The sequence below is a fragment of the Martes martes genome (assembly GCF_963455335.1).
Source record: "Martes martes genome assembly, chromosome: 12".
NCBI classification, from domain to species: Eukaryota; Metazoa; Chordata; class Mammalia; order Carnivora; family Mustelidae; genus Martes; species Martes martes.
This window is the reverse complement of record NC_137900.1, coordinates 22958295-23102473: the sequence shown is the minus strand read 5'-3', so window position 1 is coordinate 23102473 and position 144179 is coordinate 22958295. Positions and strand designations below refer to the sequence as shown.

General features: G+C 41.0%; 1 protein-coding gene across 1 annotated transcript; it reads left to right on the top strand.

Annotated features, from left to right (window-relative positions):
• Positions 1 to 43490: 43490 nt before the first annotated feature.
• Positions 43491 to 118916, top strand: LOC308353139 (ras and EF-hand domain-containing protein). Its single transcript, XM_080819864.1, has 17 exons — positions 43491 to 43942; positions 72784 to 72930; positions 76670 to 76760; positions 81784 to 81879; positions 85004 to 85081; positions 87356 to 87471; positions 89710 to 89778; positions 91402 to 91486; positions 92431 to 92519; positions 101653 to 101887; positions 102205 to 102342; positions 102459 to 102606; positions 103867 to 103948; positions 105190 to 105304; positions 108778 to 108897; positions 111727 to 111803; positions 118089 to 118916. Exons 1-17 carry the CDS (start codon positions 43521 to 43523, stop codon positions 118192 to 118194), a joined length of 2214 nt encoding a protein of 737 aa, XP_080675990.1. The 5' UTR covers positions 43491 to 43520; the 3' UTR covers positions 118195 to 118916.
• The last annotated feature ends 25263 nt before the right edge of the window (positions 118917 to 144179 follow it).

Sequence of the window (144179 nt, the reverse complement as noted above, 5' to 3'; positions counted from 1 at the left end):
CATAGCGTGTTCTGGAACAACTCAAGGAAAGGTGTGGAAATATTTTCCCTCACTCGTTCAGAACCTCAAGGCCAATCACAAATAACTAGAGACTTTTCCCATCATGATTTGATGAAATCAGATGGAAAGAGTGAATACCATGCATTTATCCCACCATTCTGGAAAGATCAAATGACTATCTTTTCAGTAGCTGTCATTCTCCCACCCTTTGGGGGAGGAACTTCCCACCCACCATGGTAGGATGACGGGTAGCCAATGGCACTGTGGGAAGGCGCTCAGACTCACAGGATTCCATAGGGACAGAGGGGGTTTGACTTCAGTAATGTGAAGGCTCAAATTGGGGGAGGGAGGCGGCTTCAGATATGGTGACTGTTCTCTCAGGGCAGCAGCTTCTGCTTCCACACCCTACGGGAAACATTTAGAAAGAAGCTTCATGGAGAGCAGTGTGGGCCTATTTCTGAGGTGAGATGATTTGGAGGGTGACACATTTTTGCTCCTCGAGTTTGAGTCTGATTCTGATTTGTGGACATGCCAAGGGAGTCTGGTGAATCTTGCCCAGTGTGGGACCAACGGACACTGAAGTCCAGGCATGAACAACTCCTGGATAAACAGGATTTTTATTGCGACCACTCCCTGTGGAGAGAACCTGCTGCCTGTTCTTCAACTTTTTATTTGGTTTTTAAACAATGTTTCCCAGACACATTTAATATTAAAGTATGTTGTTCTCTGAAGTTTAATAAAGGATTGTAGCTAGAAAATAAAATGGGAGGAAAAATCAAAATAAGAACAATTTATTGAGATACATGCACATTTTATTAAACTTGTATTTCAGTGTCCATAAAAAAATAAAGTTTCCCAATGTTATCAGTCTGGGAAAATCTAATTGAATAGTACTTAGATGTGATAATGTGTTAAAAACATGGCAGATGAGGAGTGCAATGTGAATTAGGAGTTTGTTATTTTGTCAAGGATCTGTTTGAAACATCATCACTTCAATACTCTCTTCCTTATAATTTCATAAACCACAAGGCATAGGAATCAGTTTAATATTGTGTTTTTGGAAAGAGTGATTGAGAAACTAGATATTTGCTTAATTAAAACTGTGGTTGTTTTTGATACCTTAGCCTTTCTACTTTATAAAGAGAAAAATATTCTACTAAATTGACCCTAGTCATTGATCAACTTAATGTGAGGACGGAGTATTGAATGGATTATAATTTATTTACAGAATATCTATCCTTTTACATATTGACATGTTATTCCTTCCCCCCTCCCCAAAACTTTCTCGGTGAAGTGTTCTTTAAGTAGCAGGAGAAAAACTGGAATCATAGAAGCCTGCTCATTAGTTATGTGGATTTAGGAAAGTTATATATATTTTCTGAGCCCCAGTTACCTTACTTATAAAATATGGGTCATAAGGATTATCAGGGAGAGCTGTTACGAAAATTAAGAGAAAGTTTATTTAAAAAAAAACACAACTCTCAGTGACTGGTATTTAGTATGTGCTCAATAAATATCACTTTGTTTCAGCCTGCACCCATTATACCCTCCCCTGAATACCTGTAGCATACACTGTTTATTTCCCAGTATTTCTACAATGATAACCTTGTCTCCATAAGCAACTTTTAAAGCAAGACTACCTTTTGCACTTGCAGGATTTGGCACAATACACAGAATAATTTGGGGGAATACCCTGTATCCTCCCAAGGTCAACAGGCTGTGAATTGTGTAATAGCTTGTTTGGTAGAAAAACACACCAAGGAGCATGGCCCTTTGTGATTAAAAAAACCAACAAACAAAGCAAAACAAACAAACAAAAACGGTTGCAGCTGGCCCATAAAAACCTCATCAAATTGAATTCTGATTGGCAAAGTGTATGAGTAAATTAAGAAGGCCAACATTTCTTGAGTAAGTTGGCAGCAGGCTGTGGTTTCTCTGAATTATCTCATTTTTTGAGGCCTTGTCCTTGGATAATTTTGACATATGTCAACATTAAATGGAAAGATAAAACTAGAAATGAAGTCTTGGCAGGGATTTCCAAAACGTTGCTGGTTTCGAATTTCACCTTCACTCCCTCTATAATATTAATCCTTTGGTTTAGAAAAATTCCTGTGTATTTCCTCGTTTCTTTGTTTTAGTTATTACTATTTGCATATATTTGCTTCTAACTGTTTTTAATACACAGGTTTATTTTTAATAGTTTTAACTTTCTTGCCTTTAACATTTTAGAAAACACTTTCCTACATTATTGAAAACTCGTGATTAAAATCAGTTTAGTGTTTCCAAAATTTATTATTCATCTCTCAAATGTTGAATAGTTAACAGTTTCTAATATTTCAAAGTAAATACAGCCCCAGTGATGTTTCTGCATGGAGATTCCTACCTCCCCTTTTACGACTATGTATTTAGGCTAGAATATCCAAAGGGAGATTTCTGGGTCTAACCAACCACAGGATAATACTGTGAAATCTTGATTCACATCTCCAGATGATTTCAAGGATTCCATCAACTTATACTCCATCAACAGTAGAAGAGAATGCCAGCTCATGATACTCTGGCCAGTCAGTCTGTTGTTTGGGATGGGGTGGAGAGTTGAGGGCTGAGGACAAATTGAGCATCACTGATTTGATAGGGAGGAAAAGATATTGCATGATTCCTTTAATACTCCTGTTTTTCATTACTTGGTTTTATCTTGATTCATATGTTAGCTCTTTGCATTTCTTCATGTGTACATTTTCCATTCAAGTTCTACTGAAGGCATAGTGTTTTTTGTAACAAAGATTTTATTCTTTTAAGATAACATAGTTCTTTTCTCTGTAGATATTAGATTATTATATTTATATTTTATTTTATTTCTTCTATATTTGTTGAAAACTGACTCTTAAACCCAGAGGGATTTTTAAATACAACATTTATTTTTATTTTATTTATTCTTTTATATTTTAAAAGGTTTTGTTTATTTATCTGAGAGACAGAGAAAGCAAGAGCAGCAAGGGGAGGGAGAGGGACAAGAAGACTCCACATTGAACATGGAGTCCAATGCAGGGTTCAATCTCAGGACCTTGAGTTCACGACCTGAGCCGAAACCAAAAGTCAGACACTTAACTGACTGTGCCAATCAAGTGCCCCACAATGCTTATTTTTAAAATATAAAACAATGTATATTTTAAAAAATTAAAACATATAGAATTAGATTAAAAAAAAATAAAAATGACCCTTAATTCTACTGCCCTGTGAGGAGCACTGTTCACATGTGATCTATTTCTTTCAGTCTTTTTTCTATATATTAAAAAAATAATTTAAATGGAACCATGATCACAAGGATAGTTTTGTAGTTTTTATTTTCATTGACTGCATTGAAAGAATATTCTCAATTCATAAAATATCCCTTGAAAGAATAACTTTTAATGGTTGCATAAAATTTATGTACAAACTCACTAACAGATATTTGGATGGTTTCTGAATGTTTGTTATTATATGTAATATGATGAAAAATCTTAGAACAGAGACTTAGAGGTGGAATTACCGGATCAAGGGCATGAACATAAATATTGTAAAATAGCTTTCTAGAAAGTGGTAACAGTATGTATTTCAGCAGAATGTAAAAATGTCAATCAAACCTCATTTTACTGGCATTGAGCATTATTATAATTTTAAATAAAATTTTTTGCTTCTTAGATAGAATTAGGTTATATTTTACCATTTTAATTTGCTGCTCTTTGATAGCAGAGTTAAAAATTTAATAGAATTTTTTTTTTTAAGATTTTATTTATTTATTCGAGAGAGTGAGAGAGAGAGAAGCAGGCTTCCTGCTGAGCAGGGAGCCTAAAGCAGGGCTCGATCCCAGGACCCCAGGATCATGATTTTAGCTGAAGGCTAAGCCTTCAGACTGACCCACACAGGGGCCCCAATAGAACATTTATTTATCCCAAGTTTATTATTTGCTTCTATTCTGTGAAATATATGTTCATATTTCAGAAGTTTTATTTCTCTTTAAGAGCTCTCGACTTAGGGGTACTAACTTTCCATTATAGCTATTGTAAGCATTTTTCCAGGTTGCCATTTACATTTAAAAACTCCCATGTTCAGATTTATAAAATCTATTTAGTTATATTAATCTCCTTTATGTTTTCTTCCATTGTTTTTAGTTTAAAAAAAGCATCAAAAGCCCTGAACTTAATATTCGTCCACTTTTTCTATTTTAAAATGTGTTTTCTCAATTAACTCTTTATTTATATTTATATTGATTATATATATATATTTACATATATATTTATATTGATTTATATTGATTTATACTGATTTTATTCTTTGGAAACTAAAAATGTACTAAGAAAATACAATTTCCTGTATTCTTAACACCTCAAACTATCTGCTGTTAGTATTTAGTTTTTTGCCTTCCTTTTTCTTATCTTTTCAAAGAAAAAGTTGTCTTATTTGCAAACTCATTGTGCAGAAATCATTTTGCTCCTCAAATTTTCAGGAATTGCTGAGAATTTCAGCATTTTGTTGCCAGCACCAATCCTGGGGCTGCTGGTGGGACTGGGAACCAAGTCATACTGACCCTTCTTGGCTCCAGAATTTATTTATTTTCTTTCAAAGGTATTTTAAGTGTATTCCATTCAATGACCTTTGCTTTTTGGGGGTTTGTTGTTGAAGAGCTGTGGATGTTTTCACTTTTCTCAGGTTTTGGTGTTTCACTTCACTGGCTACTAGGAAAAGAGATTCAATGTTAAAGATGCAAGAAGGAAAATCCATTCTCACTTACTAATGACTTCTGTGAGCTCGGCCAGTCTTCTAATACTATTTGCTAGATAGTATTAGATATATTTCTAAATATTATCTTGTTGGTTTAGAACCTTTATTAGATAGTAAGCTTTCCTCCTCATCAGAATACGTAGAATGTCTACCCATTCTATTACATTAATGTGTCTGTCAATTCTTGTGTTAACATCACATTTCTCTATTATATTTCTATTAAATAAAAGGAGAAGTGCTTCCTTTTATTTTTAAACATTTTATTCTCCATTCTTTCCTGTTCCATTTTTCTGGGCTATATTTAGAATGTTTTCTCAATTTCCTCCAAAAATTCTCTCTGAAATTTACTTATTAAATTTTTTTTAAGTGTTATGTTACCTGGGAAGATCAATGTCTTGTCAAATTTGTAAACATTTGTATTCTGCATATACCCGTCAGCTCAATATCTAGCTCATTAACTTTCCCACTGCCTGCCATATAATCCATCAATTGAATTCTGCATTTTTAAAAAAGATTTTATGTATTTATTTGTCAGAGGGAAAGGGAGAGAGAGCACAAGCAGGGGGAGCAGCAAGCAGAGGGAGAAGCAGGCCCCCCATTGAGCAAGGAGCTAGCTGTGGGGCTGGATGCCAGGACCCTGCGATCATGACCTGAGCTGAAGGCACACACTTAACCTACTGAGCCACCCAGGCATTCTACATTTTAATAATTACATTTTCCTGCTTGGATTTCTTTCCTTCCTTCCTTCCTTTTTCTTTTTTCCTTCTCTTTCTCCTTCTCTCTTTTCTTCTTTTCTTTCTTTTCTTTTCTCTCTTCAAATCTGCCTATCCAAGTTTGATAGTTTTTCATTATTTGCACATACTTCTAATATTTTCTGGAATTTCTTTAGAAATATCATATATTCTTATTTTATATTCTGTAACTAAAAATTGCAGTATCTTCAGCTTCTGTGCATCTGACTTTGCCACTTGTTATTTCTGGCAATTCTTGCTCATGATGCCTTGTTTCTCATGTGGCTTCTGAGTTTTTAATGTCAGCTCATGTTTCAAGCTCCTTTCAGAACACCAGGAGGACGGGGTAAATGTACATTTCTCCAGTAAGAATTGGCCTTTTTTTCTTCCTGGTTCTAAATCAGAATCACCTTTAAAAAATCTGGACTTGGGGGTTTTTCAGATCAGACAAGTGGTACAAGTTTAGGGCACAAAGCAGTGTGAGGGCCAAATTGTGATTATAAACTGAAGGGCAAATGGACACTTTCTGTGGTGTCTCCTTTTTTGGGGGGTGAGCCCAGTTTATTCTTTTATTCTTTCTCTGAAGGTAGAGACATTTAAGATCCTGGTTCTATGTGCTCATTTCTGTTCTGATTCCCTTCTTCCTACGCCCCCTAGGTTGTTAGATCCTGTCCTCTGTGTTGCCATTAAAATACAAGGTTTGAGAAAATACCCCCATTTTCATTCTAAATTAAGATGCCAGACCACCCATAGAGGACCTGCTAAGAGAGTGTAAGGTTAATTTTGCAGGACTGGCAGTTACTCTCAGCCTGTAGGAGAAGTAAAGGTTGTAGAGCTGGAGAAGGGATTTTGAGGAGTAAGTTAGCAGTATACTCTAATGAAAGAGGGAAGTGCTTCAAGCCATGGGGGAAAGGGTGGTGAGAGCCACTTAGAGAGTTTGGCCCATGTCCCCTGTGGCTTAGGAGCCATAGGGACTAGTGTCAGCCTTAAAGAAGCCATTTTGGCTTCTAAATATGGTTGTTCTGATAGTCATCATTTGTCCACACTGAGATGGCCACTTTGCATAGGCTGATCTATGCCAATTGCTCTGAGGCCTTAACAATGCTAACGACCACAAATGAATTGGCACATTTAATTTTCTTTAAAAATATAATTGCGTGGGTAATAAAATGCCTTTTTGATAAACTTAGGAGGTCCATGTCAGCACAGATCTCTGGATTGTTATTGACCTGATACCAAAAATAGCGAATGTATTCAGAAATATATTCTTTCCACTTTGGTGTTTGATTCATTGGAATTAGAGAGATTTAGCCTCCTGATGAACCCATAAAACCTTTTTACTGTTAGGAAAAAAGCATTCAATCTCATTGAAGGGAGAATATATAACATGGCATTTGAGAAGAAAATAAGATAGGCTAAAGCCTTGCACAATGATAAAAATGACAATTTTTTGATTAGCAAATTGTCAGCATGGGGCACATTCCTTCAATTTTCAGCAATTTGAGATCCTAGCATTAATCAGCTTTTGTAGAATGCCACCCACTGTTCGTACAGCAGCTAGGAAGGCAGTAATGAAAAAGTGTAGAACTAGCATTAGATCAGAGATCATGTTGACTGGAGTATTTTTATTTTGTGTGAAGATCCTTTCTTATTATTCTTCTTATTATAATCATTATTATTATTATTTAGGAATTGCTCAAAACATGCCATGTCCTCCTCAAATGACTCTGTGAGTGCTTTCTTTTAGGACAATAAGTGGTGCTAATAAGTTGGCAGACTTCCCACCAACTAGACCTTTGATATATATTGCGTGAGCACATTTATAAGAAATAAGCATTACAGAAACACAAGAAGTGTTCCTCGCTCATAATTGTCTTTTTATGTAATGCAAAATGAATTAAACTATCATGTTGCTCCCAGGAAGCCTGAAACACTTATAAAATAATGACTTTTGTTTTTATAAATTAGTTTAATTTATCCATTTATTTATTGCCTATGAGTTTCCTACAACATTCAAGGTGCTGCAGGGGCTGACTAGATGTGTGGGTATGGCCCTGCTGTGCAAGAGCTCAGGGTATCCACATACACGCCATTGTTTGGTCCCCATGTTTTTACTTCCTTTCTATTCTTGGTCTATTGAATAAACATGACAATATCTTCACATGTGAATGTGACATTGCTCACCCCTTGTCTGTAAGCTATCGCTTTGTGCTTTTTTTCTAGTATTGAGGCTAAGGACCATCAGTTCATCACTTCTGGTGTTCTTGGTCTACCTTGGTACCAAACTAGACATTTTTAAGAAAAATTCTAAGGCTAATTAGTATATAGACTGTCACCTAGAAGGAGAAAAAAATTCGCTGACTGATGCAGGACTAGGTATTGCAATTTATTTTATTATTGGCTATACTCTGATTGTTCCATGGAGAGAATGAGAATGTGAAGAGGAAATTCAATCATTTGTGGTTCATAGAGCCAACCTGTGGACTCTTCTCAGTGGAGTGGTTTAGTAGATGGTGATGGAAACCTCAAACAGGAGGTCTCAAGTTGGGGATGATGACTGTGCTTCAGAGGGTAGAACTTCCTGAGATTATAAGTAACATTTTATATTTAAGAACCTGTATATTTTCTTGAGGAAATGATCTATAGCTTTCACTGGATTCTCTGAGATAAACGCGAATACCCCAGAAGTTACAAACTATTGGCCCAGGTCAGTACCTGGCAATATTTTTTTAAAGATTATTTATTTATTTGACAGAGCGATCACAAGTAGTCAGAGAGGCAGGCAGAGAGAGAGGGGGACATAGGCTCCCTGCCGAGCAGAGAGCCCGACGTGGCACTTGATTCCAGGACCAGGCTCGATCCCAGGACCCTGAGATCATGACATGAGCCAAAGGCAAAGGCTTAACCCACTGAGCCATCCAGGCGCCCCACTGGCAAATTTTTTTATGGAAAGCACCAGATAGTAAATATTTTAGGCTTGGAAGAACATATAGTCTCTATAAACAAATGGGTGTGTCTGTGTTCCAATTCAACTTTTTGTTGTTGTTTTTGAAGTAAATATGGTGACTGTAGGCTCTGGTTCTCTGACCTCTGGCTTAAGCCATGACTTGGTAGCATGAACTTTCAAAATACTGTGCTGAAGTAAGTTTATCCAAGTTTTCCCTTTTATGAAACTTAGATTTAATGCAATGATTTTTATTTATTTATTTTTGTCTTACTGAAGTATAATTTACATGGAGTAAAATGAACAAAGCTTTAAGTGTACTACTCAAAGCATGTGTCTACATCCACATAAGCATCACCCACATTAAGATATATTCCATCACTCCAGAAAGCTCCCTAATGTTTCTCTTTAGCTACCATCTCTCTCCCTGGAAGTAATCATTCTTTATTCTTCTATCACCATAGCTTAGTTTTACCTTTTCTTGAACTTCATTTAAATGCAATATACAGCAGTGTGTATTTTTTGTGTGTGTTTGGCTTCTTTCCCTCAACATAATGTTTTGAGGTTCACCTGTGTTTTTGAACACACAGATTTTTAATATAGATATTCTGGTTCTTTACAGTATTGTTGCTCAAGATCCCACTTGCTTCACTAGCAAGACTCTATTGGTTCTTTTGGTTTTTATAGTGCTAGATTAGGGGTCACAAGGAGATCTAGGAGAATTCCTGTCTCTACCCTCCCACCACCTGGAGTCAAATCACAAACACAGAAACTGCAATTCAAGAACTCTTAGTTACAAGTAACATCACAAATTGAAGCACGAACTGAGTACCCTTTCTCATTGAAGAATTTAAAGATTTAAATGTATTCTTAACAAGTGAGGGCTCTTGGGGTGCCTGGGTGGCTCAGTGGGTTAAACCTGCCTTCAGCTCAGGTCATGATCTCAGGGTCCTGGGATCGAGCCCTGCATCTGGCTCTCTGCTCAATGGGGAGCCTGCTTCTCCCTCTCTCTGCCTGCCTCTCTGTCTACCTGTGATCTCTGTCAAATAAATAAATAAAATCTTAGAAAAACAAAACAAAACAAACAAACAAAAAAACCAAGTGAGGGCTCTTGTTTCTCTTTACCTTTAGATCATTACAAGCCAATTTGGTTTTACACTACTACTGGCCCATAAAATTGAGAGGAAGTTTCCAATGTCCTTTGGTCCAGTGCTTCTTGGACTTGTATGTGCATATGAATTACCTGGAAGTCTTATTAAGATGCAGATTATAATTCAGGGGGTCTGGGTTATGGCCTGAGAATTTGCATATCTGGCAAGTTCCCACATAGTGCTGATGCCGCTGACATGGGAAACATGTTTGAACAGCAGGGCTCTCATCTAGTAATTATTACTGATGTGGTCTGGACCAGAGACGATGGTATCCAAGGGCAGTGGCAGTGAAAAGTCAGAGACAAGTAGGACATTTATGAGTTAAAATAGAGAGACCTTGCTGAGAAACTGGAATAGTACATGAGGAACAGAAGACACTAAGGGGATTCCCAGGGGTCTGCTTTAGGATATTAGCTAAATGGCAGTAGTCCTGGATATCTTCCAGATTGCTGTCTACCTCTTGACTGCTTCTGGCCCTGGGTCTCTTGCAGCCACGGGAACTTACAGATTTGGGTTCCTACTAGAGCAATACATATCCCATTATTTCTATGTCTAAACTTTAAAGGTCTGAATATGCTTTGTCTTCCTCTACTGGCTTTATGGTGGCTTTTTTTAAAATCTTGATTAAAAAAATTGCATTCTCTATATCATAATACATATTGATATAACTATTGATATAGATATATCAATCTGCATTCTCTATATCATAATATTTGCCTAATTTGTTCTTTTTTTTTAAAGATTTTATTTATTTACTTGTCAGAGAGAGAGCAAGCGAGCATAGGCTGACAAAGTGGCAGGCAGAAAACAGGTAGACAAAGTGGCAGGCAGAGGCAGAGGGAGAAGCAGGCTCCCTGCTGAGCAAGGAGCCTGATGTGGGACTCCATCCCAGGACACTGGGATCATGACCTGAGCCGAAGGCAGCTGCTTAACCAACTGCGCCACCCAGGCATCCCCCCTAATTTGTTCTTATTATGCTACCTAACCACCTCTGCTTTTACAAGTTCAATTTTGGTGTAACATATGTTTTTATATTGTTAACACATGTAGGGCTTATAATCTTCACATGGACTCATGTTCATCACATCTCCCAATGGTGTCTTTGTTAAGTAAGACTTACTTTATTACAGGTACATTTTCAGACCCTCCTGCAACAGGCAGATCTTTTTACAAAGACCCCTGATTTTGTTGATTTTAGTCTTGCTTCAGCTTGCTCACAGTCATCTCCAGGAACTCCTGTTCATACCAGCTCATGTTCATGCATGTGTTACCTCTCCACTGAACCCCCAAACACACACATGGTATTTGTTTAGGGACTTCATTTATAGAGTGCTTCTGATGATTAGTTCCATATTTTATAACAAGCACAGTCTAAATTAGTACTAGCAGGTTGTGCTGCACTTTTACCTGTGACACCCTTCCTAACCATCTCCATAATCCCAGAGCTCTATTTTTAGATGCTCACATAAACATTTGCATTACAAAGTCTTTTCTATCTTTTAAAGAAATTGTGTGTATTTGAAAAATCCCTTGCGCCTAGACAGTTATTTGAAGGCCTTGATGAGATGGAAGAATGGCCACAGTGAGAGTAGCTAGAAAAGTAGTTGTAAGCTGGAAGGAAAAGAAGTCACGATCTAAATAAGGGAAGTCCTAGTCAGTAATTTCAGGGTATGACAAAGTTCAAGGCCATACTAACAGAGTAAGTGGCTGATGGGGGTGCAGAGAAGATCATAAGAGATCAGGAGGTCGAGAACCCAAGGTCAAGATGTTAGATGGGCCATCCACCTGGCTACTAAAGTCACCCAGGCTACTGGCAGGACGTGGGTGGGGAGGAAGGCTGGGCCTGTGCTAAAGTCTTTCATAAATGATGGCGATGGAGGGATGAGGGAAGTTGATGTGTTGAAGGGTGATAAATGACATCTAAGGGAAGTTGGAGAGGCTGCCGTGTATCATGTGAGAGGAGGCGATCACTGTTGGCAAGTGATGATGGTGCACACAGAGGACAAAAATTCTCCGTCCAGATTTTGAGCTCCATGGCAATGAGAGAATGAACAATTTCCACTTGTGAGGGATGTGGGAAAGTAACTGGGTGGGGGTGGGGCTTCTCCCTTCAGGCAAGGTTGAGGGATTTTTCAAACAGATAACTTCATAGAAGACTTTAGTATGGAGCAGTATTTCCATAGAATGGAACTCAAGGGTTTAGATGAGTTTAGGGGGATGGGCTGGGTCAAGGGCCCAGAAATCCCAACGGATGGATGAGGGTGGAGGAGAGAATGGAAGGACAGAGACTCATACTTTGGATATTCCTGGTGAAAATACATAATGGGTTTTCAGTTAATCTCTCTAAGGAGAGTCGGCAATGGGCCTGTGTGCAGATGACTTCTCTTAGCTGATGTTGGTCCCAACAGCTGCGATTTCAGCAATCACTTGGCCTCGGGTTGTATTCTTCTAGGCTGCAACCCTGCAGCTAAGGCATGAGATGGTGTAAAACCTTATTGTTATGCAGCCTTATCATCAAAATTCTTGCCTATGATTAGGTTCAGCTTTTATACCCTAGCATCACACTTACTTTCCATAAATTGGCTGGGATCTATGATAATGAAATCATATACTTTCATAGTGTTTACAGGCCTTGGAACAGTTTTCAAGGTACTTTCAAGTACATAATGCCATAAAATGCCTTGAATTTTCTTTTTAAATACACAAAGCTTTTCTCTTACGGTTTATTCACAATTATGGTAAATTTGGGGTGAGAAAAGAGAATTTCATTTTGGGTTAATATTTTCAGTTAGATTAATTGTTTTATCAAGTGGAAATGAAAAAACACATTGAGGGGGATTAAAATTTAAAAAATAAGCTTTAGAAGAGAGGGGCGAGGTATACACCTTGTCAGTTTTCAGTGACCCTGGATGGGTCAAGGTGAAGATAATTTCAGTTGGTGCATCTTTATGTTGTTCTCCAGGCTTGATGGTGTCTTCCACTTTTTATTTTTTCACTTTTAACATAATGGTCCTCAGGGCTTGAGACTAATCTCTTTTTTGTGACTCTTCAAGATTGGAGGGAAGTGGCCGATACTTTGAATATCTGGCTGGTAATGTAAAGCTCAGCGTGGCCTTGGAAGTAGCAAAAAGAAACAGAGTATGAAGCGTGGAAACTTACCCTCTTACAGATGCTTTTAATGTTCAAGCTTGAGTCAGCTACAAAACAGCTCCTGAACCCCATATTCCTCCCTATTAACAATGTAAGTTATGAAACTCATTTACCTGGAACAAGGTAGACAGTCCATAAATGTGAAGCTTTCATTTCTTCCTCTTAGCGGAACTGTTGTTTACACTCAGCACTAAAGTGGTGTTTGAAAGTATAGGAAGGGTGTGGAGGTCTTCTGTCCAGGGCAAGCGAGCCTTGGTTGTGGGCAAGTGTTAAATAATGTGACCTGTTTTATTTTATACTACTTGGGTGTCCCGATACTAATTTGAATACTTTGCTGTTTTTAGAGACTGGACAATATTTTAATATCATTGTCAGCTATATTAAAGTACACAGACAGGACTCATTGCCCTCTAGAGAACAAAGGTAATAGATGTGAGGGGCACTGGAACTTTCTTCTCTTTCTTCTTCTGGCCAGGGTCCATGAAGTTCCGTCCCACAGGCCAACCTTACTCTGTTTGGGGTCCCAGGAGGTGGGGAGGGTGGGGAGAGTAGGTTCTTGGTACTCAGCACTGGATCTTGTGGTTGGCCATGGCCTACCTGATGCCTGGCTCTGACTCCTCCCAGCGACTGGCCCAGGCTGAGTTCCTCTTGCTAGGTGGGCTCTGGTGCAGGGTCTCATGCTTGCGGAGGGATCCCCATCCCAGGGGCAAGGAAGGGAAAGATCACAACCCCTTCAGTGCGTGAGGGTATCAGCCAGCCACAGAGGATTCCTTGGCCTGATCCCTCCCTGCTCCGGCACCCAGGGAAGTAGCTCTCAACTTTTTATTTTTAATTTTTGTTTGAAATAAAGTTTTTAGCTAGCTAAAGAAAAAAAAGTACACAGAGTTAAATGAGGGGTTTGACAGTTGATGTCATCTACCAAGAATGTAACTTTAGAAAACAGAATTGACTTGTCAGATAAAGCAAAGAATTTTCCAGGATTTGTCACTGAGGTTTTCTTGTTCTGGGAAGATAAAGGAAATAATTTCTTGCAGTTTGAATGGACCAATACCACCAAGTATATTTGTATAGATTCATCCCCTCTCCTTTTCTCTAACAGACCTTGATTATCAAGTGCTTTGTCACTACATATAGCTTTTTGATTAAAGGATCTCTCATGTTGGTCATCTCCTTTTATTGCACAGACTGACCCAGTGTTTCTTCAATCTCTTTCAGTAGCTTTACAGATATTGTGAAAAGAAGAGTCTCCAAGGATCGCCTCCTTTTTAATTTCCTCTGTTGATTGGCTTAGAATTATGGTTTATGGTTTTTGTTTTTGTTTTTAATTTGGAGAGGGTTGTTGTTTTAAGGATTCTTATTATTCCAAACAAGAATAATGAATTTGGGGACAGAGTTTCCTCAAAGCAAAAGCTGGTCACTTTATGGAAAGTTTAAGGAAATGTTTATATAAATCCAATGCCAACAATGTGCTTAAAGAAAAGTCCACTGACACTATTAATATCACCGTATTTTCCTTTTCCTTCTGTTGGTAAGTCTTCCAGGAATTTTCACACCAAGATTTCTGAGTGTAGTCTTTGGAGGATTCTTTCATCAACTTGGCACAGATAGAAATGTCATCTTGACCTTGTTTCTGAAGGATGTTTTAACCTGACTAATTAAGCAACCTCCACTGCTATTCAGCGAAGCTCTCTTGAGAGTGAAGAGCCTTTGATTCGGGAAATCTCCTAATTGAATAGGACCTCTCATCATAAACCAGTCATAACATGTTGATTATAGTTTTACCATTAGGAATTCCATTGCTTAACACAAATGGATTATAACAAGAATTTGATTAACCTAAGTCAATTTTAGCCTGGAGATACTTGGAACCATTGACAAGATCAAGTTGCTTTAGCAATCCAGGAGTCCAAGGAAAGAGGGCCTTTGATTCATGATAGGAAAAAAAAAAAAACTATTGTACAATAGAGTTTGTGTTCTTACATAATAGCAGTTTTCCAGTGATGGTTAAAGTCTAATGCTTCTTTTCTCTCTCAACTTGTACTTAAAATGTTTGTTATGAAAATATTAGAAATACACAAAATTATGTAAAGAATTCCCACATACCCATCATTCACCCTCAATATTACCAATATTTTATCAATCTTGCGTCATCAATCCCCTCCACTTCTCGTTTGTTTTCTGGGGTTATTTAGAGCAAATCCCAGGTACATTATTTCGCCCATAAACACTTCAGTATTTGCCTTTGCTGATCTACTTTTATGTTGTTAAAATTACTATAAATGCTGAAACTTACATAGTACTTTACAATTTTAAAGTGCCTTATCTGATTGGGTTATCACAATCATTTGTTATGTATTACTATTACTGGTCAGCACATTACAAACAAAAGAAAACAACCCAGAGGTTTTGAGTGCTGATGACATTCTTAGGGGCTAATGAACAGTGACAATGGGTTTGAAGCTTGGGTCTCCTACAAATAGCTCTGTGTTGTACTTGCTGTGGATATGACCACATCAAGTACAAGCCGATTCCTTGGGTATTTGCCTTCACCTATTCTGTGCAGACGCTCCCTTCTTTTGCTCTTATGATACCTGAGAACCATGTAAAGGAGGCTGAGAATAGCCAGAGGGAAAGAGGTCACGGGAGATACAACTTTTTATTCTGACGTTTTGACATCTAGAGCCTTGGTGGCCCTAGAGAGACTGCTGTTCCCAGGGCTCCAGTTCCCAGAGAGTAAAGGACTCACTTGCAAGTGTGGTTTTCATATGTGAACCAACCAATCCAAGTCTAAACCCTCCTACCCTCATTCTTTACCTCTCTCTTATAGTCCATGCCACTATTTGCCTGTCCCCATCACAGGAGGGTGAGGCACCAGACAACTAGACAACCCCTGTGCCCTAAAGCCTACCAAAATTATCCAAACTAATCCTAAACCTGCTTACCCTGCCTCACCGATTCTTTCCCATGGAAACCACCATAAAGGCTCTTGCCCATGTGGCCAGTGTCCCATGGCGTGCCCCTCCTCCTAGGAACTATAGGTCTGTGGGCCTCACTCTACTTGGATAATAATAACATTTCCCAACAAGGTGGTAAAAGCTGAGTAAAATCTCTTGAAACTAGTATCAAGGCCTTTCTAAGATCAGACAAGCCTAGCTGGAAGCAGGTTAAGGGTCCAGGTTCAGGTAATCAAGTTGGAGATCAAACTCTATGAAAGAACAGCCACTGGGACAGATAATGAGGTCAAATGCACACGAACAACATCATAATGGAATGGCAATAGGCAATTGTTAACCTTGCTGGGTTCCTCGGGTGGGCTGAATTCCAGGGGAATTATATTTTTCCTTAGGTATGAATGTCATTCAAATACATTCCCTTAGGACCAGAAAGGCAGCATTCCCTTGTGCCCTGACATGGATGTCTCCCCAGTATTTCCTCCCTCAGGCTACCATTCCTGCTGGTCCTGCCTATCCCATCCTGTCTTGCAGTAGCTAACAGTGAATGACTGTACCTGAGGCTTTCAGTTTCTGCCTCTACCTCAAGTGTTTCCTCTTCTCTGAGATTTGAGTTCTCAAGCTAATGCTTGCATATCCAACTCAGTGTCCCCCTCAGGTAGAATTTTAGATCAGGTGCCCTAGATTTCTCTAATAACCTCATTTTACAGATGAGGAAAGTGGGCTTCAGAGAGGTAAAGGATGGGTCCTAAGAACACAGGCTGCAAAAAAGGGCAGAGATGTTTGACACTGAAGTACACATTCCCTTACTATGTTGGGAACTTTCGTAAAATCTGACTTTTATTCAACATAGATCATATCTCACAATAACGAGTTTTAGCTGACTACTAGATGGCCAGAGCACAATCAGTATAATAAATATTTATTTAGGTAACTGGGAAATGACTTTAAGAAAAAAAAATGTTCTTATAATAGTGTATGTCATATTTTATTATAATTCTGATACTGTCATATGCTAGATTCCTCTTTCTGACTTTTGCTTCCATCTACACAACTATCCTCACAAATTCCACTAACACACAACATAAACACACCCCACGTCTGAATATACACTCTCCTTTTGCCCTTAAAAAAAAAATTCCTTAACTCAAATGAACCTGTCTCGATTGATGGGGCAATAATAGGCTAAGTGTTAAAATACTTCACAACAACCCATTAATTTTCATACAAGTTGATCTTGAAATAACATCCTAAAAGCATGCCATCATTTGAGGTAGTTTATTATTTTGTACTGGTTCTGGGAAATAGGTAATTAAAGCTTCATTACTCACTAAGGAACTCACTTATCTGAGATGTCACTATGGATCCAGGACCCACGTGCCTGTGCTAAGGACTCAAGTGACCTGGACATGCTGAGGAAAATTCCTGAGGCCCAGCATTCTCAAGCTAGAGTTGCGGGGAGGGGAGGGGGGTGTCAGCCACAGGGCACTGCATTCCACCTTCAGAGCTTCTGAGACAATAGGTCTGGGGAAGCCCCAGCCTTCTGCATTTCTAACAAGGTTCTTCTGTTCAAGAACCACATTTAGAGAGGGCTGCCAGCAGGAGCCGGCAGAAACTCCCAGATTCCTTCAGAGCCAACTCTTGATCTTGTAGCCGTATACCAAGTAGACACGTTATTGCTAACTACCTTCCCCTGCTTCTGCCCTGAACCAAAATTCTCCAAGACGAGGCTCCTAAAGCACAGCAAGTAGTAACCCCAGTCAGACAAACGTGTGTGAAAAATAGACCAGCGCCAGCCACGTGATAGATACTGCACACTTTCAAGCCTTAGTGCTTTGCAGCAATCAGACAGGCTTTATATGTCCTGGAAGTAATTTGAGCATGAGGGATGGTTTCATATTCCTGTGTGGTATCAATCTGTAAGAAATGTGACGATATTTTTGATGAACCTGCACTGCCCTTGAGCATGGTTCCCCTGTAATTCAGGGGTCCTTAGCACAAGCTAAGGTCGTGTTGCTTCTCCAGGAGGCTGCCTTTAACCTCGTCTATTATTGCTGATTTTAGTGTATTGATACTGTCGATCCTCCTTATTTGTGGATGCTATGTTTGTGAACTTGCCTATTTGCTAAAATTTATAATTCCCAAGTCAACAGTCGAGGTGCCTCCCTGGTAACAAACCTGCATTGCCTGTGGTGCGTGTTCTGAGCTGACATCCAACAGGGTGAGGCTCCGCCTTCTTGTTTCAGTTCTCATAGTGTAAAACTGTCCTGAGGCAGTCCACTTAATGCCATGTTTTTCACATTTTTGTGCTTTTGTTGTAGTTGTTGATTTCACTGCTTAAGATGGTCCCCAAGCATAGTACTAAAGTGCTGTGCAGTGTTCCTAAGGGCAAGAGGCTGTAGAGTGTCTTATGGAGAAGAAGTATGTGTCAGCTTAATTTATTTTGGCAGGAGTTATAGCATTGGCCAAGAGTCCAATGCTGATGAATCAGTAATATATATCTTAAAATAAGTGTCTTTTGGGGCGCCTGGGTGGCTCTGTTGGTTGAGCGTCTGCCTTCGGCTCAGGTCATGGTCTCAGGGTCCTGGAACCGAGCTCCGTGTTGGGCTCCCCGCTCAGCCAGGGGTCTGCTTCTCCCTCTCCCTCTGCCACTCCCTGGCTCATGCTCTCGGGTGTTCTCTCTCTCTCTCTCTAATAAATAAATAAGAACTTCAATAAAGAAATAAGTGTCTTTAAACCAAAACACACATAAAACAGGTTATGTATTGACCAGCTGACAAAAATGTTATGACCAGAGGCTTGCAGGAACCTAACCTTGCATTTCCTTTAGAAGCAACGATTAAGTATTCACTAATCCAGTGTTTGTAGCAGCTGTACAGAACGTGACTGTCAGGAATAAGGGGAATCAACATGACTTGTTTTTGCTAAGAATACTTCCACTCTTAAGGAATTTTATTCATCTGGTGATTAAATTTACCAATTCCATGTTATCGGCATCATATACTGACTTCTCAATATGCAGGCTTTCTACCACGGAAGCTTCCCACCATGAAAAAGTAAAAATGTCACGCGGGTGACATAAGGGATCTTCTCAGATGCAGTGGATCATGGAACGTGGTAAATTTTGCTAATTCATTCTTTCTTCCTTAGTCTCTGCAAAATGGGAGTATTTGGCAGCCTTGCTTTTACTGCCGAGGCTGTAGGTCTCCTAGCCTTGCACTGTCACACTTGAGGACCCTGAGCACCAGGAGAGTCCCCAGGCTTTCTGAGGTCTGCCTGGTCAGGAGCCTGGAGAAATTAACAAGAAATTACCACACTTAATGCTGCCGCTCACAATATGGTGAGACTTCTTGGACCAGACTTTAATGAAGTCTCCACATTCCAATGTTTCCAGAACATAAAACTAATGCTTCTGTGGCTTTCTAGCCTCATCATGAAGTAATGCAGTGAAATGTGCATTTAAGGAGGGAGGGGGGAGAATCTCATAGTACCAGGATAAAGGGGTTTGGGCACTGGATTATTTTTTCCTACTCAAAAGAAAATGCTTCAAACTGTGGCGAAGCAAATATGATCTCCTTAGGGAAGCAGTGCCATGTAGTTATGGGGCAGGTGACAGACCTAAAAATCGACCCATTAACTGCATCTTCTACCACTTTTGTAACTGAACTAATATTTATAGTAATTCAATAAAACTCTTGAACAAACAAGAGATAGTGATAATTGTTATCATTTATCGAGCCCCTCCTATATTCCAGGAACTGTACAAGGCACTTGTTACAAGCATTAGTCCATTAGCTTCCCATCTATCTTCTTTGTGGGAGAAGAAACATTATCCCCAACTATCAAGTGGAGTCATTGGAGTTCTGGGGGGTTGAAAGAGATAGGGTACAGGTCACAAAGCTAGTATACCTGGACCCAGGTGCGCTGACTCCCTGCTTCTCCCCACCCCTCGCCCCCCATCTCCCATAACCACTGGTTTCTGTGTATGAGGAAGGACAAGGCGGGCTGACTTCCCCTCCAGGTATGATAAACTAAAAGGTGACATGACCATGGGACAGGCTGATTTACACAAACTGAATGTGGACCGCAATTCCGTGAACTTGGAGTGGACAACACTTCTGGCTGAGAACATATTTTTATGCTTTTTGATACTGGTTGATTAGAAGCCAGTGAAAGGGTGATCTGTTGAAAGCAGCTGAATTAAAACTTCTTTTGTATTGTTTTCTCTTTTACAGCTTTGTCTTGAGCACTGAATTGTTCTTGCCTTGAACACTGCTTGGAATGAAGTAATGAGAGAAGGACAATACTGCATTTCTTTATTTTTTAATCAAAAATTCATGTCTTGAAAAGAATTCCCCTTTGAAAGTTGACGGTCTGCTCTTAGCTTGCTTGATGATGTATTCAGATTTGTTTGGGGAAGTCTTTCACAAGCTCAAAATTCTTAGTCTCTTTTTGCTCAAAACAGCAAACTGACATAGGAACAAAAGCTTAATCTTATTTAATTTCTAGGTGTTCACTTCTAACCCACAAAGAGCTCCCAAATTAGCACTACCTGTGCCATGTTGGGTTATTGATATCCTGAATGAGAGGATGGATGTTGTACAAAGCCAGAGCCTATCACTTAAATGATATGAGGCTAGTTTAAGAAATGCCATATCACGGGGCACCTGGGTGGCTCAGTGGGTTAAGCCTCTGCCTATAGCTCAGGTCATGATCTCAGGGTCCTGGGATCGAGTCTCACATCGGTCTCTTTGCTCAGTAGGGAGCCTGCCTCTCCCTCTGCCCTCCCCCCTGCTTGTGTGCATTCTCTCTGTCTCTCTCAAATAAATAAATAAATAAAATCTTTAAAAAAAAAAGATAGAAATACCATATCTCTATCAATTTTGAGGTTCCTTAGTTAATCTAAGTACAATATGGGATAAGCACCTCTATGACTCTCTGATTTATATATTTTAGTGCATTGGGAATGCTATAGATTCTAACACTAAAATAGACATACCAGATCACAGATTTGGAGCCCAGGCCCAAAAGGTCTTGGGGCTCTGGGTGTTGATGTGTCAATTTAAATTTTGTGAGTCAAGTCTTATTTGGGGGGCTTCTTGTATTTAAGAACTTTGCTTAGAATTATTTTAAAATGAAAAGCTACTTCCTCATTTGCCCTCTGTTTAAGTTTGACTTTCTCTTATCTAAGGTTTCCTTGAAGTGTGGGTCATCTGAGTGTATGAGAAAATCACTTAGCATAATGTGATATCCTGGACAAGATCTCTCCTGTGATTTTCCATCTTCTTTTGTCCTGGAAAGTCGAAAGCCCTTTATGATATTCTCTAAATGTCAAGCCTTTTAGTAAGTTCCTAAGAGAGTTGCCATGGAGGAAGGGCAGCTCTCTTTGCTTTTGAAACTGTAGACTTTGTGGTCCAGAGCCTAATGTTTGAAAAGTGGGCTTTGGACTCACTCACTTAAAGAGCATAGATGTATATGTTCACTTAAACCAGACTATAAGGTAAAAGCAATAACTATTACAGCACAAATATGATACATCATAAATAAATTCACAACGCGGATAAATACGGATCTAGGTAAAAACACAGAGATGGATAGATGTAAGGGTGGGAGAGGACTGTAAGACTTGATTTCCCCTTCTCCATAGGTATATAAAGGGATGGAACTTCCAAGATCCTGCTCTATTAAAAATTATAAGAGGGAGAATCCAAGTCTTTGTTCATTCAGTGCCTAGTACCACCCTCATTGCAATTAGGTGATTATTAGTGATTTTTCCTGATGACGATGATGTCAGGGAGAGGAATACAACCTTCCTAGTAAGGCAGTACTCAGCAGTCATTACTATGATGGTGATAAAACCATAATGAGTGGTGGTTAAGAGAAGCAGGAAAATCATGCAAATCCATGCCATTAATCACAAGTTAGATCTGATTTTCCCGTCTGCTTCTCATTTGGTGCATTTCCATCCTTCATAACACCTCATTTTCCTAATGTTCCATAACTGATTTTATTGTAATAATAACCTAAAACTGAACCTACTATGCCTATACCTGACATTCATTTTATAATCTTACAACTAAGTCCACTTTCTATCATTAATTTATCAAAGTCTCTCTTAGTGCCTGATTTTATTAACAGGGAACCTCGGTGCTTGCTTGCATCAGATGACCGACTCTTACCAGGTTAGTTCTTAACTGAAAGTACTTTGGGAAAAATAGGGGCTTTGGAACCATCAGCTCTAGACCTGACTGTTTGCTTTGCCCCTTCCTTAGGGACAGCCTCAGCAAGACGTTTAACTCCCAGGTGCACACTTTCCTTATTGTAAAGTGACACTAATATTTATTTTTTAGGACCACTGCAAAGAGTATAGTTAGTGCATACAAAGTGACTAGCTCAGAATCTGACATACCTCAGGCACTCCTCAATCAGAGCTGTTAGTATGATGATAATGATAATGCATCTGAAAAAGAGGCACATTTTAACCAAAACATTCCTGAATCACTGCCCTGCCTTTGCTGGGCAGAGAGCCCAGTGCTTGAAAAGAAATTCTTATTTGTTTCGTCCTGTAGGTGAGAGATCGGATTGTCCATCTCATTGTGACACAGTGCCCTAAGGTGGACAGTCCTGTCCTCAGTGCTTGCTCTCGGGTAACAGACAGGAGCTTGGTGGAAATCAGTGCCCATCTGCGAACCCTCAGGTAATCTCTTCTCTGTGAGCATTGTCACCAGACCTCAGCACAGTGGTCACGTTGTTCTTTAGGACTGTGGCTTTGGTCTGTGTTTTTTCTTGATTTAAGTCACTGAAAAAACCAATACACACTTGTGGATGGATGAATTAGGAGCCAGAGTTCTGCCTGATACGTTTTTGTGTCTTGGTAGTGCAGCCGGCATCATTCTGTGAAGTGACCTGACCCATCAACCCCGACTGGAATAGAACGAAACAGAAAGGACTGGTTGCATGGTTTGGGGAAGTGTGAGATTTGGTCTAATTAAAGATTTTTGGAAGGGCAAATTTAGGATAGGATTCCAAGAACAGCACAGTGACTTTCTATATCCTTAACGGGACTATTTTAACGATAGCAGTAAATAGTTCTAACCTCTTCTTCCTTTTACCCTCAAATGTAAGCAAGAATGGCGATGGTGACAAGAGGTCAGGGGAAGGCAAAGCAGTCAGGCAAAATGCCCTCTATAACAGAAGCCCACTTAGCCAAGAGTGTTCACCAGAGAGAGGCATGGTGTTAAAGCTGATGCTTGAAAGGTCTGAGCCACAGCACTGTGTGCTTAACTGATTCCCATCTCATGACCAGTTTCTCCACTTTCTTTTAACTCAGAATTCCACAGCTGCAAAGGACATGGAGGACAACCTCCTATCTTTACATTATACAGTGTTATTAGCCTTTCTTCCACTTACCATTTCTGTATAACAACCAACCGCCCCTTGAATCAAGCGGTACAAAATAACCATTTTATTAGATTCCCAGATTCTGTGGTCTGTGTATGGAAATGATTGCTTATCTCTGTTCTATAATGTCTGGGACCTCAACAGGGAAGACTGAAAGGGTCTAGAATAATCTCTCACTCACATGTTTGGCTTCTGGATAGGGATGACTTGAACTCTGGACTGAACGGATACTGTCCACCAAAGAGCTTACACATGGCCTTTCCCTATGGTTTGGCCTTCCTTCCTCACGGCATGGCTCTCCAGGACAGTGCAGCTTTCTACATGGAAGCTCACGGCTCTAGCAGGAGTACCTAGGAAGCAAGGAGGCAGCTGCATCCCTCTGTATGATGTAGCCTTGGAATTCACGTAGTATCATTTCCTCTGTGCTCTAGTGATGCACGTAGATAATGAATATGCCCACTTTTATAGGGAAGGGCATATAGATCTCACCTCTCAGTTGGAGGAATGTCAAAAAGTTTTACGGTCATTAAGAAAAAGTGGCCACTGCCCATTCTATAGTTGAAGCACTCAAGGAAATATTAATAACTTATATAATGTCTACGATAATTATAGATTTTGAATTTTTGAGCCAAAGAAAACCTTAAAGATTCCCCCAATCCAAACACTTGTTTAAATAATAAGGATAGTATCGAGAACCAGAGAGGGTGCTATGACTTGCCCAAGCTCACACGGCCGGGCAACGGCAGGACTGGGATCAGATCCCAGGTCATCTGACCACCAAGTGCTCTCTCCATCAGAATGAATGAGTATTAGCAACTGAGCATCGCTCACTACAAACAACTCTCTCTGATGAAAGAGAGCTTTGGAAGGGGCGATGACACCACCAGCAGGAACAGTTGCACTGAATAGCGACTACCACCGCTACTGAAAACATGGGGGACAGAGGAAGAGCTGGGAAATCCAGCAATATGCCACCTCTTTAATAATACTGCCTTCTATCAGAGTAGCACTTTCACAGACACATACATTGATCGCCATAATAACTAAATGATAAACAGTTACTCCCATTATTTTTTCCCCAAGGGAAACTGGGGTTTAAAGGAATTAAGTAACTTGTCCAAATTTGCATAATTAGTAACTGGCACTGTGAGACTCCACACCAAGTCATCTGGCTGCACATCCTATGTTGTATTTTCCCCAACGGGAAACTGGTTTTAATCTTTCATTTGCAACATGCGTAGATAAGGGTACCCTAATTCTATGGAAGTTTGCCTCCTGTGAGGGGAGGGGTTGGGTGCCATGGGATGCATCAGAGGACAAGGACACAAAACCAGCACTTTTGACTCCAGCCCCTGTACCTGTCTAGAGAGCCTTTCATTTCCTTTTTTTTTTTTTTTTTAAAGATTTTATTTATTTATTGGACAGACAGAGATCACAAGCAGGCAGAGAGGCAGGCAGAGAGAGAGGAGGAAGCAGGCTCCCCACTGAGCAGAGAGCCCGAAGCGGGGCTCAATTCCAGGACCCTGAGATCATGACCTGAGCCAAAGGCAGAGGCTTTAACCCACTGAGCCACCCAGGTGCCCCTATAGCTGTATATGTTAACAAATATATTCTTGAGCTCTGAATGGGCCATCTCATAAAAAAATGATTTTAAGGGATTAATTGTATTTCATTCCATCTCTCATAACACCTAACACATTTAGTACACCACAGGTCATTAGTGAGTTAACTCCAAATCAGGGTTGGTTACTTAAAGCATCTTCTTTGCTAAAGATGCCTGAAAACATTTTAAAAAATACAAACAATAAAATAAACATAGAGGGGATATTGGTTTGGAATGTGTGCAAATATGAAGGGTCACACACACTTTAATAATTACTGTCTGAAGTTTTGCAACATCGTAAAGGATGCTTCAATTATTTCATCTCATGAAAATTGAGATTTTATATCTATAAAATAATTTAGAATAATCAAACATACAGAGAATCAACTTTTTAATGATTATAAGAAGTCAACAGATTCTCCAGCTTCTAGATATTATTGCTTTTACGATTTTTAGTTTGCAGGGAAGTTGGAGGACAGGGTAATGGTTTACTGGAAGCATTTTATTTTCCTGGAAACATCAAATAATGTTCTCATACCTATTTGCTCTTACTCGTACATATCTTTAAAATTTTTCAGATAAAAGATTGCTTTGTGGTTAAGTCTTTACTCCTTAGAATCACAAGAGCTGACTATTCCGGGAGTAGACGCAACAAACTCCTGTCATCGAGTTTAATTGGCATACTTTAAATAGATAATAAATTCAAAATAATTAGGTAAGCTGTTTTCAGTAAGGGATAGAAAACAATATCCCAGACAAGTACTTCCTTCAAGGTACTTATCACCTAATTTAAGAAAAGTATCTCTCTCTCACACACACACACACGCAAAAATCTAAATAGCATACACATTCTTTAAGAGGGGGGTGACTTCTGGAGAACGGTTTAACCTCAGGTAATCCTTGAAGGATTGGTAGGATTCAGGTGGGCAGAGGAGAGGAAAGGGAAGTCTAGGCAAGAGCAAATTCTTTCAAATTGTGAATTTTTAAAAAAAGAGGTTATAGTTGCCAAAAGCTTTCTTACAAATCACTTAATACACTTAAATATGAATCATCCCATAAATATAGTCATTTGTCACTTTTCCATCTAAACTTATGCCATGTTCTCCTAATGAACCATTAATTTTCAAAAATATTATTCTGATGTTTGCTTGATATCCCATTACATAAATATGATATACTTAGTTTAAAAATTATCTTATTGTTGGGTGTAGAGATTGCTTCTGATTTTCTTTATAAAAAAACATAGTAAAAAATACCCTCGTATGCAAATATTTGCATCTTTGATTATTTCATTCATAGAAAGCCCTAAAAACAGAATTACTAGTTCAAAAAATTAGGAAATTAACATTTTTAAGGCTTTCAAATTAATATTGCTAAAGTGCTCTCGGAAAGGCTGTACAGTGCATTCTTCCAACAGTGGTGTGTGGACCTGCCTGCCTTGCCTCACCAGTGGAAACCTCAGTGCTCTGGTACATATAGAGCCAATGTTAGGGACAGCGTATCTTATTTTGGTTTGTTTTGCCGATGCTTCTTGACGTTAAATGTTTTTAATATATTTTTTTAAGATTTTTATTTATTTATTTGAGAGAGAGGGAGAGCACGAGCAGGGGGAGCAGCAGAGGAAGAGGGAAAAGCAGGCTCCCCTTTTTTTAATATTCTTAATGGTACTTTGCATTTATTTATTTCTGTGTCAGGGGGTTTCCCTTTGTACTATTGAAACATATACCTTGGGGGGGGGGTGCCTGGGTGGCTCAGTCAGTTAAGCAGCTGCTTTCTGCCCAGGTTGTGATCTTGGGGACCTGGGACTGAGACCTGCTTCAGGCTTCCTGCTCAGCGGGGAGCCTGCTTCTACCTTTTACTCTGCCCCTCTCCCTATGCATGCTCTGTCTCTCTCTCTTTCAAAAAAATAAAATCTTTAAAAAAAAGAAACATACATATGTGTAGCTTCATAGATTTGTAAATATTCTTTATAGATATTATGGTATTAATGGTCAGTTTTTTAAAAAATGTTGTTAAGTATTTGTTCCAGTATACCATTTCATGAAAAGTTTTCCAGGTGATCCCAAGGTTTTCTTGATACACTGAATACATTTTAAAGTAGAATACATGAATATGTATAAAATATACATACTTTATAATGTGTTACAATGATAAATACATACTGTTCTATTTTTCTAGAGCTAAGCTGCTTGATTTACTTATTATTTTTTTATTGGAGTTTAACTGATAAATAACATTATATGAGTTTCAGGCATACAACATAAAAATTCAGTATTTGTATACACTGCAAAATTATCACCACAACAAGTCTAGTTAACATCTATTGAACTTAAAATCTCTGATTAAAGATAATATATGAGACAATCATTTATCAGTTTAGAAGAGTCACACACGAAGCCCTTTTTATCGAATTCATTTGTTCTATGGTGGTATTTTAGGGTGTGACCCCCTGTTCTACAAAAAATATAAAGGTTATACTTGGTTTCCTCCTGTGGAACTATATGTATATACTAGATACAGGGTCTGGAAATGGGCCCAAATGGAAATAAGAGGGTCATGTAAAATAGACATGAATTCAAACTACCGTCTTTTCCATTCATTTACTACAGTATTTACCACAGATCTATGCCCTTGGATTAGCAGACCACTGGGCCCACACACACTTCTGTTAGATTTACAGAGCTAACATGCTTCCTCTTCTCTTTGCAACTTTACCAATATCATCCCTCTTGCTAATCACATCTGTCTATGATCTTCATAATGGATGCCGCAGTTGGCAGACGGAGGACGCTTGTCAGATCCTACATATCTCTACATGGGAAAAATCAATAGAATAGAATAGAAAGGAAGACATCATAAAGGTACTTCATTATAGCCTTGAGGCCTACTATTCCTTCAGGCCCAATTTTTTATTTATGCTTAAGCCACGTTACAGATGGAAACCCCCCCACCCCCCATTCACACCCCCCGCTGACCTTACTTTCATTTTGTCTTTTATCTGTGAGTATCTGGATAAAGGCTGTGCTTATGATCCCGCTGATCAGCTTACTATACGTGTTTGGATTTCACTTGTAAATGTCTGACTGAAATATAACAAAGAAAAAAGTGAATATACAGTGCACTGGGGCTAATGATAAGCCACTGTTAGCTTTTACTGATTTTGTCTCTGAGACAAAAGTCGCTCGTCTGGGTGATACAGAACTAACAAAAGTGTGACTTGACTGGAACCCGAGTCTTTCCTGTATTACCGTTGGCGGGCGGCCCACATGAATGATCCACAGCTCAGGTCAGTTCCCTAATTAGGAGACTACCTTCATGGTAGAAGGGTGCTGTGTCTCTAATTACACTGATATGTACCAGAGGCTTCACTTCAGAGAGGGTTTCATAAGGCTAGAACCTACTAACAGGCTGAATTAAAGACATTTTTTTTTTTCCATTCTGGCTTGTCTCCAAAGGCTGGAACATACTAATTAAAGTACAGAGGAGAGATTATTTTGCTGGTTTTCACTATCTTACCAACATGGAGATTGTAGGCTGCCTCTGTGTGTGTGTGTGTGTGTGTTTATTGGTAATTATGGCCACACCCCCATTTTTGTTGGCTCTCCTGGCACTCTTACTGGACTATCTGCTTCATGCCACCTCAGGATCTTCCTTTTCTATTTTACTTCATCTCCAATAAAACACTCAGTTAATTCAAGTGTGAATTCAGAACCATTTACGTTGCCTTGTTTACTGCCCCCAAGACAGCAGTTCAGTAGCTTAATTCAGAGAGAGGTGATCAAGTAGGCAAATATACGACAGGTTCGGGTGTCTCATTGTTTTACTGCATCTCTCGGAGCAGGGGTACCTCTACAGCAGAGCCTATCTGAGCAGGATTTATTCGATTGTAAGAGAAAAGAATGTTCTATTCTGAAAGTGATGGGGACTTCCAGAAATGGTTGAATAGCCTGAAAGAAACATGTACAGCAATGTGAAACCTGTCCTTACATTGCCTTCCTCACGTTAGTGAATTTGTTTTCTTAGAGGAGAACATGAAACACTGTTCTCACGCTCATGAAAACATGCAACAGAAACCTGGGTCTGCGCCTTGTGGTTTTTATATTATCATTGAGGTTTGGACCAGAAATGAACAGGAACAATTATCAAACAGAGTCTTGCCCACTCATTTACTAATAGACTCTCAGGAATGAGAAGCAGATTACTTTTTTTTTTTTTTTTTCTGTGAGGCGATAAGATCTCTAACTAAAACGTTCAGGAAAACACTCATTTAATTCTTCTTGTGCGAGTAGTCTAAATCATTCATTTCATTTGAGAGGCAGGATTGATTTAGCATGGACTTTGGAGCCCAATTCCCTGGCCCAAACCCCAGCTCTTTTATTAGCTGGGTGATCTTGGATGAGATACTAAACTTCTCTGTGCCTCACTTTCCTCATCAGTAACATGAAGATGAAAATGATAGGTCCTGCCTCAGGGTCTTCGTGGGGACTAAGTGACTTAACTCAGGAAAACATTTAGGGGCCCGGACTATGAAAAGCACTCTGTGTTAGGCATTATTATTTGTTTATAAATACCATTAAAATTGTTTTTATTCAAATAATAAGTATTATTCACTATGCATACACTCACGCTACTTATTTAAAGTCGTTATTTCTTAGAAAGTAAAAATTATCATTACTCAGTTTGAATAAACCCATTGTAAAGAACTTTGAATTTTCATAATTATTATTATTCCTTAGAGAGCACTGGCCTAATCATTCAGTGGGACCCAAAGAGATATCAGAATTTCAATATTTATGGATATTATCATGACATTTAAAGTCCTCTGGTTTTTCTGTTATTAATTGAAAACTAGAGAAATTGTCCATTTTCTTTTTTCTTTTTTTTTAAGATTTTACCTATTTATTTGAAAAAGAGACAGAGAGAGAGACAGAGAATGAGTTGTGGGGGGAGGGGCAGAGGGAGAGGGAGAAGGAAACTCCTACCTGAGCAGTGAAGCCCGATGTGGGACTTGATCCCAGGACCCTGGGATCATGACCTGAGCAGAAAGCAGAGGCTTAACTGACTGAGCCACCCAGGTGCCCTAAGAAAATGTCCATTTTAAAGATGAGGACAGAAATTGTGGAGTTTTTTGTATGTATAATGTTCTTTTAACATTGAAAAGCATAGATTTCTTACTACAGATATGTGCTTTCACCAGCATGAAACATGGGGAATTATTTCAGGGACAGTCTAAGGAAGCTTCCCCCTTGCCCTTGTTAACATTAGGAGACTCTCCGTGGTATGCTATGTGAAACATTCAAAACCCCAACCAGGTCATCTTTGATAGTGAGTACAGGCCACACATACTATCTGGGTCTATATCTGGAGAGCAAAGATGATAATACTTAGCATTTAAGTTTGAAAGTTCCTTTGCCTTTAACGTTGGCATGGCTTTATCTCCATGGGACCATCTCATGTTTCTGACGTTGATGACTGTCCCATTTCCCAACAGTTCTGGGGATGGGGGAAATATGTTTGCTGCAAACCTACTTGCCCTAACTTCCCCCCTTCTTGCTATTCTCCATTCTTACCTGCCTTCCTACAGTCCCCCAATTTTAAATGGAAACCTGGTAACTAGCCTAAAAGAAGAGTCTGAAATGGACAGAAGAATTATTGCTTATAGAGGGCACAAATACTGAACATGGATTCTGTTAAATCAGAATTACTATTTTTAGGGACCCCAACTAGAAGGTCAGTAAAAACTCCTGCTTACCAGAGATTTTTTTACTTTAGCCTATAGATTTATTTTCAGTAATCTGTTTCTTACAAGTACAATTTGTTTAGATTGGTAGAATCACTGACAATGATTCTCCGCATCCATATTTGCTAATCATCGGATCACAGGTGGATCTGCTGTGTGGCCAAGGCTGTGAACCATCGTTAAGATCAGTAATTCTCAATTTTTATGTACATCAGGATCACTCAGAAGACTTGTTAAAACACAGACTGGTGTGGGGCACTTAGGTGAGCATCCAACTCTTGATTTCAGCTCAGGTCATGATCTTGGGGTCATGAGATTGAGCCCCACATCTGGCTCTGTGCTCAGCACAGAGACTGCTAGAGATGTTCTCCCTGTCCCTCTGTCCCTCCTTCCATGTGCTCTCACTCTCTCTCTCTCCCTTTCTCTCTCAAATAAATATACAAAATCTTAAACACACACACACACACACACACACACACACACACACACACCTATATACACAGACCAGTGAGCCCCAACCCTGTAGTTTCTGATTTAGTGGGTCAGGAGTGAAGCCTCTCTCCCCCAAATTTTCTAACAATTTCTTAGGTGATGTTGATGCTGCTGGTCCATGAGTCATCCTCTGAGGACTAACAATTTAGGTTATACATGGATCCCTTGTCCTGGGAGAGGACATTATACTCCCGAGATCTAGGTAAACTCTTCCAAGTTACCAAAATTCCATGCTCATGATTTTGACAAATCCTGGGGTAGGACTTAAACACTCTCAGGTCCCCTCCCGTCTTGTGCTTCTTGGGGTCCTGCTCCCTCTCACATGCACAATGGTGACTCAGCCTCTTCTATCTCAGTTGTGAGCGAAATAAACCTCAGTAGAAATGTTTCAGGGAACCCTAAAAAAGGCCTACATCACAACAAAGAGAACACCTTCTCTCATCCTCAAATGTCCTGTCAACTTCACCTTGCCGGCTCTGGCCTCGCCCCATTTTTCTGCCTTCTGTCTCTCCCCTCTCCATGGTCTTTACCCACCTGTCAGGAGGAAAAAAAAAAAAAACCATCCCTGTCCATGAAGAGTGGCAGAACTATCACGTGTTGTTCTGCAGGCCCTTTCCTCCTACAAACGTCTAGCACAGTATTAGCCCAAACAAAGACAGGTCCCTTCTGGGAGTAAGTCTGGTGCCAGACCTTAAGATAACGATCACTTTTACTTCATTATTACTAAATACCCATCAAAATGACAACCCCGTAATAACCCTCTGGATCTATCTACTATTACCCTTTCTCTAAGTATCTCCAAGTAGAATCTGACATCTTTAGATCTCTGCCTCTGTCATCTTTACTTTTTTTGTTTTGTTTTGGTTTTTGGTCTGGAAATTTTATTAGGTATGTTTGTTGTATGTGCTTCTTTTAGGGAACTATGTTTGCAGTCTCTGTCTGGATAGGAGGGCAGGACTGGATGGGAGGGCAGGAGGGATAGGGTGGGGTTAGGGAACGTGCAAGGCCAAGGTAAATTTGGGGGCTGAGTTTTTGAAAACTTCGTAAAAAAGTACACTTCACTATCTATTCTCATAACTTTCTGTTCTCTTTCTCCTTTCCAGAGTTTGTACATTGGCTAATTATTGTCACATTAGTTTGGAACATGTGAAACTCAGTTTCTGCAAGAATGTCACCCTGGATGTGGTTCAAAAACTTTGCGAAAACTGTAGATGGTAAGAGAATGTTGGTTTTTGTCCACTTGTTTCTCTTTCAGTCTTAAATGTCATCACAAAATGAAAACTTGATATTAGCTGTGCATTGTTTGTTTAGTATTTAATATTTGTATTATTATTATTTATAAACCCTCAGTGTTGTTTCCATTTTATCAACACAGAGTTCTAGCTATCATTAAATATTTCCCAGAAAGCAGCTTCTGTAACTTCATTTAAGACCAAACCAAGTTTTCATGACTTCTCATATAGCACAAAAATTATATTAGTTCCTTAGTACTTTGAAATTCATTGAAAAGTTCAGGAAAAAATACTTGAGGGACGTTAGATACTTTTCAGTTATGTTGGCCTCTGTTCTTGAGATACCATTTACCAGAACGATATACAAGCCAGGGAAAGAAAAACATTTGAGGAGTTTTGGGAGTTGAAACTACCATTTCAGATGTCCCATATTTTAAGAATTATTTGATTAATCCTAGTCTCCTCTGTGAAATCTGAACTTTTTGGAGGAAATCTGAGATTTCTGTAATGAGTTAATCTTTCAGGAAATAGAGGAATCCATAGAACAAATACTTCTGTATGGAGCCCTGGAACTTTTTAGGTTTCAAAACGAACAAAATAATGGAACAGTTTGAGGAAATTCAGTTTGCTGATTGTCTATGTCTTATGTCTATGTCTTATAAAAATTAACTAATAATTTGTTTATTACTAAAAAATATGAATTAAGAACTTAGAAGACATATTGGAATTTACATTATTTTCCAAATCCTAAAGGTATGGCATTCCTCCACAAATGTGTTGGTGGGCAAAGAATTCTGTCTTCTTCCAATATCTCATTGCATGGTACAAATGTGACCTCTTACTTTTTTTTTTTTTTAAAGCTAGATTTCACTTTATTCACCCACCTTCTTTAACATTAAAGATTTGCAAATTAAAGAATACATGTAAGAGTGTTAGAAATCCTGATTCTGTATTTCCAATTACTACATCAGTAGAAAATTAGTGTCCTAGTTCATTGCTGAGCTGAGACTCTAGGGTATTGGTGAAAGAGACTTATTTGAATATCTCATCCTTTGAATACTGAATTGTAGAATACTTTCTAGAGGAAAAGGAAAGGTTTTAGAATTTTATAGATCTCTATCTGAATGATCTAGTTTGTCTCATTTTGTACTTCTGGGAACAGGAGCTTTAATCTTTCTTAGTCTAAAAAAAAGATTAATATTTTACCATCTCCTATTATAGAATTAGGAACTTCCATGCCACATAGAAATGTACATTTCTCCATTATTTTCGATGAATATAAATGATCTAACAATGCACACATTGCATTCCCTGGGGCTAAAAGTAATTTTTGAGCATTTGAGATCAAATTCATAGGATTTCCTAAGAAGAAATCCATTGTGATCTTAGAACATGATTTGTCTTTTTTTTTTTTAAGATTTTATTTATTTATTTGACAGACAGAGATCACATGTAGGCAGAGAGGAAGGCAGAGAGAGAGAGGAGGAAACAGGCTCCCTGCTGAGAAGAGAGCCCAATGCGGGACTCGATCCCAGGACCCCGGGATCATGACCTGAGCCGAAGGCAGAGGCTTTAACCCACTGAGTCACCCAGGTGCCCCATGATTTGTCTTTTGTTAGAATGTAAGTTTGGGGAAAAGTTGAGTGTGTCCTAGACAGTTCTAAAACAAGTAGTAAATTGGGGCACCTGTATGGCCCAGTCTGTTAAGTGTCTGCCTTTAACTCAGGTCATGATCCTAGGGTACTGGGATCGAGTCCCATGTCTAGTTCCTTGCCCAGCGGGGAGCCTACTTCTCCCTCTCCCTCTGCCTGCTGCTCCCCCACTTGTGTTTGCTCTCTCCCTCTCCTTCTCTGTGTCAAATCAATTAAAAAACTTAAAGAAAAAAAAAAAACAAGTAGTAAACTAATAAGGAAATACTGACTTGATTATTATCCCAATACCATCAACATTAAAATGCACACAACTGCCTAATAGTTGTTTATAATTATTCCTAATTTTAAATCCTGCATCCTTTCCAAAGGCTTTAGGACTTTTTTTTTTTTTTTTAAGATTTTATTTAATTATTTGACAGAGATCACAAGTAGGCAGAGAGAGAGAGGGAGAAGCAGGCTTCCTGCCGAGCAGAGAGCCCAATATGGGGCTCAATCCCAGGACCCTGAGATCACGACCCGAGCTGAAGGCAGAGGCTTTAACCCACTGAGCCACCCAGGTGCCCCTAGGACTTTTTTTTTTTTTAAATAGGTAAACACACACACACACACGCACACATACACACACAGCTGAGCAATTTGAAATTATGGTAAAAAAATGTTTGCTCAGAAACCAGGTAGAGAAACAGGAGAAATGGAACTGGGGTCAAGGTGAGGGAAGACTGAAGTTGGAGCTGCTGGTAGGGAAGGCAAAATGGGAAGCACCATAAAAATCATGGCCCTTTTTGCCTTCTAAAACAAGGCCTGGCAATTCTTTATCAAAGGCAAAATTAATACATCCTGAGAAGAATTTATCACTGGATTCTTCTACAATATTGAGAAACTAAAAACCTTAACAGTCACACACATCAGCTGATTGCATAAGATTCTGGCTGGTCCGTATTTCCTTATTTTAAAAAAATGCTAAACGAGTCACCATTGATAGAGTTTCCACATTCCTCCTTCATGCTACCACTATTGCTGTGGGATGACTTCACTTCTTTCCCTGTAAGTTGAAATATTATGTTTTCATTGGATTTGAGGAATTTTCAGAAGCACGAGGTAGAGGATTAGTTTGAAAATAAGGAGATCCTTTGCTAGTGCATTTTGTTAACTTGTACGATGAGAATATGTGAAACATGTCCTTCCCTCACTACTTCACATAAAGCAGGGTTGGAAAAATCCTTTCGTAAAGGGCCAGAGAATGAATATTTTAGGTTTTACAGGTCAGATGTGCCTATTCCAACTACTCAGCTGTGCCCATCTAGCGTGAAAGTGAATGCACAGGACTGTGTTCCAATAAAACTTTATTTATGGACAGTGAGTGTTACAGTAGCACAGAACATACCTTTTCCTTCAGAATATAGCTGGTCTTCAACTTCAGATATTCTCACCATTCTTCACTAAGGCGACAAAATTTAAAAATGTACTTGATGTTCTCAAGTTTGATGCTATCTTTCTCCTTGAGAAACATAAAGTACTTAACATAAAGAATTTTCATGCACTTACCATACTTAGAATCTAGGCTCCACTGTCTCCACTCCACATAATTGGGGGTCTTGTCTTTTCACTTTTTTTTTGGTTGCAGATTCTCCATCTATATGGCTGCATTGTCACTTCTGACCTGTGCAAAATAAAAGAGACTTTCAAAAGAGTCCAAGTATTATATGATGCTAATGTTTTCAGGAAAATAGAATTTCTAGTAATAAAGACATTAACAATATACTAAGTTAAATATGCCCAGGAATATTCCCAATTAAAGCAAGATATAAATTATTTTTTACTTAAGAGGTAGACAATCAAGGAATAATTGCATGGTACTGTGTTGCGATCTTATAAAAAGAATCCATTTTTGTATGTCAAACATCTCTACCCCCCCATAATAAAATAAAAAATGATAAAATTTTAAATATTGGTATTTTCTTGCCAGTTTGTACTATTTGTTTATAATGTATTTAAACTTTTACCTGAGATTCCTAATTGGTAAACTGTAATCTACTTTTGAGTCACTCAGTGTGTTATGAGAGAATAATATGTCAATTAACTCTGGAAGGAATATTTACCTTTTATATGCTATACATATTTAATTGTATGCACCATGGTTTTATATGTAATACATCAATGCCCAATAGTTTATTTCTTCAGAACTTATATCAGGACATTGTAGTGGCTTCTGGGGAGCCCATATATCCCACAGGGTCATGCCCTTTGACTTGAGTCTCTGTTGTGACTATTTCATGCCAAGGAAGTAGGTATGCACTGTACGGCAGGTTACCCAGACACTGGGATGAGAATTCACGTGGACATGGAAGGTAAGGGAAGTGGGGCGTGTAGAACAGCCAAGGGAAGGAGGATAAGCAGCAGTGCACCACTGACATCAAGTAACATCACCCAGTAGATAACCTTGTCTCAGTCCCAATGCTGAAGATTGTACGGGTCAACTCAGAGTTGTTCTACAGCGAGGGCAAGGGGGCTTGACCACCACTACTTTCTGAGGAGATACAAATTGCTTGGTATCTGCAGCTAACTAGACACACAGGCAAAGTAAACTTGAATAGCCTCGAGGCTGACAGTTGGGTAGAATGCATAGGGGACGGGGCCAAGCAAGAGAGCCTTTGGTACTTGTGCCATGTACAAGTGCCATGGAGCACTTGAATCGGACGATCTGGTTTGAATCCTAATTCTAGTAGCTGTGTGATTTTAGTCATAGCACTCAACCTCAGATTTAGTTTTCTTATCTCCCAAATTGTGAATCCTAACTTTGTGAAAGGATATTTAAAGGATGAAATATGATTGCATGGTGGCAAAATAGGGAAAGGATCCTGGGCAGAGGGAATATTGGAGATGAAGTACAGAGTCTTAAAAAGAAAGCTTAATGTTTGGGAAACAGTATGGCTGGAGGACAGATCCGCATGTGCAGTAGGTATGGAGGTGGAAATGGGGTCCTATGGGGACACTTAGGAGGGAAGCATAATCTATTTTTGGAAAGTCAGGGAAATGATACCTACGTTGAGGTCTAAAGCAGGAGAGGGGAACATCAGGTAAATAAGGTAGACAGAGCTGAAGAGAGAAATAGCCCATTCCACTTTAGACAGAGATGTAGAAAACAAAAAGGGTGTAATATAAAGCCCAACTCAGAGCAAAAAATGTGTGGTAGATTAAAGATGGTCAAAAATTCTTTACTATTCTTTACTTGAGTGATGGTGACTATTTACCCTCCTTTTGAGTCGGCGTTGACCTTAGTGATTAGATTGACCAACAGAAGGTAGCTGAACTAACACTGAAGACTTCTGAGGCTAGGTTGTAAGAAGCCTTGCAGCCTTGGCCCAAGACTCTTTGAACACTCATGGTTGGAGCTCTGAGGCACCATGTAGGAAATCTAACTGTCCTGAGGGAGGGGCCATGTGAAGAAGCTGTGAGACCCCATGAAAGTAAAAGCTGGACTAAAATTTGAAAATTCATCAATATAATTCATCACATTAACAGGATAATGGAGGGGAAAAACCACTATCCTCTAAATAGATGCTGAAAGCATTTAACAAAATCCAAAATCCATCCATGATAAATACTCTCAGCAATGCAGGAATAGAGGAGAAATTCCTAAACCCTATAAAAAGCATCTACAAAAACTCTACTGTTAACTTTACAATCAACAGTGGAAGAGTGAATGATTCCCCCGTGATTAGGAACAAAGCAAGGAGATCTGTTCTTACCACTGTAATTCTACATTGTAGTAGAAGTCCAAACCAGCACAATAAAGCAAGAAAAAGGAAACACATACAGATGGGAAATGAAGAAGTAAAACTACCCTTTTCTTCCCACAGACTGTGTAAGGAGAATATTCTAAGAATTCTACCAGATCACTACTAAAACTAGTAAGTGAGTTGAGCAAAGTCTCAGAATATAAGTTTGTCAAAATTCCAAAATCAATTGAATTTTCTATGCTGGAAACAAATAAATGAGGGATACAACATGTTTATTGATAGGCAGACTTAATATTAAGATATTAATTCTCCTAAAATTGATCTACAAGATTCAACACAATCTCAATGCCAGATATATAAGTATAAATTGAAAAACTGATCTTAAATTTATATGGAAATACCTAAGACCAAGGAATTCTTGGAAAAAGAAAAACAAAGCTGTAGAACTTATCCTACTTGATTTTGAGACTTACTATCAAGCAATGTGATCAATACCATATGGTCTTGGTGAAAGGATAAATGTACGAGTCAAGAAGACAGAATAAAAAGTCCAGAAATAGACCCATACATGTATGGTCATTTGATTTCTGACAAAGGTAATTCAATAGAGAGAGGATCCTTTTTTCAATTTCAATCAAACCAACTCTATAGTGTTCTAAACAGTATAAACACCATTTCACAAACCAGAGCAGGGTAGACATCCCATACTAATTGTCTATAATTCATGATTTCCCAAAATCTGATAACTGCCAACACGTACACACATACAACAATGCTGTATACTGATTACAGAAACGATACGCAATCAAAGAGGAAGTTCATCTGGATAGATCCATAATGCTGTATTTTCAAAAAAAAATATGACAAAATGTTCATATTTGCAATTTTGGGTATATCGGTGTTACATTATTCTTTCCTCTTTTTTCCAGATTTACTTAAAGAGCATCACTATGATGTAAATTTGTGGACACATTCTTTTTTTGTAAAATCTTCAAAATTTTCTTGTAACTTCCTTACGAATAGCAAGCCATGGCAGATATTCATGAGAGCACTAAGACTCAAGGTCTTGCAGGGGTGCCTATGTTTGAGAAATTTCTGAACCTCCTAAGTGGTCCCTCAGTGGTATGCCATTACTTGGATATCTTGTCCCATCTCAACAGGCTCATTGGATCTTTCTGGGGCAGAGTAACTGGAGCGTTAAGTAACTTTGAGGAAGGCTCTTGTACCTGAAGGAAATCCTATAAGGTAGATTACAACAGGCTTCCACTAAAAGCCTCTCCCATTTTACTGAGTGAAGAGGAGATTAGGGGGTTGTGCTAATTCCCCACTATAGGAAATTGGGTCAATTTATGATATTGGGGCAAAGGAATAATTTCTCATGACTCATTACCCTGGTCATTGGTTCCCCAAAGAACGTTCTCAAGATCACTAACTTGGTGGAAAGCCCTCAGAAATTGAAACAAAAACCAAACCAAACCCCAAACCTTACTTTCATCGTCAAATACATTTAGGAAATTTTAGCTTAAGCAAGTATAAACCGCTTTCTTTATCTCATCCAAGGAGCGTCAGAGTAGGATTCTTTTCCAAATTTATTTGTGTTTTAGAAGTGTATTTGATCACATAATATCTTTTCACTGTTTTGAGAAACACACTCTAACAAGATTATCTCTGATTTTTAAAATCCTTGGGTAGCCACAGAGCAAGCTGATCTTTCTCAAAGTCATGCTAATAAATACAAGGCAAGCTCTCTTTACCTACCAATTCATTGGCTCTCAAAGGTTGCTCTGTTATCTCCAATTTCTCACTAGCTGTTTCTGGATGCTAGAACAGAAAAGAAATGCTTCCTATTTCTTTCTTCTCCCTCTTTCTTGAAAAACTTAGAGACAGATTACATAACCCTGGCCTTCCCCTGAGTATATTGCTGAAGATATTCAGAAGCATTCCTCAGTAACTTGCGAATAGCTTTGCAGAAGCATCTCATGTTTTAGATAAACTGGAGGTTCCTTACTTTTCTATAAATCAATTATTTTCTCACTAATTTACAGACAATTTCAGATGGTTGTCAATTTGTACTTGTGCCTAATGAATTAGTCTTAAGCTTCATTACCTCCTCTTCCGTTTCTCCTGATCTCCTCTGCCATACGCTTAATAATGTATAAAAAAAAAAAAACAAACACTTAAAATATGAACAGCAACCCACTAGGAACTTCAGGAATCTTTTTATAAGCTCAAGAGTTCCTTCAAAATGTGATTCCTTAATAGAACTGACTAGAAAGTCCAGAAATAAACCCAAATACAGAGAGGAATTGAGTATATGCCAAAAGTGACATTTAAATCCATGGGGAAAGGATACTTGAATAAACAGAGTTAGAACAACTAGAAAAACAGTAAAGTTAATTCTACAACTCATTCCTGACCCAAACCAAATTCCAGACAGAACAGAACTTTAACTTGAAAAGTAAAACCATGGGGGAAAAAAGGGCATTCCTGTGCTTTGTTTATTTGAGCTGACATAATTCATACTAAGTAATATATTTGTGAACAGGTTACAATGAAAGTGCGGAAACTTTGGTAGGAACAGAAGGATCCAACTCTTCTACGAAGGCTGGGAAATGGTTTGGTTAGACAGAAGAGGGGAAAATTAAGTGTAATATTTACATTTTGTGACAATAATAAGGAGCTATTATGTTAGTTACATAATCAAGGGGATAGTAGGAGTGCTGATGGGATCTAAAGGGAGAGATATTAGGTATATGATGTGGGACCAGAGGACTCTGAATGTCCAGATGAAGAGTTAACCCTTGGTTCTCTCTTTATTGGGGAACCTCTGGGAATTTATGAGCTAGGATGTAGGTTTTCTTAACCATTATTGACATTTTTGGCCAGATAACTCTTTGTCATAGGAAGCTAGCCCTGTGTATGACAGGATGCTTTGCAGCATCTCTGGTCTCTACCTACTAGATGTTAGTAGCATCTTTCCCTTGACAAATTGTGACAACCAATAATGTCTCCAAACATTGCCAGAGGTTTCCTGGGTAACAAATATTATCACAGATTGAGAATAACTGAGCTCTAGGATGACAGAATAATTGGTGTTTAAGAAGGATTGTCCAATTGTGGTTTTGTAGAATGAACAGAAGAAGGTCGGCAGGACAGGAACCTAAGAGAATGTCTTAGAGACTATCCCAGTACTTTAAGTATGATGCATTGTTACAATAAGGGCCCCTAATAAAGTACAAGTCCCTCTCTCTGTGATCTTGTATATAGTCCCCTCCCACACTGAGGGTATGTTGGCTTGCCTTGTTGGCCATGTTGGCTTTGTTGGCCATGTTGGCTTGCCTTGATCAATGGAATATCAGCAACCATGACATAATCTGAGGCTTGAAAAGCATTTGTGCATTGAGATTTAGCCTCTTGGAACATTGTCCCCGTGTAACAAAGCCCATGCTAACCTCTTGAAGACATATGGTCCCCCTAACAACCAGCACCAACTTCCAGAGATGAGTGAGGCCTTCTAACACCATGTAACCACAGTGAAACCACCATGACTACATAATCTTAGGCAAGCCTGCAGAAAAACTACTCACCCAACCCTGCCCAAGTTAATGACCAGGAAATTATGAACAAATGAAATGGTGGTTGTTTTAAATCACTAAGTGATTGTTGTGTTGTTATGCAGTGGTAGATCACTTAGAGTGGGTTTGGAGTAGATCCTTATCACAGGAAATGAAAAGATGTGTACACAAGACATTTGCAAGGATCTGTATTTCTTGATGACTTTTCAGTCAAGGGACTCAGTGAAAGGGCAAAGCAGGTAAAAAAAATACAAGAATTTAGAAACTGAGGGCAATGGTCAAAGTGAATTCAGGAATAAAGTTGCAGGAGCAGTCTTCAAGAAAGTACTTCTATCCAAGCAGTTAAAAATATTAACTCATCAATTTTGAAAACTACAGATATTTAGTAATTACTAACAGTATAATGATAATAATACTTCAAAGGTTTAGTTGAACAAGTCTATTTCTAAAGCTTTAAGGGCATCATCTAGCTAGCCACTTCTTCCCTTATATGGAAAAATCAATCTTTAGAATAAACAGGAAAGCATATAAACTCAAAATCAATAACAATTTATATTGTAATAATGATAAAATTCATTTTGATGTGCTAGCTGTCCACTTGCATGGAACTATATTCACTTAGCAATTAGACTACTAAGATCAGGGCCTCTAATGGAATGCCTCTCATAATTTAGCAGTTAAATTTATAGATGATAATTATCAGTGGTATTTATGGCTTGATAGATGCTGAGCATTGACTCTGTTTATTGTACTATTCAAGAATTAACAGTTCCTCAGATGGTTAGATGGTTAGATGGTCTTATGTTTAAGAACACCAGCCTGGAGGGATGTATGTCAAATCCCCTACTTTATTTTAATCATAATAAAAAAAAAATCAATGTAATAAACAATGAAGAAAATCCAGAATGAGATAAAAATGGAAATACAGAGTCATAACTAAAAGAAATGGCTGTAGGGAACCTGGGTGGCTCAGTGGGTTAAAGCCTCTGCTTTCGGCTCAGGTCATGATCCCAGGGTCCTGGGATCGAGTCCCACATCGGGCTCTCTGCTCAGCAGGGAGCCTGCTTCCTCCTCTCTCTCTCTCTGCCTGCCTCTCTGCCTACTTGTGATCTCTGTCTGTCCAATAAATAAATAAATAAAATCTTTAAAAAAAAAAAAAAAAAAAAAAAGAAATGGCTGTACATAAAGAAAGTCTAAAGCCTGGAGGGAACGGATAATGTAAATAAAGTAAAAATCACCCAAATGCATTTTCACAGGCTATTAGAATCACTGGAGGGAACATATGCATAAGTCACATGACAGAGTGAGGAGGGTCTCTTGGAAACAGGGTTAAAATTAAAAAAAAAGAAAGATCAAAATGATCGAATTTTTAAGATCTTATACCCATTAAGCAGTCAGTATTAAAGAAACAATAGCACTGCTGAAATAAGTGTTTAAAATCAAAAGGTAACTTGGACATAAGATTTCCCTAAGATTTATCTAAAAAAATAAAAAACAAAATCACCCTAGTTTTTAACTGTCGCTGCCTGCAAAGGATTTTGATTACGAATTCTTTCTCAAGTTGTGGAGACAAGGACCGAGAAAAATTATTTGGATGCGAGGATCTGGAAGATCTATGTGATTTCTGATGTGTATTAACCAGTTGGAACTTAATGTTGGGAGGACATGGATTAAGGAAAGCCAGTAAAATCAGAAAATGGGGTGTTCTGGTAAATCTCCTAGATTAGTTTGCAAGAAAACTTGTATATGCAGACGTTTACCAAAATTCCTGATTTACAAGAGACTGAAATACGCATAACGTTAACCAATTTGGAGTCCTACCCCTCTCTTCCTTTGCTCTTTTTGTCCAGGTAGCTTTGCACACTCCTGCTAGCTCTTGGCTTTACCCGAGCAACCAGTGTTTTACTCCAAAGACCTTGGCAAACGCTACCGCTGCAGCCCCGGTTCGGGCCGGGTATCCCAAGTCCAAGAGGCCCCAAACCCGGCTTGGCTGGCTGGAGCCTGGCGCAGAAGGGACAGCGGGCTCCGGAGGCATGAGAGCCCGAGCCATGTGCTCCTCCTACCTGGCTGGGCGGACCCGGGCCCCAGCGGAAAGTGTGAGGGCCGCCCCGCGGGGCGCTCAATCTCGGGCGGCCGCTGCTGCGCTGTACGCGGAGTCCCGTTCCCGGGCGGGAAAGGGCAGCGCAAGGGACCAGCGTTGGAGGCCCCGCCCCCGGCCCGCTCTGGCGCCCCGCCCCGCCCGGACATTCCTGCAAGTGGCCCAACCAGCCGGACTAGGCCTACTCGCCGCGGCTCCCAGCGGCAGCAGCTGGCCCCGGACTAACCCCTGTCACCGCTATCCCAGCGGGCCTCACGCCCCGTCGCGCCCCGGAGCCGTCTGGGCTACCCTTGCCGGGCGGAATGGAGGCGGACGGGGACCGGGAGGAGCTGGCCCACCTGCGCTCGCTCTTCGCTGCCTGCGACGCGAACCGCTCGGGGCGCCTGGAGCGCGAGGAGTTTGGCGCGCTGTGCGCGGAGCTGCGTGTGCGGCCGGCCGACGCCGAGGCCGTGTTCCAGCGGCTAGACGCTGACCGCGACGGCGCCATCACCTTCCAGGAGTTCGCGCGCGGCTTCCGTGGGTTCTGCCGCGGGGGGCGGCACCGAGGCTGGGCTCCACGGGAGACCGCGTCCGCCTCAGCTCAGGCGGGACCCGACCCCGAGGACAGCCAAGAGGACGAGGACTACGGGGACGCGCTGGCAGCCCCCTGGGGTCGGGCGAGCGCAGGCCAGGCTTGGCAGGACTTCCAGGCGCGTCTTGGAGATGAAGCCAAATTCATCCCCAGGTGCGTGTGGGTTGGAGGGCGGGAGGTGAGGATGGTGTTACCTGCCCTCACCGGTGCGCTGGCATCTCCCTCTTCACCCGCAGAGTGAGCAGACCTATGCGACCCAGCTCTTCTTTGAGTTGCTTTTCTCCGTCCAACTATTCCAAGGGGAGATCCCCTGGAGTTGAAGAAAGGGAGTGCGTTCAGAGTCAGGGTTCGGGGAGAAAGTTTCGCCTGCTCACTTCTGAGCCTTGCAAAAGTCACTTTATTAATTACCGGGGCCGCAGTGAAATCCGCAGCATCAAGAGTTTGTTCCCAGACAGAGTTTAGGAGCGCCCTCCAGATCTCATCGCACCTTCTAGCAAGGCCCCCTGGCTGCACCCCGGAGCTGTGAGCTGCAGATTGTCAAATTGGCGTCCCTGATATGTAGTAGTTTTTGTATTTGTTGTTTTCCTACAACATAGAAGACGAAACATATTGGGCGTTTGTATTGCTGGACTTACATACTCATTGATACCTACCATGTATTAGGCATTTTACAGAGTTCGTTCATTTAATTTTTGCAACAACCCCGGGATGTGGATTTTCTCATTTCTAATTGGAGAAATTTAGACTCAGAAATATAGACTTGTAAGACGTTAAGGAACTTGACTGATTAATGAAAGAGCAGGGATTTGATCCCATATGTTGTTGAACTGAAAAACTCTCTTTTATACAACGGAATAAAATGATAAAGTTATTTAATAAATTCTCTACTCTGTGGCTCCGACAGAAATGATATCAAGTTACTAACTTAATTCTCGGGGGAAAGGAAATGCCTGCAGGGCCAGGTGTGGAAAGATGCTTAGGTTTTATTCAAGAGTAATTTGCCTCTGTGCTTTCCTTCCTGTCATGGTGTGTCTTGAACTGCTATATTCACTTCTTCCTCAGACACTCTAAACATGTTAATGCTGTAAAATGTATTCCTGCTGTTTGGATTATGGATGAAAGGCAGCTTGCATATCTTAGACATAAAACTCAGAAAACCAAATAGCCCTGGGAGGATCAGTGGTCTTACTCACCCCTTCACAACTTGGACCTGCTGGCTTGGGAGTCCCACTTCCTCCTCCTCACAGCTCCTCCCTCCTGTTTGGAGAGTGAGGCATGGAGAATGACTCACTGCAAGTATGAGAAGGGTGGTGTAGAGAAAGTGGGTGTGATACTCACCTTTCCTATTATTTACTGGGGAAGTTGTAAGCATTGCTATAAACTATATTCTTGGAATTATCTTTTATCTGTAACTTGGTTTAGGTCCAAGTAATTACAAAAGGCAACAATTTTAAGAATCAGGGAAGGTGAACCCACTTGATGTTTTACACAGGAACCTACACACATATCTACTTTCACAGTTGTTAAGTCTCAGCAGCAAATATTTGACACTTAACCTTGAAAGGATTAGGATGGTCTTCTTAGTATAAGTATAGAAACCAGGTTTTAATATTACTGGTGATATTGTTATCATCATGATGCCTTTCCAAACTCTTCAAAGGTTATTAAATTTAATAGGCACCAGTGTCACCTGGCAGACTTGTATTTTAAGCCACACCCCCTTGTGATTGGAGATTAACAAGTACAATATTTGCCTTCCTGTGCTTGTTCAAGTGGAAAAGAGCTAAACTGAGTTGCTTCATCTGATTGTTACCATGGCAGCCAGTAACTGTTTTTGGTAAATTCGATTGCTTCTATTCCACTTCCTCATACAGCTGTTCACCTTCCCTTCCTCTCATCCGAATGTGGTAAAAATCTTTTATTATCGATAATGCTGTTGGCATTATTTCAGCCAAATTAATTCTGCAGACATTGGTGAGTGCTTATTTTGTGCCAGACGCTGTCGTAGGTCCTGCCCTAGATCCCCAGGGACAAAGAGAAGAATGAGATGTAGTTCATGCCTTCAAGAAGTTTATAGTGTGGGTGAAACATTTCTCCAAAATTTCGTCATAGAACTTTAAAGATAAGAGGGTTATTTGCAAGAAATTCCATATATAGCGAACATAGCCTGATAGTCACCAGTAGCTATCTTTGAAGCCTTGAGTTATTTTTAAAAAGTTCATGTGTTTCTTCATTTTAACTCCATGATATATTAGAGCTTATTTTAATATAAAATATCATGTTTTCCTCCAGTGGGAAAATTGTTTCTCTAGGAAAGTGTGCCACTTCATCTGGTGGCTTTTTTTTCTCATCTGGCACCCCTGGTGGCTTGTCCAATGCTTATCCAGGGGGTTTTCATGTCCAGGTTGAGAAGATTAGTTATCAGATATTACAATGTTTGGCTCCTATAAGGCAAAATGTGGTAGTGTTGACAGAATTTCCAGTTGTAAGACCAATCAAACTCCTGGTTTAAAAATATTAAACACGTTTGGGTTAAACGCCCTATTCATCAATATTTTGGTCTTAGAGAAGAAATAAGGTTGCACTATAAAAGGATGAAAATGGTCTCTGGGATGTGTGTCAACTGACTCTTCAGTTGGTTTTTTTTGTAGAAGATTGAAAGACTCCTTCCCCTAAAGGGGAATGTCTTCATTCCCCTGACTGTTAGCCTGAGCTAGGCAGGTGTAAATCTTCTGCCGGGGCAGGATGGCCATCACCACTTCCTGGTGACCTGGAATTAGGTCAGCCAACAGGTGAAACTACAATGGGCAAGGCAATGTGGTTATAGAAGAGAATTCAGGAAAGAAGATTGTACAAGGCCAAGAACCCTCCATGAAGTGGGAAGAAAATGTTGGGTGAGAGAGAACAGACTTGTAATAACCTAGTCTGGCCAATTTTTTGTGTCAGGTGTGTTATGAAAGGGAGTTTTGTACCTAGTAGATACTTAATAAATGTGCTCAGTAAATGTTTGCAAAATGAACAGAATAAACTGATGTTTTTTGATTCCTTGATTCATATACTGAGAATGCAGTTCATGGTATGTGTATTTTCTTTATTTCTTTTGTTGATTCTCTTTTTTTTTTTTTTTTTTAATGTTCGGCTGTGACCTGGTCATGGTGTTCCAAGATTGGCAAGGAAGAGGGAAATAGAGGATGTGTGTGTGTGTGTGTGTGTGTGTGTGTGTATGTATAAACATTTTACCAGGGGTAGTGGGATGGCAAAACTCTCACCTTTAGGTGGACCTGAAGTTTTCAGAATTTTCTCAACTTCATCTTTTGCAGTTGTAAGTATTATTTGTGAATTGATTTCACTTTGATAAATCAAGTTAGAGCCGCATGTTTTTCACAAACAGAATCACGAGGATCTAGCTGGCACGAGCACTGCCCTGGATTTGTGCATGGACGCAGGTACGGCCACAGTGGCCAGATCAGGGACAGGCCCAGGCTGGTGCTTGTAATGTAACAGGCGTTAGTGTGATTGGTGACCTTCCAGGAAGGGCTAGACTGCCACTGTTGTTCAGACACCAAAATCTATCCCCTCTGGTCAGCTGTTTCTCTTAGTTTCCAATCCACCACCCCCCCCCCCCACCACCACACACACACTGTTGAAGGGGAGGCTTTTCTTTTGATCATGTAGAAACTGAATGTAATTGAGAAGAACCAAAACTACCGGCTTGTGATCTGTGTATGGGTTGTCAAAAACAGTGTACTTCAGCATGTTCGTGTAACTGTAGTGATGATTATAAAAATCAGGAGAAAAAGATCAATGGCTGAACCAATCCCACTTAAACAGGACATTTTAAAAACATGTAGCTACAAGTAAGCAGAAGGATAGTTTCCACACTGGTCAGGGTTTCTTTTACATTTCCCCGTCTTGGGTTCCACATTAGCTCTTTCCAGTCTGATTGCCTTTTTCCCTAACAACATGGTTGCTTCACGAACCCCCTTCTCTTCCATGATGTGCTTCATAATATGGGAAGGCAGAGGGCAGATGGAGGCAGAGAAACATCAAAGCAGAGGGCTGGAGATGTGGAGTGGGAGAGGGGGACAGGTGAAGGGAAGGGAAAGACAGAGGTCAATAGACAGATGGACAGATTGGATAGTGCCTCAGTTTCCCCTCTTTTTCCACTGAACGAGTTCATTGCCATAAGCCACCTTGAGATGGGGGAGGCAAATCAGCTCTGCTCTATTTGATTTTAGCTCTTGAGTATCCTTGGAATGTGAGCATCATGGTGCTTTGGATGGTGTTTGTAGTATTTGAAGATACATTTTTCACTCATGTGGCAGGAACATTATCTGGTATTCCTCCAAGGAGGTACAGACTTGTTCCAGCCTTGAAGCATGGCAGTGGGTTGGCCCCCTAGTCCTGGAAGAGGATTAAGCGTGTTTTTGCCAATATGTGATATTTACCTCTGGCCCTGGCTTTGGGATCTCTCAGTGTTCTGACCACATTCTTTCCAGAATTCTCTGCTTCTTCTGGGTTCAGAAGTGGGGTCTTTATAGATATGTATTTTCTTACTGTTGTTGGTATGTTGCTTTTCCTTTTTTCCTCTTGAGTATATCCTCTACTATAATTCTATGTGTCATTACCCCACTGCTGAGTAGAAGAACCCTGTCTGTTGAGAAGACCACAGCTCTGCTTTGGACCTTATGAGCCTTGCTACTGGGCTTTGTAGGAGTCTGTACATGGCTTGGCTTTTACGAGCTCTACTTGCTGGTGGTCCCTCCTGGTTTTGATATTTGAATTTTATTTCAAGGTAATGATTTCATTTTGGCCTCCTGGCCCCAGAAACATGTTCTGGCCATCCCATCCTTGGAGGATTATCTGTCTGGCAAGATGGTTAGGGGCCCTGCTCAGACTGTGAGGTTCAGTGTTTTGTTGTCAGGTTTTTGATAAGAGATTATTTATCCTGCCCTTATGGTGTGGACACAAAGAAAAAGGCTTAAATTGGGGTATCCTGAGAGGACTGCATTCCAGGAACCACAGACTGTTCTCTTAGCTGTCTTTTAAACTGAAGTTTTGATTGACTCCTCTCCTAAATCACTGATCAAATTCATGGTCCTAGTACTACTCTGTCACTTTGAGAATGGAGACATTTTTGCCTGTTTCTTCATTTCTGTCTGGGTTACATAATTTTTTTTTTATATTTTATTTATTTGACAGAGAGAAATCACAACTAGGCAGAGAGGCAGGCAGAGAGAGAGGAGGAAGCAGGCTCCCTGCGGAGCAGAGAGCCCGATGCGGGGCTCGATCCCAGGACCTTAAGATCATGACCTGAGCCCAAGGCAGAGGCTTTAACCCACTGAGCCACTCAGGCGCCCCAATGGGTTACATAATCTTAACTTCATGTGGGAAATGGAAGTAGCCGTATCACGCTGCTGCCTTGAATGGAGGTTTGGAGGCCGCCAGCAGAAACGGGACCCTGTCGGGGATGAGAAAGAGATTCAAATGCCTGGGGTTTTTTCCTTCTAAAATGGTGTATGGAGTATATATTCTTGCTTCATGGGTTACTTGTTAAAGCTTGAGTAGTTCCCCATTGCAGTATGTAGTTGGACGGGAGAGATGGGAAGAGATTCCTCATCATGGATATTCAGCCTCCTTCTGTCTGGTGATATTAGTCTTATATCAGGTTGTAAAATAGAAAGCAAACACTGTATTCCAGAGGAAAGTTGTCACAGGGGAATATATGTATGACACATGATCTCCTTATTAGTTCCTCAAAAAGGAATTCCATTGCTTCAACTTGTAAATATTTGGGATTTCCCAAATTATAATTGCTTTTTGTCAGAACACTTCCAAAAGGAGCACAGTGAATTTTGACCCTTAAGGGCTTTGTATGTCTTATGAAAAGATCTACAGATGCAGTAGTTTGGACATGTTTCTTCAGTTCTTTCTCTCATTCACCCAATGTGCCTGCCAGCATCCTAGACACTAGAAAGACTTTGTAGACTTGACCCTGACCTCCAATGAGCATATTGTCTGTTTCTTAAGTACATGGGAGTTGATACCTAAAGGACCTGGGATTGCAGTATAATCAATGAAACTATACCTCCTCGTGCATACCCCAGCCTATGCACATTTCTCAGTGGTTCTCAGATCAGGGACTACAGACCTTTTGGGGTCTTTACACGTATACTTGGGAATCTTAGAATACCGTACGTTTTTGTTTTCATTTTGACGAAATAAAACACAGACTAATTTGCACACATTTGGAATCATGTGGATGACTCGTAGCTTACAGAAACTCCCATGGTCATTGTAACATTATTCACTGTAGCCAAGAGGTGGAAGCAATCTAAGTGCCCACTGACAGATGACTGGATGAAGAAAAGATAAATACCTACAATAGAATATCATTCAGCTTTAAGAAATAAGGAATTCCTAAAATAGGCATCATAGATGAACCTTGAATTACACTAAGTGAAATAAGCTAATCACAGAAGGACAAATAATGCATGATTCTATTTATATGAAGTATCCTTAGTAGTCAAACTCTTGGAAGGAGAAAGTAGAAAGGTAGGTGTAGGGGCAAGGCGAGGGAAGAATGGAGAGTTCTTGTTTGATGGATATTGTGCCTTAGTCATTCAGGATGAAAGGAGATTTGCTCTACAATAATGTGTCAAGAGTAGTATCCTGTAAAAGTTTTGTTAAGAAGGTAGATTTCCAGGGTGCCTGGGTGGCTCAGTGGGTTAAAGCCTCTGCCTTCTGCTCAGGTCATGATCCCAGGGTTCTGGGATCGAGACCCGAATCGAGCTCTCTGCTTAGCGGAGAGCCTACTTCCTCCTCTCTCTCTCGCCTGCTTGTGATCTCTGTCTGTCAAATAAATAAATAAAATCTTTAAAAATAAATAAATAAATAAATAAATGAAAGAAGGTAGAGTTCCTCTGTGTTTCTCACCACAAGAAAAAAAGTTAAAAGAAATAGTAAATTTTTTTACAGAAATGAGAGATTGAGAAGGTACCAAAGTTCTATGTCTTAGGTTTTGTCTTTTGTTTTTGAGCTGTCCCAAGTACAGGTTCTTTCAAGCTTTGCCTCTTTAATGTACCCTTACTTGCTGTTTGTAGGTGAGCAAGCAGAAACACTTGAGATAATGACACATTCTTTTATTTATTCATTTAAAAGATTTTATTTATTTGAGAGAAAGAGCACGAGCAGGGGGGAGGGTCAGAGGGAGCCGGAGAGGCAGACTCCCTACTGAGCAGAAAGCCTGATGCCCATTCGGGGCTTTATCCCAGGACCCTGAGATCATGACCTGAGCCAAAGGCAGACACTTAACTGAATGAGTCACCCAGGCACCCTGAGATAATGACACATTTTAAGGGCATCATCCCTACACACAGACACACATATCAAGGGCAACCACTCCCTTCATTTTGAATTTTTTAGAACTTAGTTTTGGGACATTTTATGAGAAGGTTCAACCATGAAAGCCCATTGTGATTATTTACAATTATAAAATTATAGAGCATGTTCAAATGGCTGTTTTGTTATAGTGATATCTTTGATCAAGAATATTTTTTAGGGCGCCTGGGTGGCTCAGTGCGTTAAAGCCTCTGCCTTCGGCTCAGGTTATGATCCCAGGGTCCTGGGATTGAGTACCTCATCGGGCTCTGTGCTCAGCAGGGAGCCTGCTTCCTCCACTCTCTCTGCCTGCCTCTCTGCCTACTTGTGATCTCTGTCAAATAAATAAATAAAATCTTTAAAAAAAAAAAAAGAGGGGTGCCTGGGTGGCTCAGTGGGGTTAGCCTCTGCCTTCAGCTCAGGTCATGATCTCAGGGTCCTGGGATCGAGCCCCACATCAGGCTCTCTGCTCAGCAGGGAGCCTGCTTCCTCCTATCTCTCGGTCTGCCTCTCTGCCTACTTGTGATCTCTCTCTCTGTCAAATAAATAAAAAAATTTTTAAAAAAAAGAATATTTTTAAAATGTCTGGATATAAAGCAAAACAACACAAGTGAGTTATTCATTCGAAAACCCGCGTGCCAGGGTGAAAGTGTCGCCTGCTGTCAGCGGTGTCAGCCACTTCGTAATTCTTGCCTCCACAGAACAGAGTCACAGTTTGCTCTGGGCTGGGCTGGACGAATTCCAGAAGAGTCAACCGACAATTGCTTAGAATATCCATGTTTGAGGACATTCGTATGTCATGTTTTCTGACAGAAATATTATAAATCAGTGTTAGTGTTTGTGATGCAAAATACTTTTTATTTCCCTCCTCAGGGATACATGGCACAGCACATACCTCCGTCTGGCAGATAGTGTTCGCTTGGGGGTGCTAACAAATGAATTACAGTGCAGGCATTCTTGCTCGAACATGGTGCATGCATTCCCGAAAAACATAATATTCTGCAAACACACAGGACATATGGAAAAAAAAAAAAAAAGGATGGGACTGACCGACCACTCAGTATTGTACACCTTTGTAACCAGAACACTCAAAAAAACAGTAACAATCCTAATAAAGTACTAGGACAATTTAAAAAAGTCATGTTAGAGTCTTAATAGACACAGAAATATAACAGTCTAGGAATCCCTGTAGATAGTTTTAAAAAATAAAAATACAGGATTTTGTAGTTAATTTTTTTGAAGATGAAGAAAGCTTGATGAGGAAGGTGTGTAGGTTGTGGCTGCTGAGTTATGGGGCGAAGGACAAAATGCATAAAGCTCTGAGTGAACCAAGACAAAGCACGTGGACAGTCTGTGCCAAAAGGAAGGCCCCAAGTCAACTGGACGTTGTGTCCCACACTGTATTCACCTGCAGTCTGCTGCTTCAGCTTTGGGAATGGACTTGCATTTGGTGGCTGTTACTGGGCGGGAGGGAGAGGCACAGCATTAATATGTTGGGAAGTACAAGTTCTACTTTAGCATCACTCACCTATGAGCTAATTAATGCTCTAGGAACACAACTGTGACAGAGCAGTCCTGGTGTTGAGTACAGATTCACGAGGGGCTAGAGCAAGGCACAAAACCAGGATCCTGAGTGAGGTTGGTTCCGTGTGTATGGATTTGGAGGCTTTGTACTGGTCTAAAGGGATAATGCATCACCTTGCTGCTAATAGGTTACAGTGAATAAGCTGTCTCCAAGCCAGTGAAAATCTGTCAGTCCGCAAAAGTCTGCATATCTTCAGACAGGTTGTTACAATCCTAATGAGCCCTGGCAACAATTAAAAATATTATGATCTAGCTGAGCGTTTGAGCCTTAAAAAATGACCTACTCCGCCGAATGACACTTAAAGTTGTTGCTCAGCAACTGAAAAGTAATTCAGTTCTTATTGAATTCAATTTATTCAACTGAGTAAGTTGAGTAATCTTTTTTAACTCTTTTCGGCAGTGCTAGCTTGCATATGCTGTGAAGCTGGTAAATTTTTGTGTGTTTTTAGCACCAAAGTGCAATGATTCAAATCACCATGTTATTTAGGGTTCCCTAGAGAAACAGAAACAATAAAGTGCGTGTGTGTGTGTGTGTGTGTGTCAGAGAGAGAAAAAAAATTATTTTAAGGAGTTGGCTCATTGATTGTGGAGGCAGGCGAGTCCCAGCTCTGCAGGGGGGTAGATCAGGAGGCTGGAGACCAGGGAAGAGTCAGTGTAGCCCCGGAGTGTGATGGCAGTCTGCTGGCAGAATGCCTTCTTCCTTGGTGGAAGTCAGTCTTTATCTTACTGTCTTCAGTTAATGGGGTGAGTCGTGCCCACATTATGGAGGGTAATGTACTTTACGTAGAGTCTACTGATTTAAATGCTACTCTGATTTACAAAATACCTTCACAGCAATATCTAGACATGTATGACGAATATTTGAGTACAGTAGCCTCACCAAGCTGACACATAAGATGAACCACAGCCACTAAGAAACTTTTTCAGATATTCTCAGTGTTTGAGATTACCTGTGTCTTGGGAATCAGTTTTGAAAAGATCAAAGAGCATTTTTAAATGTTTCTAGGCTGTAAGATATGTACCAAAAATCTTTCAGTTATTTATCAGAATCTAGAAAGATCCCTATACATCACTTGTACCTCCTTCCAAATGCCGAAACACTCCAAAACAACATACCACATTTCTGTGGCAACTTTAAAGTTACTATCATTTTTCTGTCAGCCAAGAAAAGGCTTGCCCTCCATGTATTTATGGCTCTGAGGTGGGCCCTGGAGAAATGAGCTTATTTTTTTTCCTTTCTTTTTTATAAAGATTTATTCATTCATTTTAGAGAGAGTGTGAGAGAGTGTATGCACGATCGAGGGGAGGGACAGAGGGAGGTGAGGGTGAGAAGTAGACTCTGTGCTGTGTGGGGAGCCTGATGTGGGGCTCAATCCCAAGATTCTGAGATCCTGACCTGAGCTGAAACTAAGAGTCAGACACTTTATCACCTGAGCCATGCAGCTACCCACAAATGGGCTTATTTTTCAAGTTTGTCTCTACCCCTCCATTCTTACCCTGCAGTCCCACTCTTTATCTCAGTATCTCTAAGTCTGAACTGAGCAGCTGACAGAAGAGGCATTTTGGATTGAAGCAGCCTTTGCCCTGTGGCAAGCTATGCCAGCATTGCACACTGCAGCCCTTGCCTGAGCAAACCATTGCTTGCTTGCTCACTTCTTTCTTCCTTCTCCCTCATCCCCACCCTCCTTCCTGAATATGCTGTGGGAAAGACATTATGCCAAGAAGTCCAAAGGCTGAAGTTTTAATGAGAAACAGTAGGAAATTCCTTAGAGTAGGGACACATTCTTTCTTTACCATTTCCAACCACTAGTTTTGGTTCCTGAGTTGGTAGTTGCTACCAAGGATGGAATTTGAGAGGCATAGGGCAGCCTGGATGTGTTCCACCAGATAGAGGTCTTAAAATTCAGCCATAAGAAAGCCAGTGGTTCCACACTCATATTCTTAGAATGAGGCATTTTTTAGTTCATCAGCAGACACTGCTTTTAAATCCCATCTTTTCTCAGGCATTGCTGTTCAAGGGCCTCAGACTGCAGCATTGGTAGCATCTGGTAGTGGTTCTAGAACTGCAGACTCCTAAGCCCCGTCATAAACCTGCGGAAGGACCTGTATTTTAACAAGATCCCTCGGTGATTTGTGCATGTATTTAAGTCTGCCAGGGAAATGAGAAGTGACGGTATGGGACATGGCCACATTGGGTTGGGAGTTCAGTATGAAAAAATAGAAAAGATCCAGAAAGAGCATGTTGAAGACATAGAAGGTAGCAAAGGTGAACTTCATGTACTCCAAAATTCTGCCTTGGGTTGCCTCTGGTTATCTGAAATCTGAGTTGTGAAGCATTCATGACTGAATTTACCCTGAAGATAAGTAACTGATAGTTCACCAAGGATATGGGTGTATTTTGTGAATGTATTCTTCAAAGACAGATAGGCATACAGCACAGTGCACAGAGCTTACCTGCACACACCTTGCTGAATCTTCCCCAACAGAACACTCCCATAATCAGCATCCAGATCAAGAAACAGAACATTTTACCACATCTGCAGAGGCCCTCAGTGCTTCCTTCCTATCCCTGTTGCCCTCACCACCAGGTTAGTCATTATCCTTTGCCTGTTGTTGTTGTTGTTGTTACTGTTTTTACTTACACAGAGGGGCTCAAACAGTGTATTTACCCTCCTGTCCCCAACCATATGTTCATGAGCTTGGAGTTGTACATCTGTCATTTCCATTGCTGTAGTGTATCCCTCTGTGTGAAGATACGACAGTTGACCCGTTTCACTACTAATGGTCATTTGGGAAATTTCTGCATTGTGGCTATTACTCCTATAATGAGCAGCCTGTCACATGTCTTTTGGTAAACGTATGGACACATACAATGCATTGCCTTTAATAATTTCAAAATAATTTAAGATTTCCTCGCTAAGTCACGGTCATGATCGTGAAGCTTTCATTTTGGGCTGTAGTATAGCGATACCCCATGTTTGCAAAGATGGTCATTCAGCTTGGCTTTTTGGGTTCCTGTATACATTTTCTGTTCTTGCTATAAGGCTGCTAAGTTTCATTTCATTATTGTCAGTTCTTCCTTCCTTCCTGGGTACCTTGTCTGCCAAAGACACACAAAGCACAAGATCCCATATTTTAGAATAGTGTTTTCAAACCCCTACAGGGTTATTCCTATACCTACAGGTTATTCCTGTACTGAGCAGGGGTGTCTCAGAGGCTGCTTTTCATTCTTTCTTGCTTTTCAGCCTTCTTTTGGATTCTTCTTGGTGCCAGATCTCCGAATTTTAGGTGGCTTGGGTACTGCTGCCATTTTGAAATCATTGTCATTATTTTTTTCAGTCAATAATTTTTATTCCTGTGTTTGCCCCTTTTCCCCTCTGCTCATTTTGAAAGTTCCTCAAAGTAGACATGATAGTTCTAAATTATCTTTGTAGAAATTATGCCACTTAGATAAGCATGAACATTCAATTATATTATTATGAATACATGTGAGAAGGAGGTGTCTAGCCAAGAGTGGGCATGGGCTTATGCTTGGATGAACCCATGGGAGTCTGGCAAAGTGTGAGCTTGCACCTGTCTCATTGGCCCCCAGCCCAACAGATGGTCACTGAAATTATTTGTAATGCTTTTTTTATGAGTCTTAAGAAATGCTACAAAAACTATTCATGGAGGTAAACAGATACTACAGCTTTGTGGGTTCTCCTGGTCCACTCAAATGAATTACTATAATAACTCTATTACAGCTTCTTCTTTTAGTATTTGGATTGAAAGCAGCCATTCAACATTTCTTTCCATTTTGTCTCTGGGTTTTGGACCAGTTGCACTGCCCAGAGGGGATGTTATCCACACAGATGAGAGCAGAGGTCAGTTCATGCCACAGGGAGCCAGGACGGCAAACTAGGGGGGAATAAAGGCTTGGGATGAAAAATATAAACTGAGATAAATGTAAATACACAGCACACTGAAATTCCTTTTTTTTTCTTTTTCTTTTTTTTAATATGATGACAGGGTGAGTTAAGTTGATGACTCAATTAAGAGACCAGTTTTTCTTTTCTCAGCTCTCAGGAGGGGTTGAGGTCAGATTCCTTCAGGAGATAGTGTTTGCATATCTGAAGGTAGTTTGCTCTTTTAGTGGGCTGCAGCTCTGGGAACTCAAAAGTGGATTAGTTTTCAGGGCAACTGATCCTGGTATAAAGTGAGAAAGTCAGGTTTTAATAGGATTTTTGGCTACCTTCTTTTTTTAAATTACATTCCAGAAAATCACGCTTCGGTTGTTGAGAAAATCAAGTGAAAAAGTAATTAAACTTTCCTGCTGGGTGCTGGGGAAGCAATGAAGTGGACAGTTGATGAGCAATAAAGTGTAGCTCGGGAAGCTTCTCCCTTGTGGAAAATATGCCCCAGGTGCCACCGAATGTGACCAGGGGTCTCTCAGAAGATCTTAACTGTTGAAATGTGGAATTGATGATGTCAACAACATTTTACTTTCAAGCGTTCTAGAAAACTTGTAAGGAAATCTCTATAGCTAATTTGACTTTAGTTTGGTCTTTTTGATCCAGCACTGCGTAAAATAGAGACTGGAAAGCCATTATCGATTTATCTTTATGTTTGACGGTTAGGTAGGAAGGGAGATAGGTAAAAATCAATGATTCTTTAAAAAAAGTAGATTAAAAAGTTCTTTGATACGCTTTTTGTGCAGGAACTCAACAAACACTACCATGTGTACAAATAGTTTTAATTTAAGTTAGTTCGAGGATGTGTGGAAAAACTCTCTCGTTTAATTACATGATTTTTCAGAGCAAACTCTTGTAACCCTCAAGAGAGGTTTTTAAGAAGGCCAGAGCAGGCTGGTATGATCTACAATAGTATCATCCATACTCCAGCGTAAGGTCAAGATTCAGCTGTTGAAGAAAATGTGACTATAGCTTAGGCACCAAACAGTTATCTTTCCATGATATCTATAATAATTTAGCATTAAATGCCGACCAATCAATAATTAGTAGTAGATTTTTTCAATACCTATTATATACAAATTCAAAAAAAATAGGTTTGCTGCAGAGTGAAGAGGTAGGTTGCACTTATATCCCAGAATAGGCTAATTTTAGTAGAGAAAAATGTGCTCTTTAGTGGTACTCATGATATTAAGAAGTCTTTCGGAGATTTTTTAAAAAGACAGGCAAATCCTTATCTTTTATAGAGGATGCTTGTGGGTTGTCTGCATAACACAATATTTTAAATCTGTGTTGACCTACATAAAATCCTGTAATTTAATTTGTGCTTTGAGGATTCACATGTATATCATAATGTTTAGAAACTTAAACGTACATATTCCTCTGTTACAAATGCATCCTTCTTTATTATTGAGGAAATATATTCAGGATTCACAACATTAGTTCAACCATTCAGCTGGAGTTCCGATTTCAGCAACCTCAGTGAACACTCTGGCTGGTAGAGTTCAGATGTGCTTTCTGGAATGCCCTGCTTTCTCAGTGTTCAGAAGGGGATTGACCCCTCTCAGCGTGGCTGTCAGATTTCCCACAGTTAGTCTTGTCCCCGACACTGACCAACAAAGTTCGTCTGCTCCGTCCTCACTACAGCCTTCCTTGGTCAGCCTCAGATCCAGCATAGAGCTCCACCCTCTCTGGTTAGGCTCCCACTGAGCCCTCCTTCCCCAGGCTCTGTCCTCCTTCATTTATGCAGGATCCTGTGGGGTCAGATCTCTAGTGTTGCAAGGGATATGGAGGCTGATAGGTAACTGGGAAGGTAAGCATCCGCAGAGCACTCAGTACACAGAGCTTCAGATTCGGCGTGGCAAGAGATCTGAAGGGGAAGATTTCTTCTGATTGGAAGAGTCAGGGCAGGCTTCATGGAGGAGGCAGCTTTGGGGAGAGCCTTGACTGATGTGTAGGATTTGGTTCCTGGACAGGAACTACAAAAGGCTGTGATTTTGATCAGAGACCAGTATTGAACTGTAATTCATCCAGGAGGGGGTGAAGGTGTTTCCATCGACATATTTGATCTGAACAGTGTCTCCTTTGTTGAAAATTTATGTATTACTTGTTGGGCACTGTGCAAACTATTGGGGGACAGTGAGTACCTAAGAGTGCTTAGAATATGAGGAGGTTGAAGGAAATGATATAGGAATAGAGTGGTTGTAGAATTGATCCCCCAACCCAGAATTTTCTTGCGAATAAAATGAGGGGAATTAATATACTTAAAATTATGTAACTTTATTGGAATATTGTTTTATTGTCTGACAAATTATGTTTTTATTTTACATGTGATCCTCTGACATAGTTTTATCAAAAAAGTTTTTAAAAGTTATTTCTAAAATGCATACACATTTTATATACATTAAGACAAAGAAAATATTGCAACCAATTATGTGAAGATTAAAAGAATTGTTTAAGTGGAATAGTTACTTTTGGAAAATACTTAAATACTTTAATTGGTTTCTTATCTTTACTTGTACTTTCCTGAAGAATGTCTATTTTCCATTGTGGTCTTTATGCTTTTTCTGCCCCATCAAATTGCTTGTAATGTTCTTTAGAGATTTTGATTATTAATTTGAAATTATTGACATTGAGCAATTGACTCTTCTCTGCAGGTCATCATGTTTTTAATGGAGAAAACATTCCCTGTCCAAGTGCTGGCATACAATCATAGAGAAAACTCTGCAATAAGCTTAGGGGAAATTCTGATAAATGGAGGATATTCTCAACTTAGTTTTGGTATTGAGAAGTGTTGATTCTTACGTATGTGAATGAATATTTCTGCCCTTGATGGTCACAAGCTCTGTGTTTTCTGCCTCCCTTTGAAGAGCTTTCTTTGACAAACAGTTTGACAGATTTCTTTCTTAAGTTTTGCAAGATAATACTTGGAGGATAACTTTGTTTCCATTTATGACTCTTACGAATATTTTCCCATATTGAGATGCTTCAAAATTGTAGGCCTTTTCAATTTCATTTCATTTTGGTTCAGAGCATAAATGTAATCAAATAAAAATAGGAGGTTGAGATATTCCAAATCATAATTATGGAATTTTGGGATTGAATTTGTGCAACATTTGAGCTCTCATTTCATCTGTTTAGTTCATCAGTGTCTTCCTGTTTTCAGGCTTATTTTTCAATTAATTCCAATCTGCTAACAACTTCAAAAGCTGAAGACAGTTTTTATAAATTTGATAAAAGTTTTCCAACAGATTTTGAGCAAAATGTAATGCCAATTTAGGGGGCAGGTTTACAGCAAACATAGGACGATTTGCTAAGTAGTTCTTCAAAGGTTCAAATGTTTCCAAAACCTGAATGTGATAAGCCACAGAGAAAAAGTAATCACTGCAAAAATGTTTAGATGCTGTAATTATATGTGTGAATATATTTGAAATTCTGATAGCAACAGCTTCTCTTTCAGTTGGTAGAATATCAAAGCCTGTCTGGATGCCATCAAATGCATCAGCACCATTTCTACATGTATTTCTACTTCATAGATGGCTTAATTTAGTAAAAATTATGATAATTTTTAACCACAGTGCTTTACTTTTATATTTCATGAAATTTATAGTAACGTTTTTAATAAGTTCGGAAGTTTTCTCTTCCACAGAATGAATTTCTTAAAGCTTTACTGTGATGCCATGAAGTGGATGGAAAAAAAGAAATCACACCATTATTGGAATTAACTCAACTGATTTTCTTTTTGAGGCATTGATCAGAATGGTAACAAACTGGCCTCATTTACCTCTGCAAAGTTCTTTTTTGGCTAATGGAGGCACGTAAGCACCTGTCACTTCACCATGTATATTTGTACAAGAAAAATTGGATGTGAAAATGCACAGAACCAATACAGAAGCATCGTCTTTTGATTGAAGGGAAATGTCCTACTTTACATACTCTCATTCTGCTGATGCATGAGTGACCTTGTAGACCCTGAACAGTTTTCCTAAAAGATAGATGCTGATGCTTTTTCAGGAAATTTGTTGTCTTCTGGTTTTTGTGCAGTTAATGGTATCATTCTGGTCCACCATGGTGGAGGCTAAATGTTGACAAACTTAAAAAAAAATTATTTTGTTTGGAATATTTTTATATTTACAGAAAAATTGTGAAGACATTACAGATTTCCCCTATTACATGTACCCACTTTCCCCCATGAGAACATCTTATATTGGTGCTATATACTTGTCACAATCAGTGAACTGATATTGGTACATTAGTATTAATTTAAGTCCATAGTTTATTAATATTTCCTCAGTTTTCCCCCTAATGTCCTTTTTGTGCTCCAGCATCCTGTCCAGGACACCACATTCCATTCAGGTGTCATGTGTCCTTGGGCTCCCCGCAGCAGTGACCGCTGACAAACATGTTGAGCAAGTTACACATTTATCACCATCATTCTTGTAGAGAGGAAATTTGGTTCTTAACTTTTTTATTTAGCGTGCACCTTTGTTGTCCCTCAAGGTCATGGTTGCCAGAAGGGTTTATTGCGAAATAATAAAGCATTACCATTCAACAAAATAACTAGTTACATACGTTTAAATTGTACTAACCTGGTTAAATTCCAGTAGCAGGAACATTCCAGATACTTCTATTGCTGTGTGGGAGGACGGTCCGACTTCTGTTTTCTGTACCCTGTGCCTCTGATTTCCTTAGTTCCCACTGATTTGTCCTAACAGCCGCCTGGCAGGGAGTAGCACAATGGACTGGTCACCCAGGCGGCCAGCAGGGCAGCCGTCCCCAGGCTTTCTCCCGCACACTCTGAGACCGGCAGACTTATCGGTCTCCAGCTTCTCTTATCCAATTCTAATTTGTTTTATCAGTGAGTATTCTATTCCTGGCTCCTGAAAGGAAAAGCCTTGTTATGCTGTGTCTGAAAAGGGTCAGGAAAAGAGAGATGGGTTTATCACTGGTTGTCTTCCCATTTAGCCACTTGTTCATGAGAAGTTTCGCCACCGCAAGGGTGTGTCACACACTCCCGGGTAAAAGCTGGAGATAAAAGGTGCAAATCCACCAGCTTCCCTTGGCTTATTGTAATGCAGCTGTTAATAACTTTAATGCATAATTAGTATGGCGTTCAATACCAGTTAACAGTTACCTACTCTAAATGTAGATTTTTCAGGAGCATTTATCCAGAATTTTCCTTTTTTTTTTTTTTTTTTTTCAGTCAAAGTGGACAAAATACAGGACAACCGCATGAGATTGTCCTGGGTAAACCCAGGAAGGAGACAGATGTCATCTAAAGAAAAATTTTGTACAGGAACTGATATGGCACTCTTTTCTTCCCAACTCCTATATTTCTTACCAAAACAGAAATTTTCTGTGTAAATACACCAACTTGCACTAACATTACTAGATTATACCTACATTAAACTTGACTCCAGGTAAACTGATAGAAGAGAAATACCGGGAGAATGAATGTGCATTGTCAGTACTCTTAAGTAAAGAGGTGCCTATTCTCACATGTGTGTATACACATACAGAGCACACTGACAGTGAGGTGTCCATATATAAATATAAATTGATGTGCACGTAGGGGCAGGATGTGACCAAAGGCCTGTTTCCTTGTATATAGAAGGCTAAACCTGCACTGCCCCATCCTCGTTACTGTGCTCAGGGTCTTCCTTATGTTAACAAACTGTAACAGGGATCCAAGGAGGGCCCATTGGGCCCTCGGCCTGTTTGTGTAAATAATATTTGATTGGAGCACAGTTAACCTTATTCATTTTGTGTGTTGTCTGTGTTTGTTTTCATGCTACAGTGGCAGTGTTGAGTATTTGCGACAGAAATTGTAAATATTTTCTGACTGGTGCTTTACCGAAAACTTTTACTGACCCCTTCTTTTGGACTATTTGGACCCAATTCCAATATGGGTGGGTGTGGCACCCTCCCCTCCCAAAAAAAAAGCAGTCCTTGGACACCAGCAAGGTGTTCAAGAATTCAGCTCGATTCTGACACTGTCTACTTGGAGATAGCATCAGATTCCATAGGTCCTACAACACTACCCCATCCCCCAGTTCAGACACCAGTCACAAGCCCCAGGCTGTTATGTGTGCTTCCGACTGGTGGGAGGTTCCAACAATCTCCTCCTTAAATTCAGTTAATTCACTAGAGAGGCTCACAGAACTCAGGGAGACATCTACTTACATTTACCACTTTATTAAAGGGTAAGACCAAGTATGGACCAATAACCATATGAAGAGATACACAGAATGAGGTCCTGACCAGAGGAGTTTCTGTCCTCATGGAGTCTGGGGCCTGGCTCAGCGGCACATGAGGTGTTCTGGTTTCCCAACTATGGAAGCTCCCCGCAAAAGACCAAAAAGATATTCTCCTGGGTTTTATATGGAGGGTTCATTATGTAGTCATGATAAGCTAAGTTGTTGGCCATTGGCTGATTCAACCTCCAGCCCCTCTTCCCTTCCTGAAGGTCAGGGTGTGGAGTAGGAGATTGAAAGTTTCAACCTTTAATCACATGGTTGGTCCTCCTGGCAACTATCCACCTCTTGGGGGGGGGGGCGGGGTCTAAAAATCACCTTCATTAATAAAAAAAAGTCCCATTTCACCCTTATGGCTTTGAAGGTTTTCAGGAATTGTGGATGAAGACCAAATATGTCTAAGAAATGCATTTTGGGTCATCTGAATGACCAAATATATATGTCTTATAAATCATGCTGTCATACCCTTGGACTGTGAGCTTTGAGCACTGACCTCAGCCATGACCCAATTTTCATTTCTCAGTTTTCCCTGCACTGGCTCCCATAAGACAACATTTCTGTCCATGAAGTTTCCACACCATGCTGCTTTCTCCCTTTTGGCTCTTTCCCCAAAACACAACCCAGAGATACACAGGAGATAAACACCTACTTCTTTCTAACTCATTAGGGCAGAGGAGTCAAGAGCATTGACAGATCGTGATGATGGCCAACATTTATCAGTTCCCTACAATGTGCCTGGATTGTGTGTGCTTCAGTCCGGGTGAATTACGTTATGTGGAAGCTTCCATCAGTTTCCTCACTTTATGTCTGAGGAAACTGAATGAAGCGCAGGAGGCTAAGTGTTTTGCCCTGGTTCCCAAAGCCAGGATGTGAGGAGGAAGCATTTGGTCTAGCCAGGCCATTACACTTACCCCAGGCATTATTCACTCATGACTGAAGCAGCCCTCAGCGGTGCGCAGCGTGCCCTCCCCAAACCTTCAGCACCATGCTGCTTGCTGTTTCTGTCTTCATCCCTCCATTGGCGAACCCCCAGTAACTAAATGTCAGTGATTTCAAATAGGAAGCAATTTGCAATTTGAAACGTTTCTAGACTTTGAATCATCTCCCAGGGAGTTTCCATTTTAAAATCTTGGCAGGAATGCTACCCATCTAAGTACTTCGGGAAGTACAATACGTCTCAAGGCCATGGGAATCCCGAAAGAATTTTACCTGTGGGAGATGTATTTGGGCAGGGGGCCTGGGTGCGGCACTGGTGGTTGAACACCTGGGCTGGACCATCTTCTGAGCAGCAGCAGAGCAGAGCCAAGGAAGGCCCGGGCCGCTGGACTGGCTTGTCTCTCTGTGGGATGGTGGAACCAAGCTGAAGAGACCATTATTTTCTCTAGAAGGGAGAGTCAGATAATCGCTTTGTGACTGAGTTAATGACAAGCGAGAGCTTTTGTGAGACCACAGACCAGAATCACTTCCAGTTAGAGGCGGCTGGCGTCAGGCTGATGGTGGGCAGAGAGGCACACACAGCACACCGTGTCTGGAGGGAAAGACATGAACTTCACAAAGAGAGCTACTGCCGCCTGTTCTAGGCGCAGAGCTAGATTTAGTTGTTGGCATTTATTTTCCAGTTAGTTGGGGTTGGTTCTGGAAGTATGTGTACTATGTAATAAAAGTAAGTTTTGAAGTCAGTAACTTTTATCTAACTTGTGTGGGAGTAAAAGGATAAGCCTTTCCACTTACTGACAAATGACCATATGGTTGGCTCAGGGCATCTAGAAAGATCAGCTGGTGTCACCTGAGTAGGAATATACCCATTTTTCTTACCCCAAAAGAGAAATAAACTGTCAGATTAAAAAAAGAAAGAAAGAAAAAAAAAGATTTATTTTTTAGAGTAGTTTTAGGTTTGCAGAAGAATTAAGAGGAAGGTGCAGAGATTTCCCATATAACCCTTGCCCCCACACCTTCACAGCCTTCCCCATCATCAGCAAACCCTTATCAGAATGATATATTTGGTGGCGACTGGGTGGCTCAGTGGGCTAAAGCCTCTGCCTTCGGCTCAGGTCCTGATCCCAGGGTCCTGGTATCGAGCCCCACATCGGGCTCCCTGCTCAGCGGGGAGCCTGCTTCCTCCTCTCTCTCTGCCTGCCTCTCTGCCTACTTATGATTTCTGTCTGTCAAATAAATAAATAAAATCTTAAAAAAAATGAATGACATATTTGTTACAATTGATAAACCTACATTTACACATTATAACCATCCAAATTCCTTATTTCACTCATGTACATTATATGGGTTTAGGCAAAGGTACAGTGATACATACCCATTATCATATTATCTTACAGAGTATTTTCATTGCCCTAAAAATCCTCTGTGTTTCACCTATTCATCCTATCCCTTCCCCTCCAATCCCTGGCAACCTCTGATCTCTTACTGTCCCCAAGTTTTGCATTTTCCAGAATGTCATAGAGTTGGAATTATGTAGTATGTAATCTTTTCAGATTGGTTTCTTTTGCATAGTAATATGCATTTAAAGTTCCTCTATATCTTCTCATGGCTTGGTAGCTCATTTTTCAAGTGTTGGTTAATATTTCCTCATCTGGATGTACCATACTTTACCCACTCATCCCACTGAAGAGCATCTTGGTTGCTGCCCAGTTTTGGCGGTTATGACCGAAGTGGCGGTACCTGTTTGTATGCAAGTTATTGTGCTGATATAAGTTTTCAACTCCTTTGGATAAACACCAAGAAGCACTGATTGCTGGACTGTGTGGTTAAGAGCGAGTTTGGTCTCTTAAGAAATTGTCATGCTGTCCTCCCAAGTGACTACCATTTTGCATTCCCGACAGCAATGAATGAGAGTTCCTGTTGCTCCACATCCTCACCAGCATTTGATGTTGTCATGTTCTGGAATTTGGCCATTATAATAGGTATGTGGTGCTATCTCATTGTTTTAATTTTCATTTCCCTGATGCCATATAATGTGGAGCATTTTTTCATGTGCTTGTCATCTATATATCTTCTTTGGTGAAGTGTCCATTAAGGTCTTTGACCCATTTTTTTAAATCAGGTTGTTTGTTATTGTTGAGTTTTAAGGGTTTGGGGGGTATATTTTAGATGACGGTTGTGTCTTTTACAGATATTTCCTCCAGTCTGTGGCTTATCCTCTCATTTTTTTGGCATTGTCTTTCAAAGAGCAGTTTTTAATTTTAGTGAAGTCTAGCTTATCAATTCTTTTTCTCATGATTATGCTTTTGGTGTTGTATCTAAGAATTTGTCACCATTCCCATGGTCATCTAGGTTTTCTCCTTATATTCTAGAAGTTTTATAGTTTTGCATTTTATGTTTAGGTCTGTGATCCATTTTGACTTCATTTTGGTGAATGATTTAATGTTTGTGTCTATATTTGTTCTTTTTCAAGAGGAAGCCCAGTTGTTCTAGCACCATTTGTTGAAAAGACTATCTTTGCTCCCGTAGTACCTTTGCTCCTTTGTCAAATATCTGTTGACTGTATTTAGGCGGGTCTCTTTATGGGTTCTCTATTCTGTTCAGGTGATCTGTTGGTATGATCAGATTCTAATTGTCTATAATTTTACATATTCTGTAACAAAGAAAAGTCGAAGTTCATGAAAACTTCCAAAGTTGTACATTTCTGGATTTAGTGACACTGAACTTATATTTAGTTTTATCCCACACAGACTTGTTGCAAAATCCTGTGCTTATTTTTCTGCTTCAGCCAAAAGTTTATAAAGATAGGAGTAGTTAAGATGCAGACTTGATCAAGTCACTGCTTCCATGTAACACTTCCAGTGGCCTCCCACCCTCTCAATAACTTTCTCCTCACATGTCTTTGCTGTGCCTTCTGGCTCCTGCTGACTTCTCACCCCGCATCTATGTCTGATGCTGTTGCTGCCTCCCCTGCTCCTGGCTGTCCAGCCCCACCAGCTTCTTCTGGTTACAGGAGCAGCTGCCTTATCTGTGCCCCCACCCCCACATCCTGCCCCTTCAGCCTGTGGTTATTGGTGCCTGGGATTGGCCACCACTCCCTTACCCCTTTCCCACTGGCTGCCTAATTGACATCTACTCATCCCTCAGGCTATCCCCCAAGTGCTGGTCATGTTCCCTTGTCTATACTGCCAGAATATCTTGTACTTAATCTTCATGGTGGGTCTAATGGGGGAAAGGATCCCAGTCTGTTTCTTAGCATTTTACTTCCAGGATCTAGCATCCATGCCTTAGGTGGCATGGATGTTTTAATTTCCTGCACTCAGATGGTGGGGTCATAATGTCAGTTTTCTTATGCCAGATGCTGGTGTAGGATGATGCAGATATTGGTACTTTATACTGTTAGCTTTTGTTTGTAGAAAACTGTCTTGAGTTTTAGATCTAATTGACTTATGTTTGAATGACTACATTAGCCCCCTATTTTAGTGCTTAATGCAGAGGGACTCAGGATCTAAGAGACAGTTTTCCTAACGATCTCACTGGGTCACCATGCTCCTTAGCATTGTCTGTGCTCGACTATTGCCCAGAGGTGTCTGTAGAGCTGAGGTGTCCAGGCATTCTCAGTAAACTCCTCCAGTGTATACATGTCAATGTAGATATATCTGTATATAGTAAGTGTCAATCCTGTGAAAATATGTCACCCTTTTATAATTTGTACACATCCTAAGTGGACCTGTTTTTCTTCTAAGTTCATATAATAGCCTTTTCAGCCTCAGTGGGAATATTTGTGACTTAAAATGCTTATTTCCCCCGGAACACTGTTAAATTCTAGGTTGTGAATTGTTCATCAGAAATTACCCACCCCCAATGTCTTACTGTCTTTTTTTTTTTTTTAACAAATCATCTTGTAATTTATTAATTGAGATGCATAGGCTCAGGTTTTTTTAATTTAAATTTTTTTTATTTAAATGCATTTAATTAACATATAATGTATTATTGTTTCAGAGGTACAGGCCTGTGATTCATCAGTCTTACATAACACCCAGTGCTCATTACATCACATGTCCTCCTTAATGTCCATCACCCTGTTACCCCAGCCTTCCAGCAACCCTCAGTTTGTTTTCTATAATTAAGAGTCTCTTATGGTTTTTCTCCCTCTCTGGTTTTGTCTTTTATTTTTTTTTTTCTCTTCCCCTATGACCCTGTTTTGTTTCTTAAATTCCACATAGAATTGAGATCATATGATAATTGTCTTTCTCTGATTGACTTATCTCGCTTAGCACAATACCCTCTAGTTCCATCCATGTTATTGCAAATGGAAAGATTTCTTTCTTTCTTTCTTCCTTTTTTTTTTTTTTGATGGCTGCATAATATTATAGGCCCAGGTTTTAAACATCTAAATCTAATTGGTAATTCAGGGTATGTTTTTCTCTGATCTGTATTTCTCTGAAGTCTTTCTCTGCCTTTCATTCACTCTCTTCCTTTAGACATAAATTAGATTATTTTTAGTATTAGAGACTTTCTTGGCACAGAACGGTAGACAATGTGTGTGGTCTTGATTGATTAAAACCTATGGCTTGACCCTTAATTTTTACCTAGTGTTTGTCAAATGCACCTGTAAGCCGCTCTGGGTGGTATTTGTAACCAAATGTAACCGCGTGAGATGAGGCCCCAGACTCAATGAATCAAAAGCGTTTTGGTCCTTGTCACCACAAGGCATGGTTCTCAGTCCTCCCATGTGCCACCTGGGGTCAGGCCAGAAGGAAACAGAGCTGTGTGTGCGGCATTGTGCATTCTCTGCTTGCTTAACATTTGACGTGGGGAACAGGGACACGGGGGGAGGCCGTTCCTGCGGCACTCTTAGGAGCAGAACAAAGATTGTCTTGGCACCAAGTCTGTTGAGCGGAAGGACCCGCATGTGTTTAGCTGCTTGGGCAAGGCATAGCATTTAAAGTTCACAGAGAGGGACCAGGTATCATCTATTGCTAGATGGTTTTTTAAAATTTTTGTTTTGTTTTCTCCATCCGATGTCAGAATAACCAAGTGTGTTCTGTTGGCTTTCTCTTGGCATAATCCACATGGTTCTCTAGTTTCACGGAAATAGACCAAATGAAATACACAGATATATGGGGGTTGGGGAGGGTGGGAGGGCGCCTTATTGTCTGCAATAGTGCTTTCCAACCAAATAGCTGTAGGTAAACCAAATTTTGTAAGATTACCTCATTTTAATCCTCATCATGCCATCATTCTTTAAAAGAGACCCTTTGTAATGTGGACAATCCTCGCAGCAATAATGCATAGCCTCCTCCAAAGCAATTTTTTAAAAATCCTGTTATGTTGGGACACCTGGGTGGCTCAGTTGGTTAGGTGGCTGCCTTTGGCTCAGGTCATGATTCCGGCGTCCTGGGATCGAGTCCCGCATCTGGCTCCCTGCTCGGTGGGGAGCCTGCTTCTCCCTCTGTTTCTGCCTGCCACTCTGTCTGCCTGTGCGCACTCGCTCGCTCTCTCTCTCTCTAACCAATAAATAAATCTTTAAAAAAAAAATCCTATTATGTTAAATTTTCTTAAGTGAAGACATTCCCTTGGGGCCCCGTAAGACCAGTTCAGCATTTAGTTTTGGCACAAAGAGCTAGTTCTTCCGTGGGAAACTGGACTCTGGAGCCAGATAGGCCGAGTTGGAATCCTGACTCTGCTACCAGGATAGTATTTAGCTGTCTCTGCCTCAGTTCCCTCTTTGGTAAACAGGATGCTGGTGATAACTTCTTTGTAGGGTTGCCGTGAAGATTTAGTGACTAGTGATGTAACTTCTGGATCACTGCCTGGACTACATATGTAAGGTGCCTAATAAGTGTCTGCCTCAGTATAGGATGCTTCTGAGTAGTCTTTTGTTCCCTGAGAGAGAGCGGGTGGTGGTGCTAAAGATTTACTCTGGACATAGAAGCTTTTACGTAGTTAAGAAGCTATCAAGGAAAAAGATGAGGAAGTAATTTAATCTGGAAGAGGATAATTAAAAAAACCCAAAAACAAAATAGGAAACTATTATGCCAACCTTTTAAGTTCAAACTGACTATAACAAAGAAGTTCCAAGTCCTAGTGGCTTTAGAAAATACAAACATTTCTTTCTTGTATGTCATTCAGATTGAGGTGGTCATACAGCCCTGCTGAGCAGTTAAGCTCAGTGTGGTGATTCAGGAAGCCAAGCACGTTCTTTCGCATGACATCGCCATATTGGAATTCTTCACTTCAGCGTGGGGATGATGAAGAGAGATGGAGGGAGGTAGAGAAGGAGCAGGAAGGGGGATGGAGGGAGAGATGCTGAGAGAGAGAGAAAGAGGAAGGATATGAATGAATAGAAGCTCAGAATCTAATGAAGGATTTTAGGGAACAAGTGTGGAATTGGCCAACATACCATTTATCTTCCTGTTCCACTTACCAGAACTAGTCACATGACCCTCGTCTACCTGCCTGGGGTTCTGTGAAGTGCGCCCTCTAATAGGAAGCAGGATAGATGAGTATTCATGTAGTCTATAGCACAATGATTAACCATATCACATATTGTCTGCTAACCATATCACATATTTCTGCGAAAATATCTGGCAGATGTTTTTCATAATACCGTTTCTGAAAGTCTATAATGTCAAGACCAGCAAAAGTTTTATAAATTATTGTGTTTCTTTCTTATTTTTGAAATTTGCAGAAAGTCGAGAAATCTGGTGATCTGTACTTGTGAACATTTTTTTGTGCTGTTAGTCGAGAAGCAAGGACTCTAGGTGACAGTATCTTAATAGCCATCTCTGACAGGCAGGTTCCTATTAAGGAGAAAGTTTTTATGTTTTATATCTTGCTGGTGATCAGTAACTGACAAAAGGCAAGAAGTTAACGATCCTATTATGCATTGAAATTGCATGGGACAGTCCAGGAGTATTTTTGTTTTGTTTTGTTTACTGCTCCAGTAAATACAGCTCACTATTGCAACTAGTGTTTGTATTCAGCTCTGATGGGAGGAATGATGGCCGCTTCCTGCATCTTGTATCAAATAAAGGGACTTAATCCAGCAGCTTTATTAATAATATTTCACTTGAGCAGTTCTTTTCAATCATAATTGGCCTCTGCACAGACAGAGAAGTTTATTTATAAGTGTAAACCTGGGGGAGTTTATACCTCACGGACACACCTTGAGGCCATGCTTAACTAAGCCTCTAGGTTAATATATACCTCACATTTTTCAGGGTTTTGTAGTTCTGTGAATTAATTTTGGATCCCATTTCTTCTGCTACGGCTCAGATGCGTTAACACAATTGGGAAGCAAAATAACATTCTGGCGAATCTTGTGGTCTTCAGCTTCAGACGCGGGGTGGAATCCCAGCTCTGCCACTAAGTCACTCTGGGACCTTGGACCTTTTGTTGTTTGCTGTGGTTGCCTAGAAATTTCTAGTAACAAATACCAGACTGGTGGCTTAAACGGCTGAAATTTATTTTCATACATTTCTGGAGGCTGGAAGTCTCAGATCAAGGTGCCTGTGGGGTTTGTTCTTGATGAGGCCTGTCTCCTTGGCTTTTTGATGGCCACCTTCCTGTGTCTTCACAGAGTCTTCTCTCTGTACCCTTAGGGTATCAGCCACTGAACTTGAATCAGGAGCACTGCTAGCCCCACTGACTCACTCCTTTGTCCTCCAGCAGCTGAGCTGCCCAGTTTTTCTTTTGAAACGACTCTAGAATATGTGTCTTTTAATAAAAGTTAATAATGACAGCTAGGATTGTCACATATAAATACATGTGAATTTATATGAAGTAATTTTTAACTGACTATAAAATAACAGGTACATTCACTCTTATGATCATAAAGGCTGAAATATGTCTTATCAGGGATTAGTGGAACATGTTATTCATCAGTTTAATGGTTACCTTTTTTTCCTGTACCTCTTATTACCTTTCTTTTTTCAAGTTCTATTTCTGTTTCTACTTATTTATTCATTCATTCATTCATTCATTCATTCAAGTGGGCTCCATGCCCAGTGTGGGGCTTGAACTTACGATCTTGAGATCAAGAGTCACATGCTGTACCAGCTGAGCCAATCAGATGCCCCCTTTTTACCTTTCTGTTAAAAAAAATACCTGCAAGGGGTGCCTGGATGCCTCAGTCATTAAGCGTCTGCCTTCGGCTCGGGTGGTGATTCCAGGGTCCTGGTATAGGGCACTGCATTGGGCTCTCTGCTCAGCGGGAAGCCTGCTTCTCCCCCCCCACCCCGTTGCTCCTTTCCCCCTTCCCGCTGTGTCTCTGTCTGTCAAATAAATAAACAAAATCTTTAAAAAAAAATACCTGCAGTAATAACAAAAAATGCCCCTTCCTGTCAATCCCTCTCTATACATTTCTCTTCCCTCACCAGTTTACACCTTTTAATACTAAATCATGACTGGGAAACCTAAATATAGAGAGTTTTTATTTATCAGTCATACCTCAATACATCTAGGAAATAATAAACTTGCTGTTCCATTTTAAAAGTACGGAGAGGGTGTCTGGGTGGCTCAGTGGGTTAAAGCCTCTGCCTTCAGCTCAGGTCATGATCTCAGGATCCTGGGATCGAGCCCCATATCGGGCTCTTTGCTCAGCGGGGAGCCTGCTTCCCCCACCCCCCCGCCTGCCTCTCTGCCTGCTTGTGATCTCTCTCTCTCTCTGTCAGATAAATAAATAAATTCTTAAAAAAAAAAAAAAAAAAAAAGAAGTACGGAGGGTAGTGCATCACTGCCTGCCTGCTCTTCTTTCCTTTCTTGTCCTTCTGTTGTTGTTGCTTTTTTTGGTTCTTATGTGTCTCATTCCTGGAAGTATTCTGAAAATTTGCCTTTTTATTTTTTACTTTGTTTAATTTTAATTTTTTTTTGTTTTTGTTTTTGGCAGAAAAGAGCAAGTTAGTATCTTGTATCTAAACATCAACCTTGTGGAGCCAAGACTAATTCAGTCGTACGAGCATGTTATAAGGAACTTTATCCGTGAGATCAAACTGCAGAGCACAGAAATGGAAAACCTGGCCATTGCAGTGAAGAGGTATTGAAGCCCTTCCTGTCTTTCTTCCTCCTCCTCCTCCTCCTCCTCCTCCTCCTCCTCTTCTTCTTCTTCTTCTTTTTTGTTAAAGATTTATTTACTTGTTTGACAGAGAGAGACAGCAAGAGAGGAAACACAAGAAGGAGTGGGAGAAGAAGAAGGAGGCTTCCCACTGAGCAGGGAGCCTGACATGGGGCTCGACCCCAGGACCTTGGGATCATGACCTGAGCTGAAGGCAGACGCTTAACCGACTGAGCCACACAGGCACCCCTCTTCTTCTCTCTTTTTTTTTTTTTAATAGAGAGAGATAGAATGTGAGTGGGGGTGTGGCAGAGGGGTAGAGGGAGAGAGAATCTTAAGCAGGCTCATATGTGGATGTGGAGTCCAACACAGGGCTCAAGTTGATGACCCTAAGATCATGAGCTGCACTAAAATGCAAAGTTAGATGCTTAACCGGCTGAGTCACCCAGGTGCCCCAAAACCCTTCCTTTCTGAGTGGTATGGGGAGGTCCTTTAACTGGCTCTGTGTCCAGGAGGCACGTGGACTGAACTGCATGATCCCATTATGATGTGGGTGGACATCCCGAACCTCGGGCATCTGGAGCTTCCTAAGCTGGGCCAGCACGAAGGCTGAGTCGGGCAGGACGCTTTAAGGACAGCCAGCAGTCCATCAGTAGGTCACCGTGATCCTATCCTATAAACTTTTCAAGACCAATGATTCCATACACAACAGTTCTGACAGGTTTGTTACTGTATATCCATCCTCTTGAAGCCTACCGGAAATGTCTCATCTGGAGAGGCAGACAGGACAGCCCTTGAAGCCTGGCCTGGTCATGGGCTCGTGTGTGACTTTGGGCAGGAACCTGCATCTACAGAACAAGACTGTAAACGTCCACATTCTCAGGGTGTGGAGGGCCAGGAGATGATGTCCCAGGTGAAGCCCCCTGCCCCAGGCTGACCACATGGTGGGTGCTCAGTGGTGGGATTCTTCCTGACTCTGGCCCTCCTCACCCAGCCTGAACTGGAAGACAAAAAGCCGTAAGCCCGTACTGTCCTATGGCTTGTGTAAGCCGTAGCTGGTTTACATAGGATATCTTACTGGTCTGACCAGCAGCCCAGGGCAGAGGAAGGGGTTACATGTGTTACAGTCCAAATGTCAGCCTCTTTGTTCCCCAGAAGGACTGCAGTCCTCTGGCTTTAGTGGGAAAGAGAGCATTTTGTTTGTTGTAATTCCCGGCTGTTCTGCCCTGTAGTGGCTTCTCATGGTGGCCATTTCACCAGTGTCTCTGAGTGTGAGGTGCGTCCTGCTGGCCTCTGCCCAGAACTTGTAAAGGCCCCTTTGATAGGATGCACCCCACCTGCAAGGGGGCAGGAGAGGGTATGCCTCGGTCTCTTTATTCTTTCCTTCCACATGATGATCAAGCTATCTAGTTAACCTTTTGGAGTTTAAGTGAAGGGAATTAAAATATAGGAATGTTTTCAAACATTGATGCTACATAAGACTTTTTATAGTTCTGGAGTCATGCGAGAGTAGAGGTATCATGAACATTTCAGTTCCTGACTCTGAAATTTTCTCTCAAATTTGTCTTCTAAGGGTTTTCAGTAGGAAAGTAGGGCAGTCCTATGAACTCCAAATTCTAAAAACTAGAGGTGATTCACAGACCCACTTACTGAGTTTTTAGAGTGTCCGGGAATATCTGTTAAAACAGACGAACTTCCATGCACACACATGTGCACACACACACACGAATTTATATGTGACCTTTAAGGATAGTACCGTATAAACCCACAAGGGAAGAGGGTTCTCATCACCAGCCAGGCTGCTGTCCCTCTGCGGAGGGAATGTCTTACCTGTGCTGAGCTGTGTTCCTGCTTGTCTCCTCCCTGCTGCTCAGCTGTTGGGGTGGGAGCCTTAGTCAGGCTCTGTCCCAACTACCAGAGACCTCACTGAAGTGCTTCCGTGATGATTATGAAATTCTCCTGTATTCTTAGCTGAGTACCATCACCCTCACCTGGGGTTGTGGATGGGGGCAGATCTCTATCTTTTCACTTTGCACTTGGACCTGAAGGATGGGCAGTGTCCAGATGGGAGCCCTGGACTAGGATAGAATGGACAGTCTTCATCACACCAGACATCTCACTATGAGCTAGGAATTGCTGGGGCAAACACGGTGTCATTATAGACTTATACCTGACTTATTTAAAAAAAAAAAATGTTGCTCAGAAGTGAGGAAGGCGGAAAGAACACATTCAGGAGCAATCCTGGATATCGAGAAGGAGCGGTTGGAAAAATGGTAATAGGCGGAGGAGGGATGTGGGACTTGGCTGTCTTATAGTCCCAGAGTTGAGCAGACCAAACAAACTTTCTGTGGAGATAAGTAGTTCTTAGATGTCATATAGCAGGTATTTATAAACGAACCAGAAATAGCTAATTTTCCAAATGAGGTTAACATCTCTTCAGGCGGGCTGTCAGGTAAGAATGAAGTAAACACAAGGGGAAAATAGCAGTAAGTCACTCAGAATTTTATTTTGGGGCCTTCTCCCCACCCCTCAAGACTCAGTTGGCACTTTATATAGAAATTAAAGTAATGTATGCACAGACCATGTTAACAAGGGAGCCAGCAAGTGGAAAGCAGGAAAAATGGTGTCCCAGAGCCATCAAACTGGGAGACAGGAGATCTTCTGTTTGGTTCTTTTTTTTTTTTTTTTAAGATTTTATTTCTTTATTTGACAGAGATCACAAGTAGGCAGAGAGGCAGTCAGAGAGAGAGAGGGGGAAGTAGGCTCCCTGCTGCGCCAAGAGCCCGATGTGGGGCTCGATCCCAGGACCCTGGGATCATGACCTGAGCCAAAGGCAGAGGCTTTAACCTGCTGAGCCACCCAGGTGCCCCATGTTAGGTTCTGTTGTCTACTTTTTATCAATGTCATGTCATTGACCTTCTAAATCCCATGGCGGCTCTTGTCATCTAGTTGAATAGGCAAGACTTATAAATGAGAAACTTAGATAATTGGACATACATCAGAAGGAGAGAATAAAAAATACATTTTTTAGGGTTTAATCTGCAGCTTCGACCATTGTAGAGTGACAGATGTCTCCATACTACCCAATTGCTCAGGAAAACTATGCCACAACTCTCCTCAATGACATGTTCCCATTTCTAACTTTTTGGCAAATCAGTGTGCTCTTCATCTGTAGAGAGGTGATTTGGGGATTAGTAAAGGAAACAGAATTTTTCTACAATGTAAAGACTATTTTTATTCTAGAACTTTAGGAAGCTGATTAGAAATAATTGTTGAGATTCCTTTTATCCCCTTCTAACTGTAGCATATAACACTGTGTGTTTTCTATAAAGCATTTCAGAATTCTACCCAAAGATCTGTTTGCCATGGGGTTCTTTTTCTTTTTTTTTGGTCCAGGATTGTCACTCAGTCGTGGGAGCAAAAAGGATTTTCAGAATTTATCGAGAGCTTCGCAGTAATTTGGTATCTTTAGCTGTTCTTCACCACAGTCTAGGTTAACACTATTTTGTCTAATTTATACCATTTACTAAATATCTAGTTTTAATGTTATTTTATACCCAAATGGTCAAAGTGCCAATCCTGTTTTATTATATGGAAGAACAGGGAATATTATTTAAAATAGTGTGTTTCTCCACATCTGTAACATAGGGGTTGAGATAGATGCGGTTGAAGTTATCTCTGCATGTTGCAGTGAAAAGGTGTGCACCCTCTTGAATTTCAGAGCCCAGGACAAGGCAGCCATGCAGCTGAGTGAGTTGGAAGAGGAAATGGATCAGAGGATTCAGGCAGCAGAACACAAGACGCGTAAAGATGTGAGTTTGTGGGATTGGCCCTTTCTTTCGACGATTCCTGATGGATCGCCTTTTACAGACCGGGCACCGGGCAGGGTTTTCCATGGGGCTATTTCTGGTAGTGGTTTTGGGGGGAGAGCGAAGGGAGAGAGAGATAACAAATAATCAAATAAAGTAGATAATTTCGGTAGCTGTGAATAAAGAGCAAGTGTGGTCAACAATGATGGGGAGAAGAGGTTGGCGGGTTGGGGCCTCTCTGTTGAGGTGCTGTGAGAGTGGAGGCCAGAGGAAGAAGGCAGAGCCCCCCTGGGGTAGAGAAGGGTGGCTCAGCTTTTATGCCACAGTCTCCCTGACCATGCCCACTGCCAACTTTAAATCTAGATTGCTGGGAAATTAAAATTCTGTCTGTGAACTTCAGTGTTTTATAATAAAAAGTACTTTTATTCATCACTGAGTGAACTCTACAGTCGAAACTTGCTTACCTTCACTGATTTCCATAGAAGCAATGTTTGTCTTTTTTCCTTATAAACTACAGCTGGGTATGAATGTTTACTGGAAACGGAAAATAGACTTACCTGTAAGGCTAATGTTGGGTTGGACATTCTCTGTTCATTTGCCCTGTTAACTCCAAGAGGCAGCAGGATGGAGTGAGAAGGGCCTGAGTATTGGCATCTGATTGGCCTTAATGTGCTTCCTGGCTCTGCCTTTGCCCAGGCAGGTGGCCCTGGGAAAATAACCGGACCCCTGACCTTGGTGGTGCCATTTTTAGAATGGGGTAATGCACCAGCCTGCTTCACGGAGACCCAGCCTGATGATGTACGTGAGTGCCTAGCACCGGGCCTGAGGCGTGCTGGCTGCATCCTGGCTGTGGCCGGCCTGCTCTTTTTCGTGGCTCTTCATACTTTGTGTCCTTCCAGATTCTTTGCCTTGGCCTGCTGTACCCCATATATGACTTTGGGTCTCTTCGTTGTCTTATCTCTTACTGGCAAGTTGAGTAACTCTTGGGACGTCATGTTCAGCAGAGTCAGTGGCTCAGAGTCCATGGGCCCGCTTTAGTGCAGTGGAGATCCCATTCTTCTGTTGGCACTCCAGTTGTTGTATTCTAAAAACAGGAAAATCATATATATTTTTTCTGCCTTTTTTCCCTCTCCGTGCATTTAATCTGTGTGCTCATTCCTTCATCGAACACTTACAAGCGCACGTGCTCTCCTGCCATCAGTCTCACTGCTTCTTAACCAGCAGACTTGTAGTTGGTGGTGGAGCCCTTACCAGGACCCCCACACCCTGTAACTTCATATTTGGCTCAGCTCGGCTCCCTGTGGTTCTTCACCACACAGCTCTGGTCCGGCGTGATCATCGCTCTTCCTTCTCTCCATCTGTTTTCTTTGCTCCTCCTTTCCATTTTCCCGAACTCAGCCAAGCTTAGAGAAATTCTCCCTGTCTCCTTGATGCTCCTTCGCAGTCCTCTGGCCATATTCACCTCTTCCTGACCTTGACTCCTTTTGCCCCTACAGTGTTGTTCCATTGCTCCAGGTCAGTATTTTAGACTGTAATGGCTTTCTTGAAGTAGAATTGACACACAAGGAGCTGCATATTTACAGTACAGAATATGATAACACTGGGTGTACCCGTACTCCATGAAACCACCACCACAGTCAAGATAATGGTGTATCCGTCCACCATCTAAATTTCCTCAGGCCCCTTTGTCATGCTTCCCTTCGTCATGCTTCCCTTCCTCCCTCCCCTGCCCTCCTTGCCAGGCAACCACTGTGTATCTTCTTCCATGAAATGTCTGTTAAAATCTTTTGTTCACTTTGAAAATTAGGTGGTTTTCTTATTATGCAGGGTTTTATTATTTTTTTTAAATACAGTTTTCTTTTAGACTGATTTATTTATTAGAGAGAGAGAGCACGAGCAAGAGGGGCAGAGGGAGAGAGAATCTCAAGCCGCCTCTGCAGAGCCCAACCCCAGGACCTCGAGATCTGATCTGACCCGAAACCAAGAGTCAGACACTTAACTGACTGCACCACCCAAGCACCCCTGTTACAGAGTTTTGAGAGCTCTTTATATATTCTGATTTTAAAATTCTTTCCCCACGGTGACTTGTCTTTTCATTCTCCTAACGGTGTATTTTGAAGAGTAGAAATTTTTCATTTTAATGAAGTCCGATTTGTCAATTTTTCTTTAATGGATCAAGCTTTTGGCGTCTAAGATACCTTTGCCTAACACAAGGTCACAAAGATTATTCTGCTGTTTTCTTCTGTAAGTTTTATTTGTTTTAGATTTTACATTTAGGATCCATTTTGCAAGATGTGGGTCAAAGTTCATATTTTTTTGCAGGTGGATATCCAGTTGTTCCAGCACCATTTGTTGGAGATTATTTGTTCTCCACTGAATTGCCTTTGCACTTTGTCCCACGTTGGTTTACTGTATTTGTGTGACTTTACTTCTGGGCTCTCTGGTGTGTTCCACTGATTGCTTTATGCCAGTATTACATTGTTTTGGTGACTGTTGCTTTATAATAAGTCTTGAAATCAAGTAATATTAGTTCCTTAACTTTGTTCTTTTTCAAAGTTGTCTTGGCTATTTTAGATCCTTTAATTTCCATAACATCAGCTTGTCAATTTCTTAAAAACAAAAAAACAAAACCCAAACCTCCTGGGGGTTGATTTGATTTGATTGCATTTATAGATCAATATGGGGAGAATTGGCATCTTAACAATAATGAGTAATTTGATCCATGAACTGGATGTATTCTCCATTTATTTAGGTCTTCTTTAAATTTTCTTAACAATGTTTTGTACTATACAACATACGAATCTTATAAGTCTTTCCTCAGATTCATTCCTAAGTATTTGATATTTTAATGCTACTCTAAACAATGTTGTTAAAAATTTCAATTTCTGGTTTCCCATTGTGAATATATAGAAATACACCTGATTTTTACATACACATCTTATACCCTATCATATTTGTTTACATTGCTCACACTCAGTAGCTTTTTGGGTAGGTTCCATCAGATTTTCTAGGTAAATGGTATGTAATCTATGAATAAAGACAGCTTTATGTCTCTCTTTCTGACGTGAATGATCACTTCATTTTTCTCTCTTTATTGCACTGGTTAGAATAAGGAAAGTGAGAGCAGACATCCTTTTCTATAATCTCTCTCTTAACAAGAAGTATGATGTTGGTGGCATGTTGTTCATAGATGCCCTTTATTGAATTTTGAGCATGTTCCTAGTTGGCTAAGAGTTGTTCTAATTAGGAATGGAATGTTGGATTTCATCAAATGCTTTTTCTGTAGCTATTGAAATGATCATGGCTTTTCTCTTTTTTTGACCATAATGTGGTAATTACATTGATTTTCAAGTATTAAAACACACTTGCAGTCTGAGGGTAAACCCCACTTAGTTATGATGTATTTTCATTTTTATATCTTGGTTAATTCATTTTGCTAAATTTTGTTTATTATTTTTGCATCCATATTCATAAAAGATATTGGTTTGTGGGTTTCTCTTAATGTGTTTGAATTTTGTCTCAGGCCAGTGCTGGTCTCACAGAATGAGTTGGGAAGGCTTCCCTCCCTTTCAGTTTCCAGGAAGTTTGTGATGAGTTGGTCTGAAGCACCACCATTTCTACCTAAGTTACTGTAACGAACCCCCGTCCGATCTCTGGGCGTCTGCCCATGACAGGTTGGAATGGAAAGAGCTACATAGTGGTGATTTCCTTTATTAAGCTCTGAACCAAATATTTTTACACTATAAACGTTATGTTTAGCGTCACGGCGCTGGTTTTAGTGAGAAGACTTGCCAAGATGCCAGGAAGGCTGTCTGAGGTAGATGCTCACTGGAAGGCTTCATGTCTTCATCCGCCTGTGAGGGGGCAACACTTGCTTCCTCACCTGTAAAGCTGAATAAATTCAAGAGACTCACTTAAAACAAGGTTACCATGAGTGAAGATGTTGTTCTTCTCCAGACATTTCCTCCTAAGCATAGAAGATTTAATTTACATGGATTATTTAATTTATATGGATTATTTAATTTACTTGGATAATTTAATATAATCCTCGCATTAATCCAGTAAGGAAATGGAGGCTTCAAGTAAGTTGTCTCAGCTAGACAGCCAGTAAGTGGGATGTAAGACCGTGTAACTCCGGCAGGTGTTGAGACATGGTGTCATGTCTCCCCTGCAGAGAGGCCTTACTTTATCTCCCGACTCACTTCCTGTCACATCTCACTGCTAGCTTCTTCTTGTATTGCTTCCTGAGGTCATCTTTGCTTCCTTTCCTCTCCCACCAGGATGCGTGTTGGTCTTTGTTGCTCCTGCGCTGTCCCTCTGTGCTCAGGAGTGTTGGCATATAGGAGGCTATCGGTGCATATCTGAACACTCAATTTCACTGGCTATTAACATAAAAATGTATTTGAGTTCTAAGCATAGGGCATAAAGTTCCATGCTTTGTGAAGAGGAAAGGGAAATTTGAAGATGTCTGGGCTCCTGGGAACTGCAGCCCTTGACCTCCTGGTATGCCCCTTGGCATTCTCTGATCCAGGCAGGGTACATCTGGGAAGAGCCAGCCCGTGCAGAAGCACTTAGCGTAGAAATTTGCAGGTGATGTGATTTGAATTCAGGTAAGGTGTAAGCTCTTGGAAGAAGGATACACCCACTGGACCTTCCTGGGCCCTGATGCCATGATAGGGTGCAGGCAAGCACTTGGGCCCTTGGCTCTTGCTGTATCTTTTAATTAACAACAGCAGTAATTAACTAAACTAGTTAATAGATGCTCCCTGGCCTCCTGTCACAACATGAGTGATAGTCTTAGGGGCGTCTCTCCAGGTGATGTGTGCATGTCGGCTTTCACTTGCACAGGTTTCAATTCCATAAGAGCTGTACCTTGAGAGTCATTTGGTTTACTTCTGCCATCCCTTCTTGCCCTCCCTGTGTGGGAGACTTGGGATCAGCCTTAGTTTGACACGATACATTTCTCGCTCAATGGGGCCTTGATAAACCTATTTAAATCAGTAAAATCTTTTTTTTTTTTTTAAAGGAAAAACGTAAGGCTGAGGAAGCCCTCAGTGACCTCAGACGTCAGTATGAAACAGAAGTAGGGGATCTGCAGGTGACAATAAAGAAACTTAAAAAGGTAGGTGTGTGGCAGTGAGGCTTCTAGGAATAGCCTCAGTATATCAGTGTGTTTAAGTTTTTAGCCACTGAAAACATTGGGAATCATATTAAAGCAGCAGTTGGAATCAGATTTCAGAGTCAAACTGGGCTTCCTGAAAGATGGTTTTTTAAAGGTCCCTGATTTTCTGTTTCAAGGGCAGCCTTTCTTCTGCACAGGTCTAATAAGTATTTCTGACCCCTTGGACAGTTGTCCATCAAACCCCAGTTTTCCTTCCTCGGGTACCCTCAGTGCCCACATGTTCAGTGGACTCTGCTCAGGACAGGAGGGATCCTGTCTTTACTGGTCACATATTCTCATATCCTTGCCTCCAGCTAACAGCAATGGTCAGTATTCGGTGAATATTTATTAAATAAAGTAAATATTCTTGTTCTGTGCAGAAAGTTCCGCATGTAGGGCACCCCTGATCAGTAGGAGGTAGGAGAGAACTTGCTGAAATGTGAGCAAAGGTGTGATTGGGTTTGGCCTTTGCTGTGTTTGGTCTCTAATGAGTAAGGTATTCTTCACCCGGTGATGTGCTGGTAGCTACTTAACAAGGGGCTCTGGAGAGGGGAGGGAGTCAGGCACAAATCTGTAATATCTGCTGATTTCCATGGTGTTAATGCTCCCATCATTACAATTTTAAGCTGCCAAGTTGACATCACTGAGAGCAGAGTTTGGGAAGAGGTACATCCCATTGGCTCTCCGCTGCCGGCCCAGGCTCTCTGCAGCTTGGTACTGGATCCACCACTTGGGTGTGGGTTGTCTCTGTAGCAAGCAGAAATACCTTGGTTAAAGTGAAAACGGGTACTTTAAAAAGAATCATTCCTGAAAGTGGCACTGTGGACTTGGGCACATCACTTTGGTTCTCTGGTTGTTCATGTGCTAACATTTAATGCTCTTTCCAGTGTTTATAGTCAATGAGATTAAGTGACGATTAGCTGTATTTTATAGTCTATTGCAGTTCAAACCTCTGAGATTATTAAAAGTTCTCCCCAATAGCCTTCTTGGGAAATTATGATCAATGTCAGCCTTTTCTCTAGTTGACAGAGGCCATTAGACCAGAGATGAGATGCTTGAATTGCACAATTTGAACAGACCAATCCCTTGCTGATGCCAGAGTCACAGATCTCCTCATCCTGGTCCTTAGTTATTTTCCTGTCTTCTGACATCTTTAGGCTAAAAGCAAGTTATGCAGAAAAGACACACAATTTCTTGCCACGATGAGGCATATGATGAGGACCACATAGGCCCTGGACAGTAAGAGTCAGAAGTGATGGGACCAGAGTCCTCATCGTGGCTCTGCCACTTTCTGCCAGTTGCACCTGGGACAATTGACTTTGTTATTTTATCATTTCGTTTCTCATTTGTAAAATGGGATTAATAATTGACTGTCCCGGGCGCCTGGGTGGCTCAGTGGGTTAAAGCCTCTGCCTTTGGCTCAGGTCATGATCCCAGGGTCCTGGGATCGAGCCCCACATCGGTCTCTCTGCTCAGCAGGGAGCCTGCTTCCCCCGCCTCTTTCTGCCTGCCTCTCTGCTTACTTCTGATCTCTGTCTGTCAAATAAATAAATAAATAAAATCTTTAAAAAAAATAATTGACTGTCCCGTCTCAGCATAATAGCTGAGACGTTACTGACTTTATAGTTTAATAAGCTCTTTTTCACCATTTTTAAATTTAATTCTCAAGCTTTCTCTGAGGAGAGGTGAATATGCTGCTTTCGCTGCTGAGGACACGGAGTCCTCGAGTCACAGTGCTAATAAGCCGTGGAGTGGTTCGCTACACTGTTTGTGCTTTCTCACTTGTACCAGACTTCCCGCCTGCTGGGGAGGCTTTTTTATAAGAGAGCGGATGGGGATTTACATTAGGGAATGTTAAAGGCTTAAACTATGGAAAAGATTCCAAATTGATTATGATTGCCATTACCCTAGGCATTCTGAGGAACCTAGTTTTTTGTTTTTGTTTTTGTTTTCTTTTAAGATTTTTATTTACTTATTTGACAGAGATCACAAGTAGACAGAGAGGCAGGCAGAGAGAGAGGAAGGGAAGCAGGCTCCCCGCTGAGCAGAGAGCCCGATGCGGGGCTCGATCCCAGGACCCTGGGATCATGACCTGAGCTGAAGGCAGAGGCTTTAACCCACTGAGCCACCCAGGTGCCCCAGGAACCTAGTTTCCCCCCCCCCCATTTTTCTTCTCTGAAATTGGCATGCATCTGAAAAAATCAGGGGCTCTTCTCAGAGCTGGCCAGGGGGCAGAGTCGTGGTCTCGTGTGAAAACTTTTAATAGAAGCATCTGGTAAGATGAAGAAAGTCCAGCATCAGATTACTTAGGCTTTGACTTAGTGTGATGAAATTTAGCATTCATTTTGGTCACTGTGTAACTACTCAGTAATGGAAACCCACGGATCCCCACCATTTCCAGGGACTGTCGGCTCTTTGTAGGAGAGACATTTTAGTTTTCCATGTTAGAGATGCTCCTGAGCTGGTTTAGTCTGGTGATACTGACAAGTCACCCAGAAAGCAAGCTGCAGTGTACATCCATAGAGTCTGGGTGCATATGTCACTAGCTTCCTATCACAGTTAAATGTCACTGATTTCAGTTATTCTAATAAGCATTTACTGGAATCACTGTGAAAAAAAGAGGTGAATCTGACGCTAACACTGCTGTTAAAAATCTTGGACTCTGGTAGGAGAGGTAAGGCATTCGTAAATAATCATAATACAGGGTAGAAAGTGTTAAGTACAGATAAATTTCTAGAATATAAAGGTCCAGACTCATATGCAACGTAACTGAAAAGGTGAAGTTAGGTCACTTAATAGTTGAATGGCTTCCCAAAAGGACTGTTCAGTTGTTTCAAAGGAAATTCATTAAACCAAAAACAAACAAACAAACAAAAAAACACCCTTTTTAAATGCTTAAATTGTTGAAACCAAGTTTTCAAATCCTCATGGATTATATGTAGCTTAATGATTTACAAAGTTGTATCATGTTGAAAATTGAAGACTTTTAGAATTCCTATAGCTATATATTCAAGGATACTAATACACTTAACTGAATCAATCCAAAGTGAGTTTGTACATGAACAGCTTTTATTTGTTCTTTCAGCTAGAAGAACAATCAAAACACCTAAGTCAAAAAGAGGATGTGGCTGCCTTAAAAAAGCAAATTTATGATTTATCAATGGTAAGAATCACCTTTCATTCCCAGAAATACATTTCCTCTTCAATGACTAGATACGATCGTGCTGTTTTTCGGTGTTCCGGGGATGGAGAGAAATCAATACTGCAGTGAGAGAAAGCCTTTGATGTACCTTTGACCAAACATGTTATTCAGGCTATTATCCTCAATGATTCCCCACCTGCTTTTATTTATTTCTTACTCACAGCAATGGTGGCATGGCCCTTGCACTTCACATAGTTAACCCTGCATTCCTGCAACTTCAGCTCTGCTCTGTATCCCTGGCTTTGTGGGATGAGGGAATAATTGCCCTTTTCTTCCTCCAGCATTCCTCTTTCTGTCCCTTTCCCATCTTTGTGACCCTGCCTTTGGTCTTTCTGTTGCCAAATTGACAGCCTTTGCATCTGTTTTATCATCATCATTAAGTTGTCTTTATTTTGTTTTTAGGTGGACTCTCGAAAAGCTAAAAGCCACTAGCAAACTTTTCCTTTGTTAGGACTCTATATACTCTCATTGCCGAGCCCAGAAGTGAGCCAGCTTGCTGCAAGTGCATTTCTTTCTCTCCATTCATTATCCCCATACCACTCAGAAGAGAAGGCTCCTAGCTTCATGGTCATGTTGGAATGTGCCACTGGTTCCAAATTTTGCCACATCTTAGTTAGCTCTGTATTTGGATCATGACTTTCTTGTAGAGTTGCTTATTTTTCTTGCATTTCCTGGTTGAGTTTTTGGTTTCTTGTAAAAAGAAACTCTGGCATCTTCAGGATATCATCCACTGATGCCTTCCAACTTCTTATTTATTCTTCCTAATGCGTGGAATTTGTTTTTTCTCCTTGAAAATCTTAATTTTGGAGTCTCCAAAATTTCAGTTCTTATTAGACTGATTGTTTTTTAAACTTTCTACCCATACATCATCCTGGAATTTCTGAACATTTTAGGTAGCTGGTGTAGGATTCCTGTGTACATAGGTAAATAGGTCTGTTTACCTCGGGACCTCCTCCCTGAGAGGTTGTCTTCCTAGGAGCTGTGTGTGTGAAGCTGGCTGTTGGAATGGGGGACCCCTGATGACCGGAATGAGTGGGATATGGATAAGAAGCCTTAGGACACTGTATAGGGGTCATTCAGTTCTTTTTCTTTTTAAAGATTTTATTTATTTGTTTGAAAGAGAGAGAGAGCAAGTGGGGGCAGAAGGAGAGGCAGGGAATCTGAAACAGACTCCACGCTGAGCACCGAACCTGAGGCGGGGCTCTATCTCATGACCCTGAAATCAGGACTTGAGCCCAAACCAAGAGTTGGATGCTTAACTGACTGTGCCACCCAGGCACCCACTTCAGTTCTTTTTAAAAAGACAAGCCCTGTCTTACTGCCTTGGGAATTGAGTCTGACTATCTGCTCTTCTTTGCTAGTGTAAGAGAGGATGGCCTGGGGGCTGTGGGCTGCATGCCTTAATACACAAATTTAATCTCTGTTTTTAAGCTCCTTTTCCACCTGTTGGCGGGTGGGTCCTGCCTAGCTAATTGCCTCCTCCTTTGCTCTGTAGCACAGCCTTCCCCATGGCTCTTCCAGACCTACTGTGCTCCTGCTCTCTTCTCTTCTGTCAGCACATTTCCATCCAGTTTCCATCTTCCAGGAATGTATTTAATTCACTTGACTGTTGGGGGGGCCTCTTGCATTCTTGTAACCTGTAGTGGTTTATTTCAGGTTATTTGGTATTTCTTGGGAACGGGGTCTTCAAAGGGAAAGAAGAGTGTTCAGTCTATCATTTCATACTAGAAGCCTCCAGTGTTTCTTTTTCTTTTTTAAGAAAAACATAGACTTTTTTTAAACCGCACTATTTTTAAGTGCAAAAATCACAAATGTTAGGTGATAAGATTTATTGTAAAAATTAGCCAGTCTGCCCGGTGATAAGTACTATTAATTCCACAGCATATTAGTCAGTAGATTCATAGCTCTCATTGAGTAGAACAGATGTTTACGTGTTTTATCTGAGTTAATTTGCCAGTAACATGTTAAAATACATCACAATTATGTCTTGACTGGAGTTTTTTGGCACCAAATGTCAAACGTTAAAAAAAAGAACAATTTCAAAGATTTAGCTTTTTGAGACTTTACTACTTTATGATATTTTCAAATCAGCTTGAGTTGGTAACTAGTTCTTTGAACACCCAAGATTTGAAGGACTGTGGAGGTGTGGGGGTGGGGTGTGAGGTTCCATTACGCTTGACTCTCCCGGTTGGAAGATGCCCGAAATCTAATGCTTGTGCTGTTCCTTTCCTTCAGGAAAATCAGAAAGTTAAGAAAGATCTTTTAGAAGCACAGACAAATATAGCCTTTCTTCAGAGTGAATTAGATGCTTTGAAAAGTGATTATGCTGATCAGACCCTGAATTCAGAAAGGTATGAAACTTGGCATTTTATTCTTTAGTTTGAGCGGGTTGTTTGTCTAGATGGCCATCCATGTGAATGAAGTCAGCTACGTAATCATAAAGGGTTATTTATTGACCTTGTTGGTATGTTCTTTGCTTTCCAAAGATTTCACATTCAGTGTCATCTTTCCTGGTGATTTTTGCATTAAAAAATTTTTTTAACAAAAAGATTGATTAGTATAATTATTGACTGCTTTGGAGAGTGCAGGGCTTAATAGATGTTTGAATTATTGGGAACAGAAGAGTATACCTAAAATGTCAGCGGTCAGTGCTAATTGAAGTGCACACACACAGCGGTACATACACACATGTATATGTATGTATGTATATGCATACATACATATACATGTGTATATATATGCAAATTCCTATGTAAGTTTCCGTATATATCCATATACCCATATATGTCCATATATATGGATACTTACGTGGGTATTTGCAAACAAATGCATATATGGAGATATATACACCCAAAATACATACTTGTGTGTGCCTGTGTCTATATAAACTTGTACACTTGGGGAAAATGTCATGCTTTTTGTTTTATTTGCTTGCAAACCTTAATCACAATTAAGGTCCTGTAATGGTCAGCAGTGAAACATTTAAGTACTTATTGTATACAGGTTCCTGACTTATAGAAGGAGTAATGAGTGTGGACTATATGAAAAAAAGAAAAGCAAAGATGTGGTCTCTGCTGTATGAGTAGTTCAGGTTCTTTGAGAAAGCCACGAAGCTGAAAGGTTACGGAGCTTTGTAGGAGCTCAGCAGTGTCAGAAACAATCCCAGCAATGTTGCTGGTTGGGTCCATTGCCATGTGATGGTAGATAAAGTGTCCTTTTTATTCAGAAGAGGTAAAGAGATTTATTAGAGAGGAGACGCCTGAGGTCAGCTTGGGAGGAGCTGGCCTGTGCTGATTGGGGTTTCGGGGGGTCAGGGGCAATGTCAGTGAGGTTACGCAGGCGGCCCTGCCATCTGGCAGGCACTGTGCACAGGACCTTCCTAGCATTAACTCGTGCAATCCATAGAATGTCCTATGAGATACAGACTTTCAGTCTCTCCATTTCAGAGACTCTTAAGAGTCTCAGAGTTGTTCTAAGTGAGCAGTAAGGAAGGCAGAGGCAAGAATAGAGGGACAGGTAAGACTGGCTTGGGGAACAGTGCTCAGACCTCTGGATAGGAAAAGGTATTTCGAATGGAAGAGTAAAAGTTAAACAAAATCTAAAAATTTAAAAACCAGTTTAAGGCTATAATGCAAGGGCCCAGCATTTTTGGCTAAGGAGCTTGAATTCCTATCGTCAGTTGGGAACCTTTTTTTTAATTTTATTTTTTTAAAGATTTTATATATTTATTTGATAGAGAGAGACCGTGAGAGAGAGAACACAAGCAGGGGGAGTGGAAGAGGGAGAAGCAGGCTTTCTAGCAGAGTAGGGAGCCCGATGTGGGGCTTGATTCCAGGATCCTGGGATCATGACCTGAGCCGAAGGCAGATGCTTAATGACTGAGCCACCCAGGCACCCCAGGAACCTTTTAGCTTTATCATCAAGAGAGTGAGTGGACAGGTTATTGTGGATGACAGTTGAGAGCCTGAGAGTCTTCGAAAGCTAGTGATGGGGTTTGTCTGCTTAGAAATGAAGCTGGGGCCAAATAGGGGCTGGTGGTGAGTGACTGAAGTTCTCAGGGAACATTACCAAGAGGAGGCCAGAGCTTTGTAATAAAGCAACAGGAATCACTGAGCATGGATTTATGACAGACGGAGAGACCTGGGTCCGGTGGACTTCTCTTTGGTTTACGGTGAGGAGGGGAGAGCCAGGCAGGGAGAGGAGAAGGAATCACAAGGAAGGAGAAAAATAGCTGGGCTGGGATTGCGTTAAAGCAGAGAAAGAGCAGCGGAGGGTCAAAGTAGAGAGAGCAGGCTGGGTTGAAGGGACTGGTAATGAGTGCCTGGGGAGAGGGGGTTTAGCAGAAGGTGAAGCGTCATGGTGCCGTGAGGAATGGAGCTGGCTTTGGGAGGGAGAACAAGACCTCGCACAGGAAGCAGAGCGGGGATATGCAGGCGTGTGGGGCTGCTGACCACACAGAGGGACTGAACGATAGAAAACCATGGCCAAGGACACAGATCTTTGAGAAAGGTGAAGGGGGGTCTGGAGGATAGGTGTAAGGCAGGACTGCATACCTAATTCTGGTTCAAACATAAAATATGGTTTTACAGGGATCTGGAAATAATCCGAGAGTACACAGAAGATCGAAATAGTCTTGAGAGGCAAATTGAAATACTCCAGTAAGTTCTCATATAAAACGCTCATTACATTTACATTTTCCTAATGTTTTGTGAATGAGACATGTGGTCCATGTCACACAAGTGGTCATATTCTCAAGACTGGGTTTGCAGGTCCATGTGGATTTCTTCTCGCTGTGGTGCATTCAGCACGTGGCCTTCCCCTGCTTTTAATCCTAAATAAACTATTCAAATCCAGGGACTAGAGTATAATTCTCTCTAAGTCCTCGAAAGTCAGGTGAGATGTTGTTACACCTCCGTAAAGACTCAGGGCTCAGACCTCAGCGGCTGTCTCTGCAGCTCAGCACACCGGGAGGCTGTCAGGAATCTCCTGTTAGCTCACGTCAGAGCACCAGACACCCACAATCATTCTTGCCCAACATATTGTTCTTGGTGAGACGGCGATTTTTCTTAGGTTGTTTTTTTTTTTTTTTTAACCCTACTGGAAATATTACACCTGCTTATCAACTTCACACCCAAGTTACCATAATCCCAGCCTCTGAGGGCCTTCCCCACAAGACCTCCCCCTCCTCTACCTCAGCGCTCTCTTCTACCCATGTAAGTTCTGGTTTGTCTCCCCAGATGGAAGATCAGACTTGGCAAGTTTGTTTTTCCCATTTTGAGTGATTGTTAAGTCTCACCTGTAGCAGTGACAGAGTTGACATGTTACAGTAATCCTGCTCATTCATTTATTCATTCGTCCAGCAGACTTTATTCAACACCTTTTATGGGTCAGGTATGCCAGGAACTGATCATAGAATGGCAAGTAAAAAGAAAAGAAAAAAGTCTCTCTGTCTCTTTATGGGGCTCATCTAGGGGAAGAAGATGGAAACTGATGGCTTATTATAGAAATAAACATTAAAATGCCAAAGAAGAGGTATAGGGGAAAGGGGTGTGCCTACTGGGGGCATATAGTGCAGAGCTTCCTCCTAACCAGGAAGGTCCAGGAAGTGTTCTGGCGGATGCAGCAACCAAGCTGAGATCCGAAGGATGGACCAGCCTTAAGTAGAGACAGATTGGCCACTCACAGGCGGAGACTCTGTTATTGTCCTCAGTTTTTAGAAGAGGTTGCTGCTGCTCTGACAGGTCAGATGACTCCCATCAATGATATGGGAGGTACATGCCTGCATGGGATTTGAACCCAGAGTCAACATCAGAATATTTCATCGGTACCTGACAGTGCCCGGTGGGCAGCATCAGGCCACGGGGAAGACGTGGGAGTAGCCGGGAGAAAGAAGTGTGACATAACACATTGCATCTACGCCCGGCTGGGACACGTGCACAGGGACAGAGAGCAGTACATGGGGACACCTGGGTCCAGGCATTTAGGAAACAGAGACCTTCAAGAAACCTATTGACACTGCGAAGCTACCTGAGGGAACAGTGGGTTCCAACAGCATAGCTAATTCCTGAAATTCCTGAAAGACCTTTAAAAGAAAGGTAATCCATCAATTAAGTTGTAGTTCTAGTAGTGAATTATGATCTCAGTTCATGAGGTTTGAAGAGGAGTGGTAGAAAGTTGCAAGAGGTGGTAAGTAACTCAGTGTTCTGAACTTCGCAGCCTGTGAAGAAGGTGGCTTTTACCCCAACTTCCCTTATCTGTTCGTTTGTTTATTTGCTGTGTAGAACAGCTAACCGGAAGTTACATGACAGTAATGACGGCCTTAGGAGTGCCCTTGAAAACAGTTACAGCAAGTTCAACAGATCTTTGGTATGTAGTAGAATTTTATAATACATTCTATTCTTTCTTATAGTAGAGTGTTTTGATGAAGATCATGTATTTTTGTAAAGGGGGAACTTACAAAAATGCGAAACTATTCCATTTAAATAGAGGAGGCAACATTTTCCCAAATTAAAGGATATGCTACCCTTCTGCGAGATGAATGCCTAGATGTTCACCAACTATCTGTTAGCTGTTCAAGGAAACCAGAGAAAGATGTGTAAGATGTGACCTGGGTCTGGAAGAGTTTATAGTGTAGTAGGGAGTTCAGATGTGCACGGATAGCAATGATAGAAGAAAAAATGGGAAATCTTATCGAAGTAGGAAGAAACTACTTCCCATTTCAGAGGAGGGAGAAGGTGCTTCTGGCTGAGGAGTGTGTTTAGACACACTAAGTATTCTTTAGGTTGTGAGATGATCAGAGTGGGAGCCTTGGATTTAAAACCCCGCTACAGAAACAAGCTATGCCAGTCTTGGAATTTTGAGAAAATTTTCCTGACTACATGTGTCAGAAATCCTCTTCTCCCACTTTTGCGGGTCAGCTTCAAGTTTAGGGTTCCTTTGCCTTAGCTTTAGGAAGGCATTTAGCTTTTAGCCTTTAGCCTTTAGCTTTTAGCTAAAGTCTTTAGCTCAGTCACTGAGCCAAATTATGGTTTGAGAAGAGATAAATCCAAAGACATTGGTATTGCGGAGTCCTAGACAATCCAGGCAACCAGGATGCCCTTTATGGCTCATGCAGTGGGATTTGGATCTAAGACACAATGCAGAGAAAGTACTACAGGAGTTATCTTGGTGTTTGTGCTCACATTTACTCATGTAGGGTACCAAACTTTTAATTACATTAGAAGTTAATTAGTGTATTTTATATATATATATATATGTATTATGTGTTTATGGAATAGCTAAATGTTGCTTATATATTTTATGTATTTCAGCGCATAAGTAATATATCACCAGGGAATACAATTTCTAGGAGCAGTCCCAAATTTAATGGTCATTCTCCTCATCCTCTGGGCTATGACAGGTATGGTAACACCTACTTACTTTTCATTTGAATTCTGGATCAGAGTGAAAAGGAAAGTAAATTTCCTTAGAGGGGAATTAAAACAGTAGAATCTACTTTGGGCACTAATTTTTATTTTCTGCTATCTTATTTAAAATTTCTGAAACCTGTAAAGATTCAAAGTAGAAATATTTCAGAGAGGGCAAAGTGATTTCCTTAAGACATTGTTATGACTTGATTTTATGTATGCTTCCCCTGACCTCGTTCTCTCGTTACATCTTTTTCCTCAGAAGTGTTTCCCTTAGAGGGAAACAAGCAGAACTGTAGTGTTGGATGTTGCCATATACGTGGGATAGGATGTAGAGACTCTTGGCATGATCTGGAAATGTTTAATAGCTCAGCATAGTATTATGTAAGCTATGTTCAAGGAAACCTTCAAAACAAATAGAAACATGACTAGCAGATGTTTGTGAGCTGTTGTATTGAAAGAGTCAGAGAGATTTAACAGAAGTGAGAATTTAGCTCTGTTTTGAATCAAATGAAGTGATATATTGGTCCTATGTAACCTGAGATCAGGTGACAGGGACTGAAAGATTACATGTGTGTACTTGTGTGTATAAATACATATGTCCATTGTTATTACTTAAAAAGTTAAATTTGGGGGATATCAAACCTTGAAAGTAGAAGTTAAGGCATAAGCTATGTGCTTCTAGTTCTCCATTTCCAATGCAACTTTCCAATTCATATTCATTCCCTTTGTATTTGAGATCTTTTGTTCTAAAGAATAAAAATGTATTGAGAGTTAAGATGGCAGAGCAGTAGGGGGACCCTATGCTTGCCTTGTCCCTCAAACACAGCTAGATAAATATCAGATCTTCCAAATACTCAAGAATAGATCTGAATGCTGAGAGAACAAAATGCAGAACTAGAGGGAGAAAAGAAGCTACATTGTGGTAGGTAGGAGGTGCAGAGGCATGGTTCTGCATATCTTTCCATAGAAACCTGGCAGGCCAGTGGAGAGTGGCATGATATATTCAACATGCTGGGAAAAATATGCAGTCAAGAATACTTTATCCAGCAAGGCTACATTCAAAGTAGAAGGAGAGATAAAAAGTTTCCCAGACAAACAAAAACCAAAGGAGTTCCTGACCACAAAATCAGCCCTGCAAGAAATACTAAAGAGGACCCTCTCTGTGGGACAGAAAGACCAAAAGCAACAAAGACTAGAAAGGAACAGAGAATCTCCAGAAGCAGTGACTTTACAGGAATACAATGGAAATTCTTATCTATCAATAATAACTCTGAATGTAAATGAATGAAATCCTCCAGTCAAAAGATATAGGGTATCAGAAGGAATAAAAAAACAAGACCCATCTATATGCTCCTTCCAAGGAACACATTTTAGACCTAAAGTCTCCTCCAGAGTGAAAATGAGGGGATGGAGAACCATCTCTCATGCTAATGGACATCTAAAGAAAGCTGGAGTAGCCATACTTATATCAGATATGATAGATATTAAACCAAAGACTATATGATGAAGAAGGGCACTCTATCATAATTAAGGGGTCTATCCAACAAGAAGATCCAACAATTGTAAATATTTATGCCCCCAACTTGGGAACACCCAAATATATGAATCAATTAATAACAAACATAAAGAAACTCATTGATAATAATACAGTAACAGTAGGGGATGCCAAAACAATCCTCACGCTGCAATGGGCAGATCATCTAAGCAGAAAATCAACATGGAACCAGTGGTTTTGAATGACACACTGGACCAGATGGACTTAACAGATATACTCAGAACAATTCATCATAAAGCAGGATAATATATATTCTTTTCAAGTGCCAATGGAACATTCTCCAGAATAGATCACATACTGGGTCACAAATTAGGCCTCAAGAAGTACAAAAGGATTGAGATCCTACCATTCATATTTTCAGACCATCATGCTATATCAACTTGAAGTCAACCACAAGAAAAAACCTGGAAAGATCACGAAGATCAGGAAATTAAAGAAGAAATTTAAAAATGCATGGAAGCAACTGAAAATGAAACCATGGTAGTCTAAAGCCTTTGAGATGCAGCAAAAGCAGTCATAAGAGGGAAGTAAATAGCAATACAGGCCTACCTCAAGAAGCAAGAAAAGTTCCAAATACACAATCCAATCTTACTCCTAAAGGAGCTAGACAAGGAACAGTAAATAAAGCATAATGCCAGAAGAAAAGGAGAAATAATAAAGATGAGAGCAGAAATAAACAATATGAAAAAAACAAAAAACAATAGAACAGATCAATGAAACTAATAGCTAATTCTTTGAAAGAATTAATAAAATTGAAAACTCCTATCCAGACTTATCAAAAAAAAAGGAGAAAGGATAAATTAAATCATGAAAGAAAGAGGAGAGATCACAACTGATACCACAGAAATAGAAATAATTATAAGACAATATTGTGTATTATATATTACATGCTAACACATGGGGCAATCTCAAAGAAATGGATAAATTCCTAGAAACATACAAACTACCAAAACTGAAACAGGAAGAAATAGAAAATTTGAACAGACCCATAACCAGGAAAGAAATTGAACCAGTAATTAAAAACCTCCCAACAAACAAAAGCCCAAGGCCAGATGGCTTCCCAGGGAAAGGGTTTTGCCAGACATTTAAGGAAGAGTTAATACCTATTATTCTCAAACTGTTCCATAAAATAGAAATTGAAGAAAAACTCCAAATTAATTCTACAAGACCAGTATTACCTTGATCCCAAAACCACACAAAGACCCCCCCTAAAGAGAAGAATTACAGGCCAATCAATATCCCTGATGAACGCAGATGCAAAAATTCTCAACAAGATACTAGCAAATTGAATCCAACAGTACAGTAAAACCATTTTTCACCATGATCAAGTGGGATTTATTCCTGGGCTGCAGAGGTGGTTCAATATTCACAAATCAATCAGTTGATAAAAGAAAGGATAAGAATTATATGATCCCCTCAATAGATGGTGAAAACGCATTTGATAAAATACAGCATACATTCTTGATAAAAACCCTCAACAAAGTAGGGATAGATGGAACATACCTCAACATCATAAAGGTCATATATGAAAGACCCACAGCTAATATCATCTTCAAAGGGGAAAAACTGAAAGCTTTCCCTCTATGGTCAGGTATAAGACAGGGATGTCTGCTTTCACAGTTGTTATTCAACATAGTGCTGGAAGTCCTGGCCTCAGCAGTCAGACAACAAAAAGAAAAGGCCCCCAAATCAACAAGTGAGAAGTAAACTTTCACATTCACAGATGACATGATACTTTAACCAAAAAAATTACTAGAACCGGTAACTGAGTTCAACAAAGTCACAGGATATAAAATCAATGTACAGAAATCTGTTGCATTTCTATACACCAATAATGAAGCAGCAGAAAGAGAAGTCAAGAGATAGATCCTATTTACAATTGTACCAAAACCATAAGATACCTATGAATAAACCTAACCAAAGAGGTAAAAGATCTGTACTCTGAACACTATAGAACAATTATGAAATATAAACCTAACCAAAGAGGTAAAAGATCTGTACTCTGAACACTATAGAACACATATGAAATATATTGAAGAAGGCACAAAGAAATGGAAAAACATTCCATGCTCATGGATTGGAAGAACAAATATTGTTAAAATGTCTATGCTACCCAAAGCAGTCTACACATTCAGTACAATCCCTATCAAAATACCACCAGCATTTTTCACAGAACTAGAACAAACAGCCTTAAAATTTGTATGCAAAGAGAAAACACCTCAAATAGTCAAAAGTCTTGAAAAAGAAAAGCAAAAGGGTGCCTGGGTGGCTCAGTCAGTTAACTGTCTGCCTCGGCTCAGGTCATGATCCCGGGATCCTGGGATTGAGCACTGGGTTGGGCTTCCTGCTCAGTGGAGAGTCCACATGTCCCTCTCCCTTTGCCCCTCCCCCACCATGCTCACATGATCTTTCTCACTTTTGTGCACTCTTTCTCAAATAAACAAACAAAATCTTAAAAAAAAAAAAAGAAGAAGAAGAAGAAAAAGAAAACCAAAGCTGAAGGCATCGCAATTCTGGAATTCAAGCTCTATTACAAAGTTGCCATCATCAAGACAGTATGGTACTGGCACAAAAGCAGACGCATAGATCAATGGAAAAGAATAGAAAATCCAAAAACAGACCCACAACTATGTGGTCAACTAATTTTTGACAAAGCAGGAAAGAATGTCAAATGGAAAAAAGTCTCTTCAACCAGGGGTGTTGGGAAAACTGAACAGCCACATGCCAAAGAATGAAACTGGACCATTTCCTAACACTACACAAAAAAATAGACTCAAAATGGATGAAAGACCTGAGATAGGAAACCATCAAAATCCTGGAGGAGAACACAGGCAGAAACCTTTTAAACCTTTGCCATAGCAGCTTCTAACTAGACACATCTTCGGAGGCAAGAGAAACAAAAGCAAAAGTGAACTATCGGGACTTCATCAAGATAAAAAGCTTCTACACAACAAAGGAAGCAGTCAACACAACTGAAAGGCAACTGACATAATGGGAGAAGGTATATGCAAATGACATATATGATAAGGAATTAGTATCCAAAATCTATAAGGAACTTAATCAAACTCAACACCCAAAAATAAATAATCCAGTTAAGAAATGGGCAGAAGTCATAAATAGACATTTTTCCAAAGAAGACATACAAAGACTCATGTGTCTTTGTCTTTGTCTCATGGCTAACAGACACATGAGAAGTTGCTCAAGATCATCTATTGTCAGGGAATTACAAATCAAAACCATGATGTGATACCTTACACCTGTCAGAATGGCTGAAACTAACAACACAGGAAACAAATGTTGGTGAGGATGTGGAGAAAGAGGAACCATCTTACACTGTTGCTGGGAATGCAAACTGGTGCAGTCACTGTGGAAAACAGTATGGAGGTTCCTCAAAAAGTCACAACAGAATTACCCTGTGACCCAGCAATTACATTACTAGGTATTTACCCAAAGGATACAAAAATACTGATTTGAAGGGGTACATGCCAATGTTTATAGCAGCATTATCAATAATAGCCAAATTATAGAAAGAGCCCAAATGTCTCAACTGATGAATGGATAAAGAAGAGGTGGTATATATCTACAATGAAATATTGGCCATCAGAAGGAATGGAATCTTGTTTTGCTACAATGGTGATGGAACTAGAGTATATTGTGCTAAGCAAAATAACTCAGAAAGACAAATACCGTATGATTTCACTCATATGTGGAATTTAAGAAACAAAGCAGAAGAACATAGAGGAAGAAAAACAATCAAAAGAGAGAGGAAAGCAAATCATAAAAGACTCTTAACTACAGAGAGAAAACTGAGGGTTGATGGAGGGAAAACAGTGGGGGATGAGCTAAATGGATGATGGGTGTTAAGGAGGGCACTTGCTGTAAATAGCACTGGGTATTACATGTAAGTCATGAATCACTAAATTCTACTCCTGAAACCAATTTTACCGTAGATATATGGTAGATACTAACTAGAATTTAAATAAAAACTTGAAATCAACAAGAAAATAAAGAATAATGTTCTTAACTATTCTGGCAATAGCAAAATTGTCAGGAAGATTTATTACCAGGGCTTATTAGTGATCACTTTTAGGAAAATGCTATACAGGTATCAGATGTTTTTATTGTCACTGATTTGTGAAATAACAAATGTTGATAGTTTGTAGACATGTAGGCAAATCAGTTGCTCTGTTACTGAGAAAAAGACATTACTTTTAAAAAACTGTGTGGGTGCAGTGTGATTTTTCTGGACTGATATTTAAGACCAATTCTAAGCACATAGGAAAAAAGATACATTACAGAAAATTATTTCAGAAATTTTACCATGGTTCATTTTGGAAAAGATTACACACCATGAATAAGGCTCATTGATACTGGATTAAGAACTCCTCAAGAGTAGGTTCTAAGGTACAAAGTCATCACACCCCAGTGGCTCAGAGGGACAGAAGTAGAGCACTCTTGTTCTCATCACCCTGAATAATAGCCAGTGGGCCACCAGGGTTTGGCCTGATGTCCTCTCTGGAAAGTCATTGTTTTAATATCAGAAGTTTTTGATGCTAATATAAAAACTTAAAAGCATGTTTTAAATTTAATTTTGTTGCTTTTGTGACCTTACTGGATTTTAACTTGTATACTTGTTTTAGTTTTGTGTTTTTCTAAGATTTGTAATGAAAATATAGCTTGTTCTATATTTGCACATACTTATGAAAATATTTGGGGGACAGGTAAGAATAGTTTACTTTTTTAAAGGGTACATATATGTTGACTTTGAGAAAATCTGATCTGTACCTATATTTTAAATTTGGAGTCTAGGTATTCATGGAAGTGATTTCTCAATTCTGTATTTCACTTCTTCCCTTCTTCTCAAAAATCTGAATGTTTTTTTAAAAAGTTGATTAATAATGATATGGAGCTGAAGGAGTTTGTACTATATTATAATGAGAATGGTTTTCTTAGATTCCTTATAGTGTGGCTAAAAGTTTTAGAAGGATAATTTCATAAATGATGGAACAACAAAAAACTGTATGTATGCACACAGACACACAGAGCTAGCTAGTTAACAATATGGTCTGAATATGCCTCCAGGAGAAAGACTTTGTAATTAAGTAACATATTTAGGGAGAGTTTGGTGGTTCTTACTTTTTTCGTTAATTTTAAGCATTTGCTAATGGTACTAAAATAGATTTTTAAAAGATTTATTTATTTATTTTGGGGAGAGAGCACATGAGCGGGAGGGGAAGAGGGAGAAGGAGAGAGAGCTTCAAGCAGACTCAGAGCTGAGCACGGAGCCCAACATGGGACTCCATCTCACAACACTGAGATCATGACATGAACCAAAACCAAGAGTCCGACACTTAGCCAACTGCACTACCCCGGCACCCTGGCACCAAAATATTTTTGACTTCTCAGACTTATGTCACTTATACTTATTTATATTGAGATCACCCTCTGTTTTCTGAACATATTCGTCTCTTACTGTTTTTATCTCTGTGGACTATATACTCTGCCCATTTCCTCATTCTGATGAGACAGTGTTTGCCAAGTGACCCGAGATGGTGCTCCAGTGTAATGGAGACTAAACAGGCTGTGGCCCTGGGGCGCCTGGGTGGCTCAGAGGATTAATGCCTCTGCCTTCAGCTCAGGTCATGATCCCAGGGTCCTGGGATCGAGTCCCGCATCGGGCTCTCTGCTCAGGAGAGAGCCTGCTTCCCCCTCTCTCTCTGCCTGCCTCTCTGCCTACTTGTGATCTCTCCCTCTGTCAAATAAAGAAATAATAAAAAAAAAAATCTTTAAACAGGCTGTGGCCCTTGTTTTTCTTCTTTTCTTTTTTCTTTCCTCTTCTCTCATCTCCTCTCTCCTTCCCTCTCCTTCCTTCCTTCCTTCCTGTTCCTGTTGTTCTTCCTCCTCCTCCCCCCTTTCTTCTTCTCCTTCTCCTTCTCCTTCTCCTTCTCCTTCTTCTTCTTCTTCTTCTTCTTCTTCTTCTCCTTCTCCTTCTCCTTCTCCTTCTCCTTCTCCTTCTCCTTCTCCTTCTCCTTCTCCTCCTGTTCCTCATGATGGGGTGGGGAGCAGAGAGAGAGAGAATCTCAAGCAACCTCCACCCTGAGCACAGAGCCCAATGAGCAGCTCAATCTCAATGACCATGAGATCATGAACTGAGCCAAAATCAAGAGTCTGACACTTAACTGACTGAGCCATGCATGTGCCCCATTATTTCAGTATAAACAGATTTTTGGGAAAATCAAATGGAAAAGCAAAAGTAAATAGGGAAATAATGCGGCTTCTTTTGATTCTTTTGTTGGATGTTAATTTCTCCCTCACTTATAAGATGTTAGAGAGTTTCACAAATGGTAACCTCCATAGAAGCCAGGGGTTCCTGCCTTTATCCGGGAGACCTCCCTGTGAAACTTCTTCTACAAGCGTCTTACTAGACTATGTATCAACACCTAGTGGCAGAAAACTCCCTGTGTCATATTCTGGTACCACACCTTTCTAATTGCCTGTCATTTTTACCATGTTGATTAGAAATATGACTCCTGGGGTGCCTGGGTGGCTCAGTGGGTTAAAGCCTCTGCCTTCAGCTCAGGTCATGATCCCAGGGTCCTGGGATCGAGCCCCATATCGGGCTCTCTGCTCAGCAGGGAACCTGCTTCCTTTCCTCTCTCTCTGCCTGCCTCTCAGCCTACTTGTGATCTCTCTCTCTGTCAAATAAATAAATAAAATCTTTAAAAAAAAAAAGAAATATGACTCCTAGAAAAGCTTATCAGTTGGCCCTTATTTTGTCTTGTGCAACCTAGGAGAATGTATTCTTCATCTTCATGTGTCAGCTTCTCTGAGGATTTGAAGAGGGACACCAATAAGACTGAAGTTGAGCTCATGGCACAGTTTCTTGTGTCCGAGGATTTTGAGTCTCGCAGTCATCATGGTTACGTTTCCCATCTAGGTTGTCAGCATCCCTTTTAAAAAGTAGAGCTGTTGGGGCACCTGGGTGGCTCAGTGGGTTAAAGCCTCTGCCTTTGGCTCGGGTCATGATCCCAGGGTCCTGGGATCGAGCCCCGCATCGGGCTCTCTGCTCCGTGGAGAGCCTGCTTCCTCCTCTCTCTCTGCCTGCCTCTCTGCCTACTTGTGATCTCTGTCTATCAAATAAATAAATAAAATCTTTAAAAAAAAAAAAAAAGTAGAGCTGTTATCCAGAAATGGACAAACTATTTGGAGTATGGTCTGACCACATTAGAGTAAAAAGGTTCACATCTCCCGCATACATTTTTCTTAACTTGGGATTGCATTTATGCTCTGGACACTGCAATTCCTTTCTTATTAGGAAATACAGAATGTGATTTTTAAAAATGGCTTCATTTTAATTAAATATTAGAATTGAGTGTCTTTATCTTAATTTATTGTTGCATAGAATGAGCTGGTGTTGCTCTGAACATTTTGTTTCCCCTGATGCATAGTCATGGACTACATCATGATTCTTGGCAAAAGGGAGATTTGTTGGTCTTCTTGAGTCCGTTGCTGTGTAGTCCTGAGCTTTGTGAACTCTCGGGTAGAGCTGTCTTCTCCTTTATCACCAGGTCATCCCGCTCCTCCTACGTGGATGAGGACTGTGACTCATTGGCCCTCTGTGACCCTATGCAGAGGATGAATTGTGAGGTGGACAGCCTTCCTGAGAGCTGCTTTGACAGCGGCTTGTCTACCCTGAGAGACTCCAACGAATATGACTCAGAGGTGGAATACAAGCACCAGAGGGCACTTCAGAGGTCACACGGCATGCAGGAGAGCTCTGGGGGTGATGCTTCAGACATAGATGTAAGCCCTAGAAAGCCCCAGGGCCATACCTTCGGTAGAAATCTATCACCCTGTTTGACTTGTATCTGTCATGGGAATACGACTTAAAGGTTATAAATATGAAATATAGTCAGTAGAATGTATTTTTCTTCATCAGGGTAGGGAGAAATTTTCACAGATTGCCATTTGGGGCTACTCTGTTCCATAACAGAACTGACTATAGATTCATCTGCATATTTTTCTTCTCTTTAATCCATAATATCCATAATATATATGTGTAATGAGAGACTTGGTTTTTTAATGGCTGACTAAAAAAAAAAAATAATAACAAAAACCAGGTTCCTGATATAAGGGATGAAGAGATGTTTGGTGCCGAAGGTGTGGCTGCCATCTTAGACTGGAAACCCCAGGGGTCCACTAGTGAGGGCAGCATCGTCAGTTCTTCAAGAAAGCCCATCTCAGCTCTGTCACCACAGGTAGGTAGTTTCTGGGATATTTTATTCATGAACACTGTGAATTTCCGGTGCCTTATAACTTATTAGGAAGACAACTGGCACGACCTTTGTCACCCACTGTGGCTTTGTCCCCCTAGACAGACATGGTGGATGGCGACCATAAATCTTCCAGCTCACAGAAGTCTTACAAGATTGTGCTTGCTGGGGATGCTGCAGTGGGGAAGTCTAGTTTCCTCATGAGGCTCTGCAAGAATGAATTTCGAGGAAATACAAGTGCCACCCTGGGTATGGTTCCTTCTCCAGTTGGTAATGGGGAAATGACCTTTTAGCTTGATTTTATTTTCCATAGAAAGTATATACGCAGATCTCTCTGTATACATATATAAGATATAGGGGTGTGTGTGTGTGTGTGTGTGTGTGTGTGTGTATCCTTATCTACAGAATGGTCTTCTGTTTTGGTGAAGGCCCAACTTTAGGAAAAGAAGACTGAAAAAGGACAGAGGTATCCACTTAGCCAGTCACAGCAACCAGACCAAGCTTAGAGCCAGAGATGACAGATTCATTTATTCAGCAGACAGTTCCTGAGTTCTCCTAGGAGCACGATACTGCTGTAAGTGCTAAGGACACAAAATGAACAGAGGCAACTAAATCCCAGCCTGCAAGGAAACTTCACCCCAAAGGACAGCAATGGGTGAAAAAAAGATGAAGTTTGGAGAGAGGTGCAGTTTTACACAAGGTGACCGGCGGAAGCTTTTCTGATAAGCTGTCCCTTGGCAAAGTGACATTGTTGATGGCCACTTGGTCGTGGTCAAAATCATAGCCAGGTGTATGATCCCTTCCCCTCCTTTACAGCGGAATACAGGAGTAAGCAGTTCTGAGAACGAGAGGAAGTGTCCTGATTTCCCAAATTTGCATACTAATCAGTAAAAGGAGTTGAAGGTTTACAAATTATCATTTACCTTTCTTCTTTATCTTAAGAGTTCTTATTTTGATGATGAGAAATATTAAACCAGATTGATTATACCCTCTTCACAATGGGCATCGTTGTAAATTCATGGTTCTTCATCATACCCCTCAAAATAACAAATCTGCAAGTTCACTTTGATTTGGTTCCTGAAAAGACCACTGTGTTTTGTTCGGTTGCTCAAGAGCATGGTGTATATGCACACCTCCCACATATCCACACACAGATACATGCACATGTACACACGTCCACATGCACACAAGCACACACACATAAACATGCAGAGATATACCGACTTCATGTAATCACACGGACAAACAGAACGTAGATTTTCCTTTTGCCTGTAGCCGAAAGCCTTCCCCAGCTCAGCCAACCTGCAGAGGGTGCATCTGCACGCACATGTGTGTTCTGACTTGTAATTAGTGTTTGAAGGTCGCTCTCCTTGAAGGGTACATTCATCCCTCTCTAACCCATTGAGCTTTGCCTTATTGGCTTTTGTCTTATCTACAGAGGGCTTGAGAGTCAAAACCGGTGACATTATTTACGTCATGGTCCCTACGTTCTCTTGTAATTCCTTTCAGGAGTCGATTTTCAGATGAAAACTCTCCTTGTGGATGGAGAGCGCACAGTCCTGCAGCTCTGGGATACGGCTGGTCAGGAGAGGCAAGTGCTTCCCACAGCGCTGTGGGCTCACCTTCAGTCTGCATGGACGAGCCTCGTTGGGACGCTTGGTGGTTTTTGATGCTCATAATCCTATAATTATAATACACTGTGTAATTACATAGTGCGTTAGGATTTGGGGAATGTTTGCATGTCCCCACATTCTTTCCTCCTTCATTTACCTGTCAGTTGTGTGTGGAGGTCTTCAGGCTTCCTCTGAGCCGCTGTTCAGTTGGCAAAAGGAGAGTGCCCTTTCTGAACGAGAGAACGTAGGCGAGGCAGCACTCCTGGAATGCAGTGCCGGTGTGAGGAGGCACTTAGCCAGGCTCAATAAAAGACAGAAAAGGGAATCTGTCAGCTCCCCTCCATTCAAGGGCAGAGGCACCAACTAAGTAGAAGACTCATGTCTGGTGACCTTGCCTTCTCTTGCCTGCATTGCCGATGACCAGAAGGATCAAGTGTAGGTTTTAATCCTGCCTAACTCTTCAGAAATAGCATCTCCCCAGTTGCTCAGCTAGCGAGGATGGGCTGCGTACCCATATGTGCCCGTACCAGGCACCATTTAGGCTCCAAAGATTCAACAGGAAACAGACACAAATCCACAAAAGCTGCTTGCAGGGAACTCGCATTCTCTAGGACACTGAGACTTTCAGTATTTAAAAAACATTTGTAGTCGACGTGGCCTTTTTAAAGATGCTGTTAAGTGTTGCAGTTGGTTTAGAGTTGGGACACACATGCAGGGGTGTGCTCTTGCGCTAGCAAACCGGCCCACGTGCCGTGTGTGTAAAGCTGACATGCTGTGCACTCCGCACCATTAGGCCCTCTTCCATGCCACCCCCCCAGTACTCCCTCCCCACCCCCAGACCACAGTTTTCTCTCTCGGGCCTCTCCTTCCCTCCTTCCCTGTGTCCCACACATGGGTTTGGGAGCTTGTTGCAGGACCTGAAATTTTTAGAAATTATACTCTCAGCCTTGTCCTGGTTATACTTTGGGTTTATAGATATTCTTGGAGAAATTGTTTGGCTCTCGTAGATCATACCCCAAATTATTCTGTTCCCCCCCACTGAGTCGTTCCAGCCCTCTGAGGTGGCTCTGTCCCAGTGCAAGGTTGCCGTGAGATTCTTCTAAATGGAGGCTTATCTTAGAAAAGGAGAAAAAAGTGAGAATGAAAGAGATGAAGAAAGGGTAGCACCTGACCAACAGGCTGATTAGAACTGGTATTTACACGCTTTCCTCTTTGCCAGGTTCAGAAGTATCGCCAAGTCTTACTTCAGAAGAGCAGATGGCGTTCTGCTGTTGTATGATGTTACGTGCGAGAAAAGCTTTCTCAGTGTTCGAGAATGGGTGGACATGATCGAGGTAAGATATCAAAACACAGCAACAAACAAAAAACTACACGGGCGTCATGGGCCATCTTAGAAGACGCGGTTTCTCTTCTTTGTTGACGTGCACACCATTAGAGAGCATTGACTGGGTGTGAGAGGGGGAGTGTCTCATGGCACTTGGCAGTATTGGTCTCTTCCTCGGTAGCCGAGCGAGTTTCCCCAGAGCCGTGGATACCACTGAAGGGAGCTTCTGGGAATAAAACTTCTGGTTTTCTTACAGATAAAATCATAACCCCTTTGGAAGTAACTGCAAATGTGGGCAACCTGAGAAGAAGCGACTCTTAATGCCTGGGGTGGTGTGTATGTGACTGGGTGTGCACGGGGCCCCCATGTGTGCCAGATATCAGCACGTGCAAGGCCCAGCTCCGTTAGCACCTGTGTCCTCAACCTTATTCTGGTGGTAATTTGAGTGCCCCTGAAATACAAAATGGTTTTTTTTTTCTTTTTTTAGAGTCTCAAAAATCAGTAAAACTTTTTTTTTTTTTTTTTAACCAAGTGGTATCTTAAACATGGTGACAACTGTGCTGCTTTTTTTTTTTTTTTTTTTTTGGTTAAATGATATGGTGTCTTTCATCTGAGGAGCTTTCATATCCTTTGGTTTCATGGTAAATAATTTCTAGAAGTAGGAAATGATTTTGACCACACTTAGTGTGCTACCAACGGGTTATTAATTAAGATAAAATTCAGTTCAAGCTTCAATATACTCTCTTGGAAAAAAAAAAAAACTAGTGGCTAATAGAATTTTTCAATTAAGCATATTATCTCTAATTTTTAACAGGCATTAAACAGTGCAAGAACTGATCGCTGTATATCAACTTAGCTTCTAGAGTCTTCCATTGGGCCTATGTTATACCCTGTAAGAAAATAGAATTATATTATCTTTCTAACTGAAGAAATGATCTGAAAAATGACAAAGAAATGTGCATTTTGTCCTAGCGAAATATCATGACCTAAAATTTTATAAATATGATGCAAGTGTGTTGATGTTTATGTAGCATTTTTACTTCACAAAATTTCCACATGTTATATACATCTTTGTAACATATCTGAGGAAAGAAATAAGAAGTGTAATGTTACTCTCATTTTTTATGAGAAACCTGAGTTGGAGAAAGTGTATGACCCTGGTTTATGGTTATTTAGAGGGGAGGGATTGAAGGGGGCCTTGGATCTCCTGAGTCAGCCCTGGTTGCTGCTGTGTTAAGGAGCCAGAGTAAGCAGCAGGTTGAGAAAAGAAGCTTTTGGTGTCCAGAGTGGAGTTCCTAGGTACATTCCACGCACAGAGGAGAAGCGTCTGCTTACGGGAACAGACAGACCTCCCTGGGGTAGAACGATAAGTCCAGAGAATAACATCATCCCAATGGACTCGTACCCACAGAAAATTTAAAATCCACAGCAAAACTTTTTATTGTTAAAACTTTTGGACGTAGTCTGCATTTTAAGTCTTTGCATGATGTGCACGGACTGGCGGCCCAAAGGCAAGGTCAGTCAGAGTGTTGAAATAGCCGTTAGTGACCACCACAGCTAGTGTGCCTGGACCCCATAATTTGCCATCCTTTGCTAATCACCTACACGTGGTAAGTGACCTTTACAGCTCTGTGGATCACCTTTCATAGGGTCTGAAAAGGACAAAAACTATATTCAAGATGAACTCTTGAATTTGTCATGGGGAAAAATTAGATACTACTTGGCTTTTGACTTCTACCTTTGGGAAAAAAGGGCATGACAAACCTTTGCCATGGCCCTTTCTAACTGAAGGACATTCTGTAGGGACAGTTTATGTGGCCACTAGAGTCACAGGTGGAAACTGAGAGTGTGATTGTTGGGATAGGCCCAAGGGCTTCGGGGTAATGGAATGTCAGTGGTGAATTAATAATTAATACATTTCGATAAAAACTACTGAGCTACAAAATTGCGCAATAAAATCATGGGTAAAATTAAATGGTGGCCATTTACTTACCTGTCGTGAGTAATGTATTGGTTGAATGCTTGGGTGAACGTTGAGTTGAGGAGACACTTGAGACATGAGATCTCTAACCGACTTTTTCACATTCCGGAGTATTTTTGGAGTCCCTCCTTTGTGCAGGTTCCAGAGCCTGGAATACGCCCACAGTAGGGGAGCTTGTATCCAAGTAGGGGAAACATAATAAGCAACAAACAAGTAAATAAAATAAATGGAATGATAGAGAATGATAAATATTGTGGACACAAGAGGGCAGAGTAAAGGGCCTGATGTTGTTTGAGACAAGACTGGAAGGAGTTGCCTGTATTTACTGACATAACTTAGGGAAGTCACTTAGATGCTTGGGTTCTTGGCTCACTTAAGTGAGTATTTGTTGAGCGGCTTCCAAAGTTGCCCCCTTGGAATCTGAACAGTTTGCAGAAGAACACGGTTAATGAACACATCGATGGACACCTAGTTTCAGGGACGGCCCTCCATTCCCATCTCCCCTCTGCTGTTACTACACTTCGGTGCCCTTGGTCGGAGGAGAATGGTCTGAAGAGAAGGGAAATCAGATGTTTTCATTGTTTTCAAGGCTCGTTTCTTGATCCTGTGGCAGGTGTAGCACCAAACCGGAAGCACAGCTGGTACCTGGAGGCCCGGCAGAGGGTCACGGCCAAAAGTCAGGGCTGCTGCTCTTGTGTGGGAACCAAAACCCTGTTTTTCTGGGCCAGTCAGGCTAGCTTTCTCTGTTCTCATTAGAGCCTGCTTAGGTGCAGTGTGCCCTTACTAACCCCTTCATTTTACCAGTGGGGAAACTGAGGCAGAAACATGAAGCGTTTCACCTGATTTCTGGGCCACAGCCGGTATAGCGGCCAGGTGGTGGGAGGGGTGGCCTCCGATGCAGCTCTGTTCCCCATGTTTCATGTGGACCTGCAAAGGTGGATTTGGGAGCATTAGCCTTAGAATCGATTCCTTCAAATGATCGGTAATTGACTCCTCGTAAGAAAAATGTTAACCTTTAGGACCTTCACATTTTGCTTTTGTTGTGAACCGGACTGCAGTGAGTGTGGAACGCCCACATTCTGTTTTTATCCCGTTATGGCTGAGGGATCTTCCTGTGTGTTTTGTGCCTGAGATAATGAAGTTGACTTGTTATCAGCACCGTTTGGAGTGAAAGTCACAGAAAATTGTGTGGGTGCCACAGCCAAATATAGCTCTGTGGTCAGGCCCCTTGAGTTCATATTGGTTCGTCTGGTGGCAGGGGTGATGGGGAGCATTTGCACTGTGGCCCTGGCCTTTGCAAATTCTTGTTTAACCTCTCGGAAGTTCAGTGTTTTCGCTTGGTGATGGGAAGTAGTTTGGCTCTCTGTAGAGAGATTTTGAGGCTGGAATATATGACCTCCAGGTCATGCAGAACCCACGGGGCATTTGGAGAGTGGAAGCTGCTGTTGTCAGTGGAACTTGTTCAGTGTTTGATGAACACACATCATTTTTTCCCCTGGCAGGATGCAACCCAGGAGAGTGTTCCTATCATGTTGGTAGGAAACAAGGCTGATCTCCGTGATGCTGCTGGAGCAGAGGAACAGAATTGTGTCCCAGGATACTTGGGAGAAAAACTGGCCATGGTAAGGGTGAAATGGGGCTGTTGGAATAGACGTAGCCATTCATGAGCTTTGCAGTTGGCGACCCTTCACTCCCGTCTACATTCGATTAACAAGGTGCTTTGACAACTCACCCCTTCTGATGGGACTACTGGCCTTCTTATTCAGGCAGAACTCCCAGTGTCCCCCTGCCCTTTATTTTTTTATTTTTATTTTATTTTTTAAAATTTATTTATTTGAGAGTGAGAGAGAAAGAGCACGCTTGAGCATGAGCGGGGGTGGGGAGTGGAGGGGCAGAGGGAGAGGGAGAAACAGGCTCCCCACTGAATAGGGAGCCTGATACAGGGCTTGATCCCAGGACCTGAGCAAAGGCAGACACTTAACTGACTACGCCACGCAGGTGCCCTCCCGACCCCCACCCTCGCCACACACACTTTAATGAATGTAAGTAATTGTACCAAGGATTAAACCTCTCATGGAGGTAAAATGATCACTTGGGCAATTTTCCCCATTGAAGAGCATTGACAAAGGAACCAGAAGTATCCTGCCTTCCTCCTCACCCTCGGCCAGTTCCTGGACTCCTCCTAGTTCTGGAATCCACGTCAAGGAAAAATAATGGGTGTCCTGTTTAGAAAACATGGTTTAGTTCCAAAAGGTTACTGTGCCGAAGGGCAGTGTGTTACCTGGCTGGAAGAGAATTTGGAAAGTTGTTTTTTTTTCTCTAAGATTTGTGCTTAGTTGAGTAGTCTAAAATTATTTTTGGTTGTATGCTTGTATAGAACATGAGACTCATTTCGATCCAGTTTATTACTGGGGGCAGCATTTATCTCCCGTTATTACCAGTGTGTGAGGCTGCTCCAGGGCCCCCTTAGGACCTGTCTTTCCCAAACAAGGCATCAGAGGTACCTGCGGGTGGCTAAGTCCACGCCATTGCAGTCTGATTTGATACGGCTGCCTCTGTGGTCTGCTTCAGCCCGTGGACAGCCTGCGCTGTAGTATGGCACGTGGACTGTAAAAACAAGGGTCAGTGCCACTGTTTTAAGTTGGAAAATCTTTCTTGTTTTAAGTTTTAAAACTATGAACCAGGGCGCCTGGGTGGCTCAGTGGGTTAAGCCGCTGCCTTCGGCTCAGGTCATGATCTCAGGGTCCTGGGATCGAGTCCCGCATCGGGCTCTCTGCTTGGCAGGGAGCCTGCTTCCCTCTCTCTCTCTCTGCCTGCCTCTCTGTCTACTTGTGATCTCTCTCTGTCAAATAAATAAATAAAATCTTTAAAACTATGAACCAAACATGCTAAACATCAGAGCTAGGCAGCGAAGCACAGAAGAGATTAATTCAACACGTTTAATCGTATGCACTTGATCATGTGTGGAGGAAAGACTGGAGCACACAGCAGACAGCCCGTGTCTTCATGTAGTTCATTTCTGGGGGATACGCAGGAAATGTATGTAATCCACGTGCCACATCGTCCCACACGCCCCCTTAGAGAGCATGGATTCCCTGCCACATGCCAGGTTTATCCCCTCTTCACGATTTCAGAGTTCCCAAGGTTTGCTCACTTACACATCTTGTGACCCCTACCCTCCTGTAGCCTCGGAGAGATCCTCCATGTCACCCCATAACATCCTAGCCATAAAACTTGGAAACAACGCTACGCATTTCCACTGGAAATTCATTCACATTCATTGTAGAATTTTTATAGATTTTCCCCAGGCTCCTGGGTAAAGGTCCCACTGTGGACTCTTACCCCCTCTTTTTGTTCTCTCTCTCCATGCTCCAGAGCAGCCATGACATCCTCCCCTTATCCCACACAGAATTGTGTCACCTACACCCAGGCCCAAGGCCCCTGCAATTCTCCTTCCTTAAAGGACATTGTCTCCAGACAAAGATGCACAAAACTAACTTCATCAATTACAGCTGTGGCAAGTGCAGTACAGAGAAAACGCAGAGGGCTGTGAGGTTTCCTAATAGCAGGACCTGGCAGGGACATGCCAGGCTTAGACAACACTGAAACTTGATTTCAGGGGAGGATTATGGAAAAATTCAAAAAGTAAGTAGGAGTCAGCCTGGAGAAGGGGGTTGATGGGCATAACCCAGGTAATGGGAACAGCAGGTACAAAGATCGTGAGGTAAGGGGGAATTTGGAACATTAGTGAAACAGAGGGAAGATTAGAGTAACCAGAGCATTGAGAGCGAGGGAGGAGGGTGGCGGGTAAAACTAGGAGTTAGGCCGGGACTACGTGGATGCGAGGCCTTGTCAGCTGTGGGGAAGCATCTGAGCGTTACTTGAAGAGGAATGGGAAACACTGAAAGTTGTGAAGCAGGAGAATGATATGATCAGTGGTCATATCCACAACTGCTGGGAGATAGTATAATAGAGCCCTAGACAGCATCCATTGGGTTTAACAACACGGAGGTTACTGAATCTTGAAGGCAAAGATGATAGTGTGAAGGGATGCGAGTTAGCTGCTGGCCCAAAGGAGACATATTTTGATGGACATTTAATTCGTGAGTGGTTACCTTAAGCTACCATTTTTACCTCTCTCAGATTATCCGATAGAGAACGTTTGTAGCAACTGGTAGGACCGTGGAGAATAAGAACCTTAAAACATGAAATGGTGTATTGTGCTTGCTTTTAAGGCAAAATAAAAAGTCCCCTGACTCAGAGCTGTTGTGTCTGGAATAACAAGACCCAAATTCACTATTTTTAAAGTATCAAAACCATGAATCCTATTTCTTAGCTGTTAGAATACTCAACAGGAGAATATGTTTATTTTATTTGTTGGTTTCAAAAGCTAAAATTCCAGGAGCCTTAAGTAAAGGCTTCATTTAATTGTGTTTATTTCTTTTCTACAGACCTATGGGGCATTATTCTGTGAAACCAGCGCCAAAGATGGCTCAAATATAGTGGAAGCTGTTCTCCATCTTGCTCGGTAAAATGTTGTCCTATATTTGGAAAACTGAATGCAGGATTGTATTTTTCACGTAGTTGGTGCATATGCCCGATTTCTGGACCATAATGTGAATATACATTGGAAAACACTGTCTCGTATTTCAGTGGTGGTTAGAGAAACAATTGAACACGGATTTTAGAAAAACTGGTAGTGCTGCTTATTCACTGTGATTGTTGGCAAAGCACCTTTACTGCCAAACAAAGCAGGTGCATCTGAGGTGTCGCTGACATTTCTGCAAAATGTCACCGCAAAGCTAATAGTTGACTTGTATGAATCATTTCCAGGAACCAGATTTTAAACACAGGAGACTATTATGAAATTAACTGCCTATTATGACATTTTCTGGGATAAAGGAGAAAAAAAGCAACTCAACAAAGCAAATTGTGTATCATGCCAGTTGGAAGCACTTTACTAAAATAATTACTCGGGTAATTATTAAGCTCAGGCAGTGGTGTTAATAATAAATAATATTTGGGGATGTAGATTAGACTGAAAATTACATCCTCAAGGAACTTGGATATAAATGTGAGTGTTTTTTAATCCTTGGAGTAAATTTGAATTTTAAGAAATAACAACATTATCTTTTAGATTTACGTCTTCTGCCTGGTTTTCTGCCACAAATGAAAAGATGATTCTTTACTGGCCTGAAGAGATTAAATATCCAAAAGAAAAAAGAAAGGAAAAAAAGAAAAGAAAATGAGCATGAACAAAATCAGGCCAGTGATCTTTAATTGCTGATGAAGTGAAGCCATAATTTGGGGTGTGTAGGTTTTTTTCTGATCATATGTGAAATTTTATAAGAATCTTAGCTTTAGTATGATAGATGGCTTCTTCTGCTCCTATACAGTGACAAGTAAAATACATCGCAGTGTTCCAGTGCTGCTTTTCTGTTGATGACTCGGTGTTTATAATGCTTACCAGCTGCTTAGACCGGGGCCTTGGGCAAGATCCTTGCCCTCACTTGAGAAAATCAGGAAATGGGCCCCAGGACTTTAAATGGTCTGCTTGGCATTAGTCTGTGGCAGGCCTTGGCAGATGCCTTGGGCTCGAACTGAATCTTTGAACATTATCTCCTTTGATATCAGTCCGAGAGAGAGCCACCTGCCCGCACCATGCTGGAAATCATCTTTGTGTGAAGCAAAGACAGCGCTAACTCTGAGTGTGACCTAGATCAGGTGGAAGAAAGGCAAACATTTAAGCTTGTGTAGATTCAAGGGAATGACATGGTTTTCTGCCTGTGATTAGTAGGAGAATCATGGGCTCATACCACATTTGTCAAACAAGAGCCCAGGTAAAACTAAGCTGGGTGAAATAATGGATTCCATGTACCTGTGGGTGTGAAGGGGCCGCTGGCCATTTTGACCAAAGAAGGCTCATTCAGTACAGGCAGTGGGGGCGGGGCGGCGGGGAAACTGGGTGAGATGCACTGACGGTGGACTCACTGCTGAACTGGTAGGTGTTGGTCCTTTCTCAGGTGTTCGTGCTGGCACTTCGCTACAACATACCCGGGGATTCCTGGGTAGAAGTGCTCTGCTTGCTGGGCTAGGGGGGGTTTGGGGAGGACCTGCAGGTCTTTAAGCATTGCTGGGCCCAAAGCTGAACCGCAGCGGGCCGGGGTGGGGCTCCCTAGCTTTGGCAGTGGGGTGCTGACCTTTTGGTGGGCCCAGCAGAGAAGGATGCTGTGCGCAGGCCTCCTGCCAGGCTGTTGCCTCCTGCCCCACTTAATGGAGGACCACGGTGCAGGAGGCTCAGAGTACAGTCTTAAATCTCCCCTCAAACAGCTGTGGAGTCGGACGAGTCCCTCCTCTCTCTTGGCATCTCTAGTCTGTAAAATGAGGGAGGGGGCTGGAGAAGCAACCCCCAGGCTCCTCTCTGGTTCTGCAAGTCTGTGGTTCTACACAGAACCGCCGGTATGCCACGGAATACCAGTTGCTACTTCGTGCTGAATTAATTGTCTTACAGGATCATATTACAGTTAAAGTGACTCCAGATTGCCACGGTCACACCCAGAGTGCCGAATCGATGCTCTTTATTGTATCGTAATGGTGGGCGAGGCTGTGAGCTGCCTATGCTTTCTCTGCTGTCCCCACACAGCCTTGTGCTTCCTTACCCAGCACACCTATGCACAGAGGCCTTTTGATCACAAGGTCCCTCCTTGGGAATCACTCACCAGGGAGTTATTTTATTGTTGTTGTTGCATTATGGCCTGGTGTGAGGTCCCTGGTTTCGTTATGTTAGCGATGTGTTAAATATGAAAATTATAAATAAAGCAAATGTTAAAAAATTTTAATTTGCTTTATATCCTGCCTTCAGATTTGCTTTTTAAAGTGCCTAAGTCTTACATGGAAATGGTAGAGTTGCCACTGGTGAAATGATCGTTTTTAAAGTTTTACATCCTGAGGCACCTGGGTGACTCAGTCCGTTAAGGGTCTGCCTTCAGCTCAGGTCATGATCCAAGAGTCCTGGGATCGAGTCCCACATGGAGTTCCCTGCTTAGTGGGGAGTCTGCTTCTCCCTCTCTCCACTGTTCATGCTCTCTTGCTATCTCTCTCTCTTTCAAATAAATAAATAAAATCATCTAAAAAAAGGTTTTACATCCTTTAGAAAGTTACGTATAATGTAAAATATGTTACGTTCTCAATTTAGATCTTGCAAGACAATTACCATCACGGCCGCTTTCATGCTGTCTCGTCATAAAATGTGAGCTAGATGAGTTTATGGATTTGCACTGTCTGAAACAGAATTCTGTTTTGAGGGGAGGCCATGAATGTTTGGTTAACACCCTGATCTACTAGTATTGCTTTTTTCTGGAAACCTCTCAATCCCAGGAAAAGTGTTTCCTAGAAATGCAGTTTCCTCGCAGTGCTGACAGGACATTTATCACAATCATTGTCCATTGGCAAGTGAACTTGCCAGCACCAGAACCACAAGCTTTGTGCATTTTGCAGTAGATTCAAGTTCCAAAGTGTTTAATTGATCAATGGTCTGAGATTTGAAAGAAAAAAAAAAAAAAACCCGCAAGAAGTGCTCAGGCTGTTATTTCCATTCAGCCCAGGAGCTGAGCCTGTTGGGAGGAAATCTGCTGATGAGATAGAGTCACCTTACATGCAGTTGTCAAGCATGTGGTCGTTTTGGTCAAAGAGTGTAGTGTTCCCAGGCTTACACCTATTGTAGGTGTTTGGAATATCTGTCTGATTTCCTTGAAGTGGGAGGGACATGCCTGTACTTATGGTGGATTAGAGAAACCAAAGGCCAGATGGACCATGTGGGTATGTATTTTTCCTCCCTAATACTTGCTTTCAGGTTCAATAAAATGTCTGCATTATTGTGAGCTCTCAGCCTGTGGAGGCCCCATACATGGTTCAGTAGTGGTATCGAGGAAATGAATATTTGCAGGCCATGCAGTGTAACGAGAGGGGGGAAAACAGAGAGAGAGAGAGAAAACATTTGACCAGACAGTCAGATGATTGTAGCTGATAGAAGCTTTTGGACCTCCTAGAAGGGAGAGATGTGAGTTGTCTTGTGAAGGCGCTATGATTAGTATACCCCTTGCACAGAAAAGAAAGTGGAGGACTAGGATGCTTAATCATCCTGCTCAAAGTGACACAGCTGCTAAGTGGCAACATTGGGGCTTGTTGCCACCACTCTGGTGCATTGGCTTGTTCCTCCCCTGTTGGCAATCTCAGGATTGCATTCCACATTCTCTTCTTCTTTACTTTCTCTCTGCCTAATGTCTATCCCCAGGGCTTCTAGAACTGTCTCTAGCTGGCGACTTCTCCAATTTCTGTATTTTTTACCTCCACCTCTTTTTAAAATTCCATAACCACATCCCCACCCACCACCAAGAGGAAATTCCAGAGGCGTGACTGTATCCAACATGTGCAAACGCTCACAGCCTGGCCTCACCCACCTTTCTGGTTGCATCTCTTAATCTTACTTCCCAAAGGAATGATAATCTCTAGACACAGCAAACTTAATTCTACTTGTGGCCAAGCTCTTTTATGTCTCCTTGCCTTTATGCATGCTGTTCCTTGCACCTAGAATCTCCTTTCCTCATTAAGCGAAGGTCAATTCCTGTTCTTTCAGGAGGTCCCTCCAGTGTCAAAGTGTCCACACAGCCCCATCTCCACAACACCTTCCTTCCCTGCAGACCAGCATGACTGGTGTACCATGCATGTGTGTTAGCAGCTGTCTCGGGACCTGGGAATGATTTGTTTAGCCTTCTCTCTCTCCTTCAGTGCTCACTAATAAAGGGTCCCAGTGCTTGGCATAAATTGAGCATTTGTTGAATGACCAAATGTCTGAGATGATGCAGTTGGAAGTTGTATTAGTTCTCTGTTGTTGCTGTAACAAATTCCCACAAGTGTTGTTGCTTCAGCAATGCACGTGTATCACATTCTAGTTCTGGAGGTCAGGAGTCTGAAACGAGTCTTATGGAGTGTTCTGGGTTGTGTTGTGTACCTTCCTTCTTCTCCTGGGTCTTTGTTTCCTCGTCTGTGAAGTGAGGATAATCTCGCCTGTAACCTGTCAGGGTTGCATGTGTGTTTGTGTTGTGTAATTGTTTATGTGCATTAAATAAGAAAAATGTGAAAACATATAGTATAGCATTTATTAGCTGGCCTTCAGCAAGAATTAATTCCTCCCTCTTCTTTTTTTTTTTCTTCTCCTGAGATATCTTCTTTCCAACTCACAGTATAGTGGTTTTCAAAAGTTAGCACATATCCGCACCTTCTGGAGTCCTGCTGACTAATTTGGCTGCCATGGGCCACCTGAATGTGACGAACCCAAATTGAGATGTGCTGTAGGTACTGAGTGTGTACTAGATTTTGAAGACAGTATAAAAATCATAAAATACTTCATTATTATTTTTATTGATAAAATGCTTAAATGATAATATATTTTCTATACTGAGTTAAAATATATTAATAAAATTAAATTTACCTGTTTCTTTTTACATTTTTTAATATGGCTACTAAAAATTTTAAGATTACATGTAGATTACATTATATTTTGTTTGAACAGTGTTGCTGTACTAGGAATATGCCAATTCTTAGTAGGTTCAGTTATCTGCTGCTCTGTAATAAACCAAAACGTGGTTGCCTGAAACAACTACCACATTTTAGTTTCTTGAAATTATCAGAATTGGACTGATCTCAGCTGGAAGTCTCCTCTAGTTGGAAGGTTCTTGCTTGGGGTGTCTCATGCATTTGTGGTCAGGCGCCGTGGGGGTAAAGCTGAGGCTGGGTGTCTGCCACCAGGGTCCTTGTCCCTCTGCTGGCCCTCTCCACTGAGGAGCCCTGGCAGCTGAGAGCAGCTAGGCCTTATTAATGCTTGGCTTGGAGTCCCAGCCCACCATTTCCCCTGCATTCTGTTGATCTAAGCAGTCACAGAGCCAGTACTGTGAAGGGATAGCCGATGATGGCCGCTCCCCAGACTTGATGGGGAAGGTAGGATTGTTTGGGGGCCTCCTGGGGATGAGCTGTCACAGTTAGGAGTGCCATTCAGGGTCTACATGTTTCACAGGCATCCCTAGGAATGCACTTGGAAGGATACTATCCCTAGGAGGTTTTCACAAGATTTTAGAGATCTTTTGTCATTGTAGCCTCTAGCTGTTAATTCTAAAGGAAAATTAGGAAGAGGCAGAAGGAATTTTTTTTTCCTGGATTTTAAGCATTCATCATTATCTCCATGATCCTGTATAATTAAAGAGTGGTTTTGAAGTCATCATTGCTTTTGTTAAGGTCAGCAACTACTAGTCGGCGATGGAAGCCAGGTTCCAGAGTGCTAAGGAGTGAGCTGTGCGTGTGGCAGACTGGAAAGCATGTGAGACCACAGGAGAGAGCAGTAGTAGGGTGTGCGTGTGTGTGTGTGTGTGCATGTGCATGTGCGTGTGTGTTCCTGTGCATGTGTGTCTCATGTGTGCCTGCCTCGTGCATGCGTGAGCATGGCCTTGTGCTCAGAGTTCAGGCGTGGTTCCAAGCCCGGCTCTGTGGCTTCTCCAGCCACGTGGCCAAGGGGAAATCGCTTCACCTTTCTTTCTTTGCCTTTGCTTCTGCACATATAAAATGGGGCCCAACAAATTCACATGGTCCTCCCAAGAACAGTGTCCGGATGACATACAGCTAGTGCTTCAGCCGTCTTGTTTTTATTTCTACAGAACCATTTGTGGTTTAGTTTTGTACCTCAGTAATGCATTCTCTCTCTCTCTCTGTCTCTCTCTGTCTCTGTCTCTCTCTCCCTCTCTCCCCTGCCCCTTTCCCCCAGGGAAGTGAAAAAAAGGACCGATGAAGATGACAGCAAATCCATTACCAATCTGACCGGGACCAGTTCCAGAAAGTCAACGCAGATGAAGAACTGTTGCAGTAGTTAAATCCCAAACATCCTTGGCCTGTCAGGTCTTCAGGCCCAGAGTCCTGGATGTCTGTGACTTGTTTGCTTCTCACAGAGGCGTGCGTCCTCCAGACACGGCCCGGTGGAAGCTGACAGTGTGGGCCTCGGAACTGTGCTCTTAGATCCTTTTGGAGCCCTGGCTCTTTGCTATGTTTCAGTGAATGATTGGGGCCCTGTGGTTGAAGGTACTTATCTTGTCCTTACAGAGTCTCAAAAGAGAACATGTAAAAAAAAAAAAAAAATGGTAAAAAAAATCATATGCTCAGATCAAAGCTGTAGAAGAAACATCCTGATGTAGATTCACGTGGTAGCTGACTTTGTAGATAACCTAAAACAACATTTTTTTTTCCAATATCTCTTACTAGAATACTAGTAAAAGGGGATTATCATCCTAGCTTTGCTGTTAACTAGCCTGTGGACTCAGACGTGTCAGCAGCCCACGATAGATCTGTTTCCTCACCTGCAAAACAAGCAGCTTGGCCTTGCAGGCCTTGGCCTCTCGGATTCTGTGCACTGTAAGGAGTGGGAAGGAGACCATGATGACCCACAGTTAATAAGGACTCTGGTTAGTCGGACTTTTTAAATATTGGGGCATTGATTTTTCTCATTTCTGAAACAACAGAATTGAGAAAAAATAATGTAGGCTTCAGTGGAGACAGAAAAATCTATTTTTATATACAGAGGAAAAAATGTTTGTGTGACAAAAAGTTAGAAAAAAAAAAACAAGATACTGACATCTCCACAAAGTCTGTGGTTTGAGTTTCACGTTACAAATTCTAATGAAAATCATAGGAGGCTACACACTGGTAAAAGTACAATGCCCAGGAAAGTCGTCACTCTTCACTTAAAAATATATACCAGCCAGTCATGGCCATGGCTAAGGAAAGACAGGAGCTGGAGTGACCACTAATGGGGATGTGGTTTCTTTGGGGAATGAGAATGTTCTGGAATACATACTTTGATAATGGCTGCTAACTCGGTAAAAACATGAAATAACACTGAATTGTTAAAAGGGGGAAGTTTATGGGATGTGAATTATATCTCATTAAAAAAAAACCACTACCACTTTAACATTTTGCCCAAGGCAATTGTGCATGATTGTTTCAGACCTTCCCATGATGTACAAGCATAATCTCCAATATGGTACAAATCTCTGAACTCTGTCATGCCCAGCATTCACTACCTGAAATAATGAACAGTGAAAAAGATGTTATATATAGTTTTGGAAACTCATCTTTTCACAAAAGGTGCAGGAATAGAAAATCATAGTCCTTTGTTTAATATGACTAGTGACTCCTCACCAACAATGTGGTGGGTCTTGCTCTCCTTCTAGAACCTGCAGTGCCTCCCAGATTTCCCCATTGAAAGGTCTCTAACAGCTGAAGGAGTCAACACCTGACCCTAGAGAAGCCTGGTTTTTGGTTTTTGGCTTTTGGTTCTCAGTGGCCTTGAACCAATTAAGTTATCCCCAACTAGAGGTTTGAACTTACCTTGGTTCATATAGTTCCAGCTTCCAAGTAGTCTGCTGGAAAAACCTTAAGTAATAACTTATTTATTGTATTACATAAGCTCATAACTTTCCTTTTTGTTGAATTAAAACAATTCCATGGGCAGTGTTTTCCCCTGTTTATGATTTTTATGATCAAATCTTTAATTCCCCAGCTTCATTTTCTTTTAAGTGAAAACTGACCAGATATGTTACACACCAAGATTATAAAGAGCCACAACATCCTCGAGTTTGCAAAAGCATGCCTTCTCTCTATTGACATCTAGGTGTTTTTACCGCAAAGTTTGATCTATCCCTGGCAACTCTACCATGCATTTCTGTTCAGTGGCTTAGGTCGCACCAAGTTTACATTTTTGACCAGAAAGAGCACCTCGCTGGTCGAATAGTGTCAAACTGAGCGGTGGAGGAGGTGTTACTTCTGTGCCATCGTGAGATGCACGTTTTGCCACTGCTGGTTGCCTCTGCGGCATCTTTGGAACCCGGGTTAGAAAGGATCTGTGTGTTGACATATGGGACAGTTGTTCAGGTGTTTGGTGCAGTTGCACAAAACTCTATGAGTATAGTTGTTACTGTGTTGCCTTTATTTCCCCCCAGGGTGTCTCTCTGTATTTGTCTGATAGTTTGTACGTAGAATATATCTTTGATACAGAAGTATTGCCTTGGCTTTTGTGTCTGGCTCGTATGGCTAGTACACCCAAATTGACTTGGACGGAGATTACATAGGTGCCTTTGATAGACAAAGCACTCATCTTTATTCAAACCTGGATAAATATTTTGGCAACAAAACCCAAATCAGAGAAGTAGAGCTCTGGTGAGCAATCTTCTTTAAAGAAAAGCTACTTAGAAGCTCTTTCAGCTGCATTAGTGGGAAATCATCATTATCACCAACATTTCATTTCAGGAAAGTGTTTTCAAAGTGTGTTTTTGATTAAAAAAATGTTTTTAGCCTAGAATTAATGTTGCACATTCATATAGTCTTGTGCAACTAATTCATCTTGACTCAGTTTTTCCTTTGAGGGCTTTTAAAATCACAATTACACACTGCTCTTTTTTTTTTTTTTATGTGTCCTGACATACTGGATAATATTTTAATTTCATCATGGAAAAGAATGTTGGATAAGGAGACATTTTTCACTGTTAACTTTTAGCCTCATGCATTTTCATAATTTATATTTTCCACTTGCTGCTTTATATGACATATGTGACATTTGATTATTTAATACCAAATGTGATTTGCATAAACTCAAGTCACACAACCCTCTTGCTGAAGATAAAATTGAGGTTAAAAGATAAAGATTTATTTTCATATTTGTACAGTGATCAGCTTCAGAGTGAAGGCTTTTGTGGGCTTTTATTGTATATGTGTGTAAGAAATTTCATATGTGTATATTAAGTAGGCCTCTGAGTATAGAATAATTGTTTCGTGATTTTGATTTACATGGTTTACATTTTCATAGTATCGGCCATATTTCGTTTATACTGTTTATTTCTCTTCAAACCATTAATAATTATACCATAAAGTATAATTTTTATAGCAATACAAATGTCTAAGGAGCTACAAATATTTTATGCATTGTAAATTCAATAAAGCACGCTTCCTTTGGTCTTCGGGCTGTTCCCTTCAGCTTTACCGCAGGCATCCCTGAAGTAACTTTATTTCTAGGGTGGGCCTGCATGAAACCATGCCTTTAAAACAGTTGTCTTTTCGGGCCTGGGCAGCTGGCTGGTTGGAGAAAAGAATGAATTCGTGGCATTTGGTACTGTGGCCCAGCCGTGTCACCTTGGCCAGCGGGGCATCAGGTCAACCAGCTTGGTGTGTGACAGCTAGAAACAGTGAGGCTTTTGTAGAAAAATTTCAGGACGTGTCCTGGCCATCCTCAGGACCTCAGGGGTTAGTCCCTTTCTCTGCCACCCATTCTGCTCCTTCCATCCCCCACATGGCCCCAGTTCCTGCTCATCCCCCTGTTTTAGCTGAAACATCACTTCCTTCAGGAAGTCTTCCCTCTCCGCCCCTATAAACTAGGATGAGGCTGCCTGCTCTCACCTGTGCAGCACCCTCTTTAACTGAGCAGCATCCTTACTGCCCTTTACTTGCTGAACTAGACGTATACCTGGAGCCATGAGCTGTTCGTCCGCTGCTGCCTCCCTTCTGCTGTATGCAGTGCTGAAATGGCTGAGCAAATAATTAACTTTAAATAAGGCAGGCTTTGCAGAGAGTTTCTGCAAACACACAGAGGCACATATGCAGTAGTCACGGATGGTGTAATAAGAGGCAGCATATTTTAATCGCCACAGTTCTGAGCTCTGCAGCCAGCCTGCCTGGGTATGAACCCAGCCTCATATTCCTACTACTGGGGTAACAGTGAACAAGGGGCTTACCCTCTGTGTACCCCAGGGTCTTCTTTGATAAAATAGAGATAAAAGTACCATTCTTTTTTTTTTTTTTTAAGATTTTATTTATTTAACAGAGAGATCACAAGTAGGCAGAGAGGCAGGCAGAGGTGGGGTGGGAAGCAGACTCCCTGATGAGCAGAGAGCCCAATGTGGGACACGATTCTAGGACCCTGAGATCATGACCTGAGCTGAAGGCAGAGGCTTAACCCTCTGAGCCACCCAGGTGCCCCTAAAAGTACCATTCTCACGGGATGTATATAAAGGGTTTGGAATAGTACCCGGCACTTGGATCACCCTCAATTAAAAAAAGATGTTTTGGGGGCACTACGGTGGCCCAGTTGGTTAAGCATCTGCTTTCAGCTCAGGTCATGATCCCTGGGTCCTGGAATGAGCGACACATTTGGGGGGGAGTGTCCCTGCTCAGCGGGGAGTATGCTTCTCCCTCTCCCTCTGCCCCTCCTCCCAATCATGCTCTTTTTCTCTCTCAAATAAATAAATGAAAATTTCCTTCTTTTTTAAAAAGATGTTTTGAAACACCGTTGATTGCATTGGTTTTGGTCGGGACCTTAGGAACCGCCATGGATGAGTAGCAGAACTCAAATTTACCAGATTACCTGGGGGATGGGGCATTGTAGAAGACTCACTTTGACATAAGTTCATTGACTACGTCCCATATATATTCTTGATATTTCAATGGACATGAAGTTGGGTATCACATGGCATAGGATATTGTATGATGGATTGAAAGAGGAGGAAATCATTGAGAGAAAAGTGAAGGTCTGAAAGTTAAAATGGGAAATCGTGAAGGGATTCCTTTCAGGTGTAGGACCGCCATTTATTAAAGTCTAATTGGATCAAGTAGTTCAAGGGATGGAAAGAACACGAGAGCTCTGTTTGAGAGTGTGAATGTAAATGACAGTAGACATGTTAGTGGGTAAGGGGGCTCTTGAACTAAATAAAAAGTAACCTTTATGTTTATACCATGACAGGTAGCCTGTTGAGAAGGATCTCCAGTGGGTATATCCAACCATCCACAAGAGGGGAATTAATTCCCAGGAAAGTATATTATTTTGCAAGATTTAAAGTAAAAATTACATCTTTTCTTTCCTGATCTAGATATTAAAATATGTTTTCATAGCTGAAAATGGAGAACAGGCAAAAATGCCTCAACTCAAAATTACAGGGTCAAGTGGATTTTCAAATGCAAAATTTTACAAATAGTTAAACAATTTCCTTTATTTTTTCTGTATCTGTATCAGATTTATTTGTAAATATTGTAAATTTATATTTCTTATATTTTAGTAGAATAGGGGTTTAGTTGTAATGTCCTTTAACTTGTGACCTCTCAGGCTGGCAGTTCATGAGCCATATTTCATAGCATTTGACATATACATTTGTAGGGTTTCTCTATACCTTTGGATTTTGGCTTTCTGAAAAATTTTCCATGCAGGTTTTCTGGCACTCCCATTGCTGTACAGCAGGGCAGAACTTAAGAACTGGATAAAGATCCCTTCAGGGGGCATCTCATGAATAGTTCCAGTGTCATTTTAGGGGTTCTTTGATTCACCACAACTATTTTCTTTTCTTGATCAGTCATTCCAGAAACAGATGTTTTTCCCTCTTAGATGAAATCCCCAAAGTTTTCATGATCTCTAAGGCCCTCTGTGATCTGGCTCCTACCTGTTTGCTCACAGTGATTCTAGACACTGGGGATGGAGGGTGAATAAGGTAGACTCTCAAGCAGATTATATTCTGGTAGATGTTGACAACAAATTTATGAACAAATAAAGAAGATCCACATTCTGCTTCCTCCTCCCCTTTCTCTACCTCAGAGTCTATATTTCGGCTTGGGGAACTCTGTTCTCAGACATACCACACCCTCTCTCCCCCACTCTTTACTCAGGCTCTGCTTTCTGCCTGGAGCACCATCTGTCTGCTCGTGTTCATTTGCCTGCCCAATTCCTGTCTACCCTGGGTGTCTCGGTTCCTCCCAGCAGGTTCCTCAGACCCTGAAGTCTGAGCTAGACCCTTTCCTCCATGATGTCTCCCTGTAGTGCCCATCATAACATTTCATCAGTGGTTGCAATGATCAGCTGACTTGTGTACTTGCCATGCTAGATGATTTCTGCCTCCTGCAGCCCTTTAAACTTGACTGAGTGAAGTAAACTTTCTCCACCCTGGAGCATACTTCAGCAGGCTTATGACTCTTCTGAGTCCTCTGGGTCAGGGTCTCAGCTTTCCTACACCACAGACTCCTCTGAAGCCCAGGATCCCCTCAGATTAATGTTTCTAATAAAGGAAACCAACGTTGTTGAAAGACTATTCTCAAGATATTTCAAAAATTTTGCCATAATGCGGTATTCGTATTGCTTTATTGGCACAAGATCTGGTGATAGAGCTAATAAGCACCGTACTTGTGATGCAGTCATGAATGTAAGCTGTATTTTGAGATGGCTACACCAATCTAGAGTAAATTATGAATATCCATGGTTTTGTTGATGGTACAGTCACATGGGAGCAGAAGTATAAAAAAAGTATATTATAGAGTTTGGAAGATAAATTTGAGGAGTCATTCAGAAAGAAACACAGAAACCAGGAGTGGAAAGAAGTCCAATGTCCAAAAACAGCTGTTCCACAAGGAGACATCAGAGAAAACAAGGTGACATGATCAAATAATTCAAGACAAATTTCCAGAACTGAAAGACATGACTTGCTAGATTGGAAAAGCCTATCTAAAACCCAGAAGAATGGATGGACATAGAGCATGTTGTCATTAGGGTTCTTTGCCCAGTGAAAAAACTTTCCAAGTTTGCAGAGAGAGAAGAAAAAAAAAAATAGGAAACAGGAATTAGAATGGTTATGCATTTTTCAACAGAAATACCAGAAGCAAAATGACAATGTAGCAATACCTTTAAGTTTCCAAAGGAAAATTATTTCCAAACTGTAATTCTATACCTAGCTAAACTAGGTCAGTAATAATGACATTTTCAAGACATTCAAGGTCTCAAAAACCTTCTCTCTTATACACTATACACCTTTTCAAAGATGCTTGAGGAGAACTTGCTCCAACCAAGGAAAAGTATGTGACTCAGAATACAAGAGTTAAGACATTCAGCATAGGATGGTATAAAGTCCAATACCCAGGGAGACAGTGAAGGAAGATCCCAGTCTGAGAGACATCACCAGTTGTAGAGGATACTGGTCCTGATTGGAACAGTGTGACTTAAGAGAGCTGTCACCACAGAGTGCCATTACATCATCTTTTTATCTGAGGACAGAATGGCAGGGTAAATCCGGCCCTGATCCTGATCTGTGTACTCCTGTCCTTGCCTTACGCTGGTGAAGTTCCTGTTTGCTGCTTCATTCCCTGTTGCTTGGACTAGCTGCTCATTCCATAGGAGTGTTCTGTTTTTTCCTCTCTTGGGAGATGGTGGGAGGCCATAGGTAGCTAGGGGGAAACAAAAAAGAGAGAAGGAGGGAGAGAGAGAGAGAGAGAACACATGTGCACGAGCTGTATACCCTCCCTGTGTATATTTGCTGTAGACATCCAGTACGCAGCTCACACTATATCCTCCCAGATTGCCAATATTTGGTAAACCCTCTTTCCAGAAACCAACTCATCAAATTTTCAAATGATATACCTAGAAGGTGGGAGGGATGGAGGTAAGAAGGATGGAAGGAGAGAGAAAAAGAGGAATGTTACTGCAATATGGAACACAATTTTAAAACATTCTCTAATTTAAATATTTGAATTTCATTAAAAAGTTTTCAGTTACTTATTTATGTTTTTATAACTACAGACAAAAGGGTCTTAACACTATTTTAAATTTCTTGATTAAATGCTGTGCTGGATAATTCAGACGATCAGAAGCAGTGGTAGACATTTGTCTTTTCCTTTCCTACCAGCATCTGAACACCCTTCTTCTTTACCAGGAATCCCATAAGATGTGAATGTTAGTGAGAAACAAAACCCCATGGATCCTGAGAGAAGCTGAAAGGAACAAATGTTCCCTCTCCCCATCACCTAAAACCCAGGGTTTTAGACTTCTTACTGTCTTCCCCACCCAGCCTTGTGCTCTAAAGGAGTGACCTAGACCTGAGGGTGCTTAAGAAACTCCTCACACCACAGTAATGGAACCCAGACCCTCTAGGGCATGGCCTTGGCCACAGTCCCCAGAGCCTAGCTACCCCTGGTTTCTGCTTATCATCTATAATCTCCACTGAGTTCTTGAGCCTTCTTATTGATTCTGTGTTACCCATGACCTTTGGATAAGATCATTTCTGCTAAGTTTCAAAAATTAAAAAGAATGTAAAATGCAATTAATTCATCAGTCTTTCTAGTTTGCTTACATGTGGCATCTCTAAATTTTGATCTCAAACTAGAAAATAATTAGTTTCTTGTATATATATATTATGTCCTGTTTTCCTACTCCATCTGACAAATTACCACCAACTTTATGACTGAAAAGAACACTAGTTTATTCTTATAGTTCTGCAGGCCCTAAGTATAAGAATAATAATATATTATTATTATTATTATTATTATAGGTTTCAGGGACTAAAATCAAGCTGTCAGTAGGATATCATTCCTTCTAGTAGCTCTAGGGGATAATCCATTCATTGTCTTTTCCAGCTTTGCCAATAAAGTGACATATTTACAGGTTCTGTGGATCAGTGCTTTGGTGGACCATAATTCTATCTACTGCAACATCCACAATAATTTTATACCATTATCTTTTTCTTTTCACAGTTTGCAAGTATCAGGTGACTTAAAAAAAAAAAAAAGAATGCTTGACTCCTGAATAATTTGCCTTTTAATCTTTTAATTTGGAAAACCTAAATAAATAAGTACACAACCCAAAATTTTCACTTCTTAAAAAAATATATATGTGGGTGATTTAAAAAAATTCCAAAATGCTCTCTGAAAGTAAGAAATGAACATTTATCATTTCAAACATTATGTTTATGTAAATGGCCACAACTTGACATAGAGTTGGCCAATTAAACATTTATATAGCACGGATTAGGGGGAGTTCTCTCTGAAAGTCTGGGCAGAAAGAAAAAAAAAAAAGGTATATTCCCTCTTCCTGAAGAATGAATGTATCATTTAGTTGACAAGATCACAAAAGAGGCCATCCCCTCAGTACTGGAGAAAATGGAACCGTTGGAAATTCCAGCCGTGTAGCAAAGGAGAATGTGCATTCCCACAGGTTTCTCCATCAGCTACTGGGCTGATGTGTACTCTGTCCTCTTACCATTTTAAAGGCTATTCAAATGGCTGTAAACAGATATGGCCCTTTGAGGAGTTTAAAACTCCCGAGATTGTAGACTTGATGGGATTTCAGTGGGAGCACTGAGCAAGTACACAGATAAATTACTAAAAACATATATCATAGCATGACCTTATGAAGATGGTCTATCCTAAGGGGTGTGAGATATTTACCAGAGCATACCAATAGAGCATAAACCAGACCTGTGGTCTGCTCAGATAAGGGCAAGTCACAGAGAGGATGTGTATTTCTTATTGTAGATAGGAAAACTCGTATTTCCCAAGTGTTTTCTGTGTCCTACAAGCTTTCTACATGTTTTCTCATGTTATCCTTGACAGTAACTCCTGTTTTAGCAGATGAGGAAATGGGTGTAACTAAGCCCAGTGACTTAGCTAAATGGATCTAGGGCCTAAGTGGCAGAGCTGGGCTTCCAAGGTCAGTTTGAGTCTTTCCACGATAGCACCCTATCTCAGACAATGTACGTCTCAAAGGTTGCCCAAATTTATTGAGTCTAAATGGTCTTGGAGAAGAAAATATCTCACTTAAAAAAAAAAAAAAAAGGCACGGGAATAGGAAACATCTTTTCTTTCTATTGTCTTGACTCACTGAGCCCAGAAGGAACCGATCACATTGTACTGGGGTTACTGTTCTGATTCAAATTCAAGAAGCCACCTGAATGCCTTTTTCCCTGTGGCAGGCCAGGACATTTAAAGTTCTTGTTGTAGAATGAGGATGGTTTGTATAAGGTTTTTCTCCCTCAGTCTTGAGTATTGGAAGCCTTCAAATTCCCGTTAGAACTGGTTCTTGATTTCCCAATTGGATAGTGACCTGAAAAAACACTATCCTCTCTGTGGACCCAATCCAATGAGTGGATGTCCAGGATAGAATTAATGCCAGTGCTGAGAGGGATTTTAGAGCTTATCCATGCTAAACGCCTCTGTAACCAAACCAACGTGATTTCACTCCATGGTGAGTCAGAAACTGTGCCAGGTTGATTCTATTTGCAGCAAATAAGGAGATCACAGAGAATGAGAATGATTTCCAAATCTGTGACTCCCTGAGCAAGGGTGGATGGGTTCCTTTTATTTAGGGTTAGGATGAATATTTAGATAGAGCAGCCTTGTCATCATATGGAGAGGCAGGCATAAGGTCATACGTGCACCTTAAGGAAACATTCCTGCACACATATAGTATGTTATGTAAATGTGGCTTGTGCTCCTCCTTGGGCAGAGATTTTAGCATTACAATGAGGTAAAGGTAGTTGTTGGTCGTTCTAGAGATCACTCCATGGTCCATCTGCATAGGCGTGAGTCAGAGGTTAAGCTCAGACTGGTCTGAGTGGTCTGGACCCGCTGGAGTTTCTGTCCTGGCCGTTGCCTTCTCTCTAGGGGCAACTTCACTTTATATCTGCCTAAGAGATACTCTAGAAAGAAGAGGGTAAGGAAAAATGTGGGACCAAGGTCAATGAGTACTAGCAGGTGGGCAGTGAAGGTCTTGTGTGGGGTCTAGCTGGCCACACTTTGTTTTTAATTGGTGAGGTAACTGGTGTTCAGGGATAGCCTGTGATTATCTGTGTGGTTTCAGAGCAGGACACAGAGTCCAGGTCTCCTCTCTTCAGGCCAACAGTTCAAGATACCACACTTCCTCCTGCTTTTTAGGAATGGGAACTGAGAAATTCTTTCTTCATTTCTTCTCTCTTTCCTCCTTCCCTTCTTCCCTTCCCTTCCCTTCCCTTCCCTTCCCTTCCTTTTCATTCTCTCTTCTTTTCCTTTCTTCTTCTTTCTGTTGGGTGCAGAGATGAGGGTGTGAGGGTGTGGGGCTCTGCTTCAAGGCAGAAAGAGGAGAGAAGAACTAGAGGCATATGGTCTGGTTATTGGTGACTCCCCTGTTAGGCATAGAAGTAAAATTCTTTCCCTCAAAAACGAACGAGTAAATAGGACCCTAACCTACCATACTCTGGGTATTTAAGGCAAAGTACTCACCATCAGGCAATTGTTTAAAAGCAAGCCATATAATGGCAAAAACTTAGGAAATTAACTACTGATCTTGGGGGAAAGAACTGTGCATGTGAACCTGTTATATGAAGGAATACAAATCACGTAGTGACTCACCAGAATGTAAATTCAGAAAAAATCTATTCCATGTGGCTTTTTTCCCACTGACATGATACTTCAAATCTTAAGAAAAATCCAGATTTTCCCTTCTTTTTTCCTCCCCTTCCTTTTTAATTTCCTTCCTACTCTTCTTTTTTCTATGACGTATGGGCTTACTTATTTTTTCTCATTAAGTCACTGCTGTGGGTTAAATTGTATCCCCCTAAAATATATGTTAAAATCCTAAGCTTTGGTACCAGTGAATATGACCTTACTTGGAAATAGGGTCTCTGCAGGGGTACTCTGATTAAGATGACATCATGCTTGGTGAGGCTGGTCCCTAATCCAATGTGTCTGGTGTCCTTATAAGAAGAGAAAGAGACACACAGGAAAAACGTAGTGTGATGATGCAGTCTGAGATTAGAGAGATGTGTCTACAAGCCAAGGAACACCAAACATTTCCAGCAACACCAGAAGCTAAGAAGAAAGTACAGGACAAATTCTCCCCTAGAAACTTTAGAGAAGACATGTCCCTACCAACACCTTGATTTTGGACTTCTGGTCTCCAGAACTGTAAGAGAATAAATTTATATTGTTTTAAGCCACCTAGTTTATGGCAATTTATTACAGTTGCCCTAGGAAAATGATATAGTCACCAAACATTTCCAGAATTCCTGCTATAGCCAGTAGCATTGAGTGGGGTATGTGATGGGGAGGAGAGAAAGAGACAGGTGAATATGATACAATATTTTAGCCTCTAGGAACTCACAGTCTAGCAGCTCAGTTAGGAAGCTTTGTCATTTCCCCATCCCACCCACAGGTATATCCACTTTTCAGAAGATGCCATCAAGGACAGGTGATACCTATGGTGACATCTTTGTGTTATACTTCAATGCAGGGGATTGATCCCAGGGAAAACTGTGAGGAGAGGAAATGTGAGTAAGTCTTTAGAATCAAGCAGTAATTTAAATTGGCTTCAGAGAGCTGAAAGCCAAAATTTTGAATTATTAAAAGAATGATGGTGATATCGAGTGTTCTGTTTTGGGTTATTTTAGGGTCCGTGGCCAAGATGAATAAAACTGAATAAATCAAACAGAAGAAGGTAGGAGAGTTCTCTCTGAAATACTTCTAGTCAGTATTCAAGAGGAAAATGTGGTGTGGAGATCATTGGCTCTCAAGGACCTGAATATACATACTTTTTGACGTGAAAGTTTCCCTTTTACAGATCTGTCCACACTCATGCAGAATGCCTACCATCGCAACATTATCTGCTGTAGCAAAGTTTGGAATGGGAACTAAATACACATTTTAAAAACGGGTAAATAAATTATGGTGTGCCTGTGCAATGGAATATTATGTAGCCTTCTAGAAGAATGGCCCAGCTCTGCATATACAGCAGTGAACCATTTCTAAGACATTATTAAGTGAAAAAGAAAGAGACTGATACATATAATATGATATGGTTTGTGATATAAAGGTTATAGATACACACATACTTATATAGGTACAGGATACCTGTGGAAAGATCCAGAAGAAAATCAGCAGAAGAAAATTGGGGAGCTAGGAGACATGGGTGAGAATGAGCTTACCCCTCAGTATACCCTTTGGAGCATTTTGAGGTTTGCTTCATGTGCATTATATTACCCATTTAAAAAAAAATCACAAAGCAAAAAGAAAACTCAGCCTAACAAAATACTGGTGGTCTTGGTGCTGGCAAAAATGGCCCTTCTGCCCATCGATTCCAATCTGCTTGGCTTATCTCCTTTGGCTTGTTGGCATTTTGGATCCTCACTCTGGCTCTCTTGACTCCCAATACCCACCACCAGCCCCCTTTGTCCTGACAACCCACTTTAGACTGACTCCTCTGGCTTCAATCTCTGGCACTTCTCTTGGGCATGGTGCCATGAATGCTCTCTGGCTTGCTGGAGCCCGCCAACTCCTGGTCAGGCCAGCCAGGTCACTAGACAGCATGCACCTGGCTGCAGACACTGCCTAGGTATGAGAAGGGAATGGTCTACATGGTTGGTTGTCCATTGTCTGGGTGTAGTAGAGCAGCTGCCTCTAATGACGTTTTACCCTTTGGTTGACCCAGAATATGTGGTTCCTTCATTCACTTATTTCTTCATTGGTTGATTTGTGGGTTCTCTTGTTCATTCTTTTGTTTATCAATACTTCTGAACCTGATAGATAATATTAGGGGTGTGCCAGGGGAAAGATTTCATAGCCCTCTACTTTCCTTTCCTCCAACCCCATGGATAATTTAGATTTTATTATGTCTTGATAGCATGAGATTTAATAATTAAAGCAACTGAACATGTTGTATGCAGACTGGCAGCTTTTGGGAATTACAATTAAATGACCTCCCTTTCACCCTCACCAGAAAGGATCTAAAAGGTACAACAAAGAGACATTTAGTTTAATGACATTTGCAGATGAGCCTTATTTCCCTTGGCTGAAAAAAAAAATTTTTTTTTTGAACCAGTAAAATCCTTTTTATTGAAGCTTTTTAGTGTTCCAGTTCTCCCAGAGGACATCTTAGGGAGAACAATGAATGCCTGCAGGCAATTGACCACTTTCCATCTTCAGCCACCAGGGATCTTGGGTGAGGTTAGAAGTGCTGCCAGGAACTCCATCAATATTGAAAATGCCTCTGGCTTGATTAAGCTTCGGAAATACCTTCATTGATCCTATTCAAATATTTATTGAACATCTCCCTCAGACAGGGTATACTAATTGACCTCAGAAAAGTCACCTTTGTCCAAGGCCCCAGAGGGGAAGGCACACACGTACATGGGGCAGGAAAGGGAAATTCCTGGTGGGGTGACTGAAGAATGGGCTGGCTCAGCTCCAGAGAAGGATCCAGTGGAAAAAGCCATTAGGTCCCAGGACACTGATAAGGCTTATCGCTCCTGTTATCAGAGGTGTTCTGATCTGAATGGTCATCCAAGCAGTAAAGGAAAGCTCCAGAGTGGCAGCCAGAATGGACCTCCGGAAGGCAATGGCTTTCGTGAGTGGAGGAACCATCTTGAACAACCTCACAGAAAAAAGCAGCAGGTTTCTTGAGTTGCCTGCCCTATAGAAAGTGTTCTTTATTAAGTTAGTTTAATAGTATAGTACAGACTCTGAGGACAGACCAACCACCCGGGTTAGGATTCAGGCTCTCCCTGTAAGTTTGCTTAACTTCTCAGGACCTCACTGTCTTCATCTGTAAAATGGGGATGTGAGAGTCCGCACCATGTAGGCTTGTTTGAGGACTAAATGAGTAAAGTGCTAGAATAGCAAAGGAAGCATAAGTACTTGAAAATGGAAACAGTTATTTTAACTGTGCCCTTCTGAAAATGACCATGTCTTCCAATGAGTGGAATTATTAATTCGCCTAATTTTGAATTTTGTACTTGTATGGGTAATAAGCTTTTTGTGCTGCAAAATACATTTTCCCCCATTTTGTGGCTTTTCTCTGTTGTCCTTTCCACATCACTTTTTGATCTCAGGCAGATGATGTAAATGGCAACAGCCATGTGATCGGTCGTCCCTGGAGTTAGAACATTGATGTGTCTCTTAAATTCTAAGAGGTGCCATCATTATTGGCTTAAAATGTCACAAAGAGGTTGCAGCTGAAAAGCTCTTGAATGATTGGTCTCAGTTTCTGCCCATCTCATATTGAAAGTGTCATTGAGGGGCGCCTGGGTGGCTCAGTCAGTTTAATGTCTAACTTCAGCTCACCTCATGATCCTGGAGTCCTGGGATGGAGCCCCAAGTTGGGCTCCCTGCTCAGCAAGGAGTCTGTTTCTCCCTCTCCCTCTGCCCCTCCCCTTGCTCTCTCTCACTCTCTCAAGCAAATAAATAAAATCTTAAAAAAAAAAAAAAAAGACAGTATCATTGATAATGTTGACTAAATCATTATCTTTCCCAAAACCTGCCTAAATGATCTTTTCCCTGAACCTGTGTGTTTCTATTAATCAGTTGAAAATAACTTCCTCATGAAATATAGGTCCTTCGTGGTTATTGAAAATGTTTTGCATTGTATATAAGTTGACATTGCCTGAGGAGAAAGAATTTCGAGTTTGTCTTCAAAATCGTAACAATTAAGATTATTCCCGTCAAACTCTCATTTGCTGAATTTAGGCTGTCACCAAGTCATCCTTGGCCTTGTTCTTCTTTCCATCCCCTCAGTACACCTCCTGGCTTCTGAGTCAAGCCTGAATAAGTTCTGAATAAATTTTATTTTTGCAATTGAATTGTAGTTCCGACCGTATGGACCTATTCAGACTCTGTAACAATCCGCTTCCAAATGATTTTCTGTCAATTCAGTTCAAGGTGCAATCAAATGTAACCCTTGTGCTGAAAATAACTGTTGAGAGAAAAGCATTTCCCAAGAGCAAGTTGCAAATATGACTTAAAGGGGCTCCCTCTTCAAGGCAATAATTTTTCACTGAAAGCACGCAGGGGTCATGCCCCCCGCCCCTCCCGCATAATGTATTTTGTTTCAGTTCCTTGAGCCAGCAGGGTGCAGTGGAGGAAGGTCCCCTTTTAACAGCGGCCACAGGCCTTTCTGAATAGCAATGCGTCAGTTCGGCAGCGCAACCTCTAGGTGGCAGTGCAGCCCAAGACAACGTGCCTGGTCTTCAGCCTCCTCCCCTCCCCCTCGCTCTGGGTTGGCAGCACAGGTTGGATTGGCATGCAGGGAAAATAATCATTAAAAATAAATGCAATCAAAAGAAGTAGGTTATTATAGTGGCACATTGGAACTGCTTTAGTTAGAAGTCTGTCGGCCTTCCGTTAGAAATGTCGTTTGGGAAGAGTTTACCACTTGGCTGTGGAAATTTGCTAGAGGTTAAAAGTGACATTCTCTAGGTCTCAAACTTGTAGCCTATTTAATCCTAAGAAGTCTGATTTCAGAGGGCCGAGTGGCTTTGAAGTAGCACGCAAAGACACACAGATGGATTTGTTTTTCTTAAGGCAATTCCTAACTGTTTTTGTAACCTTGATATGCACTATGACCCTGTGACATACTGTGGTTTTGTTGGCCAAATGAGGGTGTATGTCCTTAGTAGGATCTTAAGATTAAATTCTGAAAAATACTGACGTGCGAGGAGGGCAAATATTAGAAAGTGCAGCTTAGTTACACATTTCGGTTGGTTTCGTAACAACCCCCACCTCCCACTTTATCTGAGGCCAATCCTTTCTCCTACTCCTTCTGACACCGTGGTTTCTTCCACTTTAAAATGAGGCATCACGCTCCGTGAACATTATCAACCTGAGTGCGTCAGGATGTTCAAGTTACGGTATGGTAACAAGAAACTCCCCAGTCTGAGTGATTTACTACCACCAAAATGAATTCCCAGCTTGTACAGTGGTGTAACCTGGGTGACACATTATCACGGAAATTCTACCATCTTGTACCTGCACCAGGGGAATATGTGCCCTTAGGCTTTCTTTTCTATACTCTGTTCTGGAATGTTCACATCACTTCTGCCCCATTCATCGCTTACAACTAGTTATGTGGATACACTCAACAGCAAGGGAGTGGGGGAAGTACTAGGTCAGCATCTCAGCCTCCAGCCTATGTCCCTTCCAGCTCTGTATTTTCTGATTCTGTAATTCTGTTGAGATGTTAGCTTATTTATATTTTAGTGCCCTCAACCGTGAATACCAAGTGCATGTTAATTCCTCAAAAACTAAATTTAATTGAATACCTTGATCACCTCCCAACCCCCCATCAAGGTAAATAAGCCTATGGAATCTTCTCTGAGAACCCTATTCTCCTTTTCTAGGCAAAATTAATTGCTGCTTTTCTGTGCTTTTGTGGCACTTTGTTCATGCTGATGGTTTTTCATTTGCCACAGTCCATTTTGTTGCTATTCTATCTATTCTGATAGAATACTGTCTCCTTTTTCTTTTTAAGGTTTTTTATTTATTTATTTGAGAACGAGTGATCGAGAGAGATAGACACAGACAGAGAGAGAGAGCATGAGCAGGGTGGGGAGGAGGAGCAGAGGGAGAAGGAGAAGCAGGCTACCTGCTGAGCAGGGCGCCGGATGTGGGGTTTGATCCCTGGACTCTCGGATCATGACCTGAGCTGAAGGCAGGCAATCAACCGACTGAGCCACCCAGGCACCCCTAGAATATAATCTCCTTGATGGCAGGCACTCATTTTTGTTTTTTTAAAGATTTATTTATTTATTTGTCTGTATGTGTGTGTGTTAGAGAGAGAGAAGGAGAGCGAGCACAAGTGAGAGGGGCAGAGAGAGAAGGACAGGAAATCTCAACTAGATTCCACACTGAACATGGAGCTGGACGTGGGGCTTGATCTCAAGACCCTGAGATCATGACCTGAGCTGAAACCGAGTTGGACACTTACCCAACCATGCCACCCAGATGCCCCCGCAGGCACTCATTTTTGTCCAACTTTGTATTGCTGATGTCTGAAAAGACACAAACAAAACAAAAAGATAAAAAAGTTAATCTATGAAAAAGAATGATAAAAATAATATTTTTGAGCTCTATGTACTCAAAATAAGTTTTAAATGTATGGAATATGCATCGGTGCCTCATCTCTTTCAATTCCTATAATAATTCTATAATGTAGATAGATGAGGAAACTTCATTTTAAAATTTATTTTTATTTTTTCTTAAAGAATTTATTTATTTATTTGATAGAGAGAGGGGAGGAAAGCTTGAGCAGGGAGACCAGCAGGCAGGGGGAGAAACAGCCACCCCGCTGAACAGGGAGCCCAACTCAGGGCTCGATCCCTGAACCCTGGGATCATGACCCAAGCCAAAGGCAGACACTTAACCAACTGAGCCACCCAGGCACCCTGAGGAAACTGCATTTTTAGTAGTCAAATTACTTTCCCAAGTTTATGAGGTAGAAAATGCTAAAGTTGAGATTCAAGTCAAAGCCTCTTTGATCACAGCGAAGTACTTCTGAAGTGTTACGCTATACTCACTTATCTCCTGATTTGTACGTTTTAATATCAAAAAATAATTTAAAAAACATAATTATGGTAGATTGAAAAGTTCACCCTGCAAATGGTGTGAACTTGAAGTAAATCCTCCCACCCCTGGCCGGAGATCTGGATTCTGTTTCCTACGTTGGTTCTACACTTACTGCTTGTATGACTGGTGGCAAGGCTCTTCCTTTGCCTTGTCCCAGTTTCCATATCTGTAAATTGAGAGTCCAAGTTCGGACCATTAATTTTCAACTTTATGCACTGGAGGTCTTGTTAAAATGCAGATCTAGGTACAGCAGGCCTAGGGGGCCTGAGCTTCTGCAATTCTAACAAGCTTCCTGGTGATGCTGTTGCTGGTCTGGGAAGCACGTTTTGAATAGCCAGGAACTAGATGATTGCTAAGGCTTCGTACTACCTGATTCCGCAAGCTGTTAGGTGGTCTTGATGGAACTGCTTCTTAATTTATATAATTGGCACAAAAATATGAAGCAATTGATCTGGTGATCTTCACGTAAAAGTCCTTGATCATTCAGCCCAGTATTCATTCTCCTCCAGCGATAAATCTAGAGTTTCCCTGGAGATTTTCTCCAATTCTCAATCTCTGTGCTTCGGTGCCTGTGATTTTGGGAGGCATCAGTGTTTATAATTTTCTGGCCACAACCATTGGTTCAGGGAATGTCTTGAGGCAGATTGAAAACCAGCAGAATATAATCAAATGTGTTCCTGAGAACACAGGAACAGAGTCAGAGACATTTTCCTGCTGGCCTTAAACTTGAAGGACTGGACTGCCACGGCCATCTCACCTTATCACCAGGAGCATAATAAGGTACCCACACAGAGAAAACAGATCTAAGACAGAGGGAGAGAAACCAAAGCCTGAGGAAGTCCTTTGAGCTTTACTTGTCAATGTAACTTGGCAGGCTCACCCATACGTGGTTAAGTACATTTATTAACGTGTGTGTGTGTGTGTGTGTGTGTGTGTGTGTGTGTGCGTGCCCTTGCACTCATGTGCCACGTGTGACCGGCCAGTTTCAACTCTGCAGTTTCAACCTTCTCCCAGATAGGGGGCTTGGGCCCTGGGACCACGGCTTAGCATTGGAGAATGAGCCTGAGGGATTAACTCACGAGAACACAAGGCCAAGCATAAAATACAACAGAGGCGTGGATGAAGCAGAGAGGAAGGAGATGGAACAGACAGGACCACACTAGAGAGTCAAGGCCACAGGTGAAGGAATAAGAATGGGGCCTGCAGAGAGTCGTGGAGCTGCTGGAGTCCGGCTGTGGTCTTCCACAGGAGAACGCTGGCCTCTGTGCCCGATGAGGAAGGAGGCGCGAGATACGCCAAGGTGGGGGAACGTAGAAGGAGGCAGCGTTGCTCTTTCAGGCCTTAATAAGGGAAAGACACAGACTCCAGACTGGAATTTGTTTGGTCAGGACACTGCTGCTTGCAATGCTTTCTCTCTCTCTCTCCCTCCCTGTGTGTGTGTGATTATTTATTTATTTTCTGACAGAAGCAGTAATCTCAAATAGTCTCTTGAGACTGGGCAGCTATTACGGATGTCACAGATGAACTCCTCGTAGGATGGCCGACTTCACTTTGACCTGAGGCAAAGCTATTTAAATTTTATTAGGGAAGCAGGCCAACCACCCTATTAGACCTTTGGGTGATTAAAAGAAAATCATCCCATAAAACGTTCCGTTATATACATCTGTTAACTGACCATGGCTTCTTGATGAATTTAAAATATCTGAGAGGCAGAGAGCGGAACAGTAACAATTTATCTGAATCAGACTAAACACACTCAGTTTCATGGAATATCATGGGATCTGGGTTTTTCCTATTTATGGTATTTCCTATTTATCCCTTTCCTTTCCCCCAGCTCCCCAAATATGGTTGCTTCAGCATATTTTGAAATCCATGTTCCCGTGATTGTTTTTGTCTTGCTTCAGTGACTCTGGAGCATTTATCCATGTAATAGCATGGCCTTCCGCTCCATTGCTTCTATAGCCCTCACGCCTCAGTGAATTTGCTTGATGGGATGCAGACAAAATGCTGCTTAGTATATTTTATGTATCTAAATGAATATTTATAGCAAACAAAGGAGGTAGACATTTTAAAAAAGATATAATCGTTTTGAGGTAAATGGCTAATTAACTTTTATCATATATAATAACTTACATTCGGCATACCCCTCATTTGCCTCACAGGACAGTATGTCATGCTGTATTTGACTCAAGGGTGGTACTCACATGTTGGTTTATTAATAAGCCAAAACACATCCTAAAATATGATGGCAAGCTCCCACGTTGGATTAATTATTCTGTAGTACTCATTTCCTTATACAAAGATATGTGTATAGGGGTGTTCTGAATGGGAGATTTTTTGATTAGGGAAAATCAGACCAAAAAAATTATCCAAAGGACGTCCAGGCTTATAGAGGAATCTGATACAGTTGCTAAGAAAGAATGAGATAGATCTATACTTGCTGACCATAAAAACAAAGAAAAATTTGCAATAAATACATAGCATAAACCCGTTCTTATTAAAATATTAATAGTAAAAATAGTACATGACACTGTGAAGGAAACAGCACCAAATTGTTTTCACAAGAGACGTAAGATAATAGGTTACTATCTCTTTAAATTCATTTCCATATAATTTTCTTGTGGATTTTATAATTTAAAAAATGTAGTAAATAGTCTTCAAAAAGGATCCCAACTTACTGTATATTCTAGCAATTCTAGTGTACCATTAGAAATGTGAGCACCAAAAAGTAAGCTATAAGGTAAAATGAAGCAATTTCTGCAGATGTGTACCGAAGAAAGGACTAGATGCTTCACAATGATAGAAATCCTTGAACTTCCGGCATGGCAGGGAACATAGCAACAGCAAATCCAACACATCATTTTGAAGGTGGGGAAAATGAAATATTGGCAGGGTTAGTGTCTTTTCCGAGCTCAGGCAGTTGGTGTATGATGAGATGGTCATACACGGGAAGTTCCAATGAGAATCTTCTTTCCACTTTAAGGGTTGATGATTCCCAAGTTTTGAAATATGTCTGCCATTGCATTGGAAATCTAGCTAAGTAATGCTTTAGCTCATTAACTTAAGAATCCTAAAACACCTGTGTCCTCATTGCTTATATTTTATTGTACTGTACGATTCTGGTTTTGAGTGTGGGAAATGAATTAATCATGACTTTTCCTCGTAACCCTGTGAGGCAGTGAGCCCTTATTATCGTACCTTCATTTTCCAGATGAAGAAACACAGCACCAAAAGGGTAAGTGATGTGCCGTGGGTCACACACTGGGTCAGTGGCAAAGTTGTTAACAGTAAAGCCTGGGTTAGAGGGCTTTATCTCAGATTCATTCTATCCTTTTGCACTAAAAATGAATTCTGAAAATCCAGGACATCTACTTGTCGACTTAACAGATTTAGGCATCTGGGAATTCCAAAGATTCAATTTTTGTAATAGGGAAAAAGACAAAATTAAAAAGTTAGAAAAATAGAAATATAATAGGGATATTAACAGGATAATCAACTCCTTACCAGTGAGCCTAAATTTGTGTATATGTAAAGAATGTAGTACTTATAAAATGCCCCTGTATAAACCATCTGTTTCCATTCTATGAGAAAGATACAGAAATGCTCTCTTTGTCTGCTTTGTTTTTAGAAAAATGTGCACAGGGCCCATAGAAAGGTTTTAGATTTGCCTATCTCACACTTGTGTGATGTAGCAATGAATTTGTTTTTATTGGATCATTCTGTGCATAAGAATATTTCAATTATGTTGTTCAAAATCTAAATTAAATCCTCCATTAATTCAATGGGAAAGAGTCAGATAAGGTGAATCACATTAGCCAGACTCTCCCGAGACACTCACACCCCTGCTGAACCTATTGGGACTCTCAATTCATCAAGTAAGTGCACTTGTGAACAGGTTTTTTTTTTTTTTTCCCCACTTTAGGTCTTTGGGGGGATTTTGTTTATAAACGCAAGTGATTTTAGTCATGTGCCTTCTTATGAAACACACACACTCACACTTACAATTATTTTTTGTTGGTGGAATCTCCTATCCCCTTTACCAGGGCAGAAACCTGGTGATCAGAGAGATGGGGTGAACTTTGTGCCAGTTAGCATCTTAGTTGTCTTCAGGAGTTAATATGAATTTCTTTTTATATAAAGAAACTGACCCAGAGCAGTAGCAGCAAGTGTGCTTTCAGAATAATATGGCCAGGGGGAAGTTATTTGGGTACTGGTTTGAGCTGGGCTCCTAAGAGCAGTACTTTGAGTTCCTTCCTAGGTTGAGTGTGGGTAGAGAACATGGTCTTCGGAGACACCAGTCCAGGTGACTTCCAAAAGGTGATTACTTGGGGCGCCTGGGTGACTCAGTTGTTAGGTGTCTGCCTTTGGCTCGGGTCCTGATCCCGGGGTCCTGGGATCTAGCCCTGCATCGAGCCCCACATCGGGCTCCCTGCTGGGCGGGAGGCCTCCTTCTCCCCCTGCCACTCCCCCTGCCTGTGTTCCCTCTCTCACTGTGTCTCTCTCTGTCAAATAAATAAATAAAATTTTTTTAAAAAGGTGATGACTCGTAGTGGAGACCAGCTGTGTCTGCCTCTGGGCTCCTCAGGAGGATACCCTCCCAGCTGGTGAAGGGAGTTAATCACCCTTTTCCTCAAGGAGAACCACTTCTCCTTCCAGATTGACTCTGAAGAAGCCTCCATTGGGACCAGCTAAAGCCAAAGGCAGTCGTCAGGTGTAGGGGTCCTGGAATGCGCTGGTCTGAATTGAGTGACAAGGTGAGGGCTATCTGGCGTGTCCTGAGGGAGGGTAGCCAATACCATGAGGAAGGCTGAGCGAGCATACTGCCAGAGAAGTTGGGAAGAATTGGGGGAGGGGGTGGAATTTAGACATAAGAAGTACATTCAAGGAATCTGTGTGCACCAGGGTTCGGGGTGGGTACTCACCAAAGACTTTCTGCCTGGGCCTGTAATGTAGAAAGGTTCTAGGTAGAGAAACGAGCATGAACCAGAATAGAAGATATACAGTTGTGGTATGAGACGGCTGGTTGTGACTAGAAAGATGGTGGACAGTGTGGGATAGTGACTCCAGAAAGGTAAACTCAGACAGATTGTAAAACTTACTGGATGCTGTTCCTGAAAAAGGAATTCTGATAAAAGTTAGTTAGAACCATTTAGAGTGACTCATTTGTCTTTTGGCCAGTATTACCTACCATCTTATTAATAATTATATATGATCACATAATAAATACAAATAGGGAGGAGGACACATTTTTGTTCTGGTGAGCATCACTTGGCTAGTATAATATTGTTTGCATAGCATTATCTATACATCTTTTTATGCTAATTATCTACACTCATGAATACCCCTACTCAAAGGTAGTTTAGGGGTATTCATTTTACAGGTGATAAAATGGCAACCCAAAGGGGCTCGGGCATTTTCAAAGCTACAGGGAAAATTAGTGATGAAGCTAAGACGGGAAGCAAGACTCCTCAGCCCTGGGCTGACATTCCTCTCCATTGAGCTATGCTGTCTAATAATATTTTACCCAGAACGCCTTCCCTGGAAAAGATATCTCTCCTTCCCAAATACGGAAAGAAAATACAGTCAGTTGAGTGACAGGGTCATCTGGTACTGATGCAAAAAGACTTTGGGTAATTTCCTGGTCCCCGTCATCCTCCCTCTCCCAGCCCCACAGCCCCACACTCTCCAGTTTATAGAGCAGTACTGAGCCCAGCTTATTGGTGTATCTTGTAAAAAGTCTAGATTAGATGTATTTGTCCTTCAGAGGGGAAATAATCATAGAAAAACCATAGTATTTCTTTCCTTTAGGTCATAGCTTATCACATCCAGCCCAAGAAACACTAGCTGAAATTATTATCTTATCTGGGCCCTGCAAAAAAAAAAAAAAATAGACATTGTTTTGAAACATCATTGAACTTGGTCTTTTCTTGGTAGAGACTTGTCATTATGCATTTGTCAGGACTAGCAATCAAGCTGTTTCATGTTTGAGTGTATACTCTGTAGAGTGAATTCTTTTTGGGTATCACAAGAGAACAGAATTTAGAAAAATGTAATGACAGAGATGATTTGCTCTTCTATTTATTTTCTCTCTTTTGGGAGAATTTGTTATTTTAAAAAGGAAGACTGTAGTGCAAATCTATTTCATTCCCTTTTGATGGTAACCTTCCCTTGTACAACGTATCAAATTTGAATGGTACAAATTCCCTTCCCCCATCAATGCATAAACCTTTCAAGCTCAGAGATTCTAGCAGACGGCTGACAAAGCTTTAACTTTACTGAATGTGATGCTATAATTAAGGAAATGTGGACTTTGGAGGTAATCATTAGTTCTTCTGTGTGAACATCTAGCCTGGGATTTTGCCGCCTACCATGCTTCCTTCTTAATGACAATGTTGGGAGGCTTCCATGTAATTGAAATTGTCCCCTTTGAAGAATTGATGTGTTAAGTGATCATGTAATCTCATGATGAGCTAGTAATGGAGAGATGAATAGAATTTATATACTGGCACAAAGTGGAAATTATAAATAGACAATCATACAGTAAATTTCTCTACCATTCTACAAGTTCGTGCTGTAGAATTGAAGTAGTTAGGGGCTGCCCACTGCTGCATAAATTTGAGAAGATGCTTCTAGACTCTTTTAGGTAGATCATAAATTAATTTCAATCAAGGTCCATGGATTCAGCCTGTGAGGGTAAAGGACTATGGATGTCTTATGTGGGAGTAAGGGTGTGGCATGTACGCTCAGCTATTTCTGCAACAGTGTTGCATTTTGACCATCTCCCAGACTTGCTCACAGGTTTGTGGGTTTGGTGAACTTTGACTGGGGGAGGCTAGACTTCCAGTTGCAGACTACAGGCTGTGGTTCAGGTTGGGTTTGGGTCTTCTCCATGAGTTTCTCATCCTCCTTGGATCAGCAGCTATCCAGAGTCTGCTCTTCAAATGTCAAATGACAGGAATGCAAGACGGCAAGTGGAAACAAGTGACAACACTGGAGTTCTTTATCCTGAACTCTCACACTCTCTCCCACACCCACAATTCATTTGCAAGTTGCAGGGTGAAGCTCTGCTGGATACAGCAGAACAGGAATTCTGAGTTGCATTGCAAAAGCCATAGATGTGTAGAGTTATACTATGCATAATAATTGCAAATAGAGATTAAAACTACAAGAAGACCAATAATCTCTATTCCTACAAACTCCTCAAGTGATTCTTATGACTCCCCCCCAACCTTGAGAAGTGTCAGATGTATTTTGTTTATTTCTTGTAGCCTCCTTCCCCACAGATTCACAAGTCAGCAATAAATGTCAAAACTATTAATACTGAATTCACTTCAAATGAAGATTACAAAATGTGCTATGAGGTGGGTATTTGCTCTCTGGAGAGTCTCATTTATTTCTTGGGGATTTGTTTGTGAATATGTGTAATTAGGGCAGAAGAAATGTTTAGATTTTGCCTCATTTAGTCACTAAATACCTTTTTGAAAATATGCAGGCTTCTGTTGTGGAAGAGTCCATAATATTTGTAAGCCCTGCCTGTCTTGGGAGGAGAGAGAGCTGTCACCCCCTGAATCCTCCCCCCCTTCTCCATGTGGATGTCTGACCAGTCAGTACTTGGGAAAAAAAGGCTACAAATGGCTAGCCCCAAAATTAACCCATAATTTTGTACGGGCATGGGTATGAATTTCCTAGAAATTCAATTCTC

Excerpts from the sequence above, each read along its gene's own strand:
- LOC308353139 (XM_080819864.1), top strand. The coding sequence starts at position 43,521 with ATGGAGGCGGACGGGGACCGGGAGGAGCTGGCCCACCTGCGCTCGCTC. Across the intron at positions 43,943-72,783 it reads GAAGCCAAATTCATCCCCAG|AAAAGAGCAAGTTAGTATCT; the intron begins GTGCGTGTGGGT and ends TGTTTTTGGCAG. Across the intron at positions 105,305-108,777 it reads AATGGGTGGACATGATCGAG|GATGCAACCCAGGAGAGTGT; the intron begins GTAAGATATCAA and ends TTCCCCTGGCAG.